This window comes from Urocitellus parryii, chromosome 5 (genome assembly GCF_045843805.1).
Source record: "Urocitellus parryii isolate mUroPar1 chromosome 5, mUroPar1.hap1, whole genome shotgun sequence".
NCBI classification, from domain to species: domain Eukaryota; kingdom Metazoa; phylum Chordata; class Mammalia; order Rodentia; family Sciuridae; genus Urocitellus; species Urocitellus parryii.
Genome location: NC_135535.1, coordinates 51,313,195 through 51,457,373, shown reverse-complemented (window position 1 = coordinate 51,457,373; position 144,179 = coordinate 51,313,195). Strand labels below are relative to the sequence as shown.

At 38.8% G+C, this 144,179-nt stretch overlaps 1 protein-coding gene and 1 pseudogene across 1 annotated transcript; both read right to left on the bottom strand.

The window, feature by feature from the left end:
* Window positions 1-36,377: 36,377 nt before the first annotated feature.
* On the bottom strand, window positions 36,378-45,659 carry LOC113185742 (putative nuclear envelope pore membrane protein POM 121B pseudogene; annotated as a pseudogene).
* A 22,595-nt stretch (window positions 45,660-68,254) lies between these two features.
* Window positions 68,255-139,036, bottom strand: Wif1 (Wnt inhibitory factor 1). The gene is made up of 10 exons (XM_077799020.1): window positions 138,622-139,036; window positions 138,002-138,141; window positions 95,126-95,234; window positions 85,105-85,245; window positions 83,974-84,069; window positions 82,916-83,011; window positions 78,471-78,566; window positions 72,691-72,786; window positions 72,105-72,200; window positions 68,255-69,036 (listed from the first exon to the last, which is right to left on the bottom strand). Exons 1-10 carry the CDS (start codon window positions 138,767-138,769, stop codon window positions 68,915-68,917), a joined length of 1,140 nt encoding a protein of 379 aa, XP_077655146.1. The 5' UTR covers window positions 138,770-139,036; the 3' UTR covers window positions 68,255-68,914.
* Window positions 139,037-144,179: the final 5,143 nt, after the last annotated feature.

Below are 144,179 nucleotides of genomic sequence, written 5' to 3'. Positions count from 1 at the left end.
ATAGTAACAAAAACAGCATGGTACTGGTACCAAAACAGGCGGGTGGACCAATGGTACAGAATAGAGGACACAGAGACTAATCCACAAAGTTACAACTATCTTATATTTGATAAAGGGGCTAAAAACATGCAATGGAGAAAGGATAGCATCTTCAACAAATGGTGCTGGGAAAATTGGAAATCCATATGCAACAAAATGAAATTGAATCCCTTTCTCTCACCAGCCACAAAAGTTAACTCAAAATGGATCAAGGAGCTAGATATCAAACCAGAGACACTGCGTCTAATAGAAGAAAAAGTTGGCTACGATCTACATATTGTGGGGTCGGGCTCCAAATTCCTTAATAGGACTCCCATAGCCCAAGAGTTAACAACAAGAATAAACAAATGGGACTTACTTAAACTAAAAAGTTTTTTCTCAGCAAGAGAAAAAATAAAAGAGGTAAATAGAGAGCCTACATCCTGGGAACAAATTTTTACCCCCCACACATCAGATAGAGCCCTAATATCCAGAATGTACAAAGAACTCAAAAAATTAAATAATAAGATAACAAATAATCCAATCAACAAATGGGCAAGGACCTGAACAGACACTTCTCAGAGGAGGACATACAATCAATCAACAAGTACATGAAAAAATGCTCACCATCATTAGCAATCAGAGAAATGCAAATCAAAACCACCCTAAGATAGCATCTCACTCCAGTAAGATTGGCAGCCATTAAGAAGTCAAACAACAATAAGTGTTGGCGAGGATATGGGGAAAAGGGTACACTTGTACACTGCTGGTGGGACTGCAAAATGGTGAGGCCAATTTGGAAAGCAGTATGGAGATTCCTGGGAAAGCTGGGAATGGATCCACCATTTGACCCAGCTATCGCCCTTCTCAGACTATTCCTTGAGGACCTTAAAAGAGCGCACTATAGGGATACGGCCACATCAATGATTATAGCGGCACAATTCACAATAGCTAGACTGTGGAACCAACCTAGATGCCCTTCAATAGATGAATGGATAAAAAAAAATGTGGCATCTATATACAATGGAGTATTATGCAGCACTAAGAAATGACAAAATCATAGAATTTGCAGGGAAATGGATGGCATTAGAGCAGATTATGCTAAGTGAAGCTAGCCAAGCCCTAAGAAACAAATGCCAAATGTCTCCTTTGATATAAAGAGAGCAACTAAGAACAAAACAGGAAGGAAGAGCATGAGGAAAAGACTAACAGTAAACAAAGACGAATGGGGGGAGAGAAAGGGAGAGAGAAGGGAAAGGATTTGCAAATGGTAGGAGACCTTCAATGATACACAAAAGTATAAAAGGTTATGAGGGGCAAGGGGGAGGGGGAAAAAGGGAGAGAACTGAACAACAGCAGAGGAGGCAGAGAGGGAAGGTGGGAGGGGAGGGGAGGGGGGATTGTAGGGGATAGGAAAGGTAGCAGAATACAACAGTCACTAATATGCCATTAGGTAAAAATGTGAGTATGTAACAGATGTGATTCTGCTATCTGTATTTGGGGTAGAAATGGGAGTTCAAAACCCAATGGAGTCAAATGTATGAAAGATGATATATCATGAGCTCTGTAATGTTTGGAACAATCAATAAAAAAAAAATGGATCAAGGACCTAGGAATTAGACCAGAGACCCCGAGCCTAATAGTAGAAAAAGTAGGCCCAAATCACCATCATGTGGGATTAGGCCCCAACTTCCTTAATAAGATTCCTATAGCACAATAGTTAAAATCAAGAGTCAATAAATGGGATGGATTAAAACTAAAAAGCTTCTTCTCAGCAAAAGAAACAATCAATGAGGTGAATATAGAGCCTACAGAATGGGAGCAAATTTTTGCCACATGCACATCAGATAGAGCACTCATCTCTAGGATATATAAAGAACCAAAAAATCTTAACACACAAAAAAACAAGTAACCCAATAAATAAATGGGCCAAAGAACTGAACAGATACTTCTGAGAAGATGATATACAATCAATCAACAGATATATGAAAAAATGTTCAACATCATTGGCAATTAGAGAAATGCAAATCAAAACTACTTTGAGATTTCATCTAACTCCAGTCAGAATGGCAGCTGTAAAGAATAAAAACAACAATAAGTGTTGGTGAGAATGTGGGGGAAAAGGCACACTCATACATTGCTGGTGGGACTGCAAATGGTGCAACCAATATGGAAAGCAGTATGGAGACTCCTTGGAAAACTTGGGATGGAACCACCATTTGACCCAGCTATCCCATTCCTTGGTTTATACCCAAAGGACTCAAAACAGCATACTACAGTGACACAGCCATATCAAAGTTTGTAGCAGCATAATTCACAATAGCTAAACTGTGGAACCAACCTAGATGCCTTTCAGTAGATGAATGGATAAATAAAATGTGGTATATATACACAATGGAATATTACTCAGCAATAAAAGAGAATAAAATCATGGCATTTGCAGGTAAATGGATGGAGTTGGAGAATATTATGCTAAGTGAAGTTAGCCAATACCAAAAATAAAATGCCGAATGTTTTCTCTGATATAAGGATGCTGATACATAATGGGGATGGGGGGAGCATGAGAGGAATGGAGGAACAACTTTAGACAGGGCAAAGGGTAGGTAGGGGAAAGGAGGGGTCATGGGGGTAAGAAAGACGGTGGAATGAGATGGACGTCATTACCCCAAGTACATGTATGAAGTCACAAATGGTGTCACTCTACCTTGTGTACAACCAGAGACATGAAAAATTGTGTTCTATACGTATATTATAAATTGAAATTCATTCTGTTGTCATGTAAAACAAATTAGAATAAATAAATTAGAAAGAAAAAGTAAAAAAAAAATCACCCAAAACTATAACCCAGATACAGCTCTAATTGGTTCTAAAAGAAATATGAATGATCAGCCCCTTGCCCTAATTGCCAGTAAGGGAGAAGGATTTCCCTGTCTAGATAAAAATTAAACAAAACTAAATATTATACATCAGTCACCATTGTTCTTTTATATGCAATGTCTGGAATATAAGAGCTATGAAGCATGATTAGAAGTGGGAAATGGATTCTGTAGTCAAAAGAAAAGGTAGTCAATAGAAATGGATCCATAGATTATGCAGTTATTAGAATTAATATCAGGACTTTGAAACAGCCTCTCTCTCTCTCTCTCTCTCTCTCTCTCTATATATATATATATATATATATATATATATATTACCTTTTGTAGGAAAATAATGGTGAAAAGATTGGGTATTTTAGAAGAGAAATGGAATCCTCTAAAATAGAATAAAAAAGAAGTTATAGTACTGAAAAATACAATGTCCAAATCAAACAGTCATTAGAATGGCTTAGCCTTAGATTAAACACTGCAGAGTAACTTTCAGTGGACGCAAAGACAGACAACTGTTGGATCTATAAAAATATCACATAAAATAGACTTTAAAGCAAGAAGTATTACCAAATACAAGAAGAACATTTCATAATGCAAAAAGGGAAAACTAAGAAGGCAAAAACCCTAAATGAATATTTTGTTTCAATATATAAAGCAAAAAAATGGACAAAAATAGAGAAATATACAAATCCAAATTCATAGTTGAAAGTCATAATATATTCCTCTCTCACTAAACAGATGAAAAACTAGAAAGGAGATAGAAAATCTGAAACACCCTTTCGATCATCTTAACTTAATCAATATTTATAGAGTGCTGTACTAAGCAACTGCATAACACGTATTATTTTCTTTTTGTTTTTAATACTTAGTATTTTCAAATGTATTTAGAATATTTATCAAGATAGAACACGTGCTGAACTATGAAAAGAACAGAGTTCAAAAGACAGAATTTGTACAGAGTATGTTCTTGGAACACAATAGAAAACAATAACAAAAAGACATTTAGAAAAATTGCCAAGTATTCAGAAATTAAACAACACTTCAAAGAAGAAATTGCAAGGAGAAAAATACTTTGAACCGAATTATAATGAAAACACACAACATATCAGAATTTGTTGGAGGTAGTAAAACAGTGTTTAAAGGAAAATTTATAGCTTTATATTCTTATATTAGAAAATAAAAAGATTTAAAATCATTGTTCTTATTGTCCACCTTAAGGAGCAGCTACTAAAAGAAAAGTCAAATTAAATACAAAGTAAGTAGGAAAGTAGGAAAGAAATAATGAAGAGCAGAAATCGATAAAATGAAAAAAGTCAACAAAGCCAAAAGTTGACTCATTGAAAAAATTGGTAACATAAACACAAAAATTTTAAATACATTTATTTAAAATATGATCAAGAGAAAAGAAAAACACAAATTAACAATATCAAGAGTGGAAGAGAGGCATTATTAAAGGTCTTACAGACATTAAATCAATCACAGGGGAAATATTATGGTCACTATTGTGTCAATAGATTCAATGACTTAGATGAAATTAACAAACTCCACAAAACACAAATTAACAGAATCAACAAAAAATAAATAGAAATTTGAATTCCCTATATCTATCACTGAGATTATATTTAAAATTAAAAACCCTACTACAAAGAAAATTTCAAGGTCCAATTGGTGTCACTGATAAATTCTCCCAACTCCATAAAACTTACTAACATTAGAAATTGCTATTGTTATCAATATGATTTTCATAAGTCTTCTCCCTCAACTTTCAATCTCCATCTTTCTGGGAACTGAACTCAGGGGCACTTAACTACTTGCTGAGAACCACAGCCGAGTGGGAATGGCCCCTGGCATTTTTCCAATAGTATTGGTTGAGAGGCGAGCCATTAAGTTGATGACTTTTGAGTTCTCACAGAGTTCCCCTTGAGTTCCGGTTGAGCTCTCGCAGGGATTCCTGAAGAGTTCACATTGGTTGGGGAAGTGCCGGAGGAGGGATTTCCGGTTGGTGGTTCCTGGAGGAGACGTTCGGAAGAGTTCCCGGGGAGTGTGCTGGTGGAGTTTGGAAATAAAGTTTGTTCCTGCTTTAGTGGCTCGTGATTTGTGCCCAGCCAGACTGCGGCAACTACTGAGCCATATCCATAGCTCTTTTTATGATTTTATATTTTACTTAGAGACAGGGTCTCATTGAATTCCTTAGGGCGTAGCTAAATTGTTATGGCTGGCTTTGAACTCACAATCCTCCTGCCTCAACTGGATTGTGGAGCTGCTGGAATTACAGGCATGTGCCAATGCACCAGCCTCTATCTCTATCTTAAAGCAATCAGGACAGAGCTTTTCATAGCCCCCCTAGGAAATGTCTGAATTTAATGAAAGATTACCTTGTAAATCTTACTTTTCCTGTCTGTGTTCCTTTGAGTTAGAATGATTTGTGCAAAATACCCACATTGTTATTGCATCTGAATTTAATCTTTTCTAATATTTTTGCATAAAACCAGTTATTCTTCTGGGGTTTGAGAAGAAGTTCTGCCAAACAGTGTCAACATGAGAGAGTAAAATACAGTAGTATTAATTTGATATAAGTTTCTTTTCTTTGGGGTCCCATCATGTCTTGTGTTCTGTTCTTTTAGTAACAACTAAAACTTTATTTACTTGATTCCTTGGGTACTTTGTATAAGCCCTTTCTAATTGACAAATAATTGTCACCTTGATTTAGGTCCTGATAGTAGACTCAGATTAAAATTTGTTTAGTAAATGGAAAACTCATGATTAATCACAATTATGGCTGGAGGAAGCTTGCCTTTTATCCTGTCCTTCCTCAGAAATACTAATAGCCAGTTAGACTAGAAGCTAACGTACATCCTAATGTATTCTTGACCACTGTTGTTTGGTGTAGTTCCAGCAACATCAAACATGGGAGGTATCCAGATTTCTTGGAGTTGAAATGATTAAGGCTGCACATTTCAGAGACCCCAGGAAACTGGAGGTGCTGACTGAAGAATAGCGATGTAAGAATGTGTGAGGTTGAGCATTCAAAGCCAACTAAGTGATGAAGGGTCTGCCGCTCTGGGTCCTTCTGGTTCCTTTACTCCTCTTCTCCAGTAGCAGAAAACTGAGTTGATTAGACTTCAAGATATCTGGCCCCCCTCAAGGACAGTTTCTTGGTGGACTATGACATTCAACTATTTGGAGTACAGACTCTGCTGTAACCAAGAGACTAAAATACCATAGTTTTAATTTGATAGAAGTTTCTGTTCTTCTTCATCTGGGAAAGGCAATCCTTTGTATAAAGCTAAAAGCTTTATTCAAGTTCTGCTGGTTTTTTTTCTTTTCTTTTTTTTTTTTTATGTGTGTGTGTTTTTGGGTAAACACACATTGAATATCCACTCAGTTCCAGGTAAGGTGCTGGGGACTGGTCATACCAAAATTAATACGACAATGTTCTTGACTCAGGAAGCTCTGAATCACATTTGGGTGTGGGTGTAAATGCATGAATGTGTGTGTGTGTGTGTGTGTGTGTGTGTGTGTGTGTGTGTGTATGAAGGTGTAGGTGGTACATATAAATAAGTTACTTGTCTTTAGTGATAACAATACTGCATTGTTTCCTTGAGATTTGTTAAGGGAGCAGATTTTAAGTGTCCTTACCACAAACACAATGGTAATAATGGGTGGTGATAGATCTGTCAATTAATTTGTGATAATTAGCACACAATGTATGTGTATACTAAATTGCGTTGTATACCTTGAACATATATGACTTTTATTTGTCAATGAAATATTTTAAAATGCAAAAGAATAAAGGTATAATGGAGATAGAAAAAAAGGGAATGGGATCGCCCCGCGGCTGGAGTCTGTGGCGCACGCCGGGGAGCGGCAGGGTGCCGGAGCGGGGAACAGCGATACGGATCCGGGGGGGCTCCCGCCTGTGGTACATCGGAGCCCTTAGTGCTGAGTTCCGGCTTTGAAACAGAGGAGAGAAGAGGCCCAGTTTGGCTCCAGACACCGGTCGGACCACAGTGGAGAACAGCAGCCGCCATTTCGGAGAGATGATGTAATCATCCCCGTGTTCTACTGATCTCAGCCCATTCAACTACGAACAGGTGATAACAGGCTGGTATTTGCCTGCTTCTAGCAGACAGATTTTCTGCTCAGGCTCGGGGCGGGGGTTCTTGTGGAGAATACTCCTAGAGGCTCGTGCCTGGCAAGGCGTGCGCCGGGCACTGAGCAGCTGGATTCGGGTTCCCGGGGCTAACCTGGCCCAGGTCTGAGGAAACTGCGGAGACTGCCGGCGGAGGCCAGCTCCAAGTGGAGCGTGCGCTGAGCTTGGGGCGACTGGGTTCTGACTCCCGGAACAGTTTTGGCCTGGGGCTGGGAAACCCGTGGCGTCGCTCCCTGGAGCCAGCTCCCAGCGGAGAGTGTATCAGATCGGAGAGGCGGGGTTCCGGCTACCTAAGCTGCTTTGGCCCAAGGCTAGGGAACCGGCGGTGACTGCTTCTCAATCAGGGTCCGGCGGGGTGTTGTAGGGACAGAGTGGATCTTCCTCCTGCGCCCAGAGCAGTCCAAGTGACCCGCCGGCGTGGTGCCATGACACCCCAAACGCAGCTGGGGCTGAAGAGAGCAGCCGCCCACGCATAGAATAGGACCAGCGATTCCGCGGCGCAGCAGCCAAGTAACCTCATTTGGAGTAGGGGCTGTGCGGAGCTGCCATCCGAGCAAGCAGGGCAGGCAGACCTGCCGCCAACTGGCAAGACAGGCCAGGTAGCTTGCCAGCGGGGTGGACACGTAACACCGAGGCAGTCGCGTCACACTGGTTGGAGTGGGGGTGGAGCAGGGTCGCCGCCCGGGTCCAGAGGGGGCTCAGCGACCCGTTGGAGAGGTAGTTAGGTACCCCCATTGGGAGTGGGGGCTGTGCAGAACTGCGACCCACCGGCCTAGAGGTCTGCCAGCGCGGTAGACTCGTCACACCAATTGGAGCGGGGGGGGGGCCAGCTGAGCCGCCACCCACATCCAGATCAGGACCAACGATCCCAGGGCGTGGTAGTTAAGTTACCACAATTGGAGTGGGGGCAGAGCAAAGCCACCACCCGTGCCCGCAGCGGGGGCAGACCTGCGACCGATCCGCGGGGTAGACAGACCACCATAATTAGAGAGGAGCACAGCCAATACCCGCCCTGCAAGGGAGACTTCCCAACTATACAAGAGCAACATAAACAAATAGGGGGTAAATTTCAAAAACACAACAGTGGCACCAAGCAGAAAGAAACGTCAGCAGTATGAAAAGACAAGGAAAGAAAGGACCACAAGCAATGCAGGTCAACTCAACTTTAGAAGAGGTAATAGCTGCAACAGATGGAATGTCAGATAAAGACATCAGGATTTATATGCTTCAGATGATCTGGAGTCTCAAGGAAGACATGAGACAGCAAAATCAGACAATGAAAGATCACATTGACAAACAAATCCAGGAAGTAAAAGATCAATTTCACAGGGAGATAGAGGTAATAAAAAACAAACAAATAGAAATTCTAGAAATGCAGGAAGCTATAAACCAACTTAAAAACTCAATTGAGAATACTACCAGCAGAGTAGATCACTTAGAAGAGAGAACATCAGACAATGAAGACAAAGTATTTCAACTGGAAAAGAACATAGACAGCTCAGCAAGTCTGCTAAGAAACCATGAGCAGAACATCCAAGAATTATGGGATAATATCAAAAGACCAAATTTAAGAGTCATTGGGATACAGGAAGGCACAGAGCTCCAAACCAAAGGAATAAAAAGTCTTTTCAGTGAAATAATACGAGAAAACTTCCCAGACTTGAAGAATGAGACAGAATCCCAAATCCTAGAAGCCTACAGGACGCCGAATGTGCAAAATCTTAAGAGATCCACACCTAGACACATTATAATGAAAATGTCCAACATACAGAATAAGGAGAGAATTTTAAAAGCTGCAAGAGAAAGAAAGCAGATTACATTTAGGGGTAAACCAATCAGGATAACAGCTGATCTCTCAACACAGACTCTGAAAGCTAGAAGATCCTGGAATAACATATTTCAAACACTGAAAGAAAATGGGTTCCAACCAAGAATCGTGTATCCGGCGAAATTAAGCTTCAGATTAGAAGATGAAATTAAAACCTTCCACGATAAACAAAAGTTAAAAGAATTCGCAGCTAGAAAACCATCTCTTCAAAAAATCCTTGGCAAAACATTACAGGAAGAGGAAATGGAAAATAACTTTGAAAACCAACAATGGGAGGTAGGACAGTAAAGGGGGGAAAGTAGTCAAAGAGGATAACAAATCAGGTTTAGTAACATCAATAAACAAATATGGATAGAAGAACAAACCATATCTCAATAATAACCCTAAATGTTAATGGCTTAAACTCACCAATTAAGAGACACAGGCTAGTAGAATGGATCAAAAAACAAGACCCAACAATATGCTGTCTACAGGAGACGCATTTGATAGGAAAAGATATTCATAGACTGAAGGTGAAAGGTTGGGAAAAATCATATCACTCATATGGACCGCGGAAACAAGCAGGAGTGTCCATACTCATATCTAATAAAATAGATTTCAAGCCAAAGCTAATCAAAAGGGATATAGAAGGACACTTCATACTGCTCAAGGGAACCATACACCAACAAGACATAACAATCATAAATATATATGCCCCAAATAATGGTGCAGCTGTGTTCATCAAGCAAACTCTTCTCAAGTTCAAGAGTCTAATAGACCAACATACAATAATCATGGGAGACTTCAACACACCTCTCTCACCACTGGACAGATCTTCCAAACAAAAGTTAAATAAGGAAACTATAGAACTCAATAACACAATTAACAACCTAGACTTAATTGACATATATAGACTATACCACCCAACATCAAGTAGCTACACTTTTTTCTCAGCAGCACATGGAACCTTCTCAAAAATAGACCATATACTATGTCACAGGGCAACTCTTAGACAATACAAAGGGATAGAGATAATACCATGCATCTTATCTGATCATAATGGAATGAAACTGAAAATCAATGATAAAAGAAGAAAGGAAAAATCAAGCATCACCTGGAGAATGAACAATAGGTTGCTGAGTGATCAATGGGTTTTAGAAGACATCAAGGAGGAAATTAAAAAATTCCTAGAGTTAAATGAAAACACAGACACAACATATCGGAATCTATGGGACACATTGAAAGCAGTTCTAAGAGGAAAATTCATTGCTTGGAGTTCATTCCTCAAAAAAAGAAAAAACCAACAAATAAATGATCTCATACTTCATCTCAAAATCCTAGAAAAAGAAGAGCAAAACAACAGCAAAAGAAGTAGAAGGCAAGAAATAATTAAAATCAGAGCTGAAATTAATGAAATTGAAACAAAAGAAACAATTGAAAAAATTGACAAAACTAAAAGCTGGTTCTTTGAAAAAATAAATAAAATTGACAGACCCTTAGCCATGCTAACGAAGAGAAGAAGAGAGAGAACCCAAATTACTAGCATAGGGGATGAAAAAGGCAATATCACAACAGACACTTCAGAAATACAGAAGATAATCAGAAATTACTTTGAATCCTTATACTCCAATAAAATAGAAGATACTGAAGGCATAGATAAATTCCTTGAGTCCTATGATCTGCCCAGATTGAGCCAGGAGGATATAGACAACCTAAACAGACCAATAACAATAGAGGAAATAGAAGAAACCATCAAAAGACTACCAACTAAGAAAAGCCCAGGACCGGATGGGTATACAGCAGAGTTTTACAAAACCTTTAAAGAGGAACTAACACCAATACTTTTCAAGCTATTTCAGGAAATAGAAAAAGAGGGAGAACTTCCAAATTCATTCTACGAGGCCAACATCACCCTGATTCCGAAACCAGACAAAGACACGTCAAAGAAGGAAAACTACAGACCAATATCTCTAATGAACCTTGACGCAAAAATCCTCAATAAAATTCTGGCGAATCGGATTCAAATACATATCAAAAAAATTATACATCATGATCAAGTAGGATTCATCCCTGGGATGCAAGGCTGGTTTAATATACGGAAATCAATAAATGTTATTCACCACATCAACAGACTTAAAAATAAGAACCATATGATCATCTCAATAGATGCAGAAAAAGCATTCGACAAAGTACAGCATCCCTTTATGTTCAAAACGCTAGAAAAATTAGGGATAACAGGATCATACCTCAACATTGTAAAAGCAATCTATGATAAGCCACAGGCCAGCATCATTCTGAATGGAGAAAAATTGAAGGCATTCCCTCTAAGATCTGGTACAAGACAGGGATGCCCTCTCTCACCACTTCTGTTCAACATAGTCCTCGAAACACTGGCTAGAGCAATTAGACAGACAAAAGAAATTAAAGGCATAAAAATAGGAAAAGAAGAACTTAAATTATCACTATTTGCAGATGACATGATAATATACTTAACAGACCCAAAAGGGTCTACAAAGAAGCTATTAGAGCTAATAAATGAATTCAGCAAAGTGGCAGGATATAAGATCAACACGCATAAATCAAAGGCATTCCTGTATATCAGCGACAAATCCTCTGAAACGGAAATGAGGACAACTACTCCATTCACAATATCCCCCCAAAAAATAAAATACTTGGGAATCAACCTAACAAAAGAGGTGAAAGATTTATACAATGAAAATTACAGAACCCTAAAGAAAGACATAGAAGAAGACCTTAGAAGATGGAAAAATATACCCTGCTCATGGATAGGCAGAACTAACATCATCAAAATGGCGATATTACCAAAAGTTCTCTATAAGTTCAATGCAATGCCAATCAAAATCCCAACAGCATATCTTGTAGAAATAGATAAAAGAATCATGAAATTCATATGGAATAATAAAAGACCCAGAATAGCAAAAACAATACTAAGCAGGAAGTGTGAATCAGGCGGTATAGCGATACCAGACTTCAAACTATACTACAGAGCAATAGTAACAAAAACAGCATGGTACTGGTACCAAAACAGGCGGGTGGACCAATGGTACAGAATAGAGGACACAGTAACCAATCCACAAAACTACAACTATCTTATATTTGATAAAGGGGCTAAAAGCATGCAATGGAGGAAGGATAGCATCTTCAACAAATGGTGCTGGGAAAACTGGAAATCCATTTGCACCAAAATGAATCTGAATCCCTATCTCTCGCCGTGCACAAAAGTTAACTCAAAATGGATCAAGGAGCTTGATATTAAATCAGAGACACGGCATCTGATAGAAGAAAAAGTTGGTTATGATCTACACGCTGTGGGATCGGGCTCCAAATTCCTCAATAGGACACCCATAGCGCTAGAGTTAACAAATAGAATCAACAAATGGGACTTACTCAAACTAAAAAGTTTTTTCTCAGCAAAAGAAACAATAAGAGAGATAAACAGGGAGCCTACATCCTGGGAACAAATCTTTACTCCACACACTTCAGATAGAGCCCTAATAACCAGAATATACAAAGAACTCAAAAAATTAGACAATAAGATAACAAATAACCCAATCAATAAATGGGCCAAGGACCTGAACAGACACTTCTCAGAGGAGGACATACAATCAATCAACAAGTACATGAAAAAATGCTCACCATCGCTAGCAGTCAGAGAAATGCAAATCAAAACTACCCTAAGATACCATCTCACTCCAGTAAGTCTGGCAGCCATTAGGAAGTCAAACAACAATAAGTGCTGGAGAGGATGCGGGGAAAAGGGCACTCTTGTTCATTGCTGGTGGGACTGCAAATTGGTGCAGCCAATTTGGAAAGCAGTATGGAGATTTCTCGGAAAGCTGGGAATGGAACCACCATTTGACCCAGCTATTCCCCTTCTCGGTCTATTCCCTAAAGCCCTAACAAGAGCATGCTACAGGGACACTGCTACATCGATGTTCATAGCAGCTCAATTCACGATAGCAAGACTGTGGAACCAGCCTAGATGCCCTTCAATAGATGAATGGATAAGAAAAATGTGGCATTTATATACAATGGAGTATTATTCTGCATTAAAAAATGACAAAATCATAGAATTTGGAGGGAAATGGATGGCATTAGAGCAGATTATGCTAAGTGAAGCTAGTCAATCTTTAAAAAACAAATACCAAATGACTCCTTTGATATAAGGGGAGTTAACAAGGACAGGGTAGGGACGAAGAGCTTGAGAAGAATATTTACATTAAACAGGGATGAGAGGTGGGAGGGAAAGGGAGTGAGAAGGGAAAGTGCATGGAAATGGAAGGCGATCCTCAGGGTTATACAAAATGTCATATAAGAGGAATGGAGGGGTAAGACAAGATAATACAAATGGAAGAAATGATTTACAGTAAAAGGGGTAGAGAGAGAAAAGGGGAGGGGGGGAGGGGAGGGAAGGGGAGGGGAGGGGGGATAGTAGAGAATAGGACAGACAGCAGAATACATCAGACACTAGAAAGGCAATATGTCAATCAATGGAAGGGTAACTGATGTGATACAGCAATTTGTATACGGGGTAAAAGGGGGAGTTCATAATCCACTTGAATCAAACCGTGTAATATGATGTATTAAGAACTATGTAATGTTATGAACGACCAATAAAAAAAAAAAAAAGAAAAAAAGGGAATGATCATCAAGGAAGGAACAAAAGGTAAGTCTTTGTTATTTTTATTATTATAATGTAATCAGTATATAACCTGTCCCTGAGCAGTATCTCTGTTTTTACTCTCTTTTGTCTTGGAAGCAGATATCAAAAATTCTTACAATCAACCTAAAGAATTCTCTGTGACCAAGCCAATAAATAGCCATTCACTGTTATAGTTTAGATATGAGGGGTTCCCCAAAAGCTCATGTGCGTGACAATGAAAGAAGATTTAGAGATGAAATGATTGGGTTATGAGAGTTTGAACTCATTTAGTGAATTATTCCATTGATAGGGATTTACTTGGTGGTAAGTGTAGGCAGGTGGAGTGTGAATGGAGGAGGTGGGTCTCTGGGGACTTGTCTTTGGGGTGTATATTTTGCCCATAGTGAGGGAAGATCTCTCTCTGCTTCCTGGTGCCAGGCTGCTTTCCTCCATCACATGCTTCTGCCATGATGTTCTGGCCCTCCTCCAGCTCAGAGCAACAGAGTTTGCCATCTATGGACTGAGACCTCTGAAACCATGAACCTCAAAATAAACTTTTCCTCCTTTAATTGTTCTTGTCAGGTCTTTTGGTCACAGTGGCAAAAAAAAAAAAAGCTGACTAAAATATTCATTTTATTAAATGTTTCATAAAGAATGAGGGTAATTGTCATTGCACAGTTCAATGTCATTTAAGTCCAAATTATTTAACTCCAGTATTACTTCACTACAAGAGGTTCCTTGAGGCTTTCCTCTTTTGCAGTCTGTCCAACCCTGAAGTCAAGTGGGGGTGTATCTCTGTTCTTCTCTAGGCATCGTCTAGATCTTCTGCTCTAGTTTTCCTTAAAATGAGACATATAGCACTCTACCTGCTCCCCACTTGCATCTGCCTGTCTTCTGCTGAGCAACTTAATTCTACTTTTCAGCTACAAACCTTTTCACCTATATTCAAAGTTCAGTAGTGTCTTTTAAACGAGAAAAGTCCATTCTTACATGTTCTTATTAAAATGGTTAATTAAAAAAAAACTGTTGTTACCCCCTGCCCAGAATTTCTTAGAACATTATTTACATTATTGAAATGAGTAAGCAAGATACAGCAACCTAGGCTAGAAGGAGATGGGTTGACTGACGTGATCCTTCTTTTAATGATTTTGTTACTTATGATTTTCTATAATTGTACCCATAAGTGACTCCAAGAGATGTAGACCTCCAAAGGGGCTCTTGAAATTCTGTTTTTTCTCTACTTCCTGATGGGGTACAATATTTATGTTCATTTTTCAGTTTTCCTGGAGAAATTCAATTTTGTGTATAATTTGGAAGTAAAAGATGGTCATTAACAGGTTGGAAAAATGGTGGCGGTAATGCTGGGACATTGGGGTTATGGTAGAGGGGGGAACAGAATCCAGGATCTCTTTAACCCATACCATTCTTCTTGCCCAATTTTAACTCAACTAATTTGTAGTTCAGAAGAGTAGGATGAGTGCACTTTTTGAAGTATCTTTTGAGAGGTGATGCTCCTATAACATATCTGACCTCTACGGTTACATCCCTCTGGGATGCTGAGAGAGGAGGGTCAGATCAAAGGGTATGAGAGATGTGAGGGAAACATTGAGCAGGAGCTGTTGGGTCAAAGAGGGACACTGTGGTGTGTGTGTGTGTGGGGGGGGGTGTGTGTATGCGTGTGAGTTTTTTAAAAGTGACAAACTGAGCTGGAGTCTGCAGAGGAAAAGGAAAGGTGGAGAAAGGGGCATCAAGTCAGGTGGTAGATACAAAATATTTTCTGGGTGTGACCAGAAAGACTAGCCTCTCCCTTTTTAGACTCCATCACTTAATTCATTTTATATTGTGAATTAGCAAACCTAATTCAAGATTTCTTAAACAGTATGGTTTTCATTACTACATAGTTAAGAGAACAGGCCTTGGAATAAGACTGGGTTTGGACTCTTGTGATCATGAGTAAGTTACTTAAGTTTGGTGTCTCGGTTTCTTCATTTCAATTAAATAAATTTCACTTAAATTAAATTAAACTGATCTGATTAATAAATGTAAAGCACAAAGAAAAGTATTTGGCTTCTGGTAAGCTTTCAATAAATGTTAACTATCATTTGTTATTATTATCTTTAGGAAAACCAACTTCCCAAACCTATGAAGTTCGTTTTTCAGAAACCTATGAGGCAAAGGGTGATAATAAGATTCTTTGCTACAGTTTGGTACACTTGGCATTTTAAATCACTATATTCACAGTGTTAACTATGCCACTCTCACCAGAAAATTATGTGTGTGCATTTGAGTTACAGGCCTTTAATCTGAAGCTCTGTACTATCTGCATGTATAGTCACTTTAATCATACAACAAACCTGCAAAAATATTTAAGTGTAAATTATGATGTTGACTAAACACAGAAAAACTGCAGTTACCAAAGCCTGCACCCAGATTCTGTATAGGGTGAATAATTTGATAGGGTATAGAGAATGCTTATGAGGACCAGGTGGCTGCTAATTAGATCTTCTGCACTACTGAAATGTTCTCCATGCTGGAACTCTCTGAAGACAGTGGATATTAGCTTTGTGAATGTTGATAAACCTGTAGTTTATCAGCATCAGGGTGGAGGTAGGCACTATGAGACTTTTCTCAGGCTGCTGTGGTTAATGTACAGTAGTTTTAATACCTTAAACCTATAAATGGAGGAGAGAAAAAGCCCAGACAGAAAGCAGAGGAAAATAAAGACCCAGAAAATGAAAGGAAGAATAATATTCATAAGACACTTTCTAGGAATTTTCAAATTTCAATATTGTCTTTATATCAGTTTTGTGGGACATGTTTCTATCCCCATTGTAAGAAGTGTCATGGGGTATCTGTATTATAGATACTTCTTTCCTATCTTTTTCCTTGCTGGTAGAAATCCAATTTATTTGGAGTGTTGACCTCCCAAATGTGACTTCAGTCCTTCACCTGTCACCACTGCTCAGCAAGAGAGAGACCTTGAGAGGTCATTGTCTTGCAATTACTCTCTAAGGGGATTGTCTGGACAGGTTCTGCCATCTGGTTTAAAGACAAAATGTGTCTCTTCCAAAGAAAACACACACACACACACACACACACACATTTCAAGCCAACAATTTCTGTTTTTGAGCTGGCAATGTAATCTATTTATACTTACTGTATGTACTGATATATTGATTTATTTGCATTGGTTATTATTTCAATTCATCCCATTATTTCTATATTTCTTTTTAGTCCTTTTTACTTAAGAAAATAGACAAATATATCTCCCCCCCCAAATGAAAAATCTACATAGTTTTATACTCTTAAAACTATTCCTATTGGGTGTGTTGGCTCACAGTTGTAATCCCAGCAGCTCAGGAGTCTGAGGCAGGAGGATCGAAAGTTTGAAGCCAGCCTCAGCCAATTAGCTAGGCCCTAATCAATTTAGGAATACCCTGTCTCAAAATAAAAAATAAAAAGGGCTGAGCCCCTCTGGGTTCAATCCCTGGTGTCAAGGAGGAGGAGGAGGAGGAGGAGGAGGAGGAGGAGGAAGGGAGAGCTTCACTGATTAGAGACATAATATCTATTCCAAGGATATAACCACCAAAGACCCACCTCTTCCAGCTACACCCTACCTGCCTACAGTTACCCTCTTACCATCTAGTTATACTCTATCAGGGAATTAATTTGATGATTAGGTTAATGCTCTCATAATCCAATCATTTCACCTCTAAACTTTCTTGCCTTGTCTCACACATGAACTTTTGGGGAACACCTAATGTTTCAACCATAACATCCTAACAGAATCTCTCAGATTTATTTTAAAGTGCTTCAAAACATTTCTTTAATGTGAGTCTTAGTGTGTCTGTCCTTTGAGATCCCATATCTGAACAACAGGAAGTTCTAGGGTCTTTTCCTTCAATATTTTGAAAATCGCTTTCTCATTCTATCCTCGACATATCTTAATCAATCGTTCAGGTTTTTTTCTTTTATCTTCAGGTTGAATTTAGATAATTTCTCCAGTTCTGATTTCCAACCCATTAATTCTTTCTGTAGCTGTGTGTTATGTGCTGTTGAATTCACTTCTTGAATTTATTTCAATTACTGGAACTTCTATCTACAGAGATTCTGTCTTATTCTTTTAAAAAAAATCTGCTTGCTGTTTAATCATATCTTCCAAACCATTCCATTTACTGAAATATATTAAATGCACTTATTTGATATTGTGATTCTCATGATTCCCGTATCTGAAGTCACTGAGGATCTGATTATGCTGTCTGTGGTTTCTTTTGGCTCTTGTTCATAGTTCCTTGTTTTGTGGGGTTTTTTATTTGTTTGTTTCTGTTTTGTTTTGTTTTTACTGGAAGCTGCCCATTTTTATAGGATGAAGTTCTCTGAGGCTCTTCCAATGTGAAATCACACTTGTTTCTATCACATAATTGAGGACACTAAAAATCTGGTCTCCTGTAAACTAAATTCTTACTTTGAGGTTCTTGAGAAAATTTAGTTGGGATAAATTTGTGCTCAATTTTACATGACTGACTTATATGGATGATTTCCCAAGGGATTTTTTTCCCTCTCTCCCTCTCTACTTAGCAATACTGTTTGAAGGCAATTTCCCTTTTAGTGCTTTGGAGTGAGATTTATTGTTTGTATTTCATCCTTTTCCCAAGGGTGCATGCCTTCAGGAAGCTAGCTTTGTAAGCAAGGTCTTCCATTACCTCATCTACCTTGGGAAGGCTCTAGAACTTGTGTTTTGTTGCCTCAGCCTTCTTGGGGCTTTGATAACAAATTCTCAGGTGGAGTTCATTTCTCTAAGCTCCATGGGGTTTTCATGACTAACACTTATTTGGTAAATGTCACCAGGGTGAACAATCCTTACCTCTCTGGAATCCTGCCTTCACTTCATTTCTGTCCTAAGTATGATTGGCATTCTTGGTAGGTCATGAATCCATTTAAAGTGTTACTATTTTTTCCCAAAGTTTTTATTTGAGTGAGAACAGTGAAAGTCTGAGAAAGTTGTTTTAATTTCTGGTGGTGGTGGTGTTTGGATTTACAGAGTGACCCCAATATATTAGATGATTTTTTTCCCCCTGCTACAGTTGAATTTAAGCTGTGCTGTGCTTCAAAATGGTTGATTACTCTTAGGACATGTGTTGTCTTTTGGTTCAAGCATTTGCCCAACCAGGGATCTGATCTTTGCATCAAATTGAACTAAAGCAAATTGAAATTAGCAATGTTGACTTTGGTGTAAAGCTGTCTGAACCATTTTATTGGTGCTCTACACACAGTGATGGTTAGAACAGGAAATTTAGACTTCAGGAACTGTAAGGGGGTCTATTGTGAAAGTTTTTCAGCAAGGGAATGAGGTAATGTATTTCTGGGATTGAGGAAAGATTTTAACTAAAGGGGATGGTTGTTCCTGCTCATTCCTCCTGGAATAGAAAGGATGAGTGTACTGGGGAGGGAAGGTTCTACCCCTACCCCTTCAATGTCGAGGAGGAGGAGTACTGGGAAATATCAAGCTGTATTCAGAGAAAAATAACAGTGATAGATTATTAATGCTCAGCTTTTTTCTTTGCTTTAAAAAAATTTGGGTAGCAATAACCATGATTATTTTGTACTTTGCTTAATGCTCAGTTTATCTAACTTATATATCTAAATAACAATTTAAAAAGCTATTGTAATTGTTTGGTACTTGAGGTTAAACCCAGGGTGCTTTAATATTGAGCCACATCCCCAGCCCTTTTTGTATTTTATTTTGAGACAGGGTCTCACTAAGTTGCTTAGGGACTTGCTAACTTATCCAGGCTGGACTCAAACTTGCCAATAACCTCCTGCCTCTACCTCCTGAGTTGCTAGAATTATGGGCTGACATGAACTAAAAACATGCTACAGCTGTGCCCTGCTAAAAACATACTACAATTTTAAGAACACTTTATTCAGTTTCTAATAAATTATGGAAACCTTTAGAAGTTTCATCTACTGGGAGACAAGACATGATTCTGCAGTTTCCTCTTCTCTTTGAGACCTTGGAACACAGTAATGAATTTCTTTCAACTTGGTTATTGCGTGTAATCCCCATGCTAATTAACTGTTGGCCTGCCCCCTTTCTACCTAGCTTTGAAGAAACTTGACCATGAGAGAAATGTAGACAAAAAGGAGTGGGAAGTTTCAAACTTAGTTTATACTTGTACAAAAATAAGTGCATCCATCAGTTGATTAATGGATGGCTTACGATATGATGCTGATTGTTGTAGTTTGGGTATGCAATGTCTCCCAAAAGCTTATGTGTTGAGGCTTGTTCCCCAATGCTGCAATGTTTAAAGGTGGGGATTTGGGGGAGTTATTGGATCATGAGGGCTCTGACCTCATCAATGATTTCATCCATTGAAGGATTCAAAGCTTAATGGATTATTGGAAGGTCATGGAAACTGTAGGAGGTAGAACCTAGTTGGAAGGAGTGGGTCCTTGGGAGCATGCCCTTGATGACTATATTTTGTCTCTGGTCCCTTTCTGGCTGTCATAAGATGAGCCATTTTTTTCTGCCACGCACCATGATATTCTGCCTCACCTCAGGCCCAAAGGACAGGAACCAGCTGACTTCTGAGAGCAGAGATAGATGATGAACCACCTTGTTGTGATAAAGACATGGAATAAGAGGAGCCTGTTTGCAGAAATCATAAAATCCAAGGGGTGTCGGCTTGCCCTGTGATCATGGGTAGGTATTTGAGGAGAGATGTTGAAGATATATTCTATCCGCTTGCACTGCTATCAGTTAAGTGTAGAGGGAGATTTTTCAAGTGCAGTATGCAGAAGACAAAGGATTTTGGACCCTAGTTATGTGGAGCTATGGACAAACTCACACTGGCTGCATTCTTTCAGGTCATTGCTTCTTCTGCCCAGAATGTTCTTTGTCCTTTGGGTTTCCTGTGGCTCCTGTTCTTCCTTCAAGATTGTTCACAAGTGTCAGCTTTTTTTCCCATCAAACACCTTTAGACAATGCTGATTGTCCCCACCCCATCCCCAACATACATCTAGACTGTGTGAAATCCTAGACAGTGGCTGTTGCAGAATCTCTTTCTTTCTCTCTCTTCAATGTTGGAGGGTCAAAGCCTTAGCCTTGTACATGCTAGGCAAATGCTCCACCACTGAGCTACATTCCCATCCCTGTTGCAGAATTTCTGTTTGAGAGGATCAATAACTGGATTGAGAGGAGGACTTCTCCTGAAGCTATGTTGGTGTAAAAAGGAAGGAGACTTTACTAAGAATCATGGCTTATTAGGAGGGAAATTCAGGGGATGACAGATTGTATGGGGTCAGTCACTCTTCGGCACTATCTTGGCCTGATAGGGAAGGATAGCATCTTATCCACATTGGGACCCTGTGGATGAAGGAATTATTTATAGAACATATGAATAATTGGGGGGGGGAGTGCAGAGACACAAGTGGGACAAAAATGAAGAAACAAGTGTGTTAGTTAGATTTTGTCCCTGAGACAATACCTGAGAAAAACAACCGAAAGAAAGAATTATTTTGGCTTATAGTTTCAGAGGTTTCAGGCAATGATCACCTGGCTCCATTGCTTTGGGCCTGAGGTAAGGCAGAACAACATGGTGGAAGGACATGACAGAGAAATGCAGCTCAGCTTATGACACCCAGAAGGCAGAGAGTGATGAAGGGCCAGGGACAAGATATAGTCCCAAAGAATGTGCTCCCCAAGAACCGACTCCTTCTAACTAGGTTCTTCTTCCTACAGTTTCCACCACCTCCCAATAATTCATTAAGTCATTATTCCGACAAGGGGTTCCGCAGGCAACCACCAAAGGGTTCCATAACACAAAAAGGCTTGGAAACCTCTGCTTTCTATGTCTATTTCCATCTGCCTTCTTTCTACAAATCAGCCTGCTTTAGGAGCACCACCAGCTGTTGAAGGAAGGGTCACTGTCTACATTGGAGCCAGAATATTTATCAAGTGGACAGGAATATACCTGCTTCTCACTGTCCCCCTGGATGTGAGATGTTCTCAAAGGAAAGTGGATCTGGTGGAGGAGGGAATGCTAGAGGTCGCCTGGTCTTCTGTGCCACTGACACAGAGATTCTCTCATGGAGATCATCTTATGGAAGATTTGGGTTTTTACTAAGGGAGGGAACATTTTCACATAGTACCTGCAACATCTCTCCCAGGAACTTAGTGGAGTAGATTTTCCTGGTAGGATTTTCTCTACTGTCAAATCTTCCACAGGGCCGACATCACCAGGCAATTGCAATTCTCTTTCCTCCTGAGCTTAGACTCTGCCTCCAGAAGTCTTCTCAGAGCAGGGCTCCGGGCAGCAGTCCACACTAATGGCACAGGGTTGGCATGGCAGCTTGAGTGTTGGCCACCCTCTCCACAGCCTTTCTCTAACTTCCCTCCAGAGGGAGGATCCTAGTGCCCTGCTGGCTCCCTGAGTTGCTGTTTTTCTTAAGGTCTGCTGCTTGTTAAGCATTATCATGTTTTCCTTCTAGGTAATATGTTTCTATTTAATATGCAGAGATGGTTTCAATATGGACCAATGACCCTCGTGTTAGAAGTTTTAATAACTCAAAGTGAACATGAAGGCAGCATAATATGACAGAGACACCAGCTTTGGCATGACAGACACTCAATAAATGTCAGTTCCACTTCTTGGGTTGAGCACCTCCTGATTCCCTAGTACTGTGGTAAGTACCCAAGGAACTTGAAGATGTAGGCCTTTTCTTTGAGAAGGCTTTACTAATCCTGATGAGATGGTGCAGAGCAATCTTTTGATTTTCTGCAGATACTATGAGGTGGTAGGCAGCAGTCTGGCTAATACAATTAATTTAAAATTTAGAAAAGTATAGCTTTCCTCTGATGTGCAGTCTCTGCGATCTCCAAGCAGCAGTGGAGTGTTTCAAGCTCTTCTGGGCATTGGAAGGCAAACTGAATACTTTACTTGCTGCTCAGCCACGTGTAGATGGAAAACACATCTTTTGATTAATTAAAAGCAAAAGGTTGGAACTACTTACCTTTCCATTCTTTAATTAACAAAGCCCACAGGCCACATGAGGAAGTAATAACACTCATTATGTTGTGATGAAGGACTGTGATGATGAGTTAAGTCAGATGGGACTCCGGGCACCATTCCCTTCAAGGCTTCCCCAAGATGTGCCCGAGTGTAGACAGATCCTTACTTGTTGAAGAACTCTGTCTCCCCAGCCCTGGCACATGCTTCTTCAGAAAGGGTGTTTCCTTTTGCAAGGGAAAGAAGAGCCCTGGAAACAAAGGGTTATATTTTAATTAAGCCTCAGCATCCTCTCTGGAATTTCCTTTATTGAAAGAACACCTCCTTTGATTTCTATCTGTTGGTGTTAGTGTTTGGAACAAAAAAAAAAAAAAAAAGGTTGATCCCTTGCAGGCAGAGCTGTCTCCTCTGAATGATCAAAAGGTAGGTCAGCTGACTTACAAAACAACAAATTATTTCCTTATTGTCCCTCAGATCTCTCAGGAAGCACCTTTTGAAAGATACTTTTCATTCCTCAGACTTTGCTCACTATCCTTCAGGCCTGGTCTCAATGTATTTCAGGAAGTGACAGACACCCTTTCTACCTGCTGGTAGAAGCCCACCCTACCCTTCACCACCACTTCCTTGACTCTGGTGCCCAGAGTCTGAGGGTTCCCCTGCCTATCACCAAGGCACCACTGAAATTTGTTAGTCAAATAGCTTCCCACTTGTGGGGAAAGTGCGCTTTCAAAGTGGATTTGCTACTTATTCAAATGCAGCAGTATCAGTTAACATAATTCCTCCACCCGATGGGAAGAATGAGACAGCAGGCTCACTCTCTGTCCGTAAGTCCTCTGATGAGAATAGAAAATGACTCCAGAGCATTAGTATGGAACATTAGGTGTCAAGATTTTGCTCTCATTTCCCATTCTTTTGGGAAATAAAACCCAACATCCCCATTATCTTTAAGAATCAGAGACGGGATGGTTTCCCCCGCTCCCCAGAAAGAAAATAAAAACCTGTATAAAAGATTCTTTTTAATGCTTTCGTGGGAAACCCTGAGTTGAGCAGCAGTTGGGTTTTCAAGAAGTCAAAAAAGTTTTAATTGTCCTCCGATGGACTACCTATAGAAAGTCTTGGTTTCTTCACATGAAGATTTTCCTTCATTGAGTGTAATTGTATAATAGAGATTACCTCTTTTTAAGTTAAATGAATGCTAAGAAAACTTACTTAGGTTTCCATTCTTGCTTTTTAAGAATGGAGTGATTGAGTCTTTGCAGGAAATTTAGAAAATTTTTGTGGCTAGCTTTGCATGCCACGTTTCAGCATGTTGTAAGTTTTATAGCTCTTGAAATGCGATGTTAGCAGTAGCAATGCTGACCCTTCTATGATTATAGTGTTACAAATAGCAATGCTATAATCTCTGTCATTGAAAAATCTCATGCTGCTAAAACCTTGAACGTGATCTGAATGCTTTAAAAACTAGCTGAAGGAAACCATCCCAAATTCCATAGTGTCAGTGCCTATTTTCACCAATTTGGTTTAGCTACAGATATGAAAGCCCTCCAAATATACTTTCTGCTTCTTTTAGATTATGAGATACATTGGTAGGCTATAAGGAACCCTATCTATCTCAAGCAATAGGCAGGTGGAACCTGAAACTTGAAATCCCTCTTCAAATTTAGAATTGGTCATGTTTAATATGAACTGGGGTTGACACACCCCAATACAAGCCACAATACTAACTCTTGTCTGGCTTATTGATATTGCCTCCAATCTGGTCTTCCCAAATTTACTCGATGTTTCTCTAGTCCATTTTCACACAACATGCAGAGTGTGAAATCCAAGTATGTTTACTAAAATTGTGTTAGTATAGGTCCTCTGAGAAGTACATGCTGTAGTAGAATTAGATATGCAAGGGATTTATTGCATGGGAAAGAGAGGGAGATGAAGGTGATGGGAAGGATTTTCTGCAGATTCTAGTCAGCTCTTGTGAAGGACAGAGGGAAGGAACACAAGTTGTGGGGGAAGGATCTCAAACTGCAGAGTAGTTCTCAAAAAGTTCTGTGTTCCAACTTCCAGTTTCATCTTGGGTTTTCCCCCCCTGACCTCCTGAGCTGCAGTTGCACTGGTGACCCTTCAACACTCCCAACACTCCAATCTGCTTCCAAGCTCAGGGCCTTTCCATATCTTCTTTTATTTGATGGGAATGCATTCCTCTCCAGTTCTCCAAAAGGAGAACTTTCAATCTCCACTGTTGGTTCTCCACTTTGGCTGCATATTAGAATTACAAGGGAGATTTAAAAAATCCTGATGTCTAGACCACACCCCAAATAAATTGTATCAGATACTCTGGGGGTAGTATTCAGACGTTAGAAGTTTTTAAAGCTCAAAAAGGAATATTTCAAGGCAAAGTATTTATATATATATATATATTTGTATATATATAATTGTATATATAATATAATATATATAATGTCTCCCTTAGTGGAGACTGGTGCAGAACTGATACGTGGCACTATGGATCGAATGTATGTCACTCATCTAGCCAGTCACCACTAGATGAAATGTCATGTCATGAGGGATGGAGTTGCGAGATGTTTAGCCTATTGCAGGGCCTTCCACATAAGCATTCCTCAGTAAAGCCTTCTGTCTCATATACCATCTCCAGGTATTTTCTTTGGTCTCCCTACAACCTATCCTGCTGCCTTGGCACAACTGGTATATGGACCTGACAATATCAAATCCTAATAGAGTTGAGCTTTTGCCAGCACATTTCAAATAGAACACTATTGAATAGTTGAAAAGTGGCTCTTGGAATGCAGGGAGTGAATATAAATTTTATTTAAATCGAAATGGCCAAACAGGACAGTATAGTGACTACTCTATTACTCAGTATAAATCTAGACAAAGTATTTTTATGTCTTTTTTTTTTACTACTGGCATATGTAGCATTTAAAATTAGCACATTACTTAGATTCCACATCTCTCTTGTTCATTGACGGGTTGTTGAGGCTTAGAGGACAGTTTGTACTCAATAAATATTTGTTTAATAGGTGACTGAATACTTCAAGCTTATTTTAACTCTCAAATTTAGATCTCTAGCTTCCAGACTCATGTCAAAGAAATATGTAAGCATTTCCTTCTGAGGAGCCAGGCTTCCAAAGCAATAGAATGAGCAGTCCTTACAGGCTGGGGCTGGGTCTCTTCTGTTCAGGCTGTATCCCCAGCCACTACAACAGAAACTGTCTTGTAGAAGGTGACCAGTGAATATTTCCTGAATAAGTGAATAAATAGTCATTCTATGTCTTATATGGAAAAAAAAACCCTTTGATCAGTAACATTGGCCAGCATATGTTGGTTGTTACACTACCACGCACTGTTCTATGCTCTTTACAAGTAGTATCTCATTTAATCCTCTCATTAGCCCTGAAGATGAGAAAACTGAGGCACAAAATGGCTTAGTAGCTTGCTCAATTCATTACAGCTGGTCATAGGCAGTGTCAAGGTTTGATCCAGAAAAATCCAACTTTCAAGCCCAGATGGAATTGTCTCATAGTGATGAATGTCAATCATTACATCCTGTGGCATGTGGTAAGTACTCAAAAATATATCTTTCCCTTTTTTCCTCTCTTTTGCTACTTCATTTCCTCTTTCCCTCTCTTTATTTTCCCAGTCTCCCCCTAGGGCCATATTCTGCCCTGCATGTCAGAGTTGGTTGTGTCACGGTGTCATCCCACTTCGGATACTTCTGCTGGGAATGTGTGTCTGAGCTGATTCTCTTCCTCCAGTCCTTCTGGCTGTATCATCAGCTAGGTAAAGAGGCTGTTGAAAGGTCCCCTAAAAGGAGTTTCATGTCAGAGTTGCTGTTTTAGATCAGACTGAATCATAACTTTCCTTCCCCTAGTCTGTGAGCTGAAATGAAATTTGCTAATCTCTCAATGATTCATTGACCTCCTCTAGTTTTTAAGCATTTTCCAAGACTGTTAGAGAGACTTCCACCACTATAGAGCCAGGTATAGAACTTGACAGATCTAAATTTGGGAAAAGAGAAGAGTACAGCATAGGAGACAGCATAGGGGGACAAAAAAATTAAATAGGTCACAAAGTTTTGGTCCAGGAAATTTAGAAATCTTAAACAAGTTATGTAAATCAAAAGAAAGGAAACATTGTTTCAGCACATAATGGACTGATTGAGAGCAAAAGCCAAACCAACCAAGTGTCAAAGCATTTTATGAAACTTCACTGAAGTCCCTTTAAAGGGAAAGGGCTGCTCCCTTGTTCTCCAGGTAGCAAAACTCTGCCAAAGAGCAGTCACTCTGTCCAAAGTCCTGAGTCCAGTCAGCTTCCTGCCACCAAACAACTCCTGAATTTCACACCCTGTTGACATGGAATCCAGAAAGGAGAGGCCCTAAAATTCCACATTCTCCAGTGTAATGGCAGTATTTTGAGTGCTTAGCAATGAAATCATTGCCTTTGGTTATCTGTTAATTCCTCTGGCTAAGCATTAAGCCTGGAAAGTTATCAATTACAAAAGAAAAGGGGCTGAAGTAAGACATAAAAATAAATAGTATAGGAGAAATTGGACAGGCACGAGGCGAAGCTCTCCAGAGCTCAGGATGCTGCTTCTATGTAGTAGCCAACTCAGGCCTGTAAAATCCAGTCATCAATTGTAAGAGCCTTGGAGGAAATGCCAGACCAAGAATTCATCCGTGCCATGTGCATATTGCCACGCAACGGTGGAGGTATGGGAACTGCATGAGGCTGCTTTCTGGCTAGAGTGGTTTATGGACAAAAACTCCCTTTTTTCCAAGTTGGAAATGCAAGAAGGAAAAGAGCACCACCTGACTCCTTGCAATAATGGCTCAGAGGGGCTGTGAAGTTGGTGGATTTGGTACCTGGGACTTTTATGCTTCTTGCCTTCCCAATAGCTACTCTCAAGGTAAAGCACTGTATAATCTGAGCAAGAAAACCAAGAAGACACATTTCTAGGCTATTCCAGAGTTGCCAGAAATCAAAGGAGAAAGGTAACCTCAGACAATGGTGGAGCCATTCAAGAGGTGTTCAAGGAGACACCAAGTTCAGTGTGAAAGAAAATAAATATTAGAGATGACAATTAACTAGGGGGAAAATGAGTTCCAGAACCCATGGGCCACTCATTGAATTGAAACTGGTTTACTCTCTTGAATCTAATGAGTAGAGAATGATCTGGGAAACCAGGCCATATTGTGGTGCTAGAGATTATTACATAGAATTTAAGTTCAAGAACAGATCCCAATAAGAACAGAAGAATGATTGATAAGCATTCTTAGGGCAAACCTAGCCCCTCCTCCCATCTCTCTCCAGAACTCCCACTTCACACAAGAGGACCTCTTTCCTGATGAGAGAGCCTCCATTACAGCTTCTCTTCTGAGCTCTTTCAGGCTTGGCCAGGTTGGAGGTTTTCCTGCATTCACCTTCCTTTCCTCTGCCTAAGTACATCTCCATAAAGTTAGTTGGCATCATGTAAAGGGCAAGGGAAGCAAGCACACCCATAGCTCTGGCTGGTCAGAGATTCCCTGAGTGCCTGTCCACTCTTCCCCATATCTACCCTGCTCTGTGCCCTGGGAAACTGTCATGTGTGGGCTCTGTCAACCAAGCTCTCTTGCTCTGACTTCTAAGCAGTGTTAGGAGCACGGTCTAGATGGTAGATGTGAGACATAAGAGGGTTTGAGGTATGTACATTCCTAATTTCTCTGTTGAAGGTTATCAAAGGAGATATGTTCAGCTCAGTGTGATCAGAACAGTGTCCCCAGGCAGGGAAAACCCTGGATCTTACATAGGGGTTTGGGAAAGCAAGGAACTCGGGATTGGCAGAATTTCAAGGGCTCACTGTAGGTTGGCAAGACTGTTGATTGTTGACTCTCAGAGGTATGTTTACTGGAGTTATTTCTGCCTGACTTTGAAAATTAAGGCCTGATGGTAGTTGGCTTGCAAAAAAACATGTTGACTGATGTGATTATGTGCTCATTTTGTTGATCACTGGATCAGATCCTGATGTCCATTTCTGTGTCAAGACTATAACAATTAGTCTTTTTGTTAAGTTTGTGGAGACTTTTTAATTCTTATCTTTCTGTCCTTCTGTGGTTTGCTTCTCCAAGCCTCTGTGGTAACAGCTTCCTCCAGTGGCTGGGCTAGGGTGCTTGGTCACATCCTGGTCATTGAACGATGTTCCCTCTTGAGCATGCTCTGTATTCCTTGGAGAGATCTTGATATACACATTATCTTCCTCTCCTGTTAGGATGTAAGCTAACTCTGGAATTCTTATAAGTTGGTCCCTCTTACTCATTTCTCTATCTCCTCCTTCCTCCTTAATATTTACTTTTCCTTTTGTTGGTGTCTGTGTAAATTTCTCAATGCTCCTTCCAAATTTATATTTTTCTCTTAAACTTTATACAGCCTGGAATTTATGACATCAATTGGCTGTCTTATTTCAATGACTATATTTTCATTTCATTTCTAACTATTCTTTTTCTTATCCATCTGTTCTGATTTCATTTCTGGCCCCTTAAGAATAGTATAGGTCACTATGCATCCAATCGAATCTCTTAAATTTGTGGGATATGGTGTTGGTCATTTACAAATGATGGGCATTTTGCCCTCTGAATTAGTCACAGTCACATAAAATGCAAACTTTCCTTTTCTCTATCTTTCTTCCTCCACTTCTCCTTCTTTCTTTCGCCTCTTAACTTCTTTCTCCCTTTCTTCCTTTCCCAAATATCCACAGAACATTTATTGAATAATCTTGCACTATTGCTTCTGTTATACTTTGTACTACTAAGGTGTATTATAGATGAACTGTACCAAAGTAGGCTCTGAAATTGGAGCATCCTCATCCTCATTCAATATTATTTCCTTTTAGGTTGAGAGTGAGGGGCATGTGTGGAACTGTAATGGATTTCCTATATAATGTTGTCAGATAGTACTTTATATTCATGCCTGAGAGCAGGTCATGTCAAAAATTGTTGTTAATCTAAAAAAATTAATCCAATGATTTAGACCATGAAACACTTAAACAAATGATTTTTTTCTCTGTGGCACTGGAAAAAGCATATTGGATTTAGAATCAAGCTAATTCATTTGAGAAATAATTCCACGATGGATATGTGCTCTTGGGAAAGTCACTTGACTTCTTTGAAACTTGAATTTCTCTTCTTTAAATTGGGATCTTGCGACTTCAGAGATACTAGAACTGAAGCATTTAAGAACCAGTGTACCCTTCTTCAATCTTTTACTACAGGACTATTGATGCTCCAGATGGTGGAGCCTGCACAAACCCATGTCCCTGAGTGAGGGTGTTCCAATTGGCACGAAAAAGAAGCCTATGTGGCATTAGCAAGTTATCCTTTTAAATTAGATCATTGAATCTGGGGGTTTGTTTGTTATTGTGACATAACTTAGCCCATACTAACTAGTAGAGAGGGAAAAAATAAGGAAGAAAATGTAAGATTAGGGAGGATGATTTTAGACACTTTAATCTACTTATAAGCCTGAATAAATGGAGCAAACAGAGGAAGATAAATTGAATTATCTTTTATAGTATTAATTAGAAGAGAGGGTGGGAGATCACTGAAGGATCCAGATGCAGGAGGAGAGAGATTTTACCTCTGATATTGGATGCAAAGATGCAAGCATGAGTGGATGAAGATGCTTGTAGATAATGGGATGAATTGTGGAGAGGATTCACCCCTGATCCTTCATTTTCATTGGTTAATGTTATATAAGTGTATTTGCTAAGTAGGAGGAAGATAGTCGAATCAAAAATACTTGAGAAAGTAGGCTTGGTGAAGGCTGTGTCTTTATTCCTCTATATTATCAGCAGCAATCAGAGTGCCTCAAGACTTTCTTGCCAAACACATGACTGCCAGTCATAGTTATTTGGCCCATAGTTTTGGCATGAAATGACTGGGATTTTCCCCTTTCCCTTAAAATATCAGCCTGCCCTAGACCTACCCTTACTTGTTCCCTATAAAAGTTGTTATTAAAAGAAACAAAAACAAAATCCAGTTCCCTCTTGGAACACTAAATTCCAACACACCCAGGAAGCAAATGCACAAATATAATAAGACTTTGATTAGTTGTGTTTCTCCTGTTGGATCTCAAACTCTTTCATCGGTAGTGGCAACTTTCCAAAAGGACATTTTTAAACTGAAAGCTTTCATCATGTCAAGTTCTCATCACAGGCAGGTAGCATAGGAATGCCTCTGCAGTATGACTTACAGTTAACATCCTAAGGAGACATGTGAATTGCAAAGGTGCACTGTGTGGCAGTTAAGCTCCGGAGGAATTAATACTATAGCTCCATTTTAAATAAAGTGCATACATGTAAAAAAAAAAAAAAAACTTTAAAAGAATCACCAATATAATGTTTACCAATTGTAACCAGTAAACCATGAGAAACATGTAAAGAATAAGTTAGAAATTTCTTTTTTTAAAATTTACTACACTTTTTTATATCTTCTTGGAGTTTTTTGATACATGTAGAAGTCAATTTTTCACAAACACACACATACAAATACATACATACATACACATTTTTGTATTAATACTCATTTTCACATAAAAATATACAATTACCTCTTGGCATTTTTATTTTGTCACTCAAAAATATATCTCTAACTCAATCTTGTTTTTTTTAAATGGCTACCTTGTCTTGATAGTTTGGATATATAATAATTCATTTAAATAGTACCCTATTCATGGACATTTGAATTCCTCAAGTTAGTTAGAAATGTCTACTATCTCCATCCCCATCCAGTGGAGATGATGTTGATAGCTTGATGAACAACATTCTTTTTTATGCTTTTCTCTATGTTTGTAGAAATATCTGGTGCCCTATGAGGAGTTTTGGTTACTATCTTTAATTTTATTAATACTACATATGTTACTCTGCAACACGCATATTTAATTGTGTAATGTATCATGGATTTTTCTTCCAGTTTGGTTTATGAAGACTTTATTGTATACTCCCATGTATTGAACTATTCCTATATTCATGAATATTCAATTTTACTCGTTTAGAGGCAAGCGCTCTGCCACTGACCTACAACCCCAACCCTTCAGTTTTACTCATTTTTGTTGCTTTAACAAACATTGCAATAGATGTGCCTTTTTCACGTTCTTTTGTTCATTTATTTTTCATAGGACCCACAGAAATCCTCTTTTGGAGGGTCTAATGAGGAAGCCCATTCTAGGTATTTGGAGGAAAATGTTTCCAACAGAAGAGAAAGTGTGGCATAATGCACAAAATGGGAAACAAAGTGATAGGAGATATTAAGTGGATTCAGAATCTTGTTTTGCATCTGCTGTGTGCTGGAAAAACCTGTGATTTCAGTCTTTCCTTGAAATGGGATTATTAATGCTTTCCCTGCCATCAAGATAACTTCTTATTATTTCTGCTACATATCCTTTTAAGTTTGCTGCATAAAATCTTGTTTATTATATACACATGTATGTGTATGATGTGTATAATACAAGTGACTGCTAGCTCAGTAGATCCTATTCTCATTCCTCCATAACTGGTTACTCTTTTGAATTTCCAAAGGGATGCTTCTTTTATGCCCAAAACATCATTTGAAGAAGCTTTATGTTCTCTGTTAATTATGAGGTGACAATATTCTTGCTAAGGGGCTGGCTCCAAATCTTCCACTTTCCAATCCTCTTGGACTCCAAGAGGTCCCAAGTCCTGCCTCTACCACTAGAGCCCCCAAACATCCCTGTTTATATCCATAGTCCTGCAAGACTGTTTCTGAGTTGTTCCATCACTTTCTGGCCTCCTCTCACTACAGAGAATCAAATTCAGTCCCCGAGGCTGGATGGGAAGCAGATGCTGAATAACCCACTTCATTATCCACTTCTTATTGTGAAAGCTGGGATCTTTGGAGTGGTCTTCTGATCTTTGGAGTGGTCTTCTGATTACCCCTTCCCACATTCCCATTCCAAGACATGTTTGAAACAAAAGTTCCCATGGATATGAGAGAAAGCAAATGGATTTATTTAGAGGAGGGGACAGCCTATTCCCAATGTTCTACTATATATGTACCTTTGAGTTGTGGCTTTATTCAATATCCTAAAACTTGGCATCCTGTTAATTGGATGTGAGGGCATTATCAATGAAGGATAACAAAAGAAAGAAAGAAAAAGGGAAATTATGACTTTCACTGCACTTATACAGTGAAGGGCTCATTCTCAAATGTGTTGGCATTTCATATGAAAATACACATATGGTAAGGAAAATGTAAAGAAAAACATAGTAGTAACAAGAGTTTTTTTTTTTAATGAAAATATCTTTTAAAAGACTGATCAGACTGTATGCAGTAATAATTAATCTGAGGGAAAGAAACGTGTTTTCCAAATTTGGTCTTAGGCCAAGTTTAAAGCACTTACATAATTAAAAAAATTCTTCATGTCCCTTTGAACCTCTGGAAGAAGGAAAATTCCTATTTATACAGATAGTGGCCCCCTCAGAAAAATTTAACATAATTTAACATAATTTTCATTTGCATTCCAAAATTTGTAGGGACATGATTATAGGATTCGGGCTTAAGTTTGAAAAATAAATAAGTGGAGAAAAAGCAGTCAACATTGGACAGTGCCTTCCCAAGCTCTTTGGGCAGCAGACCTTTTTGGGAAGTATTGAGCTTACCCACAGGAGAGTTTTGTCTAGGTGTTCATCTTGTAGTTCATCAAACTCCTAGACACTGACCTTGGGTACTCCTCACATCTAGGCAGATGGGTTCTGTTTAGACTTCTCCCAGGAATATGTTACAGTGTTGGCTTTAGAAAGAGGTTAAGTTGAATCCAGTGCCCTCTTTATCTAACTTCCAACAGAAATTTGCAATCATTCACAGGCAGGGTCCTTGGAAGAACTTTTGGGTCAATGTGCTTTTAGGATTATAAATTAAATAATAGAGTATGATATGTGACATTTCCACAAATATTGATATACATGGAGGTCATATGTCTTTATTTTACTTACATCAAATTAAATCTAGTTCAGAAGCAGCGCTTCCTTCTCAGTGTGTTGGGTCAGCAAGAAGTTTTTTAGGCAAGTGGAACTGCACATACTTTCTCAGAGTTGTACAAGAGTCTTCTGTGGTGCTCAGAAAATGGAAAATGTATTCCTAATATTCAGCCTGTCATTGCTACTAATATTTTCACGATCCAGATCATCGTGGTCCTTTCAAGATGGGTGGCTTTGAAGGCGGGTACAGAAAAATATGATGACAACAAAATACAAGCCAGTATTTTAGTAAATGATCCTGTCACCACAGGGTGAGGACATGGTCTTGCTGATTCCACTGTCCTTACTGTTCCTGGCAGAGCAAGGATTGGAACTTAGGCAGCGAGTCCAGAGCCCATTTGGAATGAATTTACTGATCCATTCACTACATTGTAGGTATCGTGCTAGATGCTAGGAGTATGGCAATGTGCAGAATAGATGTGGGCCTTTCCTCATGAGCCTTAAAGTCTGACCGTAGAGACAGGTATAACCAAATGCAGCAGGGCTGAGTTTACACCTTACACTTCAGATGTGCCAGAAATTAAATTTGTTTATTTTTATGATAGATGATATTCCTGCTGATAGTGAGAAAAATCCTTAAAATTATCAATCAATAAAAGTCATTCCTTCACTTAAATGAGTTTAAAATATCCCCTTTTGATCTACTTCAGTTTGGGGGGGAGGTATTTGCATTATTTCTCAGTATTTCTTGCTCCTTCCCTTTTTCCTTCTTTAGGCATGGGGAGCTTAAGAAATATGTTCATGGAGAAGGTCATTTCCCTGAGCTGACTCTAGGAATTATCCTGGGATCTCTCCACTAGCCCTTCTCGGGGTTTCCACCTCCCCTTGTTCTCTTCTTCCCGGAGGTTTCAATGTGCTTTTAGGATTATAAGTTAAATATCCTGAGGGATAGCCAGGGCCCTCCAGTCTGACATCTTTGCCTTGATCCCCCTGTCTTTTCCCTGAAGGGAAGGGCTTCTGCTTTCTGTTGGAAGAGAGCTCCTAAGAGATATTCTTTTCTCCTCTATGATTATCTTCATATGACTTTCTGTTTCCTGGGGTCATTTGCTTACACATTCCACAAATATTTATGGAACTCCTATAATAGGAGTTCTGTGCACTCAGAATATACCAGTGACCCAAACAGAGATCCGTGCCCTTTGAAGTTGACATTCTAGTGGGATAATATAAGAGAAGCACCATGTGTTTAACACATAAAGTACACAGTATGTTAGAAGGTCATGAATGTTAGTGGAGAAGACAAAGTCAAGTGCAAAGGAGAGCCTGGGGCTGGAGGACGGGTTGCAATGTTTAATAGAGTGGTCAGCTGAGAAGCATGCAGAAGGTGAGATTGAGCAGAGGTTTGAGGGAGATGACGGCGCCGGCCATTTAGACTTCTTGGGGATGGTCAGGGGGCTAGCAATTGTTAAGGCTACCTGCCTGGAGTGGCATGAGACAAGGGAACAGTATGACCATGGTAAGAGAACTTAGGAAAGTGGAGCAGAATCATGTAATAGTCCATAAATTTTTTTTTTTCAGTGATGAAGATTGAACCCAGGGTCTTGTGTATGCTGGGCGAGTGATCTACCACTGAGCTACATCCCCAGCCCTGTAATTATTTTTTATAGATTGTTTTCCATCAAATATTTAGCTCCTTTAGCTAAGATGTGTTTGATGCTTCCCCCCCCCCCTGGAATTGGAGGCACTTAATAATTACCTATTCAATTTTTTTAAAAAAAGAATTATTGTAAAACTATTGGGGAGTTATCAGAACATGATTCTACCTTGTGACAAGGTGGTCAGCTAAACTCCTTTTCTGTAATTCTAAATTCCTGACAATGATTGCACTTAGCCCTGAGTTGTGGGGAAACATTTCCAGTTTATATTCAGATCTATGCATGTTCTGTTGGCAGAGTGTCAGTCAGTCAGGTTGGAGCAAGTGATGTGCACCAGTTCAATAGGAGATCAAGTTCCAGGACAGAAAAAAAACTCTGCAGGGTTAATCATAGAACCTTCACTCAAAAGCACAGGGCCTCATGGATAACAGATGTTTTTGGCTAAAACAATGGCATTCTGATTTAATATTCAGGTTAAGGGGGCAGCTGTAAATGGCCATCCTGGAGATGTATTTCGGGAATTTGTCTGATGTACCCTGCTGAGACACATCAACTCAGTGATGGATATTTTTATATCTTTAAAATTGAAGTTTTTACAGCAAATCTAACAAGGGGATACTGAACAGGGGACACTTCTGCTCAACCAATTAATATAATCTTTGCCCCCAAATCTTGTCTCTTATAAACTGTATTTAAGCAGATCTTATTTTTTTGGAGGGGATGTGGATACAAATCCAGGTGCTGAGCATCTAAGAAGTTACTTTTCTGTGAGCAACTAAAGAAATGTGAGGAGCATTTTGAAAAAAGAGACTGCTCTTCAGTGTCTGTTAAAAATTAGCTGTCTGTCTTTGTGTTGTACACAAGTACAATCTGTAAAATATCATTCCTAGAAGGTGGATTAATGAAATTCTGAAACCATCTAAACATGATACACCTCTTGGGCAATCTTACATATGTTAAAATTGTTACAGACGTTTTCCCATCCCCACAATTACACATTTTGTGTGGGGTGGTGTCGGGGAGGAAAAGAATTCTTGAAATTAAAGTACATCTTTCTTGACATGTGGCAAATCCATCAGATACATGATAAATCTTTCTTTCGGAGCTGCACTCTATGAGAGTGTTTGTTCTCCTTCAGGATGGCCTGGGCTCCAGTAATTCATTAGCTGAGTATGTAACTGAACTTTGCATCAGAACAAAGTTCCCAAGGCCCCCAGTGAGCAGTTTACTTCTTGCTGAGCACATTGTAAGGTGGTATTTTGAGTTGTTTGCTTTTCCCCTCTTTGAATGCCATGAAGCCATTTACTAGAGCAGAATTGCTTTTGTGTTTCTTTTTCCCTTCTCTTTTCATGTCCATTTCTAACAGGCTCTTCTGTAATGTGGCCATTGGCATGAGCTGTACACTCCGGTAACTGGGTAAGCAATTAGGACAGCCGGACAAATCTTCTCTTTTGCAGCGGGAATTTCCTGGCTTCTCTACACACAATCTGCCAAACAATGAAGATCATGGGAAGAAGCCAAACAGTAAGACCTTTCTTTCCTTAAAAGAAACAAACTCAAAATATTACTTAAATAATTGCCCTTTCGTAGCTGAGGACAAGATGCTTCAGGAACGGATGGCACCAAGATCATGTGGGAGGGGATGACTGGATGCCAACCTCGCCCAGCATCTCCAGCATATAAGGGTAACCTTTTGGATCTCCCTACCTCTGTTGCAACATATCATTTTGGGAGCAAACATTCAGACTCTAGACTGATGCATGGCCGATGGCAGAAGCTCCTCTAAATCTTCATTGACATTCCAAGAGGCCAGCTTGCAGGGTAAGAGCTAAGTGAGACACCTCTTCAGACATTTTGGAAACAAATGATAGATTAGTGATGGTACTGTTATTAGAGCCCAAGATGAGATTTCTTCCACTCTGGAAATGAAACAAACTAAAGGGAAAAAAAATCCAAATATAATTTATTGACACAAAAGGGACAACTGAATTAGTAAGACTAGGCAAGGACTCAAAGGTAAATCAGAGCATGAATCCCATAGGCACAGGATCAGATGAAATGTTTTTTTAAGCCTTTCAAACTTCTGAATTTTGCTGCTCTTGAAATGCAGTTGAAGAAATAGAAAAAGTGTGGCTGGAAGTTCTATCGAAGCCAGAGGAGGAGGAATTCTTGGGTCTAGCAGACTGAATTCATCTCAGAGATGGGAAATGAAGAGCAAAAAGGAGTCATGTTCCCACATCATCCCTGTGGAGAATGCAAAAGCTGTGGCCTCACCCTTCATCTTTGTAGACACCATATGGGATCAATCTTGGTGACAATGATAAGTTCTTGGTGACTGTGATATTTCCCTTTAAGATTCTTGGGATTTGACATGGGACTAGGGTGGGGTGAGAGGGTGGAGGAGGGGGAGGGAGAGAAAGGGATCATTGGGGATGAAAGAGGATAATGAATATCAAACAAACCACAAGAAGACAAAAAGATGGGATTCCTCAGAGAAGTTTCAACACTTCCCAAACAAGTAAGTTAGGGAAACCTCCCTAAATGTGCTGCCCTTAATTTAAGGTAGTAGAGAAGAGGTTTCCTTTGTGCTCTCTGAAGGCTGGAATAAGTTCTGATAGATACTCTTATAAATAATACTGTGATTCTTAATTTCTCAACTTGCTTGGGCTTGCCACTCAAGCAGGACACCTAAGATGAAGTTGGTATGTGTGCTCTTCCAACTGACAAGAACAATCATGAAGGAAAGAGCACAGTATAAGAAGACTGAGGGTGTGCGCTCCTGCAGACAATCAAATAGCATCTCTGGACATATTTTCTAATCTGTGAAATGCGAGTGTTGGGTCAGATAAGCCATCAGAATCCTCTGAGCTCTGGAAACTCCGATCTAACATTCTAGAGGTTTATTTGATGTTTATCTTTGCCATGGTTTTGGATATGAGGTGTCCTGGTAAAGCTCTTGTGTAAGACAATGCAAGAATGTTCAGAGGTGAAATGATTCTACTAAGAGAGATATAACCTAATCAGTGAATCCATCCACTTGCATGGATTAATTGGGTGGTACATGTAGGTAGGAAGAGTGTGGTTGGAGGGAATGAGTCCCTGGGGGGTTACTTTGGGGGTTTTATTTTGTCCTCCGTGAGCAGGCATCTCTCTACTTCTGGATGTCGTGTCCTGAGCTGCTTTCTTCTGCCATGATGTTCTGCCTCACTTTGTGCCCAGAGCAAGGTAACCCTTAGTCATCCCTTCTGCCAACTTCCTCAAAAACTCTCTCCCAAAGGAGAACGCCATGGAGAAAGCTTCCCGTGTAGCATGTCTCTTGTTTTCATTGATAAAAGGCATGTGGCAGACATTATCACGCATGCGTCCTCCTCTTCTGAGGCTATGTCTTCTGGAGGCCTTAAAACAATAACTGAGTAAGGGAGAACAGAAAGGAAGGAAGGAAGGAAGGAAGGAAGGAAGGAAGGAAGGAAGGAAGGAAGGAAGGAAGGATGGAAGGAAGGAAGGAAGGGAGAAGACAAGAGAAAGGAATGATCAGGTCAAAATGAGAGGAATGTGAGGAGGATGCGAGGAAGGAATGGGTGAGGGAAGAAATCATCAGCACCGGCAGGAATGGACTTCACCCGCTGGGCAACCCCCAGAGTGAGAGGGACTCCACAATTCTGGGTTTGGCAGCTCTCCAATGGCTCACAAATTTTTAAAATCATGAGGAATACATTAGCTGGCTTACATGAAAATATAGACCTGTTGTTGTTGTTGTTTTTTTTTCCTCCAGCTTTATGTTAGATAAAAGGATACTTTCATTGGACAGTCTCTGGGAAACAACTGGAATCTACTGACACAAGTAAGCAATCCCACGGGAGCAGCAGCACTATAGAAAATTGGAGAGGCATCCCTGAAGGCCTCGAATTTTCATTCGAGGGACTGGGCTCCATGGGGGACTCCTAAAAGAAACATGAAAGTCCGTGAATTATCATTGGATCCATGGGAAAACTCACAATACCAGCACTCCACTCATTTTTCCAACTCAAATAACTCTCACACTCAGGGCGGCCACTAGGCCCTGGCAGGAAAAGAATAGACATAATCCTGCCATGTTGCATCTATCTATTCTGACAAAAGGAGTGAGGTTGGATTTCAGTGGTAACTACCTGCCGGCTTCTGTATTTAGCACCCCTGCTCAGATGCTTTCATACAGCATTACTGACCAGCTCCATACCAGGCAAAGCTCAAACAGCCACCCATTAACCAGCAACTCAGTCCTACAAAGGAGCAGACTCGGTCACACTCAGGGAGATCACATTAGCACTGTGTGATTCTGGTCACTCAGGAGGAGCAGCCATCATTCTGGAAGAACCAGTACTTAGCTTTCTTCTATTAAATCTTGCCTTTAAAAATGAACCACTTTCAGTAAAATTGAGCTTTGTTAAAAGTCAGGAGAATGGTTGACCTTGGCTGGAGTTGAAAAGAACAAGGAGGCTTCTGGGCGCTAGTGAGGTACTGTTTTTTAAAATTTGAGTCCTGGTTACACAGGTGTGTTTGGTCTATGAAAATTTACTGGGCAGTGTGATTATGATCTTTGTGCGCGTGTGTATGTGTGTGTGTGTATGTATTATAGTTCCATTAAAAAGTACAGTTTTCTTTTAAAAGCACCTTTTTAAAGGAGAGGGATTGTGCTTTCATTCAGTGCTCTATCCCTTGATGTGAGCACAAGGTCTGCCTCCTAGTCATTGTCTTAGAGAAGGTGCTAGCAAATTCAGCAACTGGTGAGGGCTGACTTCCTGGATCACACACAGCTGACTCCTTGCTGTGTTATCTCATGGCAAGAAGTGAGAGCTCCAATTAGTGTCTAAAGACACTAATCCCATTCATGAAACCCTCACCTTCATGATCTAACCCTTCTCAAAGACTCTACCCCCTAACAACATGAACCTGGGGACTTGGGTTTCACTGTCTGAATTTTGGGGAGACGCAATCGTTCAGTCCATTATGATTCTTAATAAATATTTGTCAAATGAAGGGAAAAAGAAAGAGAACTGCTTTTCTTTGGTGTCCTGGCTCCAACCATCTGTTGTTGTCCTTCAGAAATGTTGGCTTCGAATAAGGAGCCACTGGACACACAGTTTACAGATGTCAGCTGGTGACAATGCCTCAGTGTATTTCCCTGGCAAGGAAACTCAGTGAACAGGTGCCTGGCCTTTTGTGTTTTAAATTCTCTTAAGCATCGGATCAATTTTCAAGCCTAGAGAAACCATTGCTAATGACAAATACGAATCATCTGGACCAATGCTTCATGATGGAGAAAAGCAGAAGTAGTGGAAAGGCCCAGCTGCTCTTGGAAGGGCCAAAAGAACTGCCCAGGGGCTGGGGATGTGGCTCAGCGGTAGCGCGCTCGCCTGGCATGCGTGCGGCCCGGGTTCGATCCTCAGCACCACATACCAACAAAGATGTTGTGTCCGCCGAGAACTAAAAAATAAATATTAAAAAAAAATTTAAAAAGTTCTCTCTCTCTCTCTCTCTCCTCTCGCACTCTTAAAAAAAAAAAAAAAAACTGCCCAGGTGGGGCTTTCCTACCACTGAGGAGAGAGCAGCCAGACACCCTGACATTTCCGGGGGCCCCTGCTCTCAGGTGTTTTGTTTTCACTGCTGGACATATTTGTCCTGATTTTAAAAATATGCTTAAATATTTTCCCAAAGTAATCACAAACTTAGACAAAAGTGGCAATGACGACACAAAAATTTTTTTCTGAACCAAGTGAGAATAAGTTGTCAACCCGATGCCCCCTCATCCTGAATACTCCAATGCCCCTTGTACCACAAGAAGGTCATTTTGCCACACAGTCACATTACCACCATCAGATTCAGGAAATTAGCGGGGACACATAACTACCATCAAAACCTTAGGCCTCCTTATGGTTTATGAGCTGTCCTAATGATGTCCTTTATTTCAAAAAGAAGGTCCAATTGAGAATCATGCGTTGCAATGAGTTATCACACTCCTGGGGCTTCTTTCAGTCTACACCAGCTCTGGAGTCTTTCCTAGACTTTCATAATTTAAAAAATTATAAACCATTTTTTTTTAAGTTAAGTAACCTTCAGTTTGAGTTTCTCTGCTGTTTTCTTAAGATTAGAGTTTGGACATTCTTATTTGGTAGGGAATCACAGAAGCGAGGCATGTTTCTCTTCACATTCTCTCAGAGGACACAGGATTTTAATTTGTGCCACGACTAGTCATGCTTACTGGCATCACTCAATAAAAGCGAAATATGTCTGGTTTCTCCATTGTATCATTTCTTTTTTTTTAAGGTCACAGTTTTTTTTTTTATTCTTAATAACATAAGGAGAAAAACCTTACATTCATACTAAAAAGTCCAACTAGACTCAACAGGAATTAAGTCCTTATTTGTAACAGAATGTCCCAGCCTCCTGTTCTGTCCAGTGCATGTACACACGCATGCCCAGGCTGTGCCAGGCCCTTCCTGCTTCAAGGCATTCCTGGACTGAGTGGCCTGTCTATGGAGTGGAGGTGAACTAGCTCAGACTAAAGCTGAGAGGATCCACCTTATATTTGGGCATAGGCAGAAGCTTCATCTCCAGACCTGTGCCCCACCTCCACCCCTCCAATCTTAACAGGTGTTTGAGACTTGAGGTCCAGGATCCTTCCTCAGCCGGGCGCGCAGCCAATCTCACACAGGTTCCCAGCTCTCCTTGGGGTGGGAGCATCCCCTGCCACAAGAGGCAGACGATGGCCCGTGAGGCCAGCAGGTGGCAGAGAGCAGCTGAAGGCAGTGGTGGGCATCCTTCCTGTTCCAGGAGTTTCTCTCCTGGAGCAAGGGTCTTGCCCCTGGCTCTGCTAGACTAACAGTCTTGAGCCACCAAGCTTTTAGGGGGCAAACTGGCAGAGCACCAGAGATGAAAATTGAGTCAGGCTTGGCAGGGCAAAAGAGGGCAGCAGAGCAACACCCACTGGGGTCTCCAAGGCAAAGCTAGATCCAGGTCATTTAAAAAGGAATAAATCCTGCAAGGGACCAGTGAGGGACAAAGCAGCAAGAAATGGGGAAATAAGAGTCCTAGAAAGAGATCTGAGGAAGAGAACCACTTATAGCCTAGCCAAGCGGGTAAAGATTAGGGATAATCCATTTTCCCCAATCCCACGAGATGTAACCAGAGATCCAAGTGGGTGCATCCCACACCCTCTGGAAAGGCCGGCTCTCTGGGAAAAGGTGGGAAAGGAGGACACCTGACTCAATGAGTCAGGAAATGAGCCAACAGCATGTACAGATGTTTCTTTAGGTCTCCAGCCTCACCAGTGCCACTGTTCAAATACAGGTATCTGGGCTTCAGCCCTGCCACCATCTGCCCCCTTTCTGAGGCCCCTACTTCCTCCATAAGAGAGAGGGCCCTGGGATGCTACCAGTACCCTGGTCACTGAAATCAGAGATCTAGGGTAGTTTTGTTTTATGGAACTCGAAGGGTCAAGAGGCTGTTTCTAGCAGGTGCTAAGGTCCAGATTTTGGCAAGGGTAGGGAAATGGGGAAAGGGACAGAGGCTATTTCTTTCAAGTGTGCTGTCAAGCCCCTGGGGTCTTGGATCCCCACATCAATGGGAACAAAGGGGCTGCTGATCTGAAATACCTGACTCCAGTGAATCCTTGAGTGGGTGTTGAGGATGCCCCAAAGGAGAGGCTGCTGCCTGCCTACGGTGCCCACTCTAGCAGCCTGGGTGCTCTGCCCAAAGGTAGGTGTGGAGGTGCTTCCAAATACAGATTTGCTCTCAGGTGTGTCAGCCACATTGAAGTTAAAGGGTGTGTTCTGGCTGGGTGTCCCCAGGGCATTCTGACTCAAGGTCCCCGCAAAGGGGTAGTGGTGCCTGTAGTCCCACTCTGTCCAGCTTCAAAACGGAATGCCCCAGAAGTAGAACTGGGGCCTGGGACAGCCACACGGAGCCTGAAGTCCCCACTGGCAGCTGGGATCGCAGATCCCCTAAACGTAAAAGGGGACAGAGTTGAGCTGCCAAACACTGAGCTATCAGTCCCACTGCTGGTGGTCTGGGTGGTAGCTCTGAAGCCAGAGGTGGTGGCTGCACTAAAAGAGAAAATGGCCATGGAGCCACCAAAGCCTGGCCGTGTGCTGGCAGGAGTGCTGAAGGCTGAGGCTGTGGTTTTCAAGGCAAAAGCCGACTGCGCTGAGCTGCCAAAGGCCGAGTGGGATGGCGCTGGCGCCGGCGCTGGGTCTGCAGATGGGACAGGGGCCACAGAGTTCCCAAAAGTGAAAGAGCTGCCAAATTGTGGGGCGAGGGCTGGCTTGGTGGACCCCTGCTGCTGCCCATCAGCAGCCTCAAATGTGGGCTGGAGGGTGGCTGCTGGATATGCTGGAAGCGGGCTTTGGCTCCAGCCAAAGGGAAAGTTGAAGGCAGGGTGGTCTTGTTACTGAAGTCAGTGTGGGCTGGCTGGTAGTGGCAGGAGCTGAGGTTGTGAGGGAGCTGCCAAAGCCACGGAAGCCAGCAATGCTGCTGGTGGTGGTGGCTGTCTGAACAGTACCAGGCAGGGATTGGCCAAAGGTAGTGACTGCTGTGGTTGTCGGCATGGCACGGGGCTTGCCAAATTGGAATACAGAGCCCACAGCTATGGCAAAGCTGAGGCGGAGGCTGGGGGCCCCCCAAAGGGGAAGGGCCAAGAGGTGGGGGTCGTGCTACTGGTCATCCTGCTCTTGTGCTGGCGACATTGCTGATCCCAAAGCAAAAAGCAGGTTTGGAAGCAAGAGTCTGTGGATGCACTGGTGGTTGGTGGTGGAAGCCGAAGTGGCAGTGGCTAGGTCATCATACTGAATAGAAGAAAAAGTTGGCCCAAATCTCCATCATACTGAATTAGGCCCCGACTTCCTTAATTAAACTCCTATAGTTCAAACATTAAAATCAGGAATTAATAGATGGGATGGATTCAAACTGCTTCTCAGCAAAAGAAACCATCAGTGAGGTGAATGGAGAGCCTACATTTGGGGAACAAATTTTTACCACTTGCACATCAGATAGAGCACTAATCTCTAGGGTATAAAAAGAACTCAAAAAGTTAAACACCAGAAAAACAAATAACCCAATCAATAAATGGGCCAAGGATCTGAATAGACATTTCTCAGAAGGTGATATACAATCAATCAACAAATATATGAAAAAAAATGTTCAACATCTCTAGCAATTAGAGAAATGCAATTCAAAACTATTCCAAGATTTCATCTCACTCCTGTCAGAATGTAGCTATTAAGAATACAAACAATAATAAGTGTTGGCAAGAATGAGGGGAAAAGGCACATTCATACATTGCTGGTGGGACTGCAAAATGGGGCAGCCAATATGGAAAGCAGTATAGAGATTCCTTGAAAAACTGGGAATGGAACCACCTTTTGACCCAGCTATCCCACTCCTCAGTGTATACCCAAAGGACTTAAAAACAGCATACTACAGGGATACAGCCACATCAATGTTTATTGCACCACAATTTACAATAGTTAAACTGTGGAACCAACCTAGATGCCCTCAGTACATGAATGGATAAATAAAATGTGGTATACATACACAATGGAATATTACTCAGCAATAAAAGAGATTAAAATCATGGCATTTGCAGGTAAATGGATGGGGTTGGAGAATATAATGCTAAGTGAAGTTAGCCAATACCAAAAATCAAATGCCGAATGTTTTCTTTGATGTAAGGAAGTTGATTCATAGTGTGGTTGAGAGGGAGAGCATGGGAGGAGTAGATGAACTCTAGATAGGGCAAAGGGGTGGGAGGGGGCATGGGGGTAGGAAAGAAGGTGGAATGAGATGGACATCATTACCCTAAGTACATGTATGAAGACACGAATGGTATGAATATATACTTTGAATACAACCAGGGATATGAAAAATCGGGCTCTATATGTGTAATATGAATTGTAATGCATTCTGCTGTCATATATAACAAATTAGAATAAAAATAAAATAAAATAAAAAAAGTTGGGGTGGCAGTGCTGGTCATCATGGGGATGGTGGGGCTGGAAGAAGCCGTGGCTGTGATGGAGAGGCTGCACTGCGAGGGTCCTTCTATCTCGCTTTTAGGTGGCATCATAAAAATGGGCTTGAACATGGGAGAAGCATTAGACCTATCGGGGGCAGCTGGGGAGGAAGGGTCAGAGGGCATGCTTTTTGACTGCCAAATAGCAGACCTTGCTTGGGGGTAGGGGAGGAGGCAGGTGGGCTTGGGGATTTGGCAGATGTGTGGGACTGAAGGTCTGGAGGTGACTTGGTGTCAGCTACTGGTGCTGTGGAGGAAGTAGGGACCAGCTCCAAGAAAGTGGCTGTGGATTTTGAGACTGAAGAGGTGACTGGCAGGGGTCCTGGTGGTGAAGAGCCAAGAGAGGCCAGAAGGCTGGGTGTCCTCAGAAGTGAAGGGGCCACAGTAGTTGCCACTCCAGCAGATTCATGGAGGGACAGAACCAGGAGACTCTGTGTCATTGCTACTTGTAATAATAAACATTTTCGGGGGAAATACTTTGAAACTATGTGAATATCCCACTATTGTCAAACTTCCGCTTTATTCATTAATTACATCTTCATGGACCCATGGCTTCCTTCCCGCTTATTTGGTGGGCTATCATGCATTGTTATAATTTTTTCTTGAGATGGCTTTAATCATTGTGATGGGTCGTCTTGCTTGTCAACTCCATTGGATTGAGAAATACCTAGAGACTCAGTAAACACACTTCAGAGTGTGTCTGTGAGGGTTTCCATAGACAACTGGCCTGGAGGTCATGAACTGAATTGCCCCGAGTGTGGATGGTACCATCCAATACGCTGGAGGTCCGGGTGGGACCAAAAGAAAAAAGGGGATTCCCACACCCACAAGTTCTCAAGTCTTCTTGAGTTGGTGCATTTTTTTTTTTTACTGCTGCCATTGTTGGGGACAGCAGACTCCAAATTCTTTAGTCTTTGAACTTGAACTCCATCAGCGACTTTGCAAGTGGCTTTTAGGCCTTTTAGCCTTGGACTAGGGTGGCATCTTGTTCTGAGGTTTCTTGGACTGAGCAGCTATTGATTTCCCAGGGTCTCCAGCCTCTGATTGTGTAAACCAGTCTGATAAATCTCTTTCTCTCTCTTTGTGTACACACACACACACACACACAGAGAGAGAGAGAGAGAGAGAGAGAGAGAGAGAGAGGTGCCCTTTTGTCCAGTTTCCCTTTAGAGAATCCTGATTAATACAACTGTCCCCTACTTTGACTAGTGGATCTCTTTTGGATTGAATTCTGTGTCCTTTTGACACATCCTCATCACTCCTGAAGTACTTCTTCTTTTTTATTTATTTTTTGACATAAGGTATGCCAGGCTTCTCTTATTTTTTTCTGTTGGAATTAGCCATTTCTCCAAGACATCATATGTATGCACAATCACATGCATGCACGCATACCTGTCTTTACTTCTGTATCTTGTTTTGTCTATGGAAAACCTCAAGCTCACATCCATAGCTCTGCTTCTGGGCTGATACCAACATCACAGGGTTCATATATGTAACTTCTTTGACAGTTGGAGACTCAATTATCTCTAACATATTGTCTATTTGATCCATTTGCCTATATGTAATGGATCTTGCTTCTTCACTGCCATAGCCTTCTCAGTATGGGCACCTTGTTCTGTCTCTGACCACCTTTCACCTGGGCCTCCACATGTGGATGTCCTCCTCACCCAGTTTTGGCTCTGACACTATGAGTTGGGCTGTCCCCATGTGTGAACATGCCTTACTCTGCTCAGACACCCCACTCTGGGCTCTGACACTTCCTTAAAGCTGCCCCCATGTATGGATTCCTTCTCATCACACCTGAGCTGGAACACCCAATAGTTCCCTTCCCCTCCCACTGCTGGTGTGAAAGTCCACCTGCATCTGCTGTACCTAATGACTTTAGGGCTGAATTCTTCAGAAGAGAAGAGACCAGAATGAAAAGAACAGAGGTAAGGAGAACTTCCTCCTTAACTTTAACCCAGATAAATATGTTCAACCCAATTATTTTAAGAGCTTATCATTTTCTGTTTACAGGGTTCATTCATACCTTTTGATTCGCAATGAGAAAGAGATGTGTTTTCAAACCAATCAGGAGATATAGCTGATTCTTCTTTGCCATAGTTTTCAGAAAAATGTTTACCATGTAAGTCTTATTTCTGTTTCAAGCAACCCTGGCCAACCCATCTTGGCTGAGAACAGTGGGAGACTCAGGTAACAATTCCAGGGATGGTAGCAGGAGGCTCTGGCTTTGGCTTAGACCTCCTCGTCGGGAGGATCTGGAACCTGAGTTGCCACTCTTCCTTCTACTCAAGGGATCCTGGTTTACACTTAAGAGCCTGTCTACGTGGTTGCTGTGGTGGAGGGTGGGGTGAGGAAGGAGACAGTGTTCTATGCCCATTGGCCCTCAGGGCTGGACTGCAGAACACCAGGGGCAGCCTCTCTGTCACACCCACATTATCACTCCCTCCTTTCCCTAGCATTCTTGATCTTTTTCTATTTCAGAAAGACCATATCCACCTGAAGGCTATTCCCCAGGAATTTGGGGCTCACTTGGACCTCTCTTTGCATACAAAGTTCTCAGAACAGAACCTGGCACACAGTTAGCTCCAGTGAACATCAGAGGTTAATACCACTTGTGCCTTTCAGCCTGTGTCCTTTTCACACTCTCATGCTGCTTCCTTTTATTAATCAACTGACCCTCATAATGGAGTCCATGTTAGCTAAAATACTAATCAAAATTAATATATGGAATCAATCAGTTTTGTATTATAACAAGGTACCCCCGAGGCAGCTAACTTATAAAGAGAAAAAGTTTATCTAGTTCACAGTTTTGTAGATTCAAAGTCTGAGATCAGGAAGCCCCAGGGGTTTGGCCTCTGGTGAGGGTAAACCATCATGGCAGGATCACATATGGGAGTTACAGAGTTACATCTCCAATGAGAACAGAGAGAGGTGGGCAGGGCACCCTAGGCTTTTATAACAACACTTGAGACAACTATCAGTGAGTCCCATGAGAACTACCTTCCAAGGGCATGCCCCTAAGAACCTGAGGACTAGTCCCCACATCCCAATTCCCACAGTTCACTCCAGAGGCCAAGCTTTAACCACATGCACCTTTGGGGGATATTCAATATCTAAACCATAGCATATACCACTTTTGAACTATGATAAACAAAAATTAAAGTCTAGAGGGCCAGTCAGAGGATAGAAGAAGCCTTGGTCTCTAGCCCACTATGTGGGTGAAAGCCAACCACTCACCAGGAACATTTGTTATAAGTCCTACCTGCAGCTAAAAGACAGACTAAGACCTTTGGAGCAGAAGATTTATTACCTCAAAGAACTTCATGGTTAGTATGCATGACATTATCATTATAGGAAAAAATCTATTTTCATAAGAATAAAATGATACAATAATAACAATAAGCACCAGTGGCATTGGGATGATTCCGTGGGACACTGTAAAAAATACTATTACAGCCTTTTCCTCACCAGTGTGACTTGTTTAGAAATCAACTTGAGGGATTTCCTGTAGAAGGCAGCTACAACCACCTCTTCCCACCCTGGCTCAGGCCAGAACCAGGTGCCTCATCCTGTGTTCCCACAACACCCTCTGCACCTGTGTATCCCACAGAATGCTGACATATTGCCTGCTTTCCCACCTAGGCTATTCACTTTGTTTGTTTGTTTGTGGGCTTGGGACCAAACCCAGGGCCTTGTGCATTCTGGGCAAGCCCTCTACCACTGAACTATGGCCCTATCCCTCCTTATTTATTTTTACTTTTATTTTTTTTTTTTGACACGGGGTCTTGTTGAATTGTCTGGGCTGGCCTCAAACTTGGGATTCTCCTATCTTAGCTTTCCAAACAAACTAAGTGGCTACAGCTAATCTCTGATTGATTGATTGATTGTAGTACCATGGATTGAAGCCAGGTCCTTGAACATGTTGAGCAAGCACTCTCCACTGAGATACATACCCAGCACTTCTCATTTTTTGAGACAGAGTCTCACTAAATTGCCCAAGCCAGCCTCCAATTTCCATCCTCCTGCCTCAGCCTCCTGGGCTGCTGAGATTATAGGGGTGTGCTATAGACTATAGACCATGCCTAGACTATTCACTTATTAATCCAGGGACTCATTCATTTACATGATTAAATCAATAAGCAACAACTTAATTCTGCAGCCACCTTGAAACACGTTTTGACGATACAGATGTTCAGGACACCTCTCAACTCTTTCAGGGAAGAGTGAACTCAGAACCTTTCTTTTCAGGGATGGAAAGCAAATTTTTGAATCTCACTTTTGGTTCCCTTAAAGGGCTCTGTTGTTCACTCCATATGCCTCTGGACTAAATTACCACATTTTTTTCTGGTGGTTCAACATGTTCTTGGCTACAGAAGGCTGAAATCCTGCTACAAATTGAGCCTTGTAGGAACTTAAAAGGAGATGTTGTCTCATGGGAAACCTGTCCTGCGGCATGCCTTAAGTGAGCCTCAGGCATTTGAAGACATCAGACCCAGACACCAAAATAAAATTAACAAGGAGGTCCCAGGAGGGGGACAGGGCACCTCCCATCCCAACGCGTAGTCAATTGAGCCCAATGACGATCCTAATGAGCTGTTTTACGCGATTCTGGCTAACTTACACTGCACTCCTAATTTTCTCTCAAGGTATCATTAAAATCAAATGATTCTCTTATTTTGAGTATCCATTTACACTGTAATTATGTTGGTCTTTTGTAGTGACTTTTGTGGTTAAATTGGGCAATTCTCCTCCTGCCTGTGTAGATAATGTAATGACTTTTTAATCATTTGTTTTCTACTGGCCAAATTGTTTCCATGATCCCATTAGAAATTCTTCTGTAGTGATTCCAGTGGATTTATTGAACTACTGGTGACAGCCACACTGATGAACTGCAGGCTGCCTGCTGCTAAACTCAGCCAATGAATATCAAATACCTTCCATTTTCCCCGGAACCCAGAAAGAAGCTAATGATTTTGATGGATGGACACGTTTCCTGACGCTTGCCATAAAGAATACCATGTGGTCACGGTAGCTTTTTAAAGAATCGTACTTATTATTTTGTTCTGATTATAGAAGCGATCGATACATTATGATTATTGTGGAAAATTCATACATAACACCACGTATCAACACAAATCACCTCTAGTTTAACAATTTACTTAAAAATCCCTCTTTTAGTCAACTTTTTCGTTGCTGTGACCAAAAGACCTGACAAGAACAATTTAGAGGAGGAAAATTTTATTTTGGCTTATGGTTTCAGAGGTCTCAGTCCATATGCAGTTGAGTCCATAATTCTTGACTCAGGATGAGGCAGAACATCATGGTGGAGGGATGTGGCCGAGGAAAGAGGCTCAGGACTTGGCATCAGGAGGCAGAGAGAGCTCTGCTCACCCGACACAAAATATAAACTCCAAGTCTTGTCCCCAGTAGACTACTTCCTCCTGCCACACCATATCAGCCAACAGTTACTGCCCAGTTAATCCATATCAGTGATGAGATTAAGATTCTCATAACTCAATCATTTCACCTCTGTACATTCTTGAATTGTCTCACATATCAACTTTTGGGGATACGTCACTATCTAAACCATAGTGGCCATTTTTGTATTTGATGGTATTTTCTTATAGTTTTTATCTATTTCTCTGTCTATTGTCTATCTTTTTTCTACCTCAACCTAGCTAGCTATCCAATATTGAGGCTACTAATTACACTTAATTTTTTAGCCAGAATTTTTTTCCACTTCATTTGTATGATGAACACTAAATATTTTTTGAAGGTATAACTTTTAATGATTATATACTAATTCATTATATTTATTTGTTCTCTAAATATTTCCGGAGCTCCTACTGTTTAGCCATTTCCTTGTTATTTGAACATTTAGATTCCTTAAAAATATGTCACCTTGTGTCTTGCTCCTTTAATGCTTTCCATTTTGCTAGGAGTAAATCCCAAGTCCTGACAATGGCCTTGGAGGCTGGTTCCCAGCCTTCTCAGGCATCATCTCCCATTCCTTACCTTCTCAGGCATCATGTCCCACCCCTGCACCTCCTCTTTGATCGTCTCAGGCCATTCAGGCCACACTGATCTCTCTATTCTTTCTCTAATCATCAGTTGGACTTGTTCTCCAGGGCCTTTGTACCAGCTGTTCTGCCTGCCTGGATTTCCCAAGCATCCACTTTCCAGATATTCTCTCTCCTTCAAACCTTGGTTCAAGTGTCACCTCCATAGTGAGGCAGGCTGCTCCTCCCCTTCTTGCCTCCTGCCACTCCTGATCTCTTTCATCTCCCATAAGTATCATTTGTTTGTGGTGGAAACACTTAAAATTTATTCTTTCAGCAATTTTCAAGTATAAAATATATTATTATTAGCTGCAGTCACCGTGTTGTACAGTAGACACCTTGAACTTATTTTTCCTAACAGAAGTTTTCTTGCTCTGGTTTTACTTTTTTCTTACATCATCTATTACTTTCTCCTTTTTCATGTCCTATTTAATTTATTGTTGTTTGTTGTTTTGGTACCAGGGATTGAACCCAGGGGCACATCCCCAGCCCTTTTTATATTTAATTTAGGCATAGGATCTCCCTCCGATGCTTAGGGCCTTGCTAAGTTGCTAAGGTCAGGGTCAAACTTGCAATCCTCCTGCTTCAGCCTCCCGAGTCTCTGGGATTACAGGTGGGCATGACTGCACCTGTAAATGGCCTCCTATTTACTTTTAACCAAGTTTATTGTATATTTTCTGTCCTTCTTCCCTCACAATAATGTGAATTTCATGAAGGAAGAGACTTTGGCCAGTTTTGTTCATCCATGTATTACAGTGCCCAAAACACTACCTGAAAAAAAATAGGTACTCAATAAATACTTGTTAAATAAATGGATAAATGTTTTGCATTTTTGTTTTTTACAAATAATGCTGCATTGACTCTTTGACTAAAGTGCTCATGATTTTTTTAGTATATATTCTTCTTTTTTTATTTTTATTTTTTAGATATACATGACAGTAGAATGTTTTTTGACATACATATATGGATATGACTTATTCTAATAAGATTGAATGCTCTTTTAAATGATTGCTGACTATCTTTCCACTTCTTTTTCTCATATTTAAAGCATAATAACCACATTACCACAATCATTTGTTGGGTACCACTTTCTGTGTGCCAGCACAGAAACAATACACTATTTAGAGACACATTAAACCACTCCATTCTTGTGGTAGGACATGATGTGGATTCACTGTTAGGATACATTCTTAAAAGTGGAGTTACTGAGTCAAAGGAACAAATTTTAAGGCTTCATTTTATATACATTGTTAAACCGTTTTTTAAAATAGCTATTTCAATTTATGCTTTTAGTAGCAGAGTATAGCTGTTCAGAGTATAGCTGAATAGTGTATTAATACATACATTTAAAAGTATCTCTGCCAATTTGATTAATGAAAATTTTATTTAAAGATTTACACTACAGGGCAGCACCACATACAAATAAAGATGTTGTGTCCGCCGAAAACTAAAGAAAAATAAATATATTTTTAAAAAAAGATTTACACTACAAATTTTTATAATTATTTGATTACTAGTAAATTTGAAGATTTTTAAATTGACTTATTAGTCATTGGTATCTTTCTTTTTGGGTATTACATTTTGTAAATGTTAGGATTTATATATATATATATATATATATATATATATATATATATATATATATGTTGTAGATGGACACAATATCTTTATTTTGTTTATTTAGTTCTATGTGGTTCTGGGGATTAACCAGGGTCCCTCACATGCTAGGCAAGCGCTCTACTACTAAGCTACAACCACAGTCCCTATTTTTATTTTTTATTAGGAATTATTTATGCATACAAGGGAATGTATTTACAGAAGTAAACCCTCATGAACCCACCACCTAGTTTAAGAAATGAGACATCACTGATTGTTTTAAAACCCTGATATATACCTTCCAATTTCATTCTTCAGCATCTTTGCACTACTTTTTCAAATGTGCCCCTAATAGTGTGCTGTTTAGTTTTGCTTACTTTGAAAATTGAGTCAAACTGCTTGGAGTCTTCTGGAGTTGAACACTGAATTTCTAAAATTCGTCAGTGCTTTTTTCCTACAGCTGTAGTTCATTTGTTTTTACTGCTGTATAGTATTCTTTTATATGCATATGCCACCATTTTTTAATCCAGTGTCCTATGGGCAGATAGATGCTGTTATAAAAAACAGTGCTACAAACACTTTGCTCATGATTCCTGGGACATGCAAAATTTCTCTGGGGTGTATACTTAAGGGTGGAATTGCTGGGTCATAAAGGATGTTTGACTTTTCAAGTTAATATGAAGCTCCTCTCCACACTGGTCTTATCAGTTGACATCTCCACTGGCAGTAGATGGGTGTTCTTATTGCTTCACATTTTTCTGAAGTTTGTACTGTGTTGGAGTGTCTGAAAAATGGTATCTCAATATGGGTCAAATTTGCATTTACTTATTACTGATTAACTAATAAGATTGAAAGCTCTTTCAAATGATTGTTGACTATCTTTCTAGTTCTTTTTTTCATATTTAAAGAATGATAACTACCAATACCACAATCATCTGTTGAGTACCACTTTCTGTGTGCCAGTCTCTGCACATGGCATGTAATTCCCATCATCAACTTTATGAAGTAGTTGCTATCAGATCTGGGGGCCCTAGAGAGATGATTATTAGAGTACCTGTTACAACCTGTATTTCCCCCAAATGATGGGCTACACGCCTTTCTAACACATGACTGGAGACCCAAGACTAACCAGGGAGACTGCAATTGGACAGTCGGCACTAAGACTGTCCTCATGCCTTTCAGAGATATTTTAACAGTCACTAATACTTATGTGAAAGAAAACTTTCTAGAGTTTGCTTTTGGGGCCACTTCTTTGTTCCCTTAGCAGAAAGGACAAGGACAGTGGCATTTTTATTTGTGTCTAGAATGATATTAAAAAATCACTTCCATGTGAAACACCAACTGGAGAAGGTATGATTCTCCTCTCAGAAGGATTGTCTCCTGAAGGAACCTCATCTTATATTTATTCAATGAAAGATATTTTATTTTGAATTAAAAAAAGATAGTTGATTGGTAATCATAATAGTCTGAGATTTCAGCAAAAGATAATGTAGTTATTGGTTCTTTTTGTTTTTTTTTGAATTTTTATTTTTTTATTTTATTTTTTATTGGTTGTTCACAACATTACAAAGCTCTTGACATATCATATTTCATACATTAGATTGAAGTGGGTTATGAACTCCCAATTTTTACCCCAAATGCAGATTGCAGAATCACGTTGGTTACACATCCACAATTTTACATGATGCCCTATTAGTAATTGTTGTATTCTGCTACCTTTCCTAACCCATACTATCCCCCCTCCCCTTCCCTCCCATCTTCTCTCTCTACCCCATCTACTGTAATTCATTTCTCTCCTTGTTTATTTTCCCATTCCCCTCGCAACCTCTTATATGTAATTTTGTATAGCAATGAGGGTCTCCCTTCATTTCCATGCAATTTCCCTTTACTCTCCCTTTCCCTCCCATCTCATGTCTCTGTTTAATGTTAATCTTTTCTTCTTGCTCTTCCTCCCTGCTCTGTTCATAGTTGCTCCCATTATATCAAAGAAGACATTTGGTATTTGTTTTTTAGGGATTGGCTAGCTTCACTAAGCATAATCTGCTCTAGAGCCATCCATTTCCCTGCAAATTCCATGATTTTGTCATTTTTAAGTGCTGCGTAATATTCCATGGTGTATTATTGGTTCTTTTGAATGCAGCGAGGCTTTGGTTTGAGTCTGCTTTATGCAGGACTCTAAGAGAGAGATACAAGAGGACAGGAGGACATCGCATCCACCCTCACTGTTTCCTATTTAGATGGATGGTTTCAAACTCTCAAAGAAGGAGGATCTATTCTCTTTTACTTGTTAGAAGTAAATTTTTCAATCATTTGTGTGTATCGTTGGTATTTTGGTGGTTACAATAAGGTTAGGTTAGGGTATTTGGTTGGTTTCTAAATATGTGTAAAGTCATCATTCAAGAAATATTTTCCACCATGTTGATGGTATATGAGAGCCAACCAAACATCCCAAGGTTTCCTGTCGACTTTATTGAGAGAATACCCCTAGGGAATATTGTGGGGCAGATCCAAAGGGAAATGGAAAGTTGTTATCATTCTGCTTTGGAAAGCTGTAGTAGGCCGCTGCAGACTCAGAGTCGCCATCTCCCAAACCCTCCTCACCTGATGAAGGGGGCTCACAGAACTGTGGCGGGGAGAGTGGTGACGCGTTTTGTCAAGGATCCAAGTGAGGCTCAGGGAATCCACAGGGTCACAGCACCCTTAGGACTTGACTATTGGCCAAGGGAAAGCAAGCAGCCAGTCAGTGGACTGGGTGGGCCACAGCGGCTGGAACTGAACTTGACTTTTCTGGTATCTCTGGAAAGGTCTTCTCCCGATCTGCACTTGTCCACTAACTTAAGATCATGCTGTGTGATGATTTTCTTTTTCAGTAGAAGTTGAAATACAACAAACTCTTAGATCTGACTATCACATGCACGCAGCACGCGCCCCCTCCCCCTGACATCACTTCACACTTGAATCCTTTCATCAACACTTGTTTGTTCCACTGGACCCTTAGCATATGTGGAGTTAGGCTCTTAGTCACTTAAAAAATTTTTTATTGAGGTATAATTTTCACACCAGGTAAGTCATCCATTTTAAGCATACATTTCAATGATTTTTTTTTTAAAAAAAGTTTACTGAATGATAAAATCATTACCAAAATCCAGTTTTGAAACAGTAGATGTCCTCTTGCCAATTTTTAGTCAATTCCTGCTCTCCCCATAACATATCCCCCTGCCCCAGACCTCTGTAACCACCAATCTGCTTTATATTTCTGTAGTTTTGCCCTTTTTTATACATTTTATAGAAATGGAACCATACAAAGTATGACCTTTAGTGTCTTAGCGTGAAGTTCCTCTATGTTGCAGCATGTATCAGAATTTCAGTCCTTTAAAAAAAAAACAACTTTATTTTATTTATTTATTTTTTAGGTGGTGCTGAAGATCAAACCCAGTGTCTCACATGTGCTAGGCAAGTGCTCTACCACTGAGCCCCAGCCCCAGCCCTTCATTCCTTTTTAACACTGAATAGCATTCCATTGTTTGGTTCTAGTATATTGTGCCTATCCATTCGCCAGTTGATGGATATCCACTTTTGGGCTATAATAATTTCACCATGAACATTCTTGAGCAAGTCTTTATGTGAACATGTGCTTCAATTTCTTTGGGGTATATACTGGAGAGTGGAATTGCTGGTTCACATTCTAAGTCTATGTCTAACTTTTTAAGAAACTGCCATTATGTTTTCCAAAGTGGTTGTATCATTTTATCTTTTTCTCTGGTGCACTTCTTGGTATGAGCTCTACTTTGGTATGAGTTCTCTCCCCCTCTGTGGGCTGTAGGCTTCTTGAGGACAGCAATACTGCCTGAAGCCCTAACTCTCCTCGTAGGTTTGTGGTTATTGATGATCATGGTTACAGTGGTCTGAGTGGTGGCTCCAAAGATTTGTCCACATCATAAATCCATTGTAAATATTACCTCGTATGGAAAGGATGTGATTAAGGAGATTGAGAGAAGGGGTGCAGGCCCTAAATGCCATCACTAATATCATTATATAAGAACAAGTGCAGAGGGAGGTTGAACACAAAGGAGCAGGTCATATGAACTCCCTATAGGGAGAGAATTGTCCATAAGCCATGGAGTGCCATAACTACCAGAAGCTGGGAAGGGCAAAGGAGAGATTCTCCTCTAGATCCTCCAGAGGAAATACAACTCTGACACCACCTTGATTTCAGCTCAGTGAAACCATTTTCAGACTTCTGGCCTTCCAAGCTGTAAAAATAAATGACTGCTGTTTTAACTCTCCAAGTTTGTGGTACTTTGTCATAGCAGCCACAGGAAACAAATATAATTGCTAAAAATGGTAGCTGGATAGAGCAAGAGTGAAAGCTGAAATGCAGCATATCTGGAGGTGATAAACCCAGTCCTGGATCCCGGAGACAGAGAGGTTTTAAACTGCCCATTTGATAGTTCATTTTCAACCATTAAAGTCTAGTGGCTCTATTTGCCCTTTCTTTAGTGTGAATGTGTTCTTTTCATCTGTAAAGAAATGACATATCTCCTTTGCTTCACAAACCTTATTTTCTGTTGCATACAAACCTGTGTTTCTACCTGTAATTATCAGGATTCCAAGGCTCTGGAAGCAGACTGCCTGTATTCAAAGACTGGCTTTACCACTAACAAGCTATGTGGCTCTGGGCATGTTACTATACCTTATTGTGCATAAGTATAAACTTATGGCATTTGCAGGTAAATGGATGGACTTGGAGAATATCTACACAATAGGAATAATAATAATATGCATTTCATAAGGATTTTGAGGATTGAATTGTAGATATTTAACAACTAGCCCACTTTGGGAAATTAGGGTGTTAATTTTAGCATTTGCCAATTTCTGTGGTGTGAATACTTTCTCTGTGGTGCCATTTTAAGCTATCAGTGAATGTAGAGTTGGGAGGCAACACTGAGTAGCACACCATGTTATTTTCCTCTATATAGTTACAATAGATATACATAACCTCAAAAATGTGGATGATAGTAAAATGTCATAAAATAATTAGGGGGCTGGGGATGTGGCTCAAGCGGTAGCGCGCTCGTCTGGCATGCGTGCGGCCCGGGTTCGATCCTCAGCACCACATACAAACTAAGATGTGTGTCCGCCGAGAACTAAAAAATAAATAAAAAAATCTCTCTCTCTCTCTCTCTCTCTCTCTCTCTCTCTCTCTCTCCTCTCTCACTCTCTCTTTAAAAAAAAAATAAATAAAATAAAATAATTAGGAAGAAGTTAGTTTTAAATATTTTTTACTTCTTTCAAAACTAATGTATTAAATTATGTTCATGTAATTTTTAATATTTGCTGAGTTTAACAACTTATCCATTAGTTTCCCCCAAATTAACAATTAACTCCCTTTCCTGAGGGCTGGTATAAACGGAATCTGCTCATTTAACTTAATATATATAAAAGAACTTTAAACAAATCCCTGTAATCAGCAAATGGTGGGTATCAGTTTATTATTACGCCTACTATTATTTGATGAATGAGTTCCATTAACGCAGAAAGTAGATAGTTCTAAGGGAAAGGCCTAGCTAAGGCCTGGCATCAATCTAGACCACCTCTCTTGTCCCTGAAGAAGATTAATAACTATTAGAAGATACTCAAATGTAAAGTCATGAGCATCCAAGAACCATACTGAGTTGGTAACAAAATTAAGGACATGGTTGCTCCTCTATCTCTAGCAAAGTGCTTGATATATTCAGACTATTTGGAGTATAGGAATAAAGACAGGGCTTATAAAGGGCACCATTTGGGGGATCTTGGATAAGAACCATCAGCCACTGAGTAGAAGAATTGAAGGTTGGGTCTCTTCAAGCCCACTTTACTGTTCCTCCAGTACAATATACCCCCTACTGTCTTTAGATGTTGATCTTTTGTTCTCTGCCCACAATTTTTATCCTCAACTTAAAGTTGAGTAATATTTTTAAAATTCTTTTATTTTATTATTATTATTATTTTATGTGGTGCTGAGGATCAAACCCAGTGCCTCACACATGGTAGGCAAGCACTCTGCCACTGAGTAACAGCCCCAGCCCAAAAGTTGAGTAATATTGGAGGAGCAATTGGGAGATCAGGAATTGATGAAATGACCATGAACACATTCCAAAGGCCATTGACTGAAGTGCTCTAGCTGGGTAATTCACGTGACTCCTTAAATGCTGGATGTTACATAAATGCCTTGAAAATGAGTTCATTATAAGGATCCATTTATCCTTTTGCTGATGAAGCCAATTCATAAATTGTAAAATCATATTTAGGTTTAAGAGTCCTTAAGATAATTAAAGAGTTTTCCATACATGTCCGTCTCATTATGCCCGTCTCATTCCACCATCTTTCCTACCCCATTGCTAGGAAAATACCCCAGAGCTATTTCAACAAATGGTGCTGGGAAAACTGGAAATCCATATGCAACAAAATGAAATTAAAACCCTATCTCTCACCATGCACAAAACTCAACTCAAAATGGGTCAAGGACTTAGGAATACAACCAGAGACCCTGCATCTAATAGAAGAAAAAGTAGGCCCTAATCTCCATCATGTCAGAATAGGCCCTGACTTCCTTAACCAGACTCCTAAAGCACAAGAAATAAAGTCAAGAATCAATAAATGGGATAGATTCAAACTAAAAAGCTTCTCAGCAAAAGAAACAATCAATGAGGTGGAGAGAAAGCCTATATTTTGGGAGCAAATTTTTACCACACACACGTCAGATAGAGCACTAATTTCCAGGATATATAAAGAACTCAAAAAACTTAACACCAAAAAAAATAAACAACCAATCAATAAATTGGCTAAAAAGCTAAACAGACACTTCTCAGAAGATGATATACAATCAATCAATCAACAAATATATGAAAAAATGTTTAACATCTCTAGTAATTAGAGAAATGCAAATCAGAACTACTCTAAGATTTCATCTGACTCCAGTCAGAATGGCAGTTATCAAGAATACAAGCAACGATAAGTGCTGACGAGGATGTGGGGGAAAAGGCACACTCATACATTGCTAGTAGGACTGCAAAATGGTGCAGCCAATATGGAAAGCAGTATGGAGGTTCCTTAGAAAACTTGAAATGGAACCACCTTTTGACCCAGCTATCCCACTCCGTCTATATCCTAAAGACTTAAAAACAGCCTACTAGGGTTGAGGCTGTAGCTCAGTGGTAAAGTGCTCGCCTAGTACGTGTGAGCCCCTGGGTTGGATCCTCAACACCACATAAAAATAAATAAATAAAGGCATCGTGTCCATGTACAACTAAAGAAAATATTTTTTAAAAAAAACAGCATACTACAGTAACACAGCGACTTCAATGTTTATTGCAGCACAATTCACAATTGCCACACTTTGGAAACATCTTAGATGCCCTTCAATAATTGAATGGATAAAGAAACTGTGGTACATATGCACAATGGAATATTACTTAGCATAAAAAAGAAAAACTTATGGCATTTGCAAGTAAATGGATGGAGTTGGAGAATATCATGCTAAGTGAAATAAGCCAGTCTCAAAAAAGCAGGGGCTGAATGTTTTCTCTGATAAGTGTATGCTAATCCATATGGGGGGCATGGGATAAGTGGAGGAACTTTGGATAGGGCAAAGAGGAGTGGGGGAGAGGCAATGGGGTAGGAAAGATGGTGGAATGAGACGGACATAATTACCCTAGGTACATGTATGATGCACGAATGGTGTGGCTCTATTTCATGCACAACTAGAGAAGTGAAAAATTCTGCTCCATTTGTGTACAATGAATCAAAGAGCTTTCTTTTTCTTTTTCTTTTTTTTTAAATATTTATTTTTTAGTATTTGGCGGACACAACATCTTTGTATGTGGTGCTGAGGATCGAACCCGGGCCGCACGCATGCCAGGCCAGCACGCTACCACTTGAGCCACATCCCCAGCCCTCAAAGAGCTTTCTACTGTCATGTATAACTGATTAGAACTAACAAATAGAGAGAAATAATTAAAGGTTTTCTTTTGCTACTATACATAAGTAAAGTAGAATAAAACAGATCGATTTATTTTGGGATACATGAAGGGAAAATAAGCAAATGACCTAAAACCAGCTCATTTACAATTCAAACCAGAAGTTTTTGTGTTGTAAGTTAACAAGATTCAGTTATCCTCAAATTAGCTTCAAACATATAGTATAAAATTAAAAATTTTGGAGAAGAAAATATACTAAAGACCCTCTTTGGGGATTGCAAACTACTTAACTAGGGGTGTGCTCCCCAAAGTGGGCTGTATGGAATTTTATTCCTGGGAAAAACTTCAAATGCTTCAGGGGAAAAGATGCCTTTGATCAAATAAGTTTGGGGAATGTCGCACACCAATCCGCTATTGTAGGTAGATGCAGGGAGCACAATTGTGTAATAAAATCTCTGGGAAGGGCTCCTTCTCAAAAACACCCTGATTTAAGTGTGGCTCCTCATCTTCTAGACCTTTCTGACCCCAGAACCCTGCTTTCACCTAACTGCTGTCCACTAACATTTGGAGCAACTGTTGTTCTCCAGGACACAATCTCACTCTCCACACTAGGCTCTCCTTGCTTCTGCACTGTTTTGTGACTGCAGCCAACCTAGCTCTCCAATTCTCCTAAGAATTACTTAATCCCCTCACAGAGATGCTGTGAATCAAAATTTCCACAGAAAGTTTCTCTAAAAAGAGTTTTGAATGCTGCTTTTGTGCTCGGATAACATTTGTTAGCTGAAAGTCACCTTATTAATTCTGCTCTTACTCCATTCTGCCAGAAATCTCAATCATGCACATCGGTGGAATGGCGGCCTCGGCTTGGCACCCACATAAAAGCATTGGTGGACACTGGGCCAAGCTGAAGAAGCACCAACTCACTGCAACTTCCACCTGATGGTCTGCTTCAAAGGTCACTTTTTTCTTTGAAAGGCACAATGGCCACAGTCATTTCCTTTGTGTATTAGCTAATTGCTACTATTTTTAGCCACTTACATCCAGACTTGTTGTCGTGGAATAACCTGTGCTCCCATCATGGCTCCAAGGGTGGCTTACATGTGGAGCCAGGATGCCTGCACCCTAAGGCTTGCCTCAGCTCGTTACTCCCAAGCTGCCTCCTCAGTCTGGTTTTGGTTTAGAAACAAGGCGGTATGTAATCCAAATAAACAAGCCGAGGCAGAATATCCAAACCACTGAAAGCAAAGCAGCTTTGAAACCCCAGTAGAACACTTGGGGTTCAGTTCATGTGATACAAGCCAGGGACTCACTACTCAGCAAGGTGCCTGTGGACAAGGTGCCCCGGGCTAGCTTTGCTTCTGTAGAGGGAGCTCCTTCCCAAAGATGGTTGTATTTTAGCCTCCAATGCAAACTCTCAGCAAATAGGCATCTTTAGAAAGTAGGAAGAAAAAAAAAATCACAGACTTGCTTTTTAGTTTTGGGTGTTTCCTTAAAGTGAGGCAAGACTAATTTGGGCTTTGGGGACATTTGTTTTGTGATTTCTGGAGAGTGTCATATGGCTCTTCATTGAATTAAGCTTCCATGGGTGGGGTTGAACTTCTTTTCTGTCACAATGCATAAGATCCCAACTCAGCCAGGTTTCTGTGTTTCTGTCTTCTAATAAAGAATAGCAGCCATAAGTTGGACTAACTCAAAATGATCTTTTTAGATTATAACAGATTGTTCACAGGATTCGGAAAAATATCTTTCCCTTGTGAGCTATAAACTTAAAGCTACAAATTCTTTCTTTCTTAAATAAGGACTGAGGTTCAAAGAATTCAACTGGAACGAGATGTAAAGCAAACACATTTTTGTCCCCTTAATTTGCCCTCTGCGTCCTTTCCTAATTTTGTGTTTGCAATATTAATTTAGAAGAAATTTGGTAAATGATCACTGACTCTACTGGTTTAATGGCTAATGATTCTTCCCTTCTCAAGGACTGGGTTCCTACAGCCAGCCATGAAGTCATTTGGGCAGGGCTGAGGATTCCTTTTCCAAAATGCTTGGGACCAGTTTTCTGGATTTCAGATTTTGGAATATCCATAATGAGATACTTGGCTAAATGTTAAATTTAATGTTTCATATATACTTTATAAACATAGTCTTAAGATACTTTAGCACAATATTTTTAGTATGTTTGTGTTTTGTCTGAGATGTGTCACAAAAGATCGCTTGTGGCATTCTGTTGGTGCTCAAAAAGTTTCATATTTTGGAGGATTTCAGATTTTTGGATTTTTGGATTAGGGATGCTTGACTTGTGCATGGTTCTGGACAGGGCCAGCTTCAAGGGTATGTGAACCATGCTGTCAAACAGGGGACTGTATTAAGAAGGATCCCTCATCTGTTGCAATGCTCTTTGTCGCCATCTTGAAATTCTTCATACTTTTTTGAGCAAGGGATCCATATTTTCAATTTCCCCTAGGTACCTAAAATTATATTGCCAGTCCTCCTGGATTATAGTTGACTGAGGCTTTCTGCTTTTTTCTTTCTTTTTCCTTCCTAGCAATAGCTCCAGGTCCAGCCTCTTGACCATGCTCAATGCTGGACTGCCTATTCTCATGTCCACTTCATCAGGAGCTGACTATTTACCCTACATGGAGTCAATTTTCAATGATCCTTCCGTGGATTAAGGGGCTTATTTGTCATCCAAGTAGTTTTTTTTTTTTTTTTTTTTTTGCTTGCCACCCATGGACTTCCAAGAAATGCCAGGTCATTATAACAGCTGAACATGCTTAGAGAGGCAAATATGTTGCCCAGGAAAAAAATCTTACAATGATAAGGCTTAATAAAAATTATTTTTCATTTGTAACTTCTATATACTTATCAACAATAAACCACGAACAGGTGCAAAATCAATTTATATTTGGAGTTTACATTAGGATTTTTAACATCTTACCAAAAACCTGAATACTTTGTTTTATGATGTCAGTTTCCTGTGTATGGTTTCTAATTTTTGTTTTATGTTGAGCCATATGGAGGACATTTATATTCAATATGCTTATTAAATTTTTATATTTGTGCCACTTGCATAAGTTTATGGAACTTAAGAATTATTGCAGCAAAACTCCTGTCTTGGGATAGTCATTTGTTTTCTTTTTCCTTTCCTTTTTATGGCCTTAAGAAATCCTTTTGAAATGGTAACATTTCTCCTGTACCCAATTTAGAAACAGTTCACCTTACTATATACTCTTCCCATCTGCTACCTTGGTAGAAATGCTTTTATTAAACTCTACTTTATTGAGATTGTGCCTTCTTAAAGAATATGAAAAGAAACAGGCCTGTTATTTCTGTTTATATTATTCAGAGGATTGTATGTTAGATGACACTCTGACCTCATCATGAGAATCCACAGTTCTCTCAACTACAGCTGGCTGAAGGACTAGCTCATCTGGGGTAATGCCTTGCATATCAAATTAAAATTGTGCCATAAAGATCACTGAATATGGATTGAGATGGGGAACATTTAGTTACTAACGCTCCTTTTAGGAAGAGAACTGTATACAGTCAAAGGAAATACCCTGAGAAGCCACTTGGGATGGTGGTAAGAATTTCAAGGAATATGATCAAATAACAAGATGCCCAATAAACTTCCCTCCTGGTAGCTTGACTGGAATCAACTGGAGAGCTTTTATTTGCTTTCAAGGGCACAGAATTTTAGGGTTAGAAACCAATGACCTGGGATGGTACATGAGAAACCGAAACTTGTCAGCAGCTATTCTTTTTTATTTTGAGGGTGGTGGTGCTACCTGGGATTGAACTCAGTGGTACTCAACCACTGAGCCACATCCCCAGCCTTATTTTGTATTTTATTTAGAGACAGGGTCTCACGGAGTTGTTTAGCGCCTTGCTTTTGCTGAGGCTGGCTTTGAATTGTAATCCTCCTGTCTCAGCCTCCCCCATCACCTCTTCTTTATTTCTATAAATAATGGAAAAGAGACATTTTAAAGATCATCATCTTGAAGAAATGCCAAAAAAGTAGCTCTTCCACAGATCTACACCTCTTTATCCACCCTTAATGGAAGCACCTTCTACGACTTAATTTCTGGTCAGCTAGTTTGTTTTGTGTTCATGGTCTTCAGCACTCATAACCAGCCGAGGTTTCCTTGTGGAGGTGGGTAGCAGAGCCTAGAGCTAATGTGCGGTCCACTTCTCATGAATGTGTTAGAATTCATGTGCTAACCTCGGTGCTTAGCCCATGTTATTCTCTAAATTTTTCTTTTCCCTAGCTACTTCATCTTTCTAAATAGTATGCATCTTTTCAGACTGCATTGACTCCTTACTATTGTAACTTTTAAATTCTTGTTTAGAGGTATTTTATGCAAATATCTTCTTCCTTTTCCTCTTTCTTCCCTCCCCCTCCAACTATCCTTGTATGGTAATTTCATAAGAGTAACAATAATGACTTCATAGCCCATAAAGTAATAATTATTGGCCTTTGTTTTAAGAGCTGGTTTCCACTGTTGTGGTCCTACATAAATTAACAAAGTAACCAAAGTGTGTATTTTGGATGAAGATTCCTAATACATCTGGTGGCCAGGGGTGCTCAACACTCAATCAATTTACCAAATAATAAAGGCCATCCTGTTATATAAATAAACATAAGTATTAAGTAAGTAGTAAAGGATGTTAACTGTATATAGAATCTAAAAACACAAGTGAATTATATTACCCTCACCAAATAAAATTCTTATGTATATTTTTATTAAAAGTAATTCAACATATAATTAGTATTACTCATTTATGATATGGCTAATGAACAAATTATTGGCCTTAGACTCCTAGATGTATTTCCAAGTGCCAACCTGGCATTTCCATAGGATGTCCCAATGGTGTTTTAAACTTGACATCTTTACCCTCACCTACCCCTGTCCTACATCTATTTTTCTTATTTTCCTATTTTGGTCATCAGTGTCATTGTCCAGACACGTCTCTTTTCTGAACCCTAAAACAGCTGTTCATCTTGTCCCCTGCTTAGGTCTGACCTGTCTCTAGAGTCTTTCCCTGACCCTAAAGCCATTTCAGATCCTGTCATCTCTCCCCTTTACCCGAAGTGTCTTATGGGGTATAGATACACCTCAGGCTACCCATAAAACCATCTTTGGGGTAAGCCAAGAAAATATTAAACGTGTATATATTTTATCTTTTCCTTTTAACATTTCTGGCTTTCATAATGCACATATTAGTACAATTACCTATATGAACAAATAGTCATCATATATAGGACTGTATGCTCACAAATTTCTGATGTAGTATGTAATAAAGTGGTTTGGATTAATGACCAAAATAGGAAACACAAGGACAAATGTGGAGCAGAGGGGAGGGTGAAAATGGTGAATTTAAAGACCACTGGGACAACTCGTTGGAAATGCCTGGTAGGCACTTGGAAATACATTTAGGAGCCTAAAGCCAACAATTTGTTATTAGTCATATCATAAATGAGTAATAATATTTATTTATTTATGATACTGGGAATTGAACCCAGAGAGGCTTTACCACTGAGCCATATCCAAGCCCTTTTTAAATTTTTTTATTTTGAGACAGAGTCTTGCTAAGTTGCTCAGAGCCTCACTAAGTTGCTGAGGCTGGCTTTGAACTCAGAATCCTTCTGCCTCGGCCTCCCAAGCTGCTGGGATTACAGATGTACACAACTACACCTGGCTGAATTACTTTTAATAAAAACACACAAGAGCTCTATTTTGTGATTTATAATTTGCTTGTATTTTGTGATTTTAGGGTCTATATGCAGTCAATCTAGATTATTGCAGTTGTCATTCTGTTTTCACTCTGACGTCCCCATCATTCTATTATTTATCATTAGCTAATATAAGTAAAGCACATAGAATAAATTAAGCACTATGAAAGTATTAGATCTTATTATTTCTATTTAAACAGCTTGAATAAATGCATTGGTTCTCATATTGGGAATCTTCAGGCCAACTCTGCCCATAGGTTGGCACTGTGGGTTCCAACCAGAGGAGGAGGCTCACTGTGGTCCAGCACCACAACAAAAGACACATCCACTCTGCTCCCTCGAACACTTCTCATCATCATGTCATCTCGCATCACACAACTGTAGAAGAAAACCTGTAGACCTTATTTCTAAAATAAGGTCCACATTCCCTTGGGAGAATAGAGAAGAATATATGTTGGGAAGTTGCTGCCTAGGATGGGTGGCATTCTGTGTTCTATTCCATCTGCTGAGGAAAGGAATGAGGGAGAACAGCATAGTGTTAGTGCTTTGGATCCCATTCGATCTCTTCCCCTGTTGCTTGTGTTATCTTCAATAAACTACCTACTCTTTCCAAGCTTGTTTCCCAATGTGTAAAAGGGTAGGAGAACACTGGCCTCACAGAATTGTAAAATAACACATATAATGTATTTAAGATCAATAGATTTTTAATAAATGGTGGCATTTTTCATTTGTGACATTCTGACACTTCTAGAAAGGTTTAGAACACTTTTCACTAATGGAATATTGCTGTGATTTGAATGTGTCCCCCAAGGTTCATGTGTTGGAAACTTAATGCCAATGCAACTGTGTTGGGAGGCAGGACCTAAGAAGTAGTGATTTGTGCCAGGCACAGTGGCACATGCCTGAAATCCCAGCATTCCCAGAGGCTGAGACTAGAGGATAACGAGTTCAAAGTCAGCCTCAGCAAAAGCAAGGCACTAAGCAACTTAGTGAGACCCTTTCTCTAAATAAAATGCAAAATAGGGCTGGGGATGTGGCTTAATGATTAAGTGCCCTGGAGTTCAATCCCTGGTAGCCTCCCCCCACCCCCCAAAAAATAGCTATTTGTTTTGCTTTAATTAATTAATTAATGTGATTGCAGGTGCAGCTTAGAGGGTGGGCTGTTACAAAGGCAAGTTCTGACTGTCTTGCTCTCAGGCTCTCTTGCCCTTCTGCCTTCTGCCATGGGATGATGCAGCATGAAGGTCCTTGCCAGATCTTGGTGTTCTCTTGGTTTTCACAGATTCCTGAACTGTGACTCAAATATATTTGTCTTCTTTATAAATTACCCATTCTAATGTATTCTTTATAGCACCAGAAAATGAACTAAGATAGTTATTTAACATGTTAGAGAAGACTTTTTGAAAGAAATGACTACTCAGCTGTGATATAAATAGGCAGTGAAAAGAGGGTACAATGCAGCATGGCTGGAGCAGAGTCAGGGAGCTGGGAGGGAGGGATGAGGATAAGGGCTGTGGTAGGGGCAAAGAATGGAATCATAGGATATCTTTTATGGTACTGAAAAGTATTAACTACCACTAAATTTCGAACAACCAGATCACACATGCAAAGACCACTCCATACAACACTCAGAAAACTAAAGCAGCACCTTTATTTTATACATACAAACTGTATAAAATGTTTATTATGTAAGAGCAGTGTTTTGTTTACAATATATATTATATTGCTTCAAGCCAATGCAAAGACTTCATACATTATATTCCCTATCTCATTGTGTTTACAATATATTATATTGTTTAAATGCCACTACCACAGTGTCAATTTTTGGTTTTTCTTTTTTCAATACTGAACTCTCTGGAGTAATGGTAAGGTCGAAATATATTGTATAAGAGCATACAAATAAGGGCAATTAAAAATGTGACAAATGTCTAAATATATGACAATAAAATTTGAAATGCTGTAACTTCAACATGATTAACTGCTTCATCTAAATCCTTGTGATTTATGTATTTTTGCCCAATTTAACCTCTCTAATGTGACCCAGCCCCTCAACTCCATGAATGCATTGTAATTTTGCAAATATCTGCCAACTATACACGGAGAAGACAAAATTTTAACCTGATCAACAGACATAATATAAAATCTGTCCCAAAGGACTGAAAGAAGAAAATCTATACCATCATGCTACAGACACACTTAGGAAACTTAAAAGGAAGAGTAAATATCAGCTCAGTGATTTATAATGAAGCTAATAAAATTCAGGCCAGTATTCTTAAGTGTAATGAACATTATTTGAACATTCAACACATGAAAGGTTAACAAAGGCTATGAACTTGGTGTAACTTAAAACGTTTCAGATGTCGGAGTTCACCAGATGTAATTGGATTCAGGTGGTTCCTGCTGCTCCCCGGCCTTTTTAAGTGAAGGCGTGTGCTGCCGGAGACTGGCGCCTGCTGGCCTCAGGGCATGCATGAGGCTGGCTCTGTACCCTGCAAAATTATTCACAGCTTAAAAGCAAAGAAACTACAAAAACAGGCTCTTCAGATTCATCATTAACCATTCAAATGAAATCCATTTTCCCTTTTTAACCCAGAGTGGAAGACCACAGTGCCCACAAAAAGCTACCTGATTGAAGAGATGTTACAGGTTCAAGATCTCTGTTGAAAGAAACTCATTTTACTAACTCTGTCAAATTTGCCCTCCATTGGAGGCTTACTCACTATATACTTTGGCTGTTGTGTTTGAATGGAAGCAGTCTCCACCCAAGGGTTGGTAAGGATCTCACAATGAAGTCTCAAATGCTGCTACAGAGGACCAATGATTTGGTCATTGATCCTTTCATTGCATTGCAGAACCATCAATCCAGCTGATGGATCCAGTTCAATATGTAACAACCTCCACTCTTCCCGTAGATCCCACGGTGAGAGTATGGCTACAGCACTCATACATACAGGAATTTTGTAAGAATTGAGAGTTTCCATTATGTGTATTAGAGAACGGGTTGTTATTTAAACTGACTTCTCATCAATGGGGACTTGCAGGTTTTGGTCAGGTGGCATCTATTCATTTTCCACTTGGTTGTCAGTGGAATGTGATACTGAGTTACACAACTTGAGACCTCCCTCCCCTCTACTTGTGAACTTCTGGAGGTGCTGGGGGGCCCTAACTCATTTTTGGTTTCCTAAAACTGATGTAAAACAGCAATTACATTTCAAAAATCTACCACCATCTTCGTGTGCATCAGAGTCAAATTCAGCACTTCATTTGTTCCTTGTGGTTTTTAAGTGCAAGCATGTTATTAAACAACTAGTGAGAACAGAATATTTGTTCCTGAATGTGTTTCTTTGAATTGTCACTATGTAGGCTGGTAGCTCATGGAATGGTCAAAACATGAGCCAACAATGCGCTGGAGTAAATCCTTACCATGCAGCTTGACTTGCCACCCATGAAGACCAAACCTCCCTGCTGGTGAGGGTGAGCCTGAGCAGGGACATCTGCCTCCAGGATCCTCCTTCCTGCTATGATGCCTGGGTGCCTGGGACCTCCCAACGTGTCACCCCACTGGGAATCTGTTTGTAGCAGAACTCTGTGACTCAGAGCTTCCTTGTCACCTCCCTCTAGTTAAAATAAACCCTTTTAGCTCCATTCTCTTGAAGTACAGAACTGGCCGGGTGGCCTCTCCTGGAAAACACACTTGCATTTGAATCAAGTGTGTTTTCCAGGGCACCTTCCTGGCTTGCATTGCCTTACTCTGTAGGAGGAACTCTGATGGCAGAAGATTAAGCATGTGGTCTACAGTAGGGGTGCTGTTTGGAAGCTTGCAATTCTCCTTGATAGAATTGCTCATCTACTGCTCTATTCCAAAGGGCCCCTAATTTGCCTTCTTTTAGCTTGACCAGGTATATCAGTGGAAACACTGCCCTTGTCCATCACTCTTGGAGATCACTGGTCCCCATTTATGAGACCAGAGATCTTTGCAATTGAGTCCTGGGGTGTATAGTAAGATTTCAGATCATCCTTAGGCTCAAGGACTTCTGGAAAATCACTTTGATTCTTGACAAGCCATGGTGTTTGAATCCAGTTGAGAGTGGCATAAAAGATTTGACTTAGTCTTTGTGAAAATGACTCTAGACATTGTTAGTTTCCTATAGGGGTGTTAGTCCAAAGGTTTCCCGAAAGCATGTCCTAGTGGGGATACATTCAACCATAACCACTGGGTGAAGAGCTTTTTACCAGAGGAACTGCACTTCTTCCCATACTGTGCCCACCAGACACCAGCCTACCTTACAATAAACATGTATACCCACATATAAGTTTATCATATATACATCAGAATAACATGTGAATATTGTAAGGTCTGCACAAAAATTGGAAATTAGAAAGTTTGCAATTAAATAAATGTAAGTATTTATAAGTTATATGTATGTAAATATGTATATTTATATATATGTAGTTATATGTAAATATGTATATTTACTTATAATACGTATAAGTAAATATACATATTTACATATACATATTTTAAATGTATATGTAAATATGTATAAAATAATATAAAATATAAAAAATATTTTAGAGGTAATACTTCCCCTCAGCACCCGAACTAATTTCCACACTCACTGGACCGTGAGCAACACTCTTTGGAGACCACTGATCTAGAAAAATATCTGTGGTTTGTTTAACTTGTGTTTTGGAGGTGTAACATGGTAGCCACATCTGGACTTCTGCTATTGAAGGGTGTTGCACGGTTGGAAACTTCCTTTCCCCCAAGTGGAGAGGACAGTGTCCCAGGCTTAGAAGACTGAGTTCTGGGTGCCAGATACATATAGACTGTGTTCTTTTGTTCACTTGCTAATCAACTCTCCCTCCACTGGATCTGTACTTTCTGTTTCATTGATGTGTCCCCCATTGTCTGGATTCCTGCTTAGCACAGGGGAGACACTAATCCAATACTAAATAATTGGTTTTATTAAGCTCCATTTCATATATAAAATAGTTCATTGTTTGTTCTACATTTCTAGTACATTTTGAGTAGTCGGTACATTTGAAAAGAACAACTCCTATAACATCTCTCATAGAGGGCTTCACAGACCTTCCCTTTCCCTCAAAAGGACTCATTAAAAATATACCCCAAACAATTTAAAACTTTTAAAAAGTAAAACTCTTCACATATTATATATGAGTTGGTAAATTTTGAATTTTAAAATCAGAGGTAAGTAGATAGTGATTCTACATTTGATTTAAAAGCTTAATTTAGATGATCACATCTTTCATAGTTGACATACTATATTACTGTGTGAACCTGTATTAGCCATCTAAGCTAGAAAATATTTGTGGAGGTATTTTACAGAGCTGATGACCTTTCACAATGATGCCCTACTTTTTAAACTCTAAAGCTTAGACTCTAAGGTTTCGAGAGAGGGAGGGGAGCATGGTGGGCAGGGAAGGAGAAGCTGCTGTTCATGAAATGGCAGGTGGGGCTGGGTTGTGGGTTGTCCATTAGCCACTGGAGCCAAGAAGTGAAAGAGACTGACTTCCCAGATGGTCTCCAACTTACTTTTATTGCAGTGTCTTCCATGCCAACCTTCTTGACATTGGCATTTGTTGGGTTCCTGGCAGGTCCCGTGTGCCCCGCAGCCAGGCTCGCAGACAGCTGGAAGCAAAGGAGATAAAATAAATGTTTCCTCGGCTTTCCTTTTTCAACAGAATTACACAGCTCCTTTTCCTGCAGTTCTTTAGAACGAGTTAGTTTTGGCTTCATCGCCTAATTTTTTTTTTTTCTCTTTCTAAACCATTCTCCAGGTAAAAGTCAGTTTGGGACTTCGTGAAAAAATCTTGAGAGTGACCCTTAAATAACATCATGTTCCTCATTTACAAAAGGATTTTGAAATTTGTGAGCAATGGAAGTTTATTTTCCTTAAGAAAACCTCTAGTGAATTAAAAAAATATATTAAAACGTTCAGTTGTATCTGTGAGAGTATGTAAATTCTGTTATGTGCATGGATTCCATAGAGTGCCTTTGGTCTACATAAAAGAATCATGTATGTCAGTGAGGAAAGGTTAACTGTGACATTTTGCAGTAGGAGAGTACAGCTAGCTCACTCGTCCCATAACCCATATTGATGAGGTGTGTGAGTACTTACGCTTAGAACAGAGGTCTCCTTGGTAACCTTTGGAGCACTTACATTTGCTTTTACCAATGCATTTACCTCCATTTCGACAGGGTTGTGGGCATTTGCCTAAAATAGAGAGCAATGCAAGTGAGCAAGGAACCCAGAGCTCCCTTCGGGGAATATTACATAAAGAATCACAAGGTTTTGAAGGGGTAAAAGCAGTATTTTCCATTCATTTCAGATCTAATCTGGCTTTTATATTGCTTGAGTTTTGTTTTTGAAATAGGTTAATACTTCTACTTTGAATACATATCTTCTTTCACCATAAATGTACTGCCCCAATGCCATAGTTCCATTTACATTTTGATTAAAAGAATAATCTTTTAACTGACTCACAAATTGTAATTTAAGATATAACTTACTAAAAGTTGATTTATGCATGACCCACTAAATGGTCTTTTCTCTGAGTTCCACTTTGGATTGTTTCTTGTTCTGAAAGCAGGTCTACACCAGTACCTGACCTCATAAGTCTTAGTCTAGGATTCCCCAGAAAGCAGGGCTTGCCTGCAGATAGCTTATTTTGGGGAAGTGAGCCTAGGAATGGGGCATGGGAAGAATGAAACAGGGTAGGAGGGAAAGTCAACACCAAAGTGTGGTTCAGTCACCACTATGAGCATTTTGCTGGGTCCTTCTAAGGAGCTGTATCAGCTGCACCTCAGAGTTGTCTGAAGAGAGAGGGGGAAGCATTTGTTCATCAGCATTTGACTCCCACTTGCCCCAAGGGGTAATTTCCTCACACTTCCATGCTGCAAACGCAGTATGTGATTTCTAAGGACTCAGAAATGTCTCTGAGTGGAGAGCAAAGGTGTTGGAATGGATAAGATGAAGTGCAATCAGCTCATACCTGTGCAAAACAGGTTGCTTCAGCAACGACAGGAGTTAAAGGTTGGCTGAGAGAATATGAGGCAGGTCACAAAAAGTACCCAGTAGCACAACCATACATTTTCTGGGAATGTCTTAGATCTTCAAGATATATCATTTTTCTTTTATCTCAGACCAAATTAATATTGGTCATGTTTTCACAGATCTTTGAACAGATTTTTAGACCCACCAGAAGACTTTAAAGGTAAAAATTATGCAATCATTTGCTGCCTTCTTACTCTAAAGGCTATTTGTTTTCTCTCTGCAATTTAGAATTTGCCATCCTAGGACTGAAGTTTTTGAAGAAGAGTATTGTCCTCCCAGGTGTGACACCACAGCCTGTGACTCGCACAGTGATGTTCCAATGGGCAAGCAGCTTGGGTTTTGGTAGGGGACAAGTTTGGAATTTTGTCGTTGTTTTTCTTTCTTTTCACTTTTAGCAGAACATTCATTACAAAGGCCTCTGAGTACATAGGACAGCTGATGAAATCTATCCCTAACCATCTCACCTTTCATTCTCTAAACACTTCTTACGGTCAAAGAAAATACTATTCTTGAAAAATAAGAAGTGAATTCCACATGAAAATCACTTGACTGAAAACACTTCATTTTTCTTTTTACTTCCCTAAAGGGCTTTATTGACATTTACATTGATGAAAGCAGTATTTAGTCATTGTGGAGATAATACAGATATAACAATACTGGGGTGTTAGGGTCTCTCACAAACCTGATATACCGTTAAGAGTATGAGATTTTTTTTTAAAAAACAACTTTCATAATAAAACACCACCTTTTTGTTGACCACAGAAAGTCCAAAAAAAGCCCTTTTTCTAGGTTTGCACATAAGAACACATTGTTATGGTTTGGATATGAGGTGTCCTGTAAAAACATCTGTGTTAATATAGGAAGTGAGATGATTAGATTATGAGAGCTGTGACCTGATCAACGGATTGATCCATTTGATAGATTAGTAACTTGAAATGGTCAGATTGAATGGTAACTGTAGGCTGGTGGAGTGTGGAAGTGGGTCACTGGAGTCGGCCCTTGGGAATTATATCTTGTCTCCTGGCTCCTCCTTCTCTCTCTCTCTCCCTCTCTGCTTCCCAGTGAGCCAGCCAGCCAGCCATTAACTGAGTATCTTTCCTTTATCATGTCTTTCCTCCATGACGTGTTATCTCACCTCAGGCCTAGAGCAATGGAGTCCACTGACCATGAACTGAACCTCTGAAACCATGGACCCTAAATACAATTTTCCTCCTCTAAATTGTTCTTGTCAGATATTTTGAATGAAAAACTGACTAATAAAACAATTTACTGTTTAGTTAATATCTCAACTCTTACCCAAAAGGAAGGAATATCTAACTCCAAATTTCTACTTGCATCAAAGAAACATCTGACCCCAAGACATACACAAAATTGAATCGTTCATGGTACTCTGCAACACACTGGGTTTTCCCCAAGAAAACACAATGTGGGATGATAATTATATGGCAAAGAAGATAGATTACTTATATGTGAAATACTTGGTGAGCCCTAATTTCCCATGGTGTAGGAGGAGTGAACTTGGTAAGCAGGAATACTGCAGAGATTGATCCTTGGCAAGAATCATTTCATTGGCCCAATGGGTCTTTTCTTGTCCATGGAATGATAGAAATGAGGAAGCTTAGTTTCACCTCAGCCAGGAGGGAGGATATTCTCTCCTGGTTTTTACACCACCGAAAGGCAACTAACTGCAGGAGAGTTAGAAGTCCACTGCTAGTTCAAAGACTATAGGAACCAAACCTCATGATCTGATTGTTTTAAATTTCAGGATTCTACAATTGTCTTTAATATTTATGTTTCCTTTTCCTGAAAACAATTTGTGGCCAAATTCTATCCAATAGACAATGGAAAACTGAGTAGGCCTGAGAGATGACACATCTTTGTCCTAAGAGACTAAGCATTGCCTATGGACACCAGATTTGACTAAATTTAAACAGCATTTTTAGTACAACCAGTGGTTGAGTCCTTATGAGTACAATGTGATAAGATATTTATAAAACAAAGACATTAAATTTCCCACCAATGGGATGGTTGGATAAATTACCTTAAATTTGTGACACAGACAAAAAAGATCAAAGGGGTTTACAACCTGTGCCAACACTCATCATCTCCTAGAACGATGTCCTAGAATGGTGAGTGATTTTTAATCGTCTTCTCCAATATTCTAAAATGTCTTTACAAAGAACATTTTATACTGAAAGCTTTATAATAAGAACCCATTAATTTATTTTTAAACTTTATTTGTAACGCAATGGAAGTAAAGCTATGTGGTCTTTTTAACTGAAGGTTCATTGAAGATTCTTGGGAAATCTAGGAGTACACAAACATCCATCCATCCAGATACCTCTGACTACTGGTAAGGATGTGGGAAAATTGGAACTCTTGTGCATTGCTGCACCTTGATGGGGATGTAAAATCATGCAGCTATTTTGGAAAATGGTCTGGCTATTCCTCAAAAAAATTTGAAACCACATGATTCAGCAATTCTACTCCTGGGTATATGTCCAAAAGAATTGAAAACTTATGTCTACACAAAGAACTTATTCACAAATGTTCATTACAGCAGTGTTCAAAAGAGTCTCCATGTACAAACAACCCAAATGTTTATCAGCTGATAAATGCATAAACAAAATGCAGTTATACATTCCAGTGAGTATTATTCAGCCACAAGGACTGATGATGCCCTAATATATGCTACACCATGTGTGAACCTTAAAACTACTAGAAGAAACCTATGTGAAAGAAGCCAGAAACAAAAGACCACATGTTTTATGCTCCCATTTATGTGAAATGTTCAGAAAAGGCAAGTCTGAAGAGACAGAAAGTAGATTAGAGGTTGCCAGAGCTGGGGGAAGAGGAGAATGTGGAGGAACTGCTGATAGGCATGGGTTTTCTTTTTGAGGTGATGAAATGGTCTGGATTGGACAGAGGTGGTGGCTGCACAACTTTGTGCATGTACTGGGTGGTTTAACAACTGGTTAAATTTGTGTTTTATGCTATGTAAATTATATCTTAATTAAAAAATAAGAATACATACTTCAACTATGCTGTTTTATCTATATAGTTGTAGAGACACTTTTCAACTCAAGACCCATTTCCATTTTTTCCTGATAATAAGAGAAACAGGAAATTTCCTTAAAAATTTTGAATGAAATTTGTGATCAAATTTGTCAGGTGTTTTCAAAGACCCAAATTTTTGATGCAGTTAGAGATAAAAAAAAATCACATGCACATGTATACACACAAGAATAAAAGCAGTGCTTCTGCCAACAGAAAGTGTGTAAATCCTAAGGGCATGAAGAGGCATCCTTACACAAAATGAGACCATGAGCAAAGATTCACACACAAACCAACTAAGTGTGCAACCTCTGGGGGTGAGGATGAGGAGAAAATTGAGGGGTGTCCATTCTGAGATATCTTTATCAGGGAAGGGTAATTAATAAGAATAGAAACCACATCCTGGCAATTAATTACATGTTTTATGGAAGCTTCAGAAGTATTTCATTTGAACTCTATAAAAAATGGTTACTTCACCTACTACTCATTAAAGTACAAAAACTCACAAATAAATTAGAGGCTGAAAGTTAAAGTCAGAACTTAGTATTTTTCAGTTTTTAATACACTACCACTTCACAAACTACGGCTGAACCAACGCAGTGATGCTTTACAGGTAAAACACAGCTGGAAACAAGAAATGCTGAACAAGTCTTCCTCAACACACATCAAAAAGGCAGAGACAGGGGCTCGGGTGTGGCTCAGTGGTAGAGCGCTTGCTAAGCATGTGTGAGGCACTGGGTTGGATCCTCAACACCACATTAAAAAAAAAAAAACAGAATGAATAAATAAAATGAAGTAAAAAAAAAAAAAAGGCAGAGACACAGCAAATAAGCAGACACTGATTCCTTTAGCTCCTTCCTGGGCATGCATCCCACTATCTGAGCGACGTAGGGTGGGTTGACTCATTCCTCAGTTTAACAGAGAGTGAGGCCTACACGGCTAGTAGGTAGTAGAGCCAGGATAAGCAGTTGGGTATATTAATTCCCCAAACAATGGGGAATTTTTACCCTTAAATTGTAACAAATATGGCAAAGGCAGAATATTCACCAATCTTATTTACAGTTTGATTTTCTTTTTCATAAACACTCACATGACCCTTCACTAATCAAGATACAGAATATTTTTGGCACCCCAAGAAATCCTTTTGTGCCTCCAACCATGATTCTCGTTTCCATCATCATCCATTAGCTTTGCCTATTCTTGAACTTCAAAACTAAGGAATCATCAGGAGGCACTGGTGTGTGTCTGGCTCCTTTCATTGAACAGGTGGGAGGCTCTCATGTTGCTGCATGTGCTATTAGTGTGTTCTTTTTTTTTAATTGCTATGCATGTTTTTGCCCCTTTTTAGGGTATTCCCTTTTCTCTTAGGTGGGTAACAAGACTCAGTCTATTCTAGGATATCTGGCAGCAATGGCAGCCAGTGGCAGAGGAAACCCTGCTATATCTGTAGGTGGGTGACAGATCACACCTGTTTCAGAGCTCTGGTCTATGTTTCACGGCTGAAGCTGTGGGCTCTGCATAATGCAAAGTGGAAATAACTAAAAAGAAATAATACGACATGCTGAAACCATTTGTTCTGTGTGCTCTGAGGCTCATGAGCCATGTCTGTCCTCACCTTTTAACCAAAATAAGTGGCATATGAATCTAGCAAAAAGAAACCAATGACTTAAGACCTTACACAAACTATGTGTTCTTTCTGGGCTTCGGATTCCTCTGGTAAAGGAAGGGATTAGAAAAAAAATGGTTAAGATTCCCAGAGAACAAAGAGAAAGTGGAAAGTCAGTACTCACTTCTTTCACACTGCTCCCCTTCTAGACCTGGGGGACAAATGCATTTTCCAGGGTAGAAACAGGTCCCTCCATTAAAGCAGGTGGTTGAGCAGTTTGCTGTCAGAATGAACAACCAGGGACTGCATTAGACAATGGGTTAAACTGAACAAAAACTCTATAAAGTGCATGATGTTTCTTAGGCATCTGTACTTGCTCATTTACTTCATAAAGTAAGCTGCTTAAGCCCACTTTACAAATACAAAAACTGCAACCAATTACTTCAGTTATTCAGAGTAATTGATTGGAATTACAATTACCATCAAATTACAATTACACGATTTCATAACATAATAGGGGATAATAGGATATCACATACATTCTATTCCTCCCACTCTTAGAAGCTTATATCTTAATGAAAAAAGGCATGGAGTATATAAAATAAACCTGCCTTTTAATTTTTTAAATAAAATCAATGCTCTGAAAAGGAGAAGAATGCTGTTATAAATCCAAGATTTTTTTTAACATCTGGTTGCAGGATAAAAGAAGAATAAAAGGTGAAACTTACTTTCGAATAGACAAAAGAAAAAAAGAGAGAGAGAGAGAAGTCATAAATATTGGGATCCAACAAAGAAGAAAGCAATGTTTTGTGTTTTTTTTTTTTTAGGAAAAAAATGAACAGGGATTTATTTTATCTAACAGATTTTTTTTTTTTAAAAAAATGGGCTTTTATGACATTTAGATAAAAGCATAATTGTACTCAGAAAAAGACTGCAGACCCTTGTGAGATCACATAGGTAGGGATATGGTGGCAGCTGAGTTGGAGGGATAAAGCTGGATGTATTCTAGTGGGAGTCCAATTAGCTACATTATCTAGGTTAATAGTCATACTGTGATTCAGCCTAAACCCTCCCTCTTGGTTTAGTTTCTGGAATTTCACTGTTTGCTGGCACCTAAAATAGAGGGAGGAAAGAGAAATGGGAATGGAGGAGTGGGAATGGAATGTCTAAAAGTAGACAAGCTGGCTCATTCTGTAAAGGCTAAAATTAGAGTTTGGATTTTTAGTAATTTCAGTTATATATCCTATTTGTTTTTGTCCCATATAAAATGGGCCAAAATTGGCTCTAGCTGAACAAAAGCTAAAGCAAGCTTCCAAAAGGAAAATCAGAAAGGAAATCCAAAAGTTATATGTGTGCTCTCTTTGTGGAAAAGAATTCCAACTAAAATATTTTACAAATATCCTGCTTCTTAAATGATAAATGCTGTGTTTAAAATCACAAGCATCTCCCAGCTCCAGATAGTGCTATACTTGTTTTGGCAAAACCAAGCATCTTGACTTAGAGAGGAACAGTAGCATTTTGGTAGAGAATTCAGGAGATCCATTCACGTGGCCCTCTTTTTTGCTACTTGGTGCTGGTATCTGTATCACTGGTTGTTTTTGTGAGTGTGTCCTGTTCCCCAACTCATTCCTGTTTCTCCTAAGGATATGAGGAAATGAAACATTGGGATCAATATCCATGTGGTCCTTTCCCTGTGAGAACTGCTCCTTACTGTTATCTAGAATGATCTGAGCCTGGTAGCTTAATTGAATAATAAAACTTGGTAAAACTGATTATATAATTGAGCCACAGTCTTAGTTTACTGCCCTGACCACACTTCTCCAGATTTCTGCAATGGTTTGGATATGGTTTGTGTCCCTAAAAGATTCATGTGAAGGAATCTTGGTCTCCAATGCGACAGTATTGTGAAGTGTTGGAATCTTTAAAAAATGGGATCTAATGGAGGATGGTTGAATCACTGGGGCTACCATCCTCAGAAAGGATTAAGGTAGCTCTATGGGACCTTAGTTACTGAAAGAGGAAGTTGTTATAAAAAGTGCAAGCCTGGCCTGTGAATCTTCCTCGTTTCCTATCTGGCCATGTGATGTTGTCTCTTCCAGATATTCCCATAATTCCATTTACCAAGATGTGATATAGTCAGAAGACCCTCACCAGAGAGCAGATGCTGATGCCATGATCTTAAATCTTCAGAACCGAAAGCTTAGTTACTCCTTTCTTTATAAAGTACTCAGCTTTAGGTATTTTATTATAAAAACAGATTAATATAATTTCTATTGTACAGTGAGCCAGAGACACTTTCAGTGGAGCTGAGAATATATTGGCTAATGCTTAACAACTCATTTCCTAACATTTATGGCACATGTCCCAAGGGCCAATGAAAGTTGTTTTTTAATGTCTGTTCTAGAATGTAGTGCTAAAGTCTAGCTCTATGCCAGTAACTAAGCCATTTTTTTTTCAGAAGCTCCATACTGTCTTCTGAATAATGAAAGCCTTTTTTGTTGTTGTTGTTGAGAAAGTAAAAAATATTTTTAAAATATTCTCAGATCTTTAGAAGACCAAGTGAAATTTCAATGAACTTTCCAAGAACAAAACAAAAATTACTGGTGTCTAATAAGTAGGAAAACTTTCATCTGAAATATAAAATATAAAGATACTGGAATACAGATAGATATATTCCCTCTTTAGTGACCATGAAGTGTTCGGGATGTGGTAGCATTAGTAAAACATTGCAATGCATACCCCACTGTGCAAACCACACCAATAATGGCCACATCTACATAAGCAGACCACACTAGTGGTTTCTTTAAATATGTGAATATAATCATTCTTCATTCAACTATCTGAAAGATTTGATTTATTTTCTAACAGTTTCAATATAACCTGAGCTTAATTCTGCTGTAAGAAATGCCCAGTTTTAGAGGGTGGGGGTGTAGCTCATTGGTAGAGCACTTGCCTAACATGCACAAAGTCCCAGGATCAATCCCCTGTATGCTTAAAGAAAAATAAAGGGTTAATAACACATACAGGAAGAAATGCTCAATTTAGAAATGGCAGAGATGCCAAATGCTAAATTTAGACAAAAAGAGGATTCACAATCAATAACTTTACTGTCTGTCATTATTGTTAGTGTTATTAGAGTTCAATCTTCATGAATACATGTTTTTAAAAATTATTTTCAGTTTAATGCTATGATTTTTAAAAGACCATTTTTTTTTAAATGTAGAAAAGCTTTTGGATATTATCTCAGTTAATTCAGGCGTTAGGACAGGAAGGTCAATGACTTCCTTCCAAATTTAGCAAAGGAAAAACCATGGTCCAAAAATAGAGCAAGTTACCTGCTGAAGACCAGAGTCCCTCACGGGGAACCAGGACCTGAATTAGGTAGCCTGGGTTGCACCATGGTACATAGAAAGGAGTGAATTTGTGTTAAGCTGCTCAAGTTCTATAAACCTCACTATGCTTATCTGGGAATGAAACGAATAATACTTTCCATATCTCAAAAGTCTGTTGAGAGTAAAATCAGACAATTAGATAATGAATGTCATAAAATAGCAGAAAACCATAAGTTATTATTCTGACTCATGCTGAGGGCTTTTTACATAGCTTTTCTTTCTTTAAAAAGAAAAAAAAAGAAACTGTGCATTATAATCTTGGTACTAACTGATCACTAAAGTGTCACTTCTTCAATTAATATTCATCATTTTATTTCAAAACATTTTTATTAGCCCCAAACAATGCTCTTTTCATAAAATTAGCATTCTAGATGCAAAGGTAACTCCATTAAAGACACACACTTTGCAGAAACTTCTAAATGTTTTCCCACTTGCAAGATGTGAACTGGGCAAAATAGACTGGTATCTTGTACAGAATATGAATTGTTCAGCAATATTGTAAGGCTAAGTCTGAATCCAGTCTCTAAGAACAAAATTTGACCATTGCTGCAATGTTAAGAAGGAGGCATGTAACCTCTAAGGGACATGTAACCTTGTGAGCCAAGTATTGAGTTGGGAGTCAGTACACCTTTAGGTCAGTCAATTTGGAGCACATTGTTTGATGTGACCTGATAAGCTCACCTACAAAACTTATTCAGGCATATCAAATTTCCAGCTGTTCACAAAAATTCATGATCCCCTCCCATAACAAGAGTGGTCAGTGGAAGACAGGCCAGGATGACATTCTGGCTACATTCAGAGAGGACCAGGAGGCTAATTCCTACCCATAATAGATGTGGAAGTTTTGTGGGTCACTTCTGGGGGCTAGCATTTTTGGGGGGAGGGATCCTTAAAGAAATACCTACTGCAATCTCCCTTCTCTACTTTGTTGACTGGACCTAGAGAGCTCCAACACTCCAGGCAGGAGCACAAGATGGAAGGTGCCTGGTCCCCTGAATCACTGCATGGAGAAGGGCTGCACTATCCACTAACCCCCTAATCCTGTGCTGGAGCATTCTGTGAACGAAAACAACATTCTGCTGTGTTAAGCTACACTCAAATGGGGGTTTCAATTATTATACCAGTCATCTTTACCCTGAGGGATACATCCTGCTTATAGAGTGATGACACATTTAGTGCACTTATTTGAATCAAACGTTTAAAATGTAAAACTTGATTCTTAAAAAGAAACTATTACCTTTATCACAATTGACTCCATAGAATCCAGGTGGGCAGATGCAGAAACCAGGAGTAACACAAAGTCCGCCATTCATGCATCGTGGTGTGCAAAGGGCTTATGGGGAGAGAGAATTCTGATTAAGGCCAAATGGGGATTTGGGGTGGAATCATTTTTAAATATCAATAGTATAATAACTTTAAGCTTTGTAGTTGATTCTAAAATGTGCACCCTTCTGAGATACAAGTTTGCTATATAAAAAAAATGTTTTGTGGTTTTAATTAGGCTATTTTTCAACGTCTCAATTTCTTAGAAAATAATTTTGAATTTGTTTCATTTTGAATGCCTGATTAAATTTCTTTTTCCAGAGTCATCTTGACTAAGGTGTGGTTTTTTTAAAACTGCAAATATTTCCTCTCTGCCCTACATCCTTGATCTTCCAATTTCAAAATAAGCGAAAATAAGAAAACTTAAGAAAAATATTCTTATTTCTTAGAGATAAAAAATGTTTTGCTTACTCTGGTCAAATAAAGCTCTTGGTATTTAAGCACCTTATAATTAATATTCATTCTCTTGCTTACCTCTTTTTTTCACAAAATTATCTTAAAAGAAATTTCCCTGAAATGGACATACTTCCTACATAAGTTATTTTCATCCTTTTTTTCTTTTAGTTGTTATAACTTCATAGCTATGGTATGGACTTAATTGTGAATCAAGCCACTTTTAATTGGAATAGATAATTTCAAATCAATGGCAATTTTTAAAGCCAACTTAAGTAGAGAAAATCAACCTCAAGACTTTGATAAGATTATGCTAAAGTACAGTGTGTACAATAGTGGGAAGGGGGCCTCCAGAGTGTTGACCCTTTCCAAAGTTCTCTCCCTGTGTTGCCACATACAGGGTTTCACAGAAAACCACTGGCAGAAGAAATACTTTCAAATAACTCTTCCATGGTTTCTTAATTTTTATAATGTGACCAAAAAAATAATTTTAGGAGATGTGTTAAAAAGCCACGTGGGACTCCTGTGACATCATGTTCATTAGGAAGCAAACAAGAGACACCAACTTCTGTTCTTTACCCTTCTCACAGTGAGGCCCGTAGAATCCATCAGGACACTCGCAGACTCTTCTTTCATTACAAAAGCCTCCGTTTCGGCACCCTCCTGGGCACTCAGCTGCACCAAAGAGAAACCAAAGGTAGTTGGGTATCCTTGGAATCATGCTGGGTGAGTCACAGCCAACATGATATATTAGGGATCATCTTTATTTCAGCTCTCCAATTACTGTAGATGGAGGGCCCAGATACTTCTACTTTATTCTCCATACAACACTTCCATTTCTCTACATTGTCAAATTTTGCCTCTTGCAATCTTACTTCCAACAGTAGGGGGCTCGCGGACAAAGGTAAAGCAAATTTTTTATCCTGCCTTCTTCCCTACCTATCAACCTACCATACCTCCTTAAATTCACACTGTAGAAGAATGAAGGATATTGTCCTCATTCACTTTTAGAGAGGGGGATGACATTTTGGATACATCTTGAGAGCACTGACAGGCTCCAGAGCTTAAATTTTGTACAGCTGGCATAAAGATGGAAAAGAAGTCAAGCTTCCATGCTTACGGGACACCTGGGACACTGCAGGGAGGTGCTGAGTGAGCCTTGGCCCACAGGGACACTGAGTGACAGTGACATCCTCTCCTCTGTGGATGTGACTGGCACCAAGTTTTTGGAAGGGAAACGTCTAGTGCTGTCTTTGACAGGTAGAAAGTGCTGGTAATGACTGGCACTCACAGTGAAGAACTAGAGAAAGGAAAGAGACCACTGGAGAGTCTCAATTAGTAAAGCAGGAAGAAGGGAGGGCATTTTGAAGGGGAATGGGAGTTGCTATAATTTTAAGTGATGCCAAAACCAGAGAAAAGCCTGTCTTAGTACTGTCACTGGACCCTGTGTTACCCATCCTCCCTTCTATTGGTATGGTTATAATTATCCAAAAAAATCTATAACAAATTTTTTTTAATATTTATTTTATTTAGTTCTCGGCAGACACAACATCTTTGTTGGTATGTGGTGCTGAGGATCGAACCCGGGCCGCACGCATGTCAGGCGAGCGCGCTACCGCTTGAGCCACAACCCCAGCCCCTATAACAAATTTTTTGTCATAATCACACCTGGAATCCTTATGGGCCTCTTGAGTCACTATTAATGCTTACCTTGCTGACATGTTTTAAAGAAGATAGCATTTTGAGGGGTCTGGAGGATGGTGTTGCCTTCAGAATTCATCACAATCACATTCACTTCAAATGCTGCCACCCCATCTTGTTTTCCAAGACATGGGAAACCAACTTGAACAACTAAAAGAAAAAGAGAGAAGGTATGGGGAAACAGATGATTCCAGTTTTACAGAAATCTTGGGAAGAGACACCAAGAACAAAGCAACACTGTTCACATTTTCATGACTTTCTTGTACCCCTACTGGAGTAGGGACTGTATTTTGATCGTCTGGGCATTCTTCACAGAACTTGTGCGCCATGCCAGGTAGAGAAAGAATGGATGTACTTTCCTAACACAGAATTGGAGGATGTTTTGTTGAAATTCTGAGCTTATATGATCTTTGAAAAAGCAAAAAGATCTTCTCTGGAAATTAAGGGTGCAAAAGGGAAGCATAAATTTATTAGGAAGAAGACATTTTGTGGGCACCTTCATCATCTAGAAAGAGCTAGAAACTAATATTTCATCACCCATTAAATAAGCTCCATGAGCAACACCCTCCTAGTTTATTTTTATACTGTATGCTTGAAAGTGACAAACTGTCTCCTTTGAACATACTCTACAACTCCACGAGACTCCAGTCATTGGCTTGAGTTAATGTGTTCATATTTTCTCAGGCTACTTGTTAACATGAAGAAGTGTTTGGTGTGATGAAATCATCTCCTGGATGGGCTTATAATTAATGGTTCCTAATAAGGAGCCAATTCTTCCAGGTGGGTCTGTTGATCACTAGGCATGTGTAGGTGTTGACAAGGGCGCTACAAAGCAGGCAGTAGGAACCAACAACATTGCTGTATGGAGAAGGTGAGGAGGCCACCATTTGTGGAATAATCACAAGTCATTGGGTGAAATGGGGCAAATCAGGTGTGATCATTGATAGACAGACTGACTAGGCAAATTTCTGGGGATGACTCTCCAGCTGAACCACTAGACTCTAGGTCTTTAGTAGGAATAAGAAGAAATATTGCCAGTAGGTACACATGTGAGATTTTGCTTCTTTTTTTTAAGAGAGAGAGAGAAAAAAAAATTTTTTAATATTTATTTTTTAGTTTTCGGTGGGCACAACATCTTTATTTATGTGGTGCTGAGGATCGAACCCAGGGCCCCGTGCATGCCAGGCGAGTGCGCTACCACTTGAGCCACATCCCCAGCCTGAGATTTGGCTTCTTTTTGTTTCTGTGTGGCAGGTATAGTTATGACCCTGCTTGGGCAAATCATATTAAACCAAGACAAATTTCTTTATTTTTAGAGGGTTCATAAATCTTCCTCCTGGGTTTATAAGAAGAACTGAGCTGAAAATTGGTCTGCTGGAAGAAGCACATAAGCTGGTCATGCAATTTTTGTAATGTACTCGGCAATCAAAACCCCTCTAAAGGCTTTGCCATGGTGAGGGTCCTTTAAGGTCTCATTCCCAAAGTAATACATTTTTCTAGTTCCTGAGTCTTGAGAATTGAACATTGCAAAGAATTGATTATATGATTAAAAGGAATTTTAGCTATTTTAACAGAAGTAAGAAGAGATAGAAAACCAATATTGCGTTCAAAGTTTCAAAGTAAAATTATATCCATTGAGAATCTTGGTTAAATGAAATCCTACATATGACAATGCCCAGTTATCAAAAAAAAAAAAAAAAGTCACTAATAGAGATTTCTATTTCAGAAGGAAATAAAGGAGTCAATCAATAATTTTTAAAAACTTCTTTGCTTTTCCAACTCGTTTACACTAACCATTTATGAAGCTTTACCCTCTTTTGAATCTTCTGCATAGATCAGTAAACCAGTAATTGCCCTGAGCTATAAAAATATGGAAGAACACGAAAGGACACTTAAGGACTGAGCTCGTAGAATCTTTCTTGCCACAAGCTTTACTGCCATCACCCCAACTTTATTGGTTTCCAGGTATATCTTTTTCTTGGTCCTTATTCAGCCTCCAATTTGCAACCCACCTGACTCTTTTTAAAAGGCACTTGAATTTTATTTTGGGTTTCAGAATATTGGTATGAGAAGATGCTTGTACATAAACTTATCTCATTTCTCCTCGTCAGCATAGTCAAACTTCAAAACATGTCTTCGATGTCAAATATCAAAAAATTCCTTATTAAGTGTATGGGAAATTCATTTAAGATTAGTAATTCTTCTAATCTACAGATATGCTCAGGGCAGACCATTTATGCAAATCTGGTTAAGTTATAACTTCATTCAGATGTTTTTAGGGAACATCTAGGGAGTTTGGAGTGCTTACATAAAAGTGTATGGTTTTCTAATATGGCCTCTATGTCAATGAAAGTAAAGATTATACTCAGAGAATTCCCTGCCTTTGCAGGGATGCAAGAAAAAAAAATATATGGTTGTGTGGGCTGTAGTTCAGTGGTAGAGTGTTTGCCTATCATTTGTAAGGCACTGGATTCAATCCTCAGCACCATGTAAAAAAATAAATAAAGGAAACTATTAAAAAAAAAGAAGATGATATCGTGACTTAAAAAATATATATGGCTATGCATAATCCCAGGGAAGAAAAACAAGGATGCAAAATAAAATAGAAAATTCAATGAAGAAAATACATCATAAGTCATTTCCATTAGGGTTTTCAAGGTTAACCATAGCTGGGCACAGTGGCAAATGCCTGTAATCCTAGCAGCTCAGGAGGCTGAGGGAGAAGGACCAGCCTCATTGAGAGTGAGGCTGTTAAACCACTCAGTGAGACCCTGTCTCTAAATAAATTAACAAAAGAGGATGTGGCTCAATGGTTTAGTGCCCCTGAGTTCAATCCTGGTACCTCCTCCTTCAAAAAAGGTGTTAACTATTCTCTTTTCTGACTAAATACAAATTATAGAGTTTATCCATTCAAGAAATATTTATTGGGGCTGGGATTGTGGCTCAGTGGTAAAGCGCTCACCTAGCACGTGTGAGGCCCTGGGTTCAATATTCAGCACCACATAAAAATAAATAAATAAAATAAAGGTATCATGTCCAGCTACAACTAAAAAATAAATATTTTTTTAAAAAAGGAAATATTTATTGAATGTCTGCTCGGTGCCAGTCATTATTCTATGCACTGAAAATGCTTCAGTGGACAAAACAAAATTGAAAAATTCTGTCCTTGTGAAGTTTAAGTTTCAGTGATTTAATTTGAACATATACAGCAATAGCAAAATATTTAAATCACTTAAAAATTTAGAAAAGTAAAGTAAAAATTGATGTGTTTAAAGACAGAGACTTAAATTAGAATTACAAGTGGTGGCAATGTTTGTTTGGGGTCTGCTACTACCGCATTCTTTGATTTTAACCTCTTTTATAATCTCTCTACCTCTAACTTCCTATATTTTAATATTACTAGATTTTCTATATTTTAATTTTACAATAGGTACATAAATGTCATCAGAGAATATTGCCTAATGTTTAAAACAAGATCAATAGAAAATTGAATCTGCTATGACCCACTGATTTTGGGTAGTTTAGTTAAACTCTTTGTGTCTGAGTTTCCTCATTTAACCATAAGACCAATAATAATGCTATAAAAATAATTTTTATAAAATTTATGTGAAAAGTTATTTTACTTGAATAAAGAAAATTATAATGTTAGGCTGGGGTTGTGGCTCAGTGATAGAGTGCTTGCCTAGCACGTGTGAGGCACTGGGTTCCATTCTCAGCACTGCATATAACTAAATGTATAAAATACAGGTCCATCAACAACTAAAAAAAAAATGGAAAAAAAAAAGAAAAATGTAATGTTATGTCACCATCAAAAAGTGTCTTTCATTTTAAAAGTCTTATCAAAGTACTTTACAGCTGGATGTGGTGGCTCATGCCTGTAATCCAGGTCATTGGAGAGACCGAGGCAGGAGGATCACAAGTTCAAAGATAGCCTTAACAATTTAGCAAGATACTGTCTCAAAATTAAGAAATAAAAAAGGGCTGGGGATGTAGCTAAGTGATTAAGCATCCCTAGATTCAATCCCAGTATCAAAAAAAAAATGCACTGTACACATAACAGCATAGTTATACTAAATTGTGCCTAAGGCAAAAGAGAAAAACAGTCTTTTATGTTTTTAAATAGAAAAACTGTAAGAAATTTTGGAATTTTGGTAGATAACTAAATATAAGATGTAGTATTTTCCTCTTCTTAGTAAAGCAATAGAAATGATATCCCTCAGAATTTTCTTTCTAACCTAAAATTATGTCCAATTACTATTAATATTAACAAAGTATTATAAATTTCTTTCTTTTCTTCCTTCCTTCCTTCCTTCCTTCCTTCCTTCCTTCCTTCCTTCCTTCCTTCCTTCCTTCCCAGGGATTGAACCCAGGGGCACTTAACCATTGAGCCACATTCCCAGCCCACTTTTTTGTATTTTTTATTTTGAAACAGGGTCTTGATAAGTTGTTCGGGCCCTTGCTAAGCTGCCAAGGCTGGCTTTGAACTTGTGATCATCCTGCCCCAGGTTCCAGAGCTGCTGGGATTACAGGCATGTGCCAATGAGCCCAGCTCTTTCTCATTTTTCAAAGATCCAACTGTTTCCAGGCTTAAAATCTTTGCTTATCTTATTTATATAGAATAATTCCAAACCACCCAAGTAAAAAATTGAACACATTAAAAATCCAGCAGCCCAAGTGGAAAAGCTTTATTTACAATATCTATCTCTTCTGATATAGGAGGTATGTAAACATAGCTGTGATCTGAACCCTCATATGGAATTATTTGAAAAGAACCAGAAAATCAACTTTAGGAGTTAGGAGGTACCTTGTTCATAAGTTTCAATGAATTCATTTTCAATGAAAAAGCAAAAGTAAAAAAGGTATAAATTGTAGAAATTACAGTTGCCCATCTTTGAGCCGTAAAACATGAAATGAAAATTTTCTGTTCATTTCTAGAAATTCTGCTTGCCTTTCTTTTTGCTTACTCAGTTTTATGCATAAGAAAGTTTAAGTAATAAGAATTACAAGAATGTCTTAAAAGTTCTGAAATATCATTTTAAAAGAAAACAAAACAAAATCTGACTTTAGTTAGCCTCATCTCCATTAATTGCCTTTTGTGAACCCTGTATGCTGCCCAAACTGTATTTCTCTCAGTTTCTCAAATATGTGGTACATGTCCACAGTGTGCTGCCTGCACACCCAGCTGCCTGGAATGTTCTTTCTCTTCTTTTCTGCCTGGTGTCCGCCTACTCAACTTTCAAGGCCAAAATGAAATAGCATTTGCTCTCTGTAGCCTTTCCAAACACCTCCTGCCTGAATAATTTCATTTACATATTTCAAAAATACCTCTATATAAAATTTTATTGTAGTACAATGATTTCATTATGGTCTGCGGCTTTACTAAAGATGAAATTTTCAGAGGCAAGAGCCATATCTAATTTTTATTTATTTTTTTTTATAATCTTAGCCCCTAGCCTATTGTTTGTCCCAAACTAGGCACTGACAGAACCAATATAGGTTATGGGAGACACACTCCTTACATACTCAGGCACACACTCTGCTCACATGCACAAAGACGGGAATTCACCATAGACGATGGGAGGTACAGAGAATAAAATATTAGCAGCATGTATCTGGAAAGAAACACACACATAGAAGAAAGGCATCAAAGGCAGAAAAAGCATAGGCACTTTACTTCTAAGGAATAATAAAATGGAAAGTCATGTTGTGTTTTTGCAACAACAAGAAAATGAGTACCGAGCCACTTTTACTAAAAGCTAAATAAAATTAGGCCAGATGTGAATTCCCAGGCAGTCTAGGGTATATAATCTAAACTGAATGAATTAAAAGAATTTAGGAAAACTAAAGCAGATTAAGTTTCACTCACATGGCATTCAAGTACACAATGATGTACAACTGGTTGCACGTAAACTAACTGTTATGTAAGTGCAATCTTTTTCTAATTGAATACCTCTTCCACCATGAGATGGGTACAGTGCTCATACTGTCTCGAACTCTAGTCGTTTGAGGACTGCCTAGTAAAGGAAGAGGTAAGAAAGGCAGGCAAGTGCTCAGTCTCAACGCTGCAGGATTATAAACTGCTCCATGGTTAGAATTTATCCCACGTAAATGTCCACCAGTTCTTCAAGTTGCCCTGACAGCCCTTCATTGTCTCAGCAAATCTGATCCCTAACTCTTGGGCTTCATATTCTGCTAAGAAGTGGGGCCACCAAGGAGACAGTCCCTCCAAACGTTAGTGCACTGAATTCCTGAAAGTCATAGTTGAGAAACACCACTGCTCTGTGGGTTTCATGTTATGACAGAGACAGTGTTCAAAGAGGCAAAGCCCTGGCTTTATGGAAACTGTTTTTTGTTATACAACTCAGTAATTTTACTGAACCACCCTGCAGTTTGTATTTCCTGTTTTTGTTCTCTTCAGATGCCAGAAGGCAGGCACTTCATAATTGTTAAAGATCAAGAGTTTTCTTTCTTTCTTTCTTTCTTTTTTTTTTTCAACGCAGTGTTCAGGCATATAGGAGTCTGTGGGATAAAAGAACAGCTTAGCAGCTTGGGGGTATAAAATAGCCCAGTGGAATAATGAATGCTACCTGGATGCTTAAGAGCAAAGACACACTGATTTGGTTACTTTTTAATAATTCAATGTACCTTCACCTCTCCTACTGTGGTGACTGAGTTAATGAGGCTAATGAATAACTGCCCTGCGATAGTCTAAAATTCCCATAAACTTCTTGTACCCGCATTTTTCTGCAAACAAATAGTACATGTTCTTTTAAAAAAAGTGCATGTGTGCACACACACACATGTGAGCATACCACCTGGTCCCAGAAGAAAGCTTATTCTTTTAAACTTGCCTTGCTCCAAGTGTCATCCACTTTTTCCTCTAAATTTTGTTATTTTTAATGTGTAAATTATCAGAATTAGTATAAATTGATATGTTTTTGTTTGTTTGTTTTGTTTTTGGTACTGGGAACTGAACCCAGGGGTGCTTAACCACTGAGCCACATCCCAGCTCTTTTTCATATTTTATTTAGGGACAGGGTCTCTCTGAGTTGCTTAGGGCCTGCTAAGTTACTGAGGCTGGTTCATGATCCTCCTGCCTCAGCCTCCCGAGTTCCTGGAGGAAATTGATGTTTAATCTAAATATTATCTATTAAAACATTCTCACATCACATGTTCAATGTTGAGAAGTAGAATCTTGGTAAAATTTTTAAACTAGGTTAAAAGCTCTTAATTAGAAATCCAAAGATGCAAGATTTATTGGTAGCTGATCAGATATAACTGTAATTAATGCATTGATCTTCTTTTTCTTTAATAATCAGAAAAAGACAAAGAAAATTTTCAAAAATACAAGTTGGAAATTGAGAGACATGCTAGATATTTATTTTATTCTTGACTCCTTTTTTAAAAAAAGGTAAAAAAATATGATCAAGAAAAATTTCATATAAAATTATCTCTGACTAAAAAGGTACATTATATGACATGGCAGGAGGCTAAGTAATGATCATATTCCAAGAACTTGGCTGTTGTAGCATCTTTCTTGTCTCCATGATGTAATAAAGCCCCATCAATGCCATCTGAGTGGAACTGGGATATCCACATCTATGGAATAGGATATCCATGTCCTTGGGGCTACAAATGTTAGGCAAATAAATCTCCAGAGCACAAGTACTCATTCCTTCACACAGAACTACAAATCCATCTAGATGCGTAGTAAATTCCCTGGGAGGGCTGCCAGTCACTACAGCACTGAGATGATCAGAGAGAACTAAATTCATACTTTTCCTGACTACACTCACAATAGCATTTACACCAGGAAACTAGAGAAAGTGTTTATTTAGCTCTCAGCTCTTACAACACTGTAATGCAGCACTGCAGATGCACTGGGAGAGGCAGATCACTGCAACCTGAAAACATCCTTTGGGAAGATGCCTGATTTCTTGATCATTGTATAGACTTAGCTCCTAAAGGGACTTTTTTATGATATCTGAAAAAACTATTCTAACCTTCTTATAACAGAGTAAGATTAAAAAATTTTTTTCTTAAAAAAGGGGGGTTTGTTGTCAATTATTTTAAATAAAGTTGTTACTATTACAATACTAAATAAACAGTAAGCTGTAACTAAGTTCTACATGTAGAAAAACTTAAAGTGAATGAAGGCACATATTATGAATCAGTGAAACCTCTCACACTAGAAAAGCTGATGACCCAGAAAACAAATTTGAAAGCCCTGCTTCAGGCTATTGCCAAAATAAATTTTTATAAAATAATAGAAGCATGTGTAAAGTATCACTTTACTGTTCCCTGGACTAGGAATTAATTTCCAAAAGCAAAAGGAAATGGAAAAAAAACTTGCAAAAGAAAATATACTTTGAAAACATATAATTCGATCCCCTTCTCCAAAAAAATAAAATTTAAAAATATATAAATGGTAAATTGAAAAAGTGCATTAAAGACAATCTATTTATGGCAAGATTTGCAAAACAATAAGAATATCATTATCCCAATATAAAAATCAGCATGGAACATAGGTATTTTGTGTTGTCTACTAGATTGAAATAAGTATGTCCTATCTTAAAAGGAATTTTTAAATAATCAAATTAAAACTATGCTGTGAAAAAAATCTCTTTTCACTTTTTAAGTCAGCAAGGTGGTTAACAGGATTAATGACCTATGTTGATGAGATTATAGTAAGCCAGGCACTCTCTCACACTGCTAGCCATGGTACCAACAGGTACAACTTTTATGGAAAGTAATAATGGCATTGTGGCAATTTAAGAGCCTTTTAAAAAGTTCATGGTTCATGTCCTTTGACACAATAATTCCACTTCTAAGAATCCATTTGAACAAAATAATGAGATAAGCACCAAGATTTTGGTGTTCACATTAATCCTACAATTACTTTCTGTGTGCCTGCTCTTTGCTGGGCCTTGTGCTAAGCATCATGGTGAATAATGCAAATTGGGCTCCTGCCCTTTGGGAAGTTAACATCTATTACTTTTAAAAGTATGTTTACTGTGATATTTCTAGCATGCAAACTCTAAAAACAATCTCATTAATAAACAATAAAAGAATTGTCAAATTATTATATATCCATAAAATAGAATATTATAATGGACACTTTAATGATTTATAAAGAGCATTTAAAAAGAATTTTTGAAAAAATTTATAAATGACATGGGCAAATGCTTATGATAAAGTGTTAAAAGGAAAATAATAATGATGTAAAACTATATATACAATATTACTATTATACAAAAATATACATTCATTTAAAAAGACTAGAAGGAAATACATGATTGTGTTCACACACATGATCTCCATCTCTATCTAAAATCAGAAATCTTGGGCTTTAGTCTCAATTCCTCTACTCATTATTAATATTTGTCTTTGGGAAAGTCAGTTAAACCTCATAACTCTTCATTTTCTAATTTACAAAATGAAGCTATAATTCTGGTCTTAACGTACTCAAATTAGATAATGCAGGAATGGGTTTCACATAAGATGAAAAACTGAAAACAAATATTACAAACTATTATTTTCTTAGTAAAGAAGGATTATGGTTCTGAAGGATGATGGGATCTGAATCCCTTTTCCCCCACTTTTCCTTGTGTTTCTCTCATTCAAATTCCTACTTAATACCATGTAAACTTTCTGGCAGGTGTCTGCAATCATTTATTTAGAATCTTTGCCACATTAGTGCAGCATATGAATCCATACTTACTGACTGAATGTATGTCAGCACATGTGTTTATTTTCTCTGTCCTTCCTTCCTTTTTGTTTTCAGTCTGAAGTCTTTTATATACCTGGTATGGGCTGAAACTATTTGGGGTTTTTAGGAAATTATAAAACCATCATTTCTTCACTCTCCTCCTAATCCTTTGCCTGAACAATCACAATTGGATTGCCCTGAACTCAACACATCTCTTCAGGAAAACATTCCCTTTGATGGATGACATTTGGGTTCTGAATATTATTCTCATCACCATTACATTTTAAGTGTAAACCTTTCTCCAAGGCGAAGACCACCCACCTGATGCCTTGTGAGGCACTGTTCCCAGCAGAGGGACATTAACAGTCGGATCTGCCATGATGCCTTTATCCAGGGAACGCAAAGAGAGGAATTCATAGAAGTATTCTGCCTACAACAAAAGGTAATGACAGTGAGAACCACGGAGACCACAGAGAGTGAGAAGGCACTTCCAACACATCAGCCATTTGATGGAAGAGTGATAATATTCCCCAGGGAGCTATGGAGCCCCCGACATTTAAGATGCTATACAGGTATATCTCACCCTCTGTGTTTTGTAGGTACAGAATTAGACCCTCTGTTTGGAAAGAAATGATTTTTTAAAACATTGAGAACATTTATCTAAAACATCCATAAAAGATGGTCTTTTCACAGTATTATTTTGTTGCTGTCTATTGAAAGAATTGAGGGAAAAATGCTTTTAAGGAAAGAAGTGGTGTCAAAACAATTATTGATTCACCCTTAAAAAATCCATCTCAACTTTTGGGGTCAGTTTTTAATTCTTTTCAAATCTGAAATGCGTCTTTTGATCAGAATCTGTAGGGCTATAATATGGGGCTAAGGAAAACAGCAACCTATTGGCAAAAGAAGACATTAAGGGCCAAAATTAATGATCTTGCTGTTAACATTTATTTTCTTCTCTCATTCCCTTAAGAAGCTTATATTTAAGGTCTTAGTTTAATTATGGAGAGAAAAGCCTAAAAATGCCCAAAACAACAATACAATATGACAAGCCATAAAACTTTACTATGTAAACATTTTCATTTTCCCATTAAGTCACTAGTTGAGACTCACAAGGCCATGAATGCTGAAGGTAGTGACACATAATCTCACTACAGAGCTTTGATGCTTAACTGAGTCTCAATTCTTTTATTAAAAGAGTTTGTACTGGAGACAACATGTTCTTGCTTAGGGACAAGAGAACAATCAATCAAGAAAACAAATGCCAACACAACAGGCAAGTTGAATGGTTCTTCAGTCATCTGTACAGTTATCCAGAATTTGGATGGGTTAATTAAAGTAATTAATTACGTAAACACAGGCTAAAAGAAGGTTAATAAAGAATAGGATCTTTCCTACATGCAGTATAGAATTTATTTTCCAACATGGAAGATATTAAAAGATGATGAATGGGGGCTGGGATTGTAGCTTAGTGGTAGAGTACTCACCTAGCATGTGTGAGGCACTGGGTTCGATGCTCAGCACCACATAAAAATAAATAAATAAAATAAAAGGTATTGTGTCCATCTACAACTAAATAAAGAAGAATTTATTTTAAAAAAAGATGCATGGTGGACATCCAAATGACTTTCTGCTTTAAATCATGGTATGAGGGCTGGGGATGTGGCTCAAGCGGTAGCGCGCTCGCCTGGCATGCGTGCGGCCCGGGTTCGATCCTCAGCACCACATACCAACAAAGATGTTGTGTCCGCCGAGAACTAAAAAATAAATATTAAAAATTTAAAAAAAAATAAATAAATCATGGTATGAAAAGCATTAGGCATTAAGGACTTCATAGGAAGCTAATAATGCAAAGGGGAAATCACAGTTGTTATGGGGATATTGTCTACAACCCCAGTGAGATGAAACTACTTCCTGTTTCAGTGAGCCAAAAGGAACAACTTCATTGACCAAATCTTCACTATCTCCCTTCTTTGAATTGTGGCAAAGGTTCCAGAACACCACAGTGAACTATTCCCTAGGTAGTAACAGTTTCATGAATTAATTTATTAGTTCATCCATTAGGAGGAACCTGAGGATCAAGGGCCATAAGACAGATGATTCCTATTTTATCTAAGGAAAGGCAGAGATCCAAAATAAGTTTGATGAAAGGAATGTTGTCAGGAAAGGTAATTCAATTTGGAATACAATCCTTTGAAAAAGAGAATGAATAGTATTTCTGTCCCTGCAGGAAAACTAATGGTTATATTAAAAGTGAACTCATTTTCATGAATCCATGTGTTTTAAAGACTTTTATCAGCTGTTATGTCCCTCTATGCCAAAAAATACTTTGCTCTAAAACATATTTTAGTTGCCACAATGAGAGGACTTAATGCTGGATGCTGTTATAATTAATTACATTTGCATTTATTTATATTGCCTAGTACAGTAATAATAATAATAATAACAACAACAACAACAAGCAACAATAACATAACAAAGGTGTAATAAACACTAAGTGCCCAAACTTCTTCTGAACATTTTATTAATGATACACATAATGATTGTGAAAAACTGAGTGGGTAGAACACAGAAACTCTGAAACAAAAACTTCAAATACCATATAACAAGTCATCATTTGCTACCTCATAATCATATCTTTGAGCTTTATCTCATTATAAATTAAATCTACTTTCTATGAATGATACTTTTAAATTGCATTTGTAAAACTTAAGATAATTTCAATAAGAAATCTGATTTTAGTTTAAAATATTTATTAATAAGGAAAAGGATGAAACACCAAAATTAGAACAATTACATAGAATTAAGGGTAATTGGGTTTTATTCTTTCTCTCCTTTTCAAAGTTTCTGTACATGGTTCTATTTATGGTGAAATTAATGCATTTATTTTTTTAAAAAAGCATTAATTATGTCTCCTGCTGTTAAGTGTGTGGCTGATGATAATCATTGACTCCGAAATTCTCACCCCTTCTATTTAGGGTAGTTATGCTCATGCAACAATTTTATTAAATCTTTTTGAAAGCATGCTTCAAGACAAAGTAGCTTCCAAATGTTTCTTTCAAAAGTTTCATATATATATATATATATATATATATGCACAAGACATTAATTAAAAACAAAAGTAAATGGCAGAAAGATCAGTACAGTTGGGGAAGGAAATAGGAAATAGGGGGAGGGAGGAGAGGAGAAAAAGGAGAAGTACTGAGGACTGAATTAGAACAAATTCTATTCTAAGCTTTTATAACTTTGTTAAAATGAATCCTAATGTAATGCTAACTAAAAAGAATAAAATAAAAAAAGTTTTGGTGTTCAAAGTATTTAGAACTAACTGAAAGAATTTCACTCAAAGTCCAGAAAGGAAAGCTCAGGTCTCCATATGGTCACATAAAGTAGGCTAGGAAGCACTGAATCCATCATAGTGAGGTCTGAAAGTTTATCATTAGCAGTGACATGACACTAAACATTATGCAGCTAAGTTTAATGGATTTTTCTGGAAGGCCAATACTCTGATCTTATCAATAACAAGTTTCACAGGTTTTAGTATGTCTCTTTGGTTTCTTTGAGAATCAGTGCACAGCATGATTTTTCTGCTACAATTCTAAGACTACCAAAGACTGTTGTAGGCAAAAACTGCTCAGTTTCTTCTGTAGATCATTTTTTGTTGCAGGAAAGATGGACATTTGTTAGCTGAATTTCAGTTAGCAATAACAAAATGATAGTTCAAAAACTGAAAACCCCTGAACCTTTGCATTTTCAGAGGACAGAGTTAAGAACTGAGGGTATCAGGACAATGATGACTTTGCTCATTTAATGGGTATTCTTTCTTGGATCTTATCAGCAAAAAGCAGTTGCTGGAATAAACCTTTTTAAGTTATTTATCCTTCTTTTAAAAAATATTTTTGAGTGAATTCATTAATTTATTAAAAGATAAGGTCACTGGGCCATCAATTAAATGTAAATAGTAGTTGTTATACACACAATTTTTTTCAGTCCTTTCCACAGCTTTTATTGGTGCATTATAGTTGTACATAATGATGGAATTTGTTGTTACATATTCATAAATGCACACAATAATACAATATAATTTGGCCAATATCACTCCCTAACACTCCCGGCTTCCTTCTTCCTGCCCCCTGGTCCCTTTCCTTCACTGATCCCCCTTTGGTTTTCATGAGGTCCCCACCCCCACCCTTATTTTCCTTTTTCCTCTCTAGCTTCTACATGTGAGAGAAAATATACAAGCCTTGACCTTCTGAGTGTGGCTTATTTCACTTAACATAATGGTTTCAAGTTCCATCCACTTTCCTGAAAATGACATAATTCCATTTTTATTTTTGGCTGACTAAAACTTCATTGTATATGTATATTACATTTTATTATCCATTCATCCATTGATGGACACCTAGGCCGGTTCCATAGTTTGGCTATTGTGAGCTGTGCTACTGTAAACATGGGTGTGCATGTATCGCTATAATATACTGACTTAATTCTTTAGGATAAATACAGGAGTGGTATAGTTGGGTCATATGGCAGTTCCATGCCTAATCTTTTGAGGATCCTCCATACTGATTTCAATAGTGGTTGTACTAATTTACAATCCCACCAAAAGTGTAAAAGTGTTCCTTTTTGCCCTGTTTAATTCATTTTAATTAATTCATTTATTAATTGGGTTATTTGCTTTTTTGGTGTTTTTTTTTAGTTTCTTTATATATTCTAAATATTAATCTTCTGTCAAAAGAGTAGCTAGCGGTATTTATCCTTCTTATTAAAGACAGTAATGGGACTTGAATCTCTGAAATTTGTAATCTTCTTTATACTTGGTATATTTTTTCACAAAGTTTTGTCCACATGCTGTTTTTACTGCTTCTTAAAAATTCTAACTTGAAAGGCAAGGTGCAGTGGCACATGCCTGTAATCCCAGGGGTTCTTGAGGATAAGGCAGGAAGATCACAAGTTCAAAGCCAGTCTCAGCAAAGCAAGATGCTAAGCAATTCAGTGAGACCCTGTCTCTAAACAAAATAGGACTGGGGATGTGGCTCAGTGGTCAAGGACCCCTGAGTTCAATACCCAGAAACACCACCCCCCATCAAATAAATAAATAAAGATTTAGACTGGGGATATAGCTCAGTTGGTAGAGTAGCACAAGGCCTTGGGTTCAATCCAAGCACCACCAGAAAAACAAAAAACAAAAAAACATCTAACTTGAAAGCCACTTAGAAACTGAACAACCTTTTGCCTTTGATGTTCTCTTTTTTTTTCTCCTTTTTTTTTATTGGTTGTTCAAAACATTACAAAGCTCTTGACATAATTCATACATTAGATTCAAGTGGGTTATGAACTCCCATTTTTACCCCAAATACAGATTGCAGAATCACATCGTTACACATCCACATTTTTACATAATGCCCTATTAGTAACTGTTGTATTCTACCTTTCCTATCCTTTGATGTTCTCACTGACTTCTTTCAAAGTTTCATTTGCCAATGTAAAGCGATCTACCAAAACCATCAACACCATGTAAGTGTTTCTACAAGTAAACATTGCCACAACATAGAGAATAAATACATCCTTAATTTAACTTATGTGTTTAAGTAAAAAGTCATAAAATTTGGCCAATGAAATAAATGATCAGTTTATGTTGTATTCTAACTTCTAGACAGAACTTTCCATTTTTATTTCCTTTTTAATGAAATAAATGTTCCTAGACCCCATGTCTCCATTGGAAACACTTATTTGGAGGCAAATAAAACCTAAATTCTAAGCCAAGGAGAACAGAAAACTAGCTTCAAAGTTTGGGAACAAGTTGCACAAATTGCAGATTTATTACTTAGATAAAAGGAACTCAGAGCATAAACCGTAGTAGAGAAGTTATATTGGAGAGTCTGAAATGTCCATTAGGAAAAAGTACATTTTGTTTTATTAAATGACATTTGTGGAAACTCAGGTAGAGGCAAATAGGGTGATTATTTGGGAAATGCATGAAAAGATTGCTTTGTATTCAAACAAAGAATAGGCCTATTCAGGAGAATAATTCACTCCTAAATTAAGTTGCTGAAAAATTTTGCTGACCTGGTTTGCCATGCAGTAAATTTTCTTTTCATGGAGAAGTATAAAAGACACCCAAATGTTATCAAGAGGGGAGTACTGGAGGCCATTTATCTTCCTTCTAAATTGACTTGGCTGAAATTAGGGTTGTTCCTTCCAGAATAGATGAAGACATCATTTAAATAGCAAAATGAAAAAACTCCTCGGGCCTTCGCTCCAGCACTCTTTTGTGGGGTTGACATGGAGAAAGGAAGCAGAGCATCACAGAGCATCAGGAGGAATGAAGAGAATCCAGTATTTTTTTTTTCGACCTTTGAAGTTCTGGGTTCATAGTGTATACTTGATCCCATCAGCAGAATAATTGCAGGAACCTCTGAGTTAAGACTCAGTCTTTCATAAAACCATGACTCTCAAACCTCCTTTAACTTCAGGTTTCATGTTGTTGGCTCAAGTGTTCATGGGAGAACACTCAAACATCAAAGGTGCCATCTTTGTTCAAAGGAAATGTCAGGCATGTATAGATACAAAAAATATATAGAAGCCAGATGATTTAAAAATTTAAACAATTTTTGTTAAGTGTTTACTATACTGTAATCACTGTTCATCTAATCTCACAATTGTCTACTACTATTATACCATACACCATATTTGGGTACTGAGTATGAGATGCACTAAAGTAATATAAAATAGCTTCTACGCTATATATGGAGAGCAAGAAGAACTATTCTAAAATAACAAGAAAGGAAAATAAGGCACTGTTAAAACCCCAAACTAAATGAATAAGCATGCCCAATGTTTAAGATAATCTGATGCCTGAATATTTGGCCCCAAATTGCCAATTTCACATTCTTCTTCAGCATTCTTTTTACCTCTTTGCAAAATTTTATTCTTCAAACTCAAAACACATTAACTTTTGGATTATGTGATGCTCTGCTGATTCTCCTCACAGTTCTTGGTTTTCCTCCAGTTCCTCAACGTTCCCCCTCTCTGCTCACAATCATATAAAATTACTAAGATCTAGTCATCACTAAGGTAGAGCCATACCTATATTCCAGTGATTTCACCTCTACTGACCTTCATTGGGCTTCTCAGTCCTTGGTCTATCTCTCTTCATATTGTCATAAAACTCAAACTCTTATAGATTGTCCTTTTGGACAAGGATGCTTGTTATCATTGGAAACAGTGTCCCCCCACCAAAAAAAAAAAAAAACGGACCATGTAATTAGGCTTAGTCCCCAGGGTGGTACTGCTGTGAGATGATGGAACCTGTGGGAGGCGGAGCCTTGTGGAGTCCCTTAGGTCACTGGAAACATGACTTCAAATGAGATTGTAAGACCCTTATCTCTCTTGCTGTGTCTGCTTTTGACTAAAAATTTGAACAATCAAGCAGATGCACTTGCTCCTGCATGATATATGCCCTTTCCTGAGGTCCAGTCTCATAGGGCCACCCAGTCTTGGACTTAAACTTCCAAATTGAGAACTAAGTAAGACCTTTTTCTTATAAATTAGTTGCCTTGGGTATTTCATTGTAGTGATTCAAAGCTGATTAACACAATGCTTAACATGAACTATTCATATCCTTCTTCTAAAGTGTAGACTCTTGTCATCTGCCTTATCATCTTCTTTTTAAAAATACTTATTTTTTAGTTTTAGGTGGGCATAATATCTTTATTTTATTTTTAGGCAGTGCTGAGGATTGAACCCAGTGCCTCATGCATGCTGGGCAAGAACCCTTCCACTGAGCCACAACCCCAGCCCTGGCTTTGTTACCTTCTATAGTGCAGACTCTTTGTCACCTGTGTGCCCATGCTCACACTCAGAGTCTAGTTCACTGTCTTCCAAAACCAGTGGATTCTTTCATCTTTTGATTATGTCCTGTCCTCTCATCCTCACCCCCACCCCTGTTCTAACCCCAGCCCAACCTTTACTTCCTCATATGGCATTTTATAACATTCCTTGAACTATCTTCTTGACTTTCTTATTAAAATATCTTTTAAAATATAAAACAATAAATATAATTAAAACATCCTTTGCCATGTCACAATCTTTTCTTATCTACTCTTATCTCTAGGATAAGGCATTATCTTGATAAGTATGTCCATAGTCCTGCTTCAAATTTCCTTTATCCCTTATTACTCCGCAACAGGGATCATCTTGCAGAGCTCAGTTGGCCTGCTTGAAACCACAGCATACCTATACTCCAGTGATTTCATCTCTACAGAATTTCACTGAACATACAGCAGCTTGGTCTTTAAACATATACATAATTATTCAAGTTTGTGTGTATATATCATGTATCCTTATCTAAATTTTGGATTCCGTATAGAAAAGAATGGGATTACATTTTTTCCCCAACACATTAATAAAGTCTCCCTCACCACTGTGCACAAGCAAGGTATCTGAAAAATGTTTGCTGAATGAATGAAATAAATGACCTACTGAAAAGTATCCATAAGCCTAAACCCAGTGCATTCCAGAACATATTGTTATGATGAAATGGCATTAGCTTCTGATCCTACTGACAGGGAGAAGCTTTTCTGATTAGCAATTGTGTATTTATTTTTATGGGGTCAAAAGATTTTTACTTTGCTGTGTGGCCAATCTCTGCTATGCACAAAGAAAATACAGAACACTTTTGGAAAAAAAAATCAAATGATCATTGATATTTAATATCCAGGCAATCTGTGATGATATGTAACTGTTCTATGCTTGTTGTAGGACACAACCTTAGAAACGAGGTTCCCAGAAAGAATGTAAGCAGATAATTAAACAAGGTCTAGTTATGAAACATACTTTTGTCCAGTGCTCTTCTAGTTCATATTCCCCACTTGAGTCTCTAGTCGTTTTGTATTCTATAAATTATAGTATATAGTTGCAATATCACTGGGAAACTGTGTGATATCAATAATAGCTTATCCCTCTGGTCTTCTTTTGCCACTATCTTTAAGAAGAATTTAAAAAAGAAAAGGAACAGCACCTTCTCATAGAGTAGTTATTTAATTATCTCATGGGTCTTGGCTTAAATTGGCATAGAAAGGAACATTGCTTACAGAGAAAATATCAATGAGCCAAGATTCTTCTGTTCTAGTAATCATTTTTATACACACTAAACCAGACCACAGCCAGTGGGCTAGATTAAGGGAATGAAGTTATTGGAATATAATGGTGACATTAAAACTTGAAAGTTCAAGTACACACATCCGGGACCATGAATTTTGTAAACTAAAATTGGCAGGAGATCATACAGTTTGGCTTCACAAAAATTTGAAATTTCTGAGACATTTTCCATTTTTTCCTCCTAGGGTTTGGAATCACCATTGCTCATGCAAACCAGAAACAGACCTGGCTATCTGACAAATAGTTGGCTAGTCACTCTCTTTCAAAATTCCTAAAGACAGGGAAGCAACAGAGGGCTATATTCTCTTTTCTATTAAATAAATCCAAAAGTTAAGGATTTTTTTTTTTTTTAGGGAGGGGTAACAGTGAAGTAGAAAAGCAAAGCATTGTAAGACACAGAAGAGTTTTTTCAGTTTGTCTCCAGATTTTTAAAAGGGTATAGGTATAAATATAATCTTCAAAACATTTTTAGTCCTATTTTAAAAAGAACTACATATGGTAGATTGCCAGCATTTTTAATGGAAAGGGCCTTGTAGGCATTCTGCTCCCATTTTATTCCTTACGCCCCTAGGACACGCACCGGCTTCTTATAGTACTACTGCTCGAACTCAAGCAGTTGCAAAGTCATGGGTGATGACAACCTAAAACCTAGACACTGGGAGGAAGAACAGCTTGAGCAATTATGGCAGTGTAAGGTAAGGAACCAAGGAAAGAAAATGTCATTACGAGTGCACAGCTGACACTTTGGGGACAAGGGACAGTCCAAACAAGAGTTGCGGGAAAAGAAACAAAGTCAGAAGCATGGGTGGGTACACAGCTATGAATTTCTCTGAGATAACAAGGATAACAATTATTTGAGAATACGGATAGGCTAAGAAAGCAGATGTAAGAGGTAAGCATTTTGGAGGAGATGAGAGGGGAGACTTCAGTTTGGAAAAAAAGAAAAGAAATTCCTATTGTATTTTTCTCTTTTCATCTCAAGAACACTTGAATATTTATTTTCTTAATGTTTCAGAAACAGTTACTGAGCATTCATTCACTTGGGGGGTGGGAACTGTGCTAAAAGCGATTTCTTTTATAATAACTATAAAAACAACTGAGCAACTACCTCTCCACCCCAGGCGGTCCATTTGTTCTTTACCCATATTTCACTGCCTTGTTGGCTCTTTCCTGCTGCTCACCCGGTGGTACCTTTTAGCATGTTGCCTATTTTAGAACAGAAGGCATATAAGATGTACATGCAAACTCAGGTAGCACAGAGAGTAGCCCAAAAGGGGCAAAATGAATGTTCCATTTCTTTCACGGTTCTTTCAGATATCTAGTTATCTCTAAAGATATATATTTGTCTCATTCTAGTGATAAATAGTAAGAGCATCTGAAAAGTTTTAACTTAGAAATATCCAGAGATATTCTCTGTGATGACTTTCAAAATATTTAAAGTAAGGCATATTTTCCTTAGTCTTAGTTCCAGGTAGTTTTCTTAAATTCTTTAATATATTTTTATTGGATCCACATGGCCAGTATTAACTTCTTTAATAAAAAAAATTAAGAAAAACAGACTTTTCCTCTTAACCTAATGTTTTGAAAAAAATGCATTCAAGTTACTTTGGTAAAGGTTATGAGATGTGCCTTAATTTGACTATTTCATTCATGTAATTACAATTTCATGTGTCAGAATACTGTGCTACAAGACATCCTCTGGTGATTAGTTTCTTCTGTTCCTGAGTCAAACAGAAAAATAAAAGATTTGTAACCTCATGGTTACAGCTTTTCAAAGTCCAAAATTTAGAGGACTACTCTTACTAGCACTCAAAGATTCAAAGAATAGACACTTATTCTAATACATTTTGTTTTACCCTTCAGAAAAAGTTACTGTCTTTCTAGAAAATATAACATAATTGTCCCTTTTAATCTTCGAAGCTTCTCTACTCATTTGCTATTTTAAAAAATGTCGCTCACACACGCATTGCTAATCCTCTCGAAAAAAAAAAGAAACCAGAGCAATTTACTGAGCATCACTGATGATAAAAATCCACAATCTGAGGTCTGGCTTGATCTTTGTGGACAGCCGGAGGACAAAACAATGGAGAGTGTTTAAAAAGTACAGGTGTAAGCCAGCAACATTTATCACCTACACTGGCTCATATAGCACTAGCCACAGCAAGAGCTTTAGAAGAGGTGTCTGTCTCTGTCTTTGAGTAACTCTGATAATCATGCTGATTGTCAGGGCTGAGGGTGTAGCTCAATGGTTGAGGGCCTGTGTAGCATGCATGAAGCCCTGGGTTCCAATCCCTGCACTACAAACAAACAACAACAAAAATAAAAAATCAAAAAAACACCTATTTGTCTGAACTCACTTAAGTAAATATAAGAGTATTTGCTTCTGTTTGAAGTGAATTCAATATTTTATTCCCATGCAACCAATTTCCTGTACTGCAATTTCAATAGAAAGAAATCACATGCCAGGTCAAATATTCTAGTACTTAAATGATGCTGTGCTTATTTTTCTAAACACATTTGTTTTACATCAATCTTGCTTTTTATCCTGAAATTGATAGGAAATCCAATTTAATTAATAAAAGTTTCCAAATTGAGATATTAACAGCATATCAGAGTGACAAGATGAGTTCTAAACATCCTCCAGAGCCAGAAGAAACCCTGTCATGACGACAATGCCCTGCCTCTTTCCACTCATCTCTCTTTGCCATGCCCTCCACAGGCACCCTAGTCTTCTAGCCCCAGAGGAGCCAGAGGTGAACTAGGGAGAAGAGCCAGCCTAACTGCCTTCCAGGTTGCAGCCCAGGGAGGGGAGAAGTCTTAACTTTGGAGATCTGAACTTGAGCCACTGCACAGAAGTGGATACTTTAATTATTGAAATGAGAATAATCACAGCAGTGAAGTAATCAGAGGGCGATTTTATTTGACTAGAGAAATTCCAGGATTCACCCAAAGACCCAGGGAGAAAGTTGCCGACACAGGAGGTTAGCAGGGCTGCTGGGAGAAAGAGGGACAGTTGTTCTGTGTGATGACACAAATGGCATTTTGCTTATTTGGTGTAAGAGTTTCAAGCCCTTGGTTCCTTATTTAAGTATTTAAAAAAAAATTTTTTTAGACGTTGATGGATCTTTATTTTATTCATATATTTCTATGTGGTGCTGAGAACCGAACCCAGTGCCTCACACAGGCTAGGCAAGTGCTCTCCCATTGAGCCACAACCTCAGCCCCTTATTTAAGGATTTTAAGAGCCAAACGAGGCAGGAGATTTTCCATTTTCTATATTAGCTAACCTCACAGTCTTTGCTGTCCACTTAAAACATGCCAAAATATTAGGACAACCTGCCACCCTTCTTTATTACCTCTGGTTAGATTGTTACACATAAACTTTTTCATTTCTAGGAGTTCTTTTCTGTAAATTCCTTAGTACTTGCAATTCCTTTTCTGAGGTGTGTCCCCTGCAAAAGATAATCACCCTGTAGAAGCACAGGGAATGACAGACTTTACAGCTAAAATAAACGGGTCTGAGGCAAATAGGAGCAGACACCACAGTTAGTCAAGCTGATTCATTAAAAAAAAAAAAAAAGACACATTAAAGCTGGATCAACTGTCATCTTTTAGTGATGACTGTTGATCTGATGTGATGAGAGAAAGTTCATGCACGTGGATGGGTTGATGCGGCTCCTGGATGGTCCGGAACGTCGTTAACTCATACAGACTGATTCTGGCCTCGGTTCAAACTTCTCAGCCTTTGTTCTCAGGGCTCTGAGGATGGCTTTGAAGTTCAGGATAAAGCTCTTCTAACACACCATTACCAAAGAATAACCTTTTGATTATGATCTCATGAAAGTATAATCCATAACTTACATAAGTTAAGACCGCCGCAAACAGTGACGGTCCTGTAATTGGACCTTTATGAATTCCATATGTTACAATCTCTGCATTAGCTGGCAGTCCTGCATAATACATACATCTCTTCCCCAAACACAGCCACAGAACTTTCTTAAAAGGCTATGAAACTTTTCACAGCTACTGTCAGCCTCGAACTCTTCAGACCCCTAGGCTTGGGTGTAGGTACCTAAAGGGCGGGATTTGGGGAAAGCTTAAAAGGATAATAAATATTTCCCCCTTGTCCCCTGACCACTCATTTGCGAAATGCAGTGTAATCAAAGCCAGTTAACGTTCTACTTAATTGTGTGGCTTGTGTGCCTTAAAAAAAAAAAAAAAAAAAATGTCAGGAGAAAAACAGACTTTTCCAAAAAAATCATTGTTAAAAATATAAATGAAAATGTATTTATTTAGCAACAGTATCTCTCATCCGAGGTTCTCAAAGGATTTGGTCTTGGCTAGGAAGCCATTATGTCATTATTTACATTATCTATGATTTATGTTTATCCCCCTTCTTGTTAAACTAAATTCCATTATTTTAGCAAATTAGAAATGTGACTGTTGAGCACAGCTTAATTGTCTTCATTGAAGGAGGAAGGGCAGTAAGCATGAAAGAGAAGATTTAGGAGGAAAAATACCCAACCCGGGTCCACAATAGTGAAAAAACAAAACTAACAAAGTTTCTGATCTGTCTAAAGAGACAAAGAAGTCTGAATTAAAGGAAAAATGACAGAATAAAAGATATCTAAGGGAAGATTAGACTGTCGTTTGGCACTTAAAAAGAGGTGAGGATACAAGGCCAACAGCAAAAAATGGAGACCACATCAAAGAGTTACCTTTCCATTTGTCCCCTTCCCGTATAAAAACCATAACTACCACCCCCTGACCTGCAGTGTCCTTGTTTTGTTATTTAACCTCTTATCATGACTTTTCTTTCCTTTGGAACATATTATGAAAGTTATCAAAAATAATTCCCAGCAAATTGCCATACCTCTAGATTCTTTGGTTCAAAATAGCAGTGCTAACATGACCTTTGAGTCTCTACTGCCATTGTACAGAACCTCTCCACTTGTAAATATGTTAGTAGCTTCCAAGTTAAGAAGTATTGACTCACAAGGCATCCATCAAATTCATCTGAATCAAAATATCTGACGTTTGACTCCGTATCTCCTCTATGTAACTCTTAAAAGAGACCATAATTATTTATCAATCGATTTTCAATGGTCCAGTTTATTTTATAAAAATAAGTCTTACACACATACAAATGATGATCAGAGAAGACCAGTAACCATAAAGCGGGGGGGAGGATCTGGCTTTTAAATATCTTTTGTTGGGCTGTTTTTAAATAAAATATAAGTGAGCTTTTTAGGGTCCCCAACTGTGACAGGCCACGTGAGACAACAAGAATCAAAATATTAGAAGATATTTTATTAAAAAATCAAAAGAAAGAGATCAATAGAACACCTAGACGTACACAGGGCAGTACAGCAAGTCTGGTGTGATCTGAATCAAGATTTGGTGAATGCATGGAAACTAAAAAGACCTGAGTACCAAGTCTCTTTTATTACCTTAAAAAAATGACTAGAAACTATGAACCGGAAGCTTCAGTATCTGTTGAAAGAAACTAGGACATCAACATAAATTCATAAGAAGCCCAAAGTGCCAGACTAAATTGATGTCCTTCCTCAAAAGAGGAACAGAGGAATATCAGGGGTCTACCTTTGCTTCAAAATTGATACTGATTCCTTTCACATGGCATATTTACTGAGAACATGGAAAGTCTAGACTCCACCATCTGATGGGAAGGCTAAACAATCCATTTAAGAGCCACACTCAAAAGCAAAAACCTCTGTCAGGCAGATGACATCTAAAAGACTCACATTTATAAGAAGTTTCCTTGTCAACTTTCCCTCCTGCTCTGGATGTGACATTGCTTACTTCTGTTTTCTACTTTTCCCATTCCTCGGCCTTATCATTTATTCATGCTATTCTATATTCCTCTTCCTGAAACCTCCAAAATCACTTTCTTTAAAAAAAATTGAAATATTTTCTCCATATTTATTTCTAATTATGTCCTCACCCAAGAGTTTTTGCAGAGGTCTGTAAAGTCTTTGCAAAGTCTGTAAGCCTTTCTTTGGATTATGTTGGTCTTCTCTCACGTTTTCCTGTCTTTAGTTTACTTCCTCAGTTTTTGGTTGTGCCATATCATGTTGGGTAACTTGTAAAGGAAATTTAAGTTATAAGAGTTCTAGTATCATGGGAGACAAAACACGTTCACTAAATGGAAGAAGGAAGGAAAAGAGGAGGGGAATTCTAGGACTGGAGGATTCTGGGATGAACTCGTCACCTAGCAAGAGCCAAAGTTCCAAAACAGATTAAGATAAAGACAAAAAAAACATAGGGGTTAGTACACACTGTGCTAACATAGTGTCTTTCTTCATAGGCAGTGGATAAAAGACAAAGTCAATCTATGAACACAGGCTTTGGAAAACAGGTTTACACAGGGTCAGGCCAACTCTTCAGTCATGTGAGAACAGTGCTATTTTTAAAGATATAGATTGTCTATTAAACACCTTTCAACTCTGAAAACTCTGTATCTGTCTGTTCCTTTTGATGCTGTTGTAATTTCCACGATAAGGTATGGCAGAGAATTTTATAAACAGGGGAGGATTCACAAAGCCCTCGAGGTAAAATGGCAGATCGTGACACTTTAAAGTTGGACAAATTCTGGGAGATGATGTGGGGGAGCTGAGAACCAGGGAGGGTGAGTTACATTTCCAAAGCCCACACAGTCAGCATTTGGCAGCACACCTTTCATGATACCACAGCTGCCTTCCTACCATCCATTTCCATCAGCCTTTGTTAAATACCTACCATGTTCTGAGCACTACATTGGGTGATAGGTATCATGGTGCCTGTATATCAGGCTACCCAGCTAGTGCTTCAAAATTGAACATTAAAGTGTGTGTGTGTGTGTGTGTGTGTATGTGTGTGTGTGTGTGTGTGTGAGCATGAGTGTGTTGGACTAGATAACACAAAAAGAGAATAAAGGACTTCCCTCTTCTCCATACCAACAGAGAAACTGCAGGCAACTTTTTTTCCATTCATATGTCACAGGACTGAATTATAATGTGGTAATGTTGTTGGGCCTTCTCACAGCCTAAAGTTCAAGACAGAAACAAAGTACAAAGCTCTGCTCTCCCTGTCAGAAAACACAGCTCTTTTCCCAGTTCTCTCTCTCTCTCTCTCTCTCTCTCTCTCTCTCTCTCTATCTCTCTATCTCTCTATCTCTCTATCTTTCTTTCTCCCTCACTCTCAAATTTTCAGAAGTCCGCCATCATGCTTGACCTTCACTTTTCTCCTCTGAAAAAAATGAGGTGGTCGAACTAATCTTTATGATTTCTTCTCTTTTGAGAGTTTATAATTCTAAGGCAGCCTTTGTCAATTTCTCCCAAGGTTTAACATAGAGCCGAAGCATTTGGAAAGAATACAGTACCTTCTGCATGTATATCTACGTAGAGAATCCATAAGCTCAATAGTTAGTTCTCAAAGTCTGTGCTATTAGTGACCTAAGATAATGAGTAATCTTCTCAGAAACATAGGGAAATTCAGTGCACAAGTATCCCCACTTTTGCCTTTACCAGTTCCTGATGTTTTCTAGATAACCAATTTATGTTTAACCAATTTATGTTTTTTGATAACCAATTTATGAAATTGCATAGAGCAAGTCAATGAGGTGGCTGAGAATGGTTACCCTCCGCCAGACCTGTCTCTTTCCCTGTGTGCCGTGTGCTCACTGCAGATTTTGCTCAAAGGAGCTGTGTGATGGCTCCTGGCTTGAAGGGGCTGCAGAAGATGTTCTGCAGTAGAGAGGCCAACAGTTTATAAACAATAATTCATATTTACCCACTAGGCTTCCTCTCCTTTTTCTTGAGCTTTTGTTTTTGGGGTTGGGGATACTGGGGATTGAACTCATGGACATTGAGCCACTGAGCCACATCCCCAGCCCTATTTTGTATTTTATTTAGAAACAGGGTCTCACTGAGTTGCTTAGTGCCTCGTTGTTGCTGAGGCTGGCTTTGAACCCATGATCCTCCTGCCTGAGTCTCCACAGCCACTGGGATTACAGGCATGCACCACCATGCCCAGCGTGGGCCATTTTAGGCTCTCCTAGATTTATTTATTTTTCTTCTTTCACTCAGATATATATCTCTGGGAGCTCTGATTAGCAAACTAATATTTGTTTTCTTTCTTTTTTTGAGGGGGCTGGGTTTGGAGGAGAGGTTCTTGGGATCCCAGAAAGAGAACTAAGAGGTCTACCACTGAGCTACATCTCCAGCCTCCTTCCTTCCTTCTTTCCCTCCCTTTTTGTAGTACTGGGACTTGAACTCAGGGACGTGTGTATGTTAGGTAAGCACTTTACCACTAAGATACATCCCCAGCCCTTTTTATTTATTTTGAGTCAGGGTCTCACAAAGTTGTTAGGCTGGACTTGAACTTGTGATCCTCCTGCCACAGCCTTCAGAGTCACTGGGATAACAGATATGCACCAACACACCCAGCTCCTGTCTCTTCTTTTACGAACACCCATAAGAATTTATTTGCTAAGATTTCCCTTATTTTGACAAAATGTAACATATACCATTCTTCCTCTTTAAAGGGCTGTCTTCTAGCCACTAATGACAATGACTCTGAATTTTAAAGATGATCTACCTGCTGATCCCACATTGCTCTGTTCCTAAGAAAACAGGAAATAACACCTTTGCCTGTGGCCGAGTAAAACTACTTAATATATAAAAGTATTTTAAAGAGTAAATATGCAAAATGAATATTGTAATCGCTGTTTTTAAAAGTATTATGGATAAATGTATCTACATATGTACATGAAACATACAGAGAAGTTCATAAATGTTTACTGCAATTCATTTAATCTTAGTAGAAAAATGTGTTTTCTTGCTGTGTTCAAAAGAAATGACCAATCTAATTTAAAAAATTATCCACTAATTTTGTATTTGTAGACTAGAAGTATAGTGTCTAATTCGCTATATAGCTGATGAATATTGTGTTCACAATTAATATCCCTATGCAAAGTCTCTTACCTTGAGGGTCCTCCACAGTCTCACATGAAAAGGGAGAATTACTTACCATGTACTGATCCCCCACCGCCCCCTACAGTATGAAATCCACAAAAAATGCAGGCACAAATCAACAGCCACCAGTACCACTTAGAAAACTTCATTTGGAAAATGTTTTTAAGTCACAAAAGAATATTAAAAAGGACATTTTTGCATAATTGTGCTGGAAGTATCGAGTAGCCACTATAAGCCATTCAATCATAATGGATGTGCCAAAAGCCTGTACAATGGTCTAAAGTTTTGACTCAGAAATTCCACTTCTGGGATTCAGTCCTAAGGAAGTAATCCTAATATGGAAAAAAATTTATACATCAAGTTGCTCTTCATGGCATTATTTATAGGAGTGAAATGTTAGAAATAATCTAAATAGGAGAATGTTGACCTATACCATAGAATATTATGTAATTATTAAAAATCAAGTTTCAGAAAACATGGGAAACTGTCCTAACTGTTCTTAAGTAAATGACAAACAAAAAAGTATTGTTACTTCAATAGAAAAACTACTAAGTGGAAAAACACCAACATGCTAACATTGTCTTAGGTCTGTTAAATATATACGACTTCTCCTCATCCATTCTTCTTTCTCCTCTTCTGTATTTTCCAAACGTTTTTAGAAAGTGTACTAGTTTATGATGGAAAAAACTAATGAACTTGAATAAAATGCTATTAGGATTCATAAAAAGAAATAGTTCTACCCAGGAAATTAAGTATGGCATACTCTAATGAAGTCCAGTTTATGTTCCTGAGTAATAGGTTTTGCAAATTATAATTGCTACAAAGACAACTAGCAATGTAAAAATCTCAGCCTGTAACAGAGACAAATCCCAGAACTGTTTTCTCAGTTCTTTATAAAGAGCCAAACCAGTATTAAACATTTTGAATATCTAGAAAGTGGTTACCATTTGGGGATAATTTTAAAGGGCAAATATTAGTAACATAGCAGTCCTGTCTACCTCAACTCCTAAAGTTCCCTATCAACCAAATTGAATGGCTTGGAACCAAACTAACAGAAAAAAACAGGCAAAAACTGCCTAGAGTTCAGTAGGTTTTAGTGACATTATTCAGGAAAACAGTATTTTGAAGATATTTAATTCTGCTCCAAGTTCATTTTATTTCTGTTACAAGTCATCATATTGGACAAACTGCTTTTCTTACTGTGATTTGAATTGAAACACAAAGCTACTAACAATGCAGAAACGATAATGACAAATAACAAGTCACAGACATTATACAGAACTGAAAGAAACCTCCTTATTTTACAGATGAGAAATAGAGGGCAATATTTGTCTGAGGTCCCAGCAAGTTGGTGTGAGAGCTGGGCTGGAAGCCAGATCTCCCGAGGCCAGCTCAGTGTGACACTCTTGAGTTCAGAGAGTGGGCGCCATCCGCTGATGATGGAATTTGGGCACTGTGCCAGCATCCTCCCTGCTTGGGGGTCTGGCAGACCATCTCTCTCTAGCCTTCTGACTCCCACCTAACACTAATGGCTCATAAATACAAAGGGAAGAAAAGACCCTATTTTTTCCAGTGTCTACCATGTTCCAAGGACTTTGTACACATTCAGCAACTGCATTTTGCTGTCACTGTAAAAAGTAAATTAATGGTGTCTTTTTTTTTTTAGTACTTGAAGAAACTGAGGCCCCAAGAGGTCAAGTTTATCAAGTTTTGGCATGGGCTGATGACTTTAGTCTCTGGTGTATGGTCTGGGTTCTCCAGAGACACCAAACTAATAGGAGATACATCTCTAGATAGACAGATAGAGAGAATTATAGACATAGAGACAGAGAGATGGTAAGGAATTAGCCCACATGATTATAGTGACTGACAAATCCCAAGATCTACAGCTGGTGGGCTGGTGTCCCCAAAGAGCCCATACTATAGTTCCAGACTGAGTGCCAGCTAATTAGAGACTCAGGAAGAAAAGACATCTGAAGGCAATCAAGCAAAAGGAGTTTTTTCTCCACTCACAGAACAGTCCGTCTTTTTGTTCTCTTAAGGCCATCCCCTGATTGAATAAGGCCCACCCACATTAGGCAGGTAAATCTGCTTTACCCAGACTACTGATTTAAATGTTAATCTCATCTAGAAAAACCCTCCCAGACCTACCCACCACCATGTTTGACCAAATTTCTGGGTATCTGATGGCTCCATCAAGTGGACACAGAACAAGCTGGGCCTCCAGGGTGTAAGTTTACAGAGACACTCATCCCCTAGACCCACACAGGCACCCTGGGTGCCCTCACGTGCCCTGTCCTGGTTCTGGTCCTGTGTCCCTGAAAAGAAGGGGAGATTCAGTCTTCTCTCCGAACTTGTAGCACTTTATATTGCAGAGACAAATTTCTAGCAAGTAAATCCCATTCTAGAAAAGTCTTGGGTATAGAGAACTTCTCAAGAAATTGATGGCAAAGAATATCTGAAACATCAAGTATAAAAACAGATGAAGGATGATTAGTTCTGTGCTTGCTATGGAATGGAATGGAAATCTACTTATATTTTCAGCGGAAAAGGGCTCTTATTTTTTCTTATTGAAAGGCAAAAGCAGTTCTATAACCACAAACACATATATCTTTTGTGTATTATAGAAAATGCACAATTAGTTGAGGTTTGAAATCTTTTACTTTTGGCTAAAAGTTACTAACTGCAAATTATTCCTCACATTTAGCTATCTAAAGTTTCATTCATGCATGGCTAAAGACATTTATTAGGAGGACTAAGTGAACTTAATGAGATAATATAAATGGAAGTATGTTTTAAACTATTATGCACAACCGAAAGGTGTCTAATACTATTCACAGAATGATAGAATGACCCTCTTATCTCAATTCTGGAGAGAAGCACCAAGTTTCTCTTTCTCCCTCAGTTATGAGGAAATGCATCCTGAACCCCTGGACAACACAGAGCATTCAGTAATAATTCTTTAAACTCAAGCCTGCAGACATCTAAGAAACTGGGAAAGTTGAATGTTCCAACTTTGGGAATTAAAGACCATCAGTCAATCTGGAGTCAAGTGAGTTTGTATTTGTTCTCTTCGGCCTCTCAACTAGAGCTTGACTTAGATGATGTGATATTTGCCTTTTAGAGTACTATTAATAAAGCTGCTTTTTAAAAAAGTGACAGGTTGACCTATCCTGTACAACATAAAGGTGAAATGATATACACACAACCTTGGCAACTGACTGTCAGGGTTCAAGAACGAACTCTGTAGGTGCCTAAGGTGTGATCTTGGGCAAGTTACTTAATATGTCTGAACCTTGGTCTTCTCATATGTTGAATGAGATAAAAAAAAAAAAAAGCAATACTTTGGCTCATAGAATTGGTCCAAGTATTAAATGAAATAATACATGTAAATTACTTTGCACAGCTGCTGGCTCACAGTAAACACTCAATAAATGTCGATTCTTATTAGGTTGAATTCCATGAAATTTGATCATTTTGAACTACTAAAAATGACAACTTCAAGAAAATCTGAAACCATGATACTTTAATCAACTCTAAAAGTATAACTTTTCTAGTCTCTATTCAAAATCATGTTCCACAACACAAAGCAGGGTACCCATCATACGCATGCAATTAACAAAGATAACAGCTCAGAAGAATCTTGATTTTGAAGATTTCAAGTTGCAATTTTATCTTGGATTCTCGAGTCAGACTGCCCGAGTGTAAATTCTAGTTTCATTCCCTCCTAGTTGTGTGATCTCAGGCAAGTCACTTGACCTTTTTGTGACTCAGCTGCCATTTTTATAAAATGGTATCTCTTAAAATTAGTATTTGTACCAGGGATTAAATCCATGAGTGCTTAAACGCTAAACCACATCCCCATCCCTTTTTTAATTTTTTTTTTTTGAGACAGGATCTCACTAAGTTGCTTAGGGCCCGCTAAATTGCTGAGATTGGCCTCAAATTGTGATCCTCCTGTTTCAGCCTCCCAAGTCACTGGGATTACAGGCATGCACCACCATGCCCGGCACCATTTTTGTAAAATGGGAAAACTAGTAGTGTTTATCTCATCAGATTGTTGTGAGAATTAAATTAGATAATGAAGACAGGCCAGGCGCCCAGCCAGACCGGAGGAGGAAGACGCCAGGCTAGTCCGGAGGAAGCCCATCAACCCTTAAAACCCATCAAAGGGGGTGTGCCTACCAGCACTGTTCTGCGGAATAGACAACGCCACCTACTGGAAGCAAGGAAAACAGTGTTCTGAGAGACTTTTTTTTTTCTCTTTCTTTCTCTTTTCTTCTCTCTCTTCCACAACTTCAGCATATGTGAAAGCAAGAACTGTGCATGAACAACCGAATTACCAAAGTAATACAATATAGAGGAATTGCATATACCCCACCTTCCCCCCATTTTTTTTTCTTTATTTCTATCTTACTTCCCTTTTCCTTCTCTTATTTCTCTTTTCTTCCTTGTTATTTTTTTTCTTTTTTTAAATTCATATTCTCTCTATCCCACTTTCAATCTCCTAACTTTTGCTATCTATACATAGGGTAACTATCTAAATAGATAGGAGGTTGAGTCTATACATTCTTCCATAAATTACCAGTCTAGTGGTTAGAGTTCTCCAAAGGTGCTAAGTTAGTTTAACCTCATACCCTCACTCCTTTCCCTCTAAGTATAACATCCTTCGTCTGAAATTAAGTTTTCTATGTGCCACCAGATATGGTACACCTTTTATGAAACTACTGAATGTATTCTTAAGTAATAATTAAAACCAATATCTATAGTCTTAGAATCTAACTATAAATGTATTAATAATGAAAACTTGTGCTTAGGTAATGTACTGTTGATATTGGGATCTGTTAACATTGTCTTTCTCCACAAAAGAGGGATTTTGGAGCTATACAAGAACAATACAAATATATAAGGGGAAAAACATTAGCACAACAGTTTCACAAAGCTAGAAAGAATCATGAGCAGAATGAAAAGACAAGGAAAGAAAGGACCACAAACAATACAGGTCAATTCAACATTAGATGAGGTAATATCTGCAGCTGATGGAATGTCAGACAAAGAGTTCAGGATATACATGCTTCAGATGATCTGGAGTCTCAAGGAAGACATTATACATCAAATTCAGACAATGAAAAATCACTTTGACAATGAATTACATAAACAAATCCAAGAAGCAAAAGATCAACTCTATAGGGAGATAGAGGATATAAAAGACAAACAAACAGAAATCCTGGAAATGCAGGAAAAAATAAACCAAATTAAAAACTAAAATGAGAATATTACCAGCAGAGTAGAACACTTAGAAGATAGAACTTCAGACAATGAAGACAAAGTTTTTCAACTTGAAAAGAACATAGACAGCTCAGTGAGAATGTTAAGAAATCATGAGCAGAACATCCAAGAATTATGGGATAACATCAAGAAACCAAACCTAAGAGTTATTGGGATACAAGAGGGTACAGAGGTCCAAACCAAGGGAATGAGCAATCTATTCAATGAAATATTACTAGAAAACTTCCCAGACTTAAAGAATGAAAAAGAAATCCAAATACTAGAAGCCAACAAGACACCGAATGTACAAAATCATAAGAGATCCATACCAAGACACATAATAATGAAGATGTCCAACATACAGAATAAGGAGAGAATCTTAAAAGCCACAAGAGAGAGAAAGCAGATTACATTTAGGGGTAAACCAATCAGGATAACTGCTGATCTTTCAACACAGACTCTGAAAGCTAGAAGATCCTGGAACAACATATTTCAAACGCTGAAAGAAAAAGGGTACCAACCAAGAATCATGTATCCAGCGAAATTAAGCTTCAGGATTGAAGATGAAATAAAAATCTTCCACGATAAACAAAAGTTAAAAGAATTTGCAGCTAGAAAACCAGCTCTTCAAAACATCCTTGGCAAAACATTACAGGAAGAGGAAATGAAAAATAACAATGAAAACCAACAGCGGGAGGTAGTACAGTAAAGGAAAAACTAAGCATAGAGGAAAAACAAATCATGTTAAGTAACATACATAACCAAATATGGCTGGAAATACAAACCATATCTCAATAGTAACCCTAAATGTCAATGGCTTAAATGTACCAATCAAAAGACATAGGCTAGTAGAATGGATTAAAAAAATATCCAACAATATGCTGCCTACAGGAGACTCATCTGATAGGAAAAGACATACACAGACTGAAGGTGAAAGGTTGGGAAAAATCATATCACTCATACGGACCCCGGAAGCAAGCAGGGGTGTCCATACTTGTATCAAATAAAATAGACTTCAAGCCAAAGTTAATCAAAAGGGATAAACAAGGACACTACATACTGCTCAAGGGAACCATACACCAACAAGACTTGACGATCATTAATATATATGCCCCAAACAATGGTGCAGCTACGTTCATCAAACAAACTCTTCTAAAGTTCAAGAGTCTAATAGACCACAACACAATAATCATGGGAGATTTTAACACACCTCTCTCACCAATGGACAGATCTTCCAAACAAAAGTTGAATAAAGAAACCATAGAGCTCAATAATACAATTAATAAATTAGACTTAATTGATATATACAGAATATACCACCCAACATCAAGCGGATACACTTTCTTCTCAGCAGCACATGGATCCTTCTCAAAAACAGACCATATGTTATGTCACAAGGCAAATCTTAGCAATTACAAAGGAGTTGAGATACTACCATGCATTTTATCTGATCATAATGGAATGAAATTGGAAATCAATAATAAAATGAGAAAGGAAAAATCCTACATCACATGGAGATTAAACAATATGCTACTGAATGAACAAAGGGTTACAGAAGACATCAAAGAGGAAATTAAAAAATTCTTAGAGGTAAATGAAAACTCAGACACAACATATCGAAATCTCTGGGACACTATGAAAGCAGTACTAAGAGGAAAATTCATTTCATGGAGTTCATTCCTTAAAAGAAAGAAAAGCCAACAAATAAATGACCTCACACTACACCTTGACGCCTTAGAAAAAGAAGAACAAATCAGCAGCAAATACAGTATAAGGCAAGAAATAATTAAAATTAGAGCTGAAATCAATGAAATCAAAACAAAAGAAACAATCAAAAAAATTGACAAAACTAAAAGTTGGTTCTTTGAAAAAATAAATAAGATTGATAGACCACTAGCCACGCTAACAAAGAGAAGAAGAGAGAGAACCCAAATTACTAGCTTATGGGATGAAAAAGGCAACATCACAACAGACAATTCAGAAATACAGAAGATAATTAGAAATTATTTTATAATCCTATACTCTAATAAAATAGAAGATAGTGAAGGCATCGATAAATTCCTTAAGACATATGACCTACCCAGATTGAGTCAGGAAGATATAAACAACTTAAACAGACCAATATCAAGTGAGGAAATAGAAGAAGCCATCAAAAGACTACCAACCAAGAAAAGCCCAGGACCGGATGGATATACAGCAGAGTTTTACAAGAACTTTAAAGAAGAACTAATACCAATACTCCACAATCTATTTCAGGAGATAGAAAAAGAGGGAGAACTTCCAAATTCATTCTATGAGGCCAATATCACCCTGATTCCCAAACCAGATAAGGACACCTCAAAGAAAGAAAACTACAGACCAATATCCCTAATGAATTTAGATGCAAAAATCCTCAATAAAATTCTGGCAAATCGTATACAAAAACATATCAAAAAGATCGTGCACCATGATCAAGTAGGATTCATCCCTGGGATGCAAGGCTGGTTCAATATACGGAAATCAATAAACGTTATTCACCACATCAATAGACTTAAAGATAAGGACCATATGATCATCTCCATAGATGCAGAAAAAGCATTCGACAAAGTACAGCATCCCTTTATGTTCAAAACATTAGAAAAACTAGGGATAACAGGAACTTACCTCAACATTGTAAAAGCTATATATGCTAAGCCTCAGGCTAGCATCATTCTAAATGGAGAAAAACTGAAGGCATTCCCTCTAAAATCTGGAACAAGACAGGGATGCCCTCTCTCACCACTTCTATTCAATATAGTTCTTGAAATACTGGCCAGAGCAATTAGACAGACGAAAGAAATTAAAGGCATTAAGATAGGAAAAGAAGAACTTAAATTATCACTATTTGCGGATGATATGATTTTATACCTAGAAGACCCAAAAGGGTCTACAAAGAAACTACTAGAGCTAATAAATGAATTCAGCAAAGTGGCAGGATATAAAATCAACACGCATAAATCAAAGGCATTCCTGTATATCAGCGACAAATCTTCTGAACTGGAAATGAGGAAAACCACCCCATTCACAATATCCTCAAAAAAAATAAAATACTTGGGAATCAACCTAACAAAAGAGGTGAAAGATTTATACAATAAAAACTACATAACCCTAAAGAGAGAAATAGAAGAAGATCTATAGCTTCACTTAGCATAATATGCTCTAATGCCATCCATTTCCCTGCAAATTCCATGATTTTGTCATTTTTTACTGCTGCATAGTACTCCATTGTGTATAAATGCCACATTTTTTTTTATCCATTCATCTATTGAAGAAATAGAAGAAGATCTAATCTTAGAAGATGGAAAAATATACCCTGTTCATGGATAGGCAGAACTAACATCATCAAAATGATGATATTACCAAAAGTTCTCTATAGGTTCAATGCAATGCTAATCAAAATCCCAACGACATTTCTTGTAGAAATAGATAGAGCAATCATGAAACTCATATGGAAAAATAAAAGACCCATATTATCAAAAGCAATTCTAAGCAGGAAGTGTGAATCAGGAGGTGTAGCGATACCAGATTTCAAACTGTACTACAGAGTAATAGTAACAAAAACAGCATGGTACTGGTACCAAAACAGGCGGGTGGACCAATGGTATAGAATAGAGGACACAGAGACCAGTCCACAAAATTACAACTATCTTATATTCGATAAAGGGGCTAAAATCATGCAATGGAGGAAGGATAGCATCTTCAACAAATGGTGTTGGGAAAACTAGAAATCCATATGCAACAAAATGAAACTGAATCCCCTTCTCTTGCCATGCACAAAAGTTAACTCAAAATGGATCAAGGACCTTGATATCAAATCAGAGACTATGTGTCTGATAGAAGAAAAGGTTGGCTCCAATCTACATATTGTGGGGTCGGGCTCCAAATTCCTTAATAGGATACCCATAGCACAAGAGTTAATAACTAGAATCAACAAATGGGACTTACTTAAACTAAAAAGTTTTTTCTCAGCAAGAGAAACAATAAGAGAGGTAAACAGGGAGCCTACATCATGGGAACAAATGTTTACTCCTCACACTTCAGATAGAGCCCTAATATCCAGAGTATACAAAGAACTCAAAAAATTAGACAATAAGATAGCAAATAACCCAATCAACAAATGGGCCAAAGACCTGAACAGACACTTCTCAGAGGAGGACATACAATCAATCAACAAGTACATGAAAAAATGCTCACCATCTCTAGCAGTCAGAGAAATGCAAATCAAAACCACCCTAAGATACCATCTCACTCCAGTAAGATTGGCAGCCATTAGGAAGTCAAACAACAATAAGTGCTGGAGAGGATGTGGGGAAAAGGGTACTCTTGTACATTGCTGGTGGGACTGCCAATTGGTGCGGCCAATATGGAAAGCAGTATGGAGATTCCTGGGAAAGCTGGGAATGGAACCACCATTTGACCCAGCTATTGCCCTTCTCGGACTATTCCCTGAAGACCTTAAAAGAGCGTACTACAGTGATACTGCCACATCGATGTTCATAGCAGCACAATTCACAATAGCTAGACTGTGGAACCAACCCAGATGCCCTTCAATAGATGAATGGATAAAAAAAATGTGGCATTTATACACAATGGAGTACTATGCAGCAGTAAAAAAATGACAAAATCATGGAATTTGCAGGGAAATGGATGGCATTAGAGCATATTATGCTAAGTGAAGCTAGCCAATCCCTAAAAAACAAATGCCAAATGCCTTCTTTGATATAATGAGAGCAACGAAGAACAGAGCAGGGAGGAAGAGCAGGAGGAAAAGATTAACATTAAATAGAGTCATGGAGGTGGGAGGGAAAGGGAGAGAAAAGGGAAATTGCATGGAAATGGAAGGAGACCCTCATTGTTATACAAAATTACATATAAGAGGTTGTGAGGGGAATGGGAAAAAAATACGGAGAGAAATGAATTACAGTAGATGGGGTAGAGAGAGAAGATGGGAGGGGAGGGGAGGGGAGGGGGAATAGTAGAGGATAGGAAAGGTAGCAGAATACAACAGTTACTATTATGGCATTATGTAAAAATGTGGATGTGTAACCGATGTGATTCTGCAATCTTTGTAATGTTTTGAATAACCAATAAAAAAAAATAAAAAGACAAAAAAAGAACCAAAAAAAAAAGAAGACAAGTGACCAACACAATGACTGACAAAGAGAAAACATGTGTTAGCTATTTCTCCTCTTCTCCTCCTCTTTTTTCTTCTCCTTGTGCTCCATCCCTTCTTGTTTAATTTATCATACAAGGTGCATAGACTAAAAGATGATTTCAAAATTCTCTGACTTAATCTCCAACTCTAGCAATGAACTCTTTTACCATTGGAGTATAAGGTACCAATAACTTCCACCTGTGAGAATTTTATACTTCTGATCAGTATCTAGGAGTCAAGGATGAAGAGCTCCAAGCACCCGGGTGCTGTGGCGCACACCTGTCATCCCAGTGGCTCGGGAGGCCAAGGCAAGAAGATGGCTGAGTTCAAAGCCAGCCTCAGCAAAAGCAAGGTGCTAAAAACTCAATGAGACCCTGTCTCTAGGTAAAATACAAAAAAGGGCTGAGGATGTGGCTCAGTGGTTAAGTGCCCCTGAGTTTAATCCCTGGTACAAAAAAAAAAAAAAAAAAAAAAAACCCTGCAAAGCTGATAAATATGAAGTAGCTAAAGAAACTGGGGGTGTTTGGTGTACAGAAAAGACAATTTGAAGGGGACAAGAGCCGTCCTCAAATGCCTACGGTCTGGTTTCCACTGTCAGGAGGGTTAAAACATGAGCACTGGTCCAGACAACAGGGAGTGGGTTGGGGGAGGAATTCCAGATATGAGCAGGAATCCCAGGGGAGTCTCAGTTGGGACTTGGGGTTCCACTGTTTCTGGTTTTCTGCGGCATCCTCTGGCATACATGGGACAGAGGGGACCTGCTAATTGGGAGTTTCGTATTCAGTAGACTGGAAAATCAGGGATGGGTAAAAATAAGGAAGAGGCCCTGGTACTGAAAGATCTAAGGCCTGGCCCTAAGGATGGGGCCTGACATCTATATGGACATGGGCTGCAGGAACAGTCTTAAGGTACCAAGGGACACAGTTCAATGCCAGACTGGAGGAAAGGGGCAGCATCCCCATTTCTTCACAGAATACCAAGCTGCAATAAAACCCTGAGATGACCTATGGAGAATATAGTCCAGTGTGGCCTTCTGGGTGATCATAGCTCCTGGAGCAAGGACAGATTGCACTTGGACCTGAACAGCAGCCTTCTTACTTGTGGCAGCGTGGCAGCAGCACAGGTCAAGGTATTTCCGTCCAGGATGGCCTCTGTGGAGCCTTTCTTAGAACTCAAAATGAGCTAATCTTGGCTGGGAAATGAACAGAAGTAAATGAACCAGAGGTCCTCCATGAGCAAATGAAGGAAACAAGTCAGCTATCTTGATAATGCAGGTGGGACTCTCCAAATGAGAGCCCAGAGACTGATAGAGTACACAGATATTCAAGTTACACTGGGAAGTCAGGAGTGTGCCTCCTTACAAAGAGCAACTCTCTATCGTTAACACGATGAGATATATTTAAAACCCTGCCTTAATAAGTTTCTAGCCACTGGACATGATTATTCAGGGGCGAAGAAACCATAATTTGTGGATACGTTGGAGAAAGACTGGGTCATTGAGTTGGATGAGCTCTGCCATCTCTTCAAACCCTGCTATTCTGCATCTTTTAAATATCTAGCCAGAAAAGGCAAGGAATCTATTGAATGAACGAGGGAAGATAACCCGAAATTTGACTCTTACATGAATTTGAGCAATTGTTTAAAAGAAAGAAATATATAGTCAGTAGGTCATGAAATCATTCACACTTTTATTGACAGTGAGTTCTCAAACATGGCATGAGTTTTAATGTTATCGGTGGCACAGATTTCAGAAAATTTATCTTCCAGTGAATATATTAATGGTCTATTTAAACAAGTAACATAAAGAGCAAAATACCCCATATGGGTCTGGTAGACAGATGGCACCTGAAGTTTCAAAAAACATTAAGGTGGGAAATTCCCTGAAGTAACTTTTACATTGCCATCTGCTGGCTAGTGCTGTAAGTGACAGCAATATAAATACAATCTCAAATCTTAATCAAGTACTAACTGACAATAGGAATATTAATGCAACCTTCAAAGGGTAGAAATCAAATGGCTTCACTAAGTACACAAAAATCAAATACCAGAATAATTCTGCAAGACTATTGGGATTCATCTGGGGATTGCCTTAAGTATGAGGTATCCCACATGGATTCTACTTCAGATGTGAATTCCCCCAGTGGTACATCCATGAATGATACTGAAATACTACTTGGAAGCCCAAAGCATCCTACCAAGCCCTACAGTATAAGTTTATTCAAAGCTATCTTCAACTCTTACAAACTAGTTTCCTCAAGAGTGGTTTTAGATGTGTCATGTGTGAGAGTTGATTAATTCTGAGAATATTTATCAATGCCTACTATGCCATCGTTCATAAAAATACAAATTTTAATTGAAGTTAACTGCCTCCAAGAGATTATCAGCTGGGGAAGAAGAATGCTTATTAAGCATCAATAAGGCTATCATAATAACTGGGATAAGTTATTATCCCAGTGACATTTGTCATACCCATCTCCAAAAAAACTGATGGCAAGTGAAAGGCAGGATTCATTAGGCTCAATTATCTCAAGTACACACAAGCCATGAAGTTAAGCAGAGCAAAAGTTATTCCAGTTGTGCATCTCTTACTGTTATGGGCCTTGGGGTACATCCTGAACGACACCAAGCCCCTATCAGGTACACACTCCTCTTCCAATACAGCTCCTTCCTCAGTACTTTCATAGTAGCTTGTTCATATTGCAATTATAAATAATGCATGTATCATAGTTATTTGGGGGTCATATCTGTTTCCACTTTGGGCAATAATCTCCTTGAGGGCAAGCTTTATATCCAATTTACATTTGTCTTTTTAGTGTTCCGGATAAACTTTGGCATTACATAAGACCTTAATAAATATTTGGGTTGAGGTCAAAAGAAGGAAGGGAAGAAGGGAGGACAAGAATCAATATTTTTCTATTCATGACTTAGGTCTAGACTCAAATTTTTTTAAACTGCCTATCAGACTCTGCCATCTCAAATGGACTTCATTATCAGTGCACCCTAAACAGTTCTGCTCTTGCTCCTATAATTACTTTCTCAGCTAAGATACCACTATGCATCCATCTACATTGTTCTCAACTACCTCATTTCCATTAACACCCGTGTGCATATCCAATAAGCCTTGTCAATTGCACCGTCCTCCCTCCCTCCCGCCCTCTCCATTGCCTTCCTTAGTTCAGGCCCATCTTACCTTTTTGTGGTCCCTCAAATAACTTCCTAATTGGCTTCTAGTCCTCAGTCAGACATCTCATCATCCACCTCCATCAGCCACAGAAGTTAGCCCTCACACACACACACACACACAATTCTTACTTTCTTTTAAACTTTCAATGGTTCCCCACTGTCTATGAGATAAATTCAACTATGGCTTACTGAAGCTATTGTCATCTTTCCTAAGCTTACTTTTTAGGTTCATATTCCTCAGTTCCTGTTCCATAAACTCTAACCATTTTCAATAATTGTCATTCTCCAGTGACACCAATGACTCTCATTCTGCAAACCTCCCTATGAGTTACTGGGTACAGCCAGCTAGAATGCCTACCTCAGCCCCATTCTGCTGAGGTAGAATGTATCTCTATACTGTATCTTTTGAGATATAGCTCAGATGTTACCTCCAATATCTTCTCTAGCATCCAAGCAAGTGCAATGTACCTGAACAATGGCAAAATCCTCTGGATTTATGCTCTCACAGCACTTTCCTTAGGACATTTTTTTTAAGAGAGAGAGAGAATTTTAATGTTTATTTATTTATTTTTAGTTTTCGGCGGACACAACATCTTTGTTTGTATGTGGTGCTGAGGATGGAACCCTGGCCGCACGCATGCCAGGCGAGCACGCTACCGCTTGAGCCACATCCCCAGCCCACTCCTTAGGGCATTTGTGAGAGCCACAGCTAGTCCATATGAAGCCTCTTTACAAATTAAGTAAAAGCAGCCCCTCTGTGCCAGGGTATAAAGACCAGAGAAGTGAAATGTGGGTTGGCTTTTGGCTCTCACCTATCCTTTGGCTAGATCCCCATGTGCAATGTAAAACCTGGTCTGTGTTGGCCTTGGGAACTTATCCCAGTTATTATGATAGCCTTATTGATGCTTAATAAGCATTCTTCTTCCCCAGCTGATGATCTCTTGGAGGCAGTTAACTTCAATTAAAATTTGTATTTTTATGAACGATGGCATAGTAGGCATTGATAAATATTCTCAGAATTATTATTTTTTTCGAGTGAGAAGATATCCCCAAAGCTATACAAAATATATGTATGGGGGGGCTGGGGTTGTGGCTCAGTGGCAGAGCGCTTGCCTCGCAGATGTGAGGCACTGGGTTCGATCCTCAGCAGCACATAGAAATGAATAAACAAAATAAAGATATTTTAAAAATACATTTGGGGGAAATAAATCTTTGTGTCTTGATTTTTAAAATCTAGAGACAGATCTTACATTTCGTAAGAAGATAGTATCATTAATGTCCAATAATTTAACATGTTTTCTTTTGAGCTAGAATTGTAGCATTTTAGAATTTGGAAAAAATTTAGAAGGAACCCAAACCACATTTCATATAAAGCATGGGTGCTCAAATGGTTAAGTGACCTCTCCACAAGCTCTAGTGGTTTTTCATCTGGACTTCACCACATGTCCAGCCCCTCAAGTCCTTATCTCCCCTATATCCAGCTTCTAGTGTTTTCCCTTCTACATGCCCAGCCCCCGCCCCAGGCACCACTGACCTCTCCCACAAAGCACTTCCACAACTGCTCTCTCTGCCTCTGCCAGTCCTTCTCCTCATGCCTTCCTCCCATCTCAGCTGATTAAACAATTCATGAACATCCTTCAAGTCCCAGTTCCAATGTCACAGATACTCCCCGAGGGAAGCCTCCCTTTATGGCCCCCGCCAAAATTAGCTGCTTCTTTCTCTGTGTTCCTGGAGCACTTAGAACAACGGCTCTGGACCCCAACTGCCTAGGTTTGATCCGAGCTTCACCACTTACCAGCAGCGTGGTCTTCACTCCTCAGTGCCTCAGTTGCCTTATCTGTCCAACAGGAATAATAATGGGCCTGCCCCGTTTATTTATGCATTAGGCCAAGAGTTATCAACTGCCTCCTAGGAGCCAGGAGCTGTCCAGCACATGGAGATATAGGGTGAACAGGACAGAGTACTTGCTTACAGGAGCTGACATAGAATGGGAGAGTCAAACAAAACCAAAGATAATCAAGTAGTTTCTTTATCCTTACGTACAGCAGAGGTAGAGGAAAAAAAAGGCTAACAGGGCCACGGAGTGAGGCAAAGCAGAGGAAATGAGTCACTCCCTATTCCTAGCACCAAGACTTTCAGATTCTATCTCCTAAAAATTGCTCCTATTTCCCTCCTCTTCGTTTGTGATCCCAGATTTCTCTCCTTTTAGTTGAGATCTCCTCTACTTGCCAGAAGGATGATCTGAGGACGTAATTCTGACTTTGCCATCCTCCACTTTACACTTTTCAGTGACTGACCTACCATTATCAATGGAACAAGTCCCACAGGCTTTTGCATGGTGAACAGTACCCTCTGGGACCTAGTTGTGCTGCCTACCTCTCCACTTGTGATGCTGTACCCTCCTTTTAAGACACACCAAATACCAGTGACCCAGACAATCAGACATCTGGTCTCTGTGCTGTTTCCTTTCCCTAAAGGCCATGCTGTCCTCCCCATTGTTGCTTGGCTAGCTCAACAGTCAGACTCAGCTCAGGAGATACTTGCCTGTGTTCTCACACTAGCCTGGGAATACCTCAGGGCTTCCATAATATCACACCCCCCAAATTATTAAGATAATATGTTTATAGTTCTGTCTTTCCAATTAGCTGCTAATTTTCTTAAGGGCAAAGAATGGTTCTTAATCACGTTTTAATTCCAGGGCAAGATCTAAGTTCTGGCCAAGAGTGGCAATGCAAGACTGTTCTCATGTTGCCAACTGAAACACTTACCCACTAAAGTGTCCCTTTGTCCCAGGCCCTTAACACACAGCTGCCCTGTGAGATTTTATTCAGGTGAATGGGTTTTTAAGGATGCCTGACAATTTCCAATATTTTTTCATCACATTTATCCATAAAATCCCACAAGAAGAGGGCTGGGGATGTGGCTCAAGCGGTAGCGCGCTCGCCTGGCATGCGTGCGACCCGGGTTCGATCCTCAGCACCACATACCAACAAAGATGTTGTGTCCGCCGAGAACTAAAAAATAAATATTAAAAATTCTTTCTCTCTCTCTCTCTCTCTCCTCTCTCATTCTCTCTTTAAAAAAAAAAAATCCCACAAGAAGATAAATGTATAGCTCAGAAGGATAAACATCCATGTGCCTAGCTGAAAAAAACACAGAAGAACAGCAATTGTCCTGGGACTTCGGGATTTTAAATATTAATAAATTTTAAAAGAAAATCAAATACTTGAAAAAAAAGCAGGCTTATTAAATAAATCCAGGGCCAGTGTTCAACTTCTCATTCTTTAAACTGAAGGAGAACCTGTTAAGCTGAATTTCCATACTTCTATTGTACTTTCCTCAGTTCTTCAAAAAGTAGTGTGGGAATTGAAAAGAGAAGTTAAGTAAATGTTTTTTTTTTTTAAAAAAAAAAAAAAACTAACATACTGTTTTTCCTTCTTTAAGCTCCCTTTTATGTTACATTCAAATTCTAGACTTCATTAGAAAATTAGATTGATTTTTTTTGTTCTACATACTCAGAGAAAGCTATTTTTTATACTGTCATATTCTAATCAGAGAGAGACAGAGAGAGGAAGAAGGAGGAGAAGGAGGAGAAAAAGGAGGAGGAGGAGGGAGAGGAGGGAAGAAAATCATCATAAACCCTTCTAAAAGCTTAGTAAGAAAAAGAGCTAAATGAAGGCTGTGGAGAAGCCACTGTCCAGGGCTGGGGATGTGGCTCAAGCGGTAGCGTGTGCTGGCCTGGCATGCGTGTGGCCCGGGTTCGATCCTCAGCACCACATACCAACAAAGATGTTGTGTCCGCCGAGAACTAAAAACTAAATATTAAAAATTCTCTCTCTCTCTCTCTCTCTCTCTCTCTCTCTCTCTCTCTCTCCTCTCTCTTTTTTTTTTAAAAAAAAAAAAAAAGAAGAAGCCACTGTCTGCCCAACACATAATCAAGGATCAACTCAACACATCCCTAGGATAAGCCTGCAAGGGGTTGAGTCCAATCTCTTCACTGCAGAGAAGAAATAACCCCTGCTGAGTTGTTTCTACTTCCACTTCTCTGCCTCCAGACCCTTCCTCCATGGTTGGACCCTGATCTCCCCTTCCTTGGGTTCCCATTTCCTGTCAGTTGAGATTCCAGGTCTTTCTTCGTCACCTAGACCATGTATCTGGACATCCTGAGCCCTCTCTGTGGGAGGTAGTTTCTTCCCTGGCTGATCTAACTCATCCTTCCAGAATTAATTTGAACATAACCTGCTCAGAGAGCTCAGTGAAGCACCCCTGGCACCCATCCTCCCTCAGGAGGAGAAAGAGTGGCTTTCTTTGTGCTCTCAGTTAGTCCTGCACTTTCCAACCTCATTTGGGTGAGTGTGATGAGTATTTGTTTCCTCGGCTATGAGCATCCTCTGGGCAGCGCTGGGTTTATTCCTTTTTGTATGCTCTGTGTCTTGCTCCATGTTTGTTGATGGAGGACTTGAGTCAGAATCGCCGCATGGGAGAACAACTCCCATCTACCAGGGTCCATGGGAATGGAACCAAGTCACTCCCATGTAACTATAGCCAGTTGGCTGGATTATTACAGAAAAGAAGCCCGATCTCACAACCTCCTCCAGAGCTCCAGCAACAGAGTGAAGGACATTTTCACTAAACTCTTAATCTCCCCCACCAAATTGTTCCCTCAAAATGTCCATTTTATTTACCAAGGACAGTTAAGCTAAATGAGTATAATCCAAAACAAAATGCCTTATTGGATATCATGCCTTTCTGCTTCACCACAACCATTTTAAAGACTTTTATTTGTGTGAGTAATTTAAAGTCAGGAATAAGCAGAGAGGACACTAGTGGGTTTGTTTACACACTTTTACACCACCATGGAAGGAAGACATAACAAAGTTTACATTTATACCATGTAAATCGCTATAGAACCAGATGTGGCTTACAAGGTGCCTTGTAACTCATCTCCTCTAAGCAATAAAGCCTTTTTTTTTTTTTCTGGCAAAAGTTTGAGAAACTAACCGCTGTTTTCTATCAGCAAATAGAACAGATGGCTGGCACATGCCTGCTTTGCTAAATGAAATGGGCTCTCTGCAGAATTACTCTTTGATCCCTAGTGGCATGTCCACAACACCACAATGCAAAATACCACAGTAGAGCAGAATCAAAACACGAAAAGTTTAAAGCTATCCTTTTGACATGAGTCCCTCCTTTAAAAAATCATGCCCACAGCATGTAAACATATTCACATTCCCACTCGGAAACCATGACCAGGGGTCAGAAACAAGGTATGTCCTTCATTTGGTGGCATGAAACCACACTGAGGTATGATGGCAAACCCCAAAAGGGCAAAGGTATGAAACCACTTGGGCTATAACTATCCAAACAATCAAAACTTCATTAGGAAAAAAATGTGGACAGTACCTATTCAGGGCTTTAAATAACAGAACTCAGTATTACCACAACTTCAGATTGGAAAGGGTATTTGGCAGCTCCTTTGAAGATAGAGAGGAAGTACTTGAATTAAAATTCACCCTGAATTGTTACTCTTGATTTGTGTCAAAGGAGAAAGGAAGGAAAGAACATTTTAAATACAGGTCCCCTGAACTCAAGCAGTCCAATGGGAAGCAAAAGAAGACAAACTGTAGCCAATTTTTTTTTTAAAGAGAGAGTGAGAGAGAGAGAGAGAGAGAATTTTAATATTTATTTTTTAGTTCTCGGCGGACACAACATCTTTGTTTGTATGTGGTGCTGAGGATCGAACCCGGGCCGCACGCATGCCAGGCGAGCGCGCCACTGCTTGAGCCACATCCCCAGCCCCTGTAGCCAAAATTTAATGGGACCATTATATCAAACGCCATATTGAAAAAACAAGCTATTTGGGACTGTAGGGGTATTTTGATGATGAGATTGGATTATCTAGTTGACATTACACAACATGTCAATAAAGCAATTCTGTTTTTTAAAAAATGCAAAAAAAAAGTGAGTCAGTTGTCAAAAAATGGCCTGTTTTTTAATTTCCTTTTTAGCCAATGGTACTTTTCTCATTTTCCTGCTACACTGGGGAGGTACTGACTATTATCATTCACAAAGGAACCACTATCCAGGCAAAGTTCTCAAATGTTCTTTATACTTGATGTTTTATTTTTATTGTTATCATTTCTGGCAGTTTTCTGTAATTCAAGATTTTTTTTTTCTAATTGAAAGGGAGCTAGTGAAGGTCATGGATTAATTTATAATTAGCTTTACACGTTAGAAAATGTTTCACTTGATACACTACATCTTCAATGTATTTAATATTTTCTACTTTTGGTGGTCATCCAGAAAAACAAAGGAGCATATTACTGCAGTTTAATTCAATAAAGTCAGTTCTTCTACAATACATGCATTGCCAAGGCAGCTAAATTTTCCTCTTCCTCTCCTATAGCCATAGCAACACATTAAAGTCTTGTTTTTAAACATCTTTTTTTTTATTTTTTTTTTATTTTTATTGGTCGTTCATAACATTACATAGTTCTTAATACATCATATTACATGGTTTGATTCAAGTGGATTATGAACATCTTGAAACCGATAAAAACAAAGCTACACCACTGACTTCTAGTGGTTGTAGGAATTCTATACACTATACATGACAAAAGTTTACTCTAAAATCTCAACCTGGTGGTACAGATGGCTAGAGCCTGCCTAGTAATCCAAGTGTTGGATTTGAAGTTAATATTTGTTGGTTATCTTTGCCCAGAGAATTCCTATTCCGCAGTTACCAATTTCACCCCAACCTTTGCCATCCATCTCAGAAATCCAGGCCTTTGGTCACAAAGAGATTAGAAACCTAGTACAGATGGCTCAGCATAAATCTATCACCACTGTTAAAAAAGGGCAACATCAAAAGAGATGCCTTGTTAACTTGCTACCAGATTCATAGTATCTTAGCATGTTTTTTTGCAGGTAATTGAACATATTACAGTTATTAAGATCAAGTCTGTATGATCTTTATAAATGAAGATCTATTTATAAGAGCTATATAAATAAAACCTTTTGGCCTTACACCAAACTGGTTCATATGGAAATCAGTAGTGTTGTCTTAATGTTAGAATTCAGATTTTTCTAACAAAACCTCTCATTAAATTTTTACTCAAAAACCATTGGGTTTAGGAAGTGTTATTTTCCAAATAAAATGTTTAATTAGTACCTAATTTAGAGAACCAAAATGGTTGCTCATGGCCCCTGCCTGTCTCAAATTTAGGGGAAAAAAAAGTATGCCTCATCGAAAAATATTAACTATTAAAAAGTTACATGCAATAATAAAGAAAATTTCCCCTTAATGACTGAAAGTCCTTTAAGCTGTGGCCTCTTCAGTGGAAAATCTTCTCTCAACTAAAAGCCTGGAAAAGAGGCATACCAGAAAATGAGCATTTTATATAGGAGATAAAATGGAGGCCAGGAAAACAAGAATTTTAGGGAAAGAGAGAGGGATCAGGTAGGATGATTTCAGGCAGGAAAGCATTATAAAAAAGAGTTTTGGGAGACCTCAAAAAAAAAAAAAAGAAAGAAAGAAGAAACAATTGGTGAGAATCAGATGCACATGAATGAGTTCTTTGATATCCAGAGATAGATTACACCCAGCAACCAATTGTTTTTATCATTTTGTTGAGTGAGGTGTAGTGGGAAAATGATGCCAGATAATAAACATGAATGAAATATTTATAATTTAGAACATCATACAATTCTAAACACATGATTTTTACATATCTTAATGTAATTTTTTTAATATTATACACCAATGCATGCTCATTGTGGAAGAACAAAAACATAATAGATGCCGATGTAATCCATGTTTTTTTTTTAATAAGAGAGAGAGAGAGAGAGAGAGAGGAGAGAGAGAATTTCAATATTTATTCAGTTTTTGGCATACACAACATCTTTGTTTGTATGTGGTGCTGAGAATCGAACCCGGGCCGCACGCATGCCAGGCGCACGCACTACCACTTGAGCCACATCCCCAGCCCCTGTAATCCATGTTTACACTTTGGAGAATCGGATGTTTTTTTTCCTGTCTCTACCAACCTATTTCACAATGGAATAAACCAGAAGATGCTATGTTGCAGACTTCTTAATTAGTCATGAATATCTTTCCCATGGCCTCAAACGGAGGCTTAGAATATACTTATTATTGCTTCATTTTGTTCTGCTACTATTGCTGGACTTCTAGGTTATGTCCATGCTTTTACTTGTATAAAAAGAAAGATAAGGGGGCTGGGGTTGTGGCTCAGTGGTGGAATGCTTGCCTCACACAAATGAGGCAGTGGGTTCAATCCTCAGAACCACGTAAAAATAAATAAATAAAGGTATTGTGTCCATCTAAAACTTAAAAAATATTTTAAAAAGTAAAAAAGAAAGAGGGCTGGGGTTATGGCTCAGTGGTAGAGCACTCGCCTAGCACGTGCGAGGCACTGAGTTCAATCCTCAGCACTACATAAAAATAAATAAAATATGGGCTGGGGATGTGGCTCAAGCGGTAGCGCGCTCCCCTGGCATGCTTGTGGCCCGGGTTGATCCTCAGCACCACATACCAACAAAGATGTTGTGTCTGCCGAGAACTAAAAAATAAATACTAAAAAAAATTTTTTTAAAAATTAAATAAATAAAATAAAGTTATTGTGTCCAACTACAACTAAAAAAATTTTTTTAAAAAATAAAAATAAATAAAGATAAGAAACATTTCTGGACCATGTTTATGACTATTTACTGAGAATGAATTATGGAAATAAAATTTCCCATTCAAAGGATTCATGTCAAGCCTTTTGCCATTCAGTTCGATTTGCCCTGCAAAAAAAGCTAACACAAACATCAAAACATCAGCAACATATGAGTATGGACAAACTCCAAATACCAAAAACAAAACAAAACACCCCACAAACTTTTAAAAGAATGGACCAACTTGATGTGGGGAAAGGAACCTCACTATAATTTTTATTTGCATCTGTCTAAAGTAGACCATGCAATGTATTTTATATAGCTCCAAGAACACTTTTGTTTACCACACTAATAATTTATAGAAAGTAGGTTACACTTTATTGCCTCTACTAGGTCTTCCATCCTAAAGTTACTTTAACTTTGTTCATGTTGCTAAAACACTTAACTACAAAGTTTAAAATTTCATTAATCAGGTATGTGTTTTGTTTATGTATTACTGAAACACCTAAGTGTTTGATATTATTTGAATGAAGTAACTATGTAATGGAAAGAACTTTTCATTTTCCATGTAAATGTTTTGATGTGGTTTGGCTTTAGCCATAGATGCCTTTCAAACTATTTAATTGGTATTGAAGTCATTATTTTTCCCATCTTCAAAATGTCCTTGCGTTCGAAAACTTAAAGTTCTGGAATCACACAACTTTAGTGAGTAAAATTAATCATATTTAAATAATATTTTAAACATGTTGTTGTTGGACATTGTGTAGATCATCCCCCCACACACCTATAAAGAAAAGAGACACCAGATTTCAGGTAGTTACCTGAGGTAACCTTTTCCAGAGCATAATGAACAGTAACTTAATTGAGGTGCTAACATTGTCCTGCCAAATTAGATAATGCATCTGGATGATCAAGACCTAAGCAGGAGGGGGAAATGATAGAAGGTTCATCTTTATGCCAGTTTCACTATTTCCCTAATCCTCCACAAAACATATTCCTGAGGCTGTTTAATAAGCCAATCCATTTTATATTCAACAATATGCCCATATTTGCTAACATATACTGCTATAAAGCAATAGGGGAATTGAACATGGAATTGAAGCCTTTGCCTCCAATTCCATTCTTCAGAAGACCAACTCATATGCAAAAGGAAGAAGAAGAAAGGAAGGAAGGAAGGAAGGAAGGAAGGAAGGAAGGAAGGAAGGAAGGAAGGAGAGAGAGAGCTCCTGGCATTGTTCGCCTCTCCTGTAGTTACCAAAAATCTTCAGCTAATGGGGTGCAGTTCAAGATACCTTCTAATGGTTCAGAAAGATTCATAAAGATTCAAATGTCTTTCTTTAAAACATAGAATTAATACTAAGCCCATCTGTCAAGTGGTCAACCATAAGTAAACAGATTCAGATAAAAAGAAAAGAAGATAATGAAAGATCATTCCTTGATTTATTATTAATTTCACAATATTACAAAATTAATTGCCCAAAGAGTATCTCTAAAGAGGGAATTTCAGGGAGAAAAGGAACATTATCCCTGTAGAACAATAGAAGCCTCAGTGAATTTATCTGCACAATGGAGTACTAGAATACATGATCTTCCCGTTATGAATGTCAGTGGATCCAAAGCATCATTATTATTTTTTAACCACATAGCAATGAAAGCATTGAACAGTCTAGATTTGATCTATTTTAGAAGAATTTATTTAAAAGAGAGGACAAACTTGAAGGAAAAAAGCTAAATTGATCATGCCCATACTACAACAGGCAATTACAAGAAACCAAAGTGGTTTTTCAATTTAAAATAGTTACTTTTTATAAAATGTTCTTTCAATCCTATTCTTCTTGAAAATAGCCACTCCAGTAATTCTAGAATAAAAAGACCTAAAATGTGATTTTAATTATAACTACAATGATTTTCATAGTAGGCACATTTTACCAACTAATGAGCAAAAGAATTTATTACTTGCCATTTGTCCTCTAGAGTATATTCTCCAATTGTACTACAGAAATTAAACTCCCATAGCATTTTTATTCTCCCTTTCTTTCCAAAATAAGAGGCCATTTGTATTATACTGAAAAATGTATAAAAAGTAACACACAAAAGACAAAACTCAGGTGCTAAGGAATAAAAGGAATGCTTCATAAAAATAGACTGCAGTTTTTTTTCCACAGGAAAGTATTTAAATAGCAACTTTAAAAATCAATAGGCTGAAGTGTTTTATAACATTCTTATGTAACTGACACCTTTTCAGTCTATGAACTCCTACCAGAAATATAAAGCATTCACATTCCAGTGAAAAACATTTAGCACATCAGCTTTTTAACATGCACTGTGTCAAAAATACTTATGTAGACCTTCAGTTTTTCTGTAAAGTATAAACAATGTCCAAATGATCAGCACATGCTAAGAAACAATGAGTGTTTTATATATTATGTTAAATTTTAATGACAATGGACAGAGAGACATAGTGATGCTAGTATTTGAGGTCTTTATATTTCTAGCAGTCTAAAGACAACGTGTGGTATTAAAATAGTAAGCTCGGGGGCATTGCTTGTCCCTTTATTTTGAGAATCTCCAATTTATGTGACAACTTAAAATATTTAAATAAATGGGAATCATCTATTTTGGCGACCAAATGAGAAAATACTCTTTAAAGTGAAATGTACCATACTACACACTTTATAATATCATTCCTATTTACCATCAGGTAGTAGAAATATTAAAGGGCGTTTTTTTTTTCTCCCACACTTTCTGGTTATCAGAACTTACCTGCCCTGCAGCTTGCCAGGTAAAATTCATGGAATGGATATTGACAGGAATAGCTGGCATTCTCTGTTGTGCTTTTCTGAAATCATGTGTAAAGGGGGCCATTTTCCCCTCGGAAACAATCAGGATATCTTCTTCAAATCCTGTTTTTTTAAATAATAAGCAAAAACTATCAAACTAGGTGGACTTGAAAGAATACAAATCAGAAGTTTCATACAAAAAGAAAACCAAAGAATTACTACGGGTCACTTCTTGCCACAAAGCACCTGACTTTGGTACCCAAAACCCTACTGAGATTACTTTTCCTCTATACGTGCTTAAGGATGATGGGAACAGACACATGTTTTCAGGGCGGGGGAAATGGACATGGAGTTAATTGATACAAACTCTGGACGCACCTAAAAACGTAGGACTGTAACTACCAGCTGCATGATCAGATCACTTGCTCCACCTTCGTTTCTTGAGAGAAAAGTATTAGCATTCAGATGGAAAAAAAAAATGGAACGGAGGTGGGGGCGGTGGGTAGCGATAGCCCTTGGACATTAAGTTTTAAACATATTAAGTGCAGGTATTCCTCCTTTCGTGGAGAGAGTGAGGACACCGGGCAGGGAAGGGGCCCTTACCTATGAGCACTCTTGCCTGGTGCGCATCGATCCACAGGTATAGGCTCTCCTCCCGCGGCTGCCCGGCCTCCGCCCTCAGCACCAGCAGGCACGGGAGGATGCTCCAGAGCCGCAGCGCAGAGGCAGGGAAGGCGCTTCTCCGGGTCATGCTGCTTCGGACCTCCTCGCGGGTGGCGAACTCCTGCAGCACCTACCCGACCTGCGGTCCTTAAGTTCTTAGCTCGGCTTCAGCCCTCACCCGGAGCTGCTGGACGTGGAGCCTCCCGGCTCCGGTGAGAGTAAGCCTGGGAAGGAGGCGATGAGAAGGGAGGGGAAAGGAGGGGATGAGCGGGCGCAAGCCGCACAGGAGGAGGGGGCGCCAGCCCAGAGGAGAAGGCAGGGACGCAAGGCTGGCAAAGCCGGAGATGCCAGCACGCCCGGCCACGCCAACAGTCTGAGGGTCAAATACGGTGGAAGAGGAAGAGCAGAAAGGGCTGGCCAGAGCGAGGCACAAGCCAGAAGTGGGGGTCTGCGAGGTCGAGCCTGTCGCCGCCGGGGGGCGCTGCGGGCCGCGGGGGGCGGGGCGGCGGGGGACCCTGGAGTCCGCGTTAACGCTGCGGAGCGCCTGGTGGAGAGCTCACCAAGGCGCGGGTGGTCCAGACGCCCAAGGAGAAGCACACTCAAAGGGACCCCTGGGACGTCACGCGTCCCCTCTTCTGGTCAGAGAGGCATGGGGGTGGGGGAGTGGGATGAGCCGAGAAATGGGCTTTTTACCCTTTGCTAACTGAAGGCACAGATTCTACCCTCTCTCCCTCTCCGACAGTATATTCCCTCTCTATTCTCTCTTCACTCTCTCCTCCCTCGTTTTCCAAACACAGTCTTCTCTGAATCCCTTCCAGTTAACACTTGAGTCTTGACTGTCCAGTGGTGTTGATCGCAGGCGCTCAGCTGGGTTTAGGACTTTCTTTCTGCACTTGAGCGACACCCAACAGGTGTGGAGATTTGTCTTCCTGATAACCCAGCAGTACCTAGAAGAGTTCCCTAGGTCCTGGATGATAGCTATACCTGATCCCTGGAAGTCGTGATTATTTTCACATTTTGGCGATGGTTTTAAAAATGGGAGGCGGGTGTTCAGGTACTGAAAAACCAGGCAATTGGGGATTAACACCAAGGCTCTGCTGTGCTTGAGGAAGTGTACTTGGCAGGCAGTGGCCAACAGCATCACCTATCCAGTGGAATCACAGCACGAAGGATTTATGCCTCTTGCCCAATTCCCTGGATGTGCAAAGAACACAGAAGCAAAAGGTTTTTCAGAAACTTAGAAAGTTTTCAAGACAATGCTTTGTTTACTTCTCTTTGTTCTTTAGTACCCAGATGCTGAGACAAATGCCTCAAGGATCCTGTGTCTGGGGTTGGGCGTGGTGTTTCACTCAGTCCTTTGTAGAGAATGGGTACCTCAAAAGGGAAAAGCAAACAGAAACCATAGAGAAGAAGCTGGACATGTGCATAAATTAAGTTAAATAAACATTAGGCTATGGGACATTAGGAAAAAGAACAGAATGTACCTTTTCAGTTGTGAAATATGTCCCTTATCCAATTGATAGGACAAAATGGGGAGGGGGCAAAAGAATTAGACAAGAACTCTTGAGTAATATAAACTTGCGGTATCTTAATTTAAAAAAAACTTTTCAATGCTTACTTAATTCTCTCACCTCTTCAAAGTACATTCTGTTATTATTCTCAAGGTTCCTAAAGTCTAGTAAGTTGACTGTGGATATCCAGTTCGACAGTCAGGATGCAAATCCCAAGCATCTGATTCCAAAGCCCATTCTTAGCCACTACCTTATTCTGATAAGTATTAGGTCTCTTTGCATCCAAAGCTTCAAAGCCATTCTTCCTTTAAAATATTTAGCTCTTGTCCAACAATTCATTACTCTTTGTTGCAGTGAATATTCATTTATATAATATAGTAATACATTAGGCAATATTTGAAGCACTTTAACACAGTAATGCCAGTGTCACTCAGTTAGAGATAATTTCACAACACAACAGACATTTTCTTTGACTAGGGAAGTATTGTTTTGATTGAAGATTTTCCCCCTTAGTAATTCTCAACTCTTTATGGCTCCTGGTGCAAGAACGCCCTCTACAGGTTGTTCTAATCAAATACTGAGAACTATCCATGTGATTTAGTTTTTGTTGAGAGAAAAAGAGGGACTAAATTTGCTTTTAATTCAATTTCCTCTGTGCGAGGCTCTTCTGCAGCAGTTGGATTTGGTATTGATGATAACAGTTATCTATTTTATTGTAAGGATATTTTCCATTTCCAGAATGCTTTTTTTTTTCTGTTTACTTCTTCCCAGCAAAGGACACTTAGAAACATTCTATATTTTTTTTTGTAGGTATATAAAGAAAAATGGTATTTAAGAAATCTTGGATTTAAGACATTTTGGCTTTTTAAAGAAGGGAAGGAATATATTATGTGTTATAAACAGTCAGCTATTTTTTATGAAACATAGGGTGTATCTTTTTGTGGGAAGATCCACCCAGGAGCTGAATCAGGCTTTGTTTCCATCCTTTTTATTGTTAAGGAAAAATAACTTTCATTTAGAGTAATGTTTATAATTTATCTACTCAAATAAAAATGTAACAACAGTTATTTTCACATAATAAAAATTTAGATATACTGTACTGGAGGCATTACAGATCAACTTTGTTTAGTTTGAAAATTCTACCCTTTATTTTCCAGTCCATTATGCTTCCTTTCCTTGTGTGATTCATGCTCATCCATTATGTTTGCAGCTTCATTTATTTGTTCATTAACTCATTCACTCATTGAACAAAGATTTATTAAGTATTCATTATATCCAGGATACTGACCTAGAAACTACAAGAAAAACAAAATACAACCTCATCCCTCACAGAGCATTTGGAACTAGTCAAATGACAAGCATCTAAACCGTCATAATGTAAGGCAGAACATGATGATTTGATAAGATAGAAACAGGAAATCCAAAGAAGAAATCTCATATTTGAAACTGTGTTTTCATTTATTCATTCAAAATACATTTACTAAGTGTCTGATGTATGCACTGCACAGACACAGAGGATAGAAAAGCAAGTGAAAAGACAGCCCTGTTCTTGAAAAACTCACAAACTAACAGGGGAGTATTGAGAATGAGTGTTGAGAATTAGAGAGGGATGAATGTCCTGGTAGGGACATGCACAGTATATTTTGGGACCCACAGAAAAGCCCCTTAATGCAGGCTGGGTTCTAAGAAGACCTCCTAGAGAAGAGGGTACTTGCACAGTCTTGAAGGTAAAAGGAAAATTAAACATGCAAGGAGACAGACGGGAGTCTGTACACAGAAAGCACCAGTAATGAGAGCAAAAAGACAGGACCAAGAATGGCACTCTGCAAGATGTGAGGGTGCTAATCTGTACATGATGAGCCTGTAGTGAGAGGAAGGAGGTAGCAGCTGAAGGTAAAGCCACAAATGTAGGTAGGAGCTGTTTACAGAAGATTATGCTGAGAATTCCAAAAACAGTTTTCCTCCTTTGGACACCTAGAACTGCAGATGGTACCAAACCCTACATTTTTTTTTCTATATCTACATATCTATGATAAAATTTAACTCATAAATTAGGCACAGTAAGAGATTAAAAATTAAAAATAATAACCAATAGTAAAATAGAACAATTATTATAAGGTGCCATAATAAAAGTTATGTGAACGTAGAGTCCACTCCCCTTCAAAATGTCTGACTGTACCATCTTCATCCTTCTGTGTGAAGATGTGAGATGATGCAGTACCCACATGATGAGATGAAGTGCAGTGGATGAGGCAGGCCTTGTGACAGACATCATGTTAGGCTACTTTGTAATGGTTACTTGAACACAAACACTGTAATACTGTGGCAGTCAACTAATAACTGAGCCAACTGCTAAGTAACTAATGGGTAAGTAGCATATACAGTTGAGTTTATGCTGACCCAAGTCCTGCGCTGGATGAAAGGGAACCGTGTGAGATTTCACTCTGCTACTCATTATGCAATTTAAAACCTATATGTTGTTTATTTCTGGAATTTTCCACCCAATATTTTTGGGCTTCAGTTAACCACAGGTATCTGAAACTGCAGGAAGTAAAGCCACAGAGAACAGCAGAGAGGCTTACTGGAATTTATGTAGAGACACTGTCTTACATAACTCCCCCCTTCCTTAATTATGGATGTGCAGTGATGTCCTTTCATATAGAGCACTATAGAAAAAAAGGGCAAAAGTAACTTTATAAGGGAAAAAGCTGACAGACAGTACCTCCTCTAAGTGACCAGGGTCAAGGGCAACAACAGTAGGTCAAGTTGATAATATGTATCCTTGATATGATGTGATGAAAAGGGGATGTCATCTCTTTGGTTTTCCTCCTGAAAACCACCACAGTTCAATCATGAGAAAAATGTCAGAAACATCCAACTGAGGAACAGTCTGTAAAATACCTAATCAGACCTTCTCAAAATGGTCAAGGTCATCAAACACAAAGAAAGTTTGAGAAACTGTCACAGCCAAGAGGAACTTAAGGATACATCACAATTAAATGTAACAAGATATCCTGGATTGGATCCAGGAACAGAAAATGGACATTAGGCTAAAAACTAAGGGAATCTAAATAAACAATTAACAGTAATTTATTAATATTGGCTCATCGATTGTGATAAATATGTTAATGTAAGATATTAATAACAGAAACTATGAGGCATGAGGTGTAGTGGAACTTTCTGTGTTATCTTTGACATTTTTTGTTGTACATCTAAAAACTATTCTAAAATATAAAGTTTATTTTAAAAGTGATGAAGACCATGATACTTAAAAAAAAATAACTTAGCTGTAAACATTTGACATCTAGAGTTCTCATTTTAAAAAATGAGATTTCTGGCTTCTCTTACAAATTGAGAGGTCTGGCAATATTTCCTTCTTTTAAAGGGATAATCAGATGGTGTGAACAGTGTTTGTCCTTCAAACAAGACAAGCACTGTCTTAGTTCTCATAGTTGTACCACTCCTCAACCAAGTTCACCTTTTAGCCAGACCTGCTGGGCTTTTGTATGGTCCTGAAATTTCTACCCATGGCATGGAGCGGCGACAGTGAACAGGGAAGAAGAAAGTGTCTGAGGGGGCTGTAACCTGTCTTCATTATGGAAGTGCAGCTGTGAGAGACAAGGGGCTTCTTGTCAGTGCCCAGATATTCACTCAGCCAAGCAAGCAGGACACTCCACCTTGTGGTCTCAGCCAGAACTCTCCTGGTGACTACAGGTGTTGGGACTGAGAATGGAACATAATCAGCTACACCCTGAGCTGTGTTTGGAAAAGGAGAGGAGCAAACACCTCATAGCACAATGCTGTGGAAGAGGAGTCATAAGAAGGAAATGAAAAGTGCAAGTTGCCAAGCATTATGCTTAATTTAATCCTGTTTTAAGAAAATATAGATAGGAACTTGGGGGAGAGAAAGAGGAAATACTGGGGAATGATGTTGGTCAAATTATATTGTTATCCTCTGTGTATGTAGGCATATGCAACAATAAATCC

Bases quoted from the DNA above. Each gene is read 5' to 3' on its own strand.
- Wif1 (XM_077799020.1), bottom strand. From the start codon at position 138,769: ATGACCCGGAGAAGCGCCTTCCCTGCCTCTGCGCTGCGGCTCTGGAGC. The intron at 84,070-85,104 runs GTAAGCATTAAT...TCTTTGGTGCAG, and splicing joins CTTTAAAACATGTCAGCAAG to CTGAGTGCCCAGGAGGGTGC. The intron at 72,201-72,690 runs GTAAGTACTCAC...CTTTGCTTCCAG, and splicing joins AGGAGACCTCTGTTCTAAGC to CTGTCTGCGAGCCTGGCTGC.